At 43.1% G+C, this 138941-nt stretch overlaps 5 protein-coding genes, 1 non-coding gene and 1 pseudogene across 10 annotated transcripts; 6 read left to right on the top strand and 1 right to left on the bottom strand.

The window, feature by feature from the left end:
- The first annotated feature begins 1863 nt into the window (after positions 1-1863).
- PPP1R3E (protein phosphatase 1 regulatory subunit 3E) lies at positions 1864-7136 on the top strand. Its single transcript, XM_077770412.1, has 2 exons — positions 1864-2280; positions 2527-7136. Exons 1-2 carry the CDS (start codon positions 1864-1866, stop codon positions 2947-2949), a joined length of 840 nt encoding a protein of 279 aa, XP_077626538.1. The 3' UTR covers positions 2950-7136.
- A 958-nt stretch (positions 7137-8094) lies between these two features.
- HOMEZ (homeobox and leucine zipper encoding) lies at positions 8095-18958 on the top strand. 2 transcript variants are annotated; one of them, XM_077770409.1, is made up of 2 exons: positions 8095-8149; positions 17272-18958. In XM_077770409.1, exons 1-2 carry the CDS (start codon positions 8125-8127, stop codon positions 18867-18869), a joined length of 1623 nt encoding a protein of 540 aa, XP_077626535.1. In that variant the 5' UTR covers positions 8095-8124; the 3' UTR covers positions 18870-18958. The 2 variants fall into 2 exon arrangements, with proteins under 2 accessions (XP_077626535.1, XP_077626534.1); XM_077770408.1 differs by lacking the exon at positions 8095-8149 and adding an exon at positions 11882-12072.
- Positions 18959-20537: 1579 nt separating this feature from the next.
- Positions 20538-48425, bottom strand: RNF212B (ring finger protein 212B). Of its 2 annotated transcripts, XM_077770410.1 has the most exons (15): positions 48384-48425; positions 46482-46582; positions 44708-44760; positions 44240-44314; positions 31777-31892; positions 31093-31153; positions 30339-30367; positions 29315-29361; positions 29051-29093; positions 28830-28890; positions 28162-28210; positions 23762-23801; positions 23380-23480; positions 23060-23121; positions 20538-21119 (listed from the first exon to the last, which is right to left on the bottom strand). In XM_077770410.1, exons 2-15 carry the CDS (start codon positions 46579-46581, stop codon positions 21054-21056), a joined length of 903 nt encoding a protein of 300 aa, XP_077626536.1. In that variant the 5' UTR covers position 46582; positions 48384-48425; the 3' UTR covers positions 20538-21053. The 2 variants fall into 2 exon arrangements, with proteins under 2 accessions (XP_077626536.1, XP_077626537.1); XM_077770411.1 differs by lacking the exons at positions 31093-31153; positions 31777-31892.
- A 19712-nt stretch (positions 48426-68137) lies between these two features.
- Positions 68138-68313, top strand: LOC144236811 (U2 spliceosomal RNA; annotated as a pseudogene).
- A 7155-nt stretch (positions 68314-75468) lies between these two features.
- SLC7A8 (solute carrier family 7 member 8) lies at positions 75469-127519 on the top strand. 3 transcript variants are annotated; one of them, XM_077770404.1, is made up of 12 exons: positions 75469-75763; positions 76164-76355; positions 90401-90605; positions 91500-91651; positions 112045-112170; positions 114239-114392; positions 115019-115142; positions 116590-116693; positions 121094-121190; positions 122908-123057; positions 124671-124848; positions 125331-127519. In XM_077770404.1, the coding sequence occupies exons 2-12, from the start codon at positions 76196-76198 to the stop codon at positions 125492-125494; spliced, it is 1614 nt and encodes a 537-aa protein (XP_077626530.1). In that variant the 5' UTR covers positions 75469-75763; positions 76164-76195; the 3' UTR covers positions 125495-127519. The 3 variants fall into 3 exon arrangements, with proteins under 3 accessions (XP_077626530.1, XP_077626528.1, XP_077626529.1); XM_077770402.1 differs by having other exon boundaries at positions 75469-75922; XM_077770403.1 differs by having other exon boundaries at positions 75469-76355.
- Positions 112861-113021, top strand: LOC144236808 (U1 spliceosomal RNA). The gene has a single exon (XR_013336657.1). It is a non-coding gene; the product is annotated as a U1 spliceosomal RNA (small nuclear RNA).
- A 5091-nt stretch (positions 127520-132610) lies between the features above and the next one.
- Positions 132611-134241, top strand: CEBPE (CCAAT enhancer binding protein epsilon). Its single transcript, XM_077770294.1, has 2 exons — positions 132611-133120; positions 133727-134241. Exons 1-2 carry the CDS (start codon positions 132611-132613, stop codon positions 134060-134062), a joined length of 846 nt encoding a protein of 281 aa, XP_077626420.1. The 3' UTR covers positions 134063-134241.
- Positions 134242-138941: the final 4700 nt, after the last annotated feature.

The raw sequence follows: 138941 nt of genomic DNA, 5'->3' as shown, positions 1-138941 counted from the left end.
AAAAGGTTCCTGGCTTTTTAAATGATTCCTGGCTTTGCTAAGGTTAATAGTGGACTTAAATGCAAACAGAAATGGATTGTATAATAAGATAGGATGTGTCTGTCTCACTGTTTATTTCCAACTTAGTCACTTGGGATTTTACAGTTAAACTATCCTGCTGCTTTAAATTTAGAAATTCCATTTCTAGGGCACCTGAGTGGCTCACTCTGTTAAGCATCCAGCTTTGCTCAGGTCAGGATCTCAAGGTTCCTGGAGCCTGCTTCAGATACTGTGTCTCCCTCTCTCTGCCCTCCCCCGCTCTCTCTCTCAAAAATAAATAAACATTAAAAAAATTCCATTTCTACTCTAAGATTCCTCATTACAATACTCTGAAGATGTTAACTATTACTACTAAATGTTTTAATCTTATAGAACCAAGTGGGTAAGAAAGCGGGCTCTAGAGCTGGACTGCTGATATTCTAATCCCAGCTTCTCAATTATTATGTATGTGACCCAGGGCAAGAGTCCTATTTCCTCTCTCCCTCAGTTTTCTCATCTGTAAAGTAGGCATAATAGTACTCCCTACTCTTGAAGGCTGTTTATGAGTTAGTATTTGTAAAACTCTTACAACTGCACTTAGTACATTTGTGCCTGGGGGGTTCAGTTAACCATCTGTTATCGGGATTCGATGAATACTTGGGATTCTCTCTCTGCCCCTCCCCTGCTTGTACTGTCTCTCTCAAAATAATTAAATAAACTTTAAAAAATCAGTAGGGAATTTAGACCAAAAAAATACTACACAAAATACTTCACATCTGTTTTTCACTAATGTAAAACAAAATGAAGGAGAAAAACCAGCTCTGTGCCCCTGTTGGAAGCTCCCACTGAAACGAGAACCCCACAGTCTCAGGTCCAAAAGAGGTGCATGTCTATTCATTCAATAATTTGAGAGCCTACTACGTGCTGAAACTGATCAGGAATCAGACACAGCCTCTGCCCTCAAAGGACCTGCAGTGGGGTTAGAGATCAGAACTCTAATCTACTTTTTCACAGACGAGAAAACTCAGGTCCAGAGAAGTTATGCCTTGCTCAAGGTCACACAGCAAAATATTACCAGAGGAGAGACCGGAGTGTCTTCCCACGTCTCCGTTCAGAACTCTTTTCCAGTGGACCATTCCACCTTTTTGAGGGTCACATCTCAGCTACTATTTGAGATAACTACCTAGTTTTCATGACCTTTCCTTCTGTGTACCATTGTCACCCCGCTCCCAAACCTGGAGCCTAAGGTTTAGAAAAGAACAAGGTGAGCCCTGAAGAGAAAGGGTTTAGAAAACGGTAAACCCTGAAAAGAAAGTCACACAGTGGGCATTTTGAACCATACTCTGCAAGAAAAGGAAAGGTTACTCTGTCCTCCCAGCATTAACTCTTCCGGTGCCGGAGAGGTTGAGGCCGTTTAAAAAAAAAAACAAAAAACAAAAACACCTGAGTGGTCTCACTCAGGACCGAAAGGGTAGATCTCCGCCCCCTGGTACAGCAGAGAAGACAGATGGGGAGCCACCTGTCAGAGGACTGTGGGCGGGGGCCGGGGCCGAGAGGGCCGCGGGACCAGAGGGTGAGCGCCGCTGAGCGCACGCTCAGAGCAGACAGTTCGCAGGAGGCAAGAGATGATGGTCTAAAACCCTGGAAGCTGGCTTCCAGAGCAGGGGGAAAGGTAGTCACGGAGGGGAGGCAGAGCTACAGGGGGTGGAGGATCCTGGAGGTGACAGCAAGGAGAGTACGCAACGGCAAGAGGAAGCTCCAGCTAGGACGCCGGGCGGTCGGGCGAGAGGACGGCTGGGCAGCGCCGAGGCGCTGCGGGCGGGCCCCGCCAGGGCGGGGGGTGCCATGTCTCGAGAGCGGCCCCCCCGCACCGACATCCCGCGCAACCTGAGCTTCATAGCCGCGCTGACGGAGCGTGCCTACTACCGCAGCCAGCGGCCCAGCCTCGAGGAGGAGCCGGAGGTGGAGCCAGGGGAGGGCGGGACGCGCCTCGGGGCCCGATCCCGCGCTCACGCTCCGAATCGGGGTCGCCGGGCCCTCTCTGCGCCAGCCGGAGGCGGCGGGATCCGGGTACCCCGCAGTCGCAGCCCCGACACCCGCAAGAGAGTGCGTTTCGCCGACGCGCTTGGGCTGGAGCTGGCCGCGGTGCGCCGCTTCCGCCCCGGAGAGTTGCCCCGGGTGCCCCGCCACGTGCAAGTTCAGCTGCAGAGGGACGCCCTCCGCCACTTCGCGCCGTGCCAGCCTCGCGCCCGCGGCCTCCAGGTAGGCAGGCGGCATCGGCACGCCCCTTCCCCGGGACCTCCCCAACCCAGCCTCGGCAGCCGGCCGATTTATCAAAGAACACCCAACTCCATCCCCAACCCTAAGCTTGCTCTCGCTCATCCCTTTAGGTGCCACTCTCCCAGCTGGGCTCCCTCCGACTGCCGGACGCCGGGGTCCGCTTCGGATTGGTCCAGTGCCTCGCCCTGACCCCGCCCTCTGTCTCTCCTCTCCTCCCCACCCCCTCAGGAGGCTCGCGCCGCCCTGGAGCCCGCTAGCGAGCCGGGCTTTGCCGCCCGCTTGCAGGCGCAGCGCATCTGCCTGGAACGCGCCGAGGCGGGCCCGCTGGGCGTGGCCGGGAGCGCGCGCGTGCTGGACCTTGCCTACGAGAAGCGCGTGAGTGTGCGCTGGAGCGCCGACGGCTGGCGGAGCCAACGCGAGGACCCCGCCTCCTACGCCGGCCCGGCCCCGCCCCCGCCTCGCGCGGATCGTTTCGCCTTCCGCCTTCCCGCGCCACCCATTGGGGGCGCCCTGCTTTTCGCCTTACGCTACCGTGTGACCGGCCACGAGTTCTGGGACAACAACGGCGGCCGTGACTATGCTCTACGGGGACCCGAGCACCCTGGGAGTGCCGGAGCCCCGGAGCCCCAGGGCTGGATCCACTTTATCTGAGACGCCTGCGGCCTACGGCGCCAAAAGCAAAGGCACCCAGGGGCTGGGGGAGCCCGAAGATTAGGCTGGGAAGAATGAAAGAAACCGAAATTGGCTGGGAGCTGTCCAAGAGACTCAAGTGGGGGAGGGCGAGGAGGACGGGAGAATTCAAAGGGGTGTGGGAGTGGGCGGAATCTACGAAGGTCGGGAGGGGGTGGAAAACATTAGTTGGATATGAGTGATAGTAACCCAAGGCATAGAAGAAAGAAAACCAGAAAGGGCGCTGGAGGGATTAGGAAGAAAAAAGAGCCAAGATTAGGGTTGATGATGATGACCTATTCCGTGAGCTGACACTGGGAGAATGTAAGTGGGTTCGTCAGGCCTAGGAAATTGAAGGTTAAGGTATCTCTTTGGGATTAAGGAGGTATTATGTTTGAAATAGGAGCCCACCCTACTTAAGTCATTTGGAGTGCTGGCTCATTCCCTCTCTTACCTGCCTTTGCCACCTCAGATCCCTAGCTCTGCCCATCCTAAGCTTTAACTCAGCCATAATTGCCTTGCTAAAGTCCCAGGATAAGTCCCCTGTTAGTCCCGAAGATCCCAGGCTTCATTCTTCCCTGACTGGCTAGGGAGCAACGGCAGACCCCCTCCGCCTCCAAGGCAGTCCTGGGATTAAAATGAAGGCAAAGCCAACTCCAGGCCCGTCCTTATAGCCAAATAATGTCGTGCCTGAGGAGTTGGTACACTCAGGGGCTTCCAGAAAAATGCCGGCCTTACCTTTCTGGGGTGCCTTTTAATGATCTCTAAGCACTTTATGGACTGTATTTGTCAAGGAACAGTGAGTCACAAGAATCACTGTAATTCTGCCTCAGAAGGAAAGAGTCACTGACTAGCTGTATTACTTGGGGGCAATGTTACTTCACCTCTCTGGGCCTCAGTATCCTCTTTGGGAAATTAGATTTTGATTAAGTGATCTCATACAGCTTATTCTTGCTCTGACATTTTATGATCTATTGAGTGGCAGAGTGTGGACTAGAAGCCACATTCTCCAACCTACAGTTGGAGTACTACAGGTCAGAACACAAAGCATCCCAGCATTTGATTGGGGATGGGTTTTCCAGTTGTTGACACAGATACTCCAGAGCCCAAGAAGCATCCTATAACCAGCTTGCAACCTTATGGTATTCCTGGGCCTTTTTCCAACTGCAGCTCATCCTCTGCCCCTTTGCCTTTTTTTGCTCTTGCCCCCACAAACTGCCAGTCTAGGTGCTCTGAGAGAGCTTTGAGTAGGTGCATCTCTGTTGGGGAAAATGATGTTTGGGAGCCCCAGAGATGAAAGGAAACAGTGTTGAGGCTCTCTTGAGGATAAAGAATTATGGATATAAGAAATGGAGAACATTTCAAATAAAAAACAAAGCTACTTGATAATTAAATGGTACCAGAAGATGGCAATTCATTCCATACCCTGAGCAAGCGAAATGGGAAAGCAGGACTCTCCTACCCATTCACAGTCATGCCTTAGGTCTCCCCTGCTAGTTAACCTCTGCTGGGAGTTTTTACTTTCCTGTTACCCTATTCCTAAGCTCTTTGCTTTTTTTCTTTCTTTGTCCCTCTCTCTCATCACTTTCATTCTTTTAGCATATAGGGTATTTACCTTCATTTTCTCTTTTCCGTTTGCCTCCCTCTTCATCCTTGTTGATCTCTGCTATTCCTTCTCCCTCCAGAAGGGGTGGAGAACCCACTTCCTTTTCTCCAAGACCATGGTTGATCCACCTTCCTCCCTCAGGCTCCTTCTTGACAGTCTTCTAGAAGGGAGAATAGGGAATAGAAGCAGTTCCTGATGTACATGAACAACTGCTCCCAGGCAACCAGCTCCCTGTACACTTTTTCTCAGAAATTTCTGAATCCCCCTCCTCCTTATTACTAAGTCAGAGAATGCATGCACACGAGCCCACACATGTATTCAGAGCAGAGTATGGGGTTTTGTTATCCTGCCCCTCCTGTCCAAAGCCTTAGTCCTTTGAAGGCCAAAAGAGAAGAACCCCAAGTCACTTCTCTCAGAAATGCTGGCTTTACCATCATCCTCATCTAATGAAGAAAACAAAGAATTTCATGCATTTTGTGGAACACCTTTAGGTCAAAGTACCAGCAGAGTGAAGAAAGAAACTGCTGGAAGCCACAAAGCAATGTGCTTTTTAGTCATCAACAAAGAGCCCAAGGAAGGTTGATGGAGAGGGAGACTGGGTCGAGGCTCAGTGTATAATAATCTCTTGCCTAATGTGTATGCATTTTTGTTATGTTGTATTAACAATCACAATAGCTCACATTTACTTATCTGCTAAAATCTGGTGTTTTGCATGCAATACAATCCTCAGAACAACCCTATCAGTTGAGTAATATCCCTATTTTAGAGCTTAGGCAACAGCTCAGAAAAGCTCAGTAATTTGTTCAAGATCACATAGCTAGGAAATGGCATAGCTGGGATTGTGAACTCAGGATATCTCCAGAGCTTCTGTGCATAACCCTGTGATTATAGTTCTTCCTTTAAAGACCAAACTGACAACTTGGCCATATATGATCTCTTATTAGGAAAAGACCACAGTTTCTAACTGCTCTGCCTTCCCATCCTCCCAGTCTCCTGAACTGGCTTAGAGAAGGCAAAGCACTGAGGGTCCCAAGCTCCATCCAGGAGCTTGCTGCTGTCTCCTGTAACAGTCCCAGCTCTGCAGAATCAGCAAGGGACCATCCTGCCTGCCTGCTAGAGAAATCGGGAGCCCACCTGAACCCCAGCTTTTCCATACATTGGGATTCTCTCCTGGCCCTAACCGACTCTCTACACGTGTTGGCGTGTCATGCCCCTTTCCACTTCCCCGAGTAGTTTTGAATTGACCAGTCCCTAAAGTTTCCACTAGAAGGTATCCCTGACTAGGACAATTGCTGAATGGTCTCTCTGCAAGCGTTGATACCACTGAGTAGATAAATGTAAACTGGTTGGAGATGGAACGAAGAACAATCCATTTTTCCCTGAGGTTTCTCAGTAAGAAGTACCATGGTTCACCCACTGCCCATTTTCAGCTTTATAGAACCAACAGACGAATCTTCTAGTTTTCCTATATAGAACTGCCCCAGGGCCTGGGGGTAAACTGACAGTCTAATCTGATATGGGAAACACTAGGAGTTTGGTGGAACCTTTAGAAAGGTATTATGTGTTAGGCATTGGGATGGGGACTTTCCCCTAAAGGCTAATGACTATATGAACAGGAGCAAATTGGGGTATAACACGTCAGCCATAGACTGGGAAGTGTTTTAAGAAAAAACATTACCCTGGTCAGGGGCTTAGATCCTTGAAGCAACACAACTGGACCACTTTGCCTGTTTCTCCTGTCCAGACCTCAGATGTCTTCCTACACTTAGCTGTCTGATAGCCTTCCTCTTCTTTTGGTTCTCTTTATGAATGTAGCTCATCATTTATTGTCACAATAAGCCCTAACTCCTAAACTTTCCAATCTAATTCCCACAGTCTCTTGCTTCTAACACTTGTGTTTCTCTGGAGCTCCTCTGGATCCTTGCAATCCAAAGGTCATAGAAATCAGAGACCAGGAAAAACTTGTCTTTAGAGACCCCTTGGGTCGATGCTCCACTACAGATGAGGACACAGGTCCAGATATGAGAAGTGACTTCCACAGGGTCAGAGAATTTGTTAGTGCCGCTCAAGATGGGGCTTACCCTCAGCCCTCCTGAACACATCCCATTCCCAGGCTATAAAACAGGCCTCTACATAGTCAAACCTGCGATTTTTCACGGCAAGGGATAATATCTGAAATGTTTCATTTTCTCCTGCTAGCTTCCATTCCCTTCCCTGTCCAGGCATGAAAAGAAACAAAAGGCACTTTTGTAGTTTTCTTTGTTTTCCCAGCCTTGGCACTTCTTTGGGTGATATTGCTAAGGGACAGTGAAGTTGCTAGGAAGATGGTATAATCCACCCATTGACTAACCTGGAAAGGAAATTAAAGTTTGCTTTGTGAATCCCCCCAAATAACTGTTCCCTTCAGGCCCTCCCAGAGTGTCCTCATACCCTTCACAGTGCAGCCATGTTCACTGGGCCCCAAATGCATTAGTTTTGTGCCTCACTTCAGCTTCCTCATGCAACTGCCCTCCCTTCTGGATAAAAGACCTCATATTGGAAATAAAGTCGAAATGTGAAAGTATATCATACGATACTGAGAAACTGTTTGTTTGCGGCGGAGGGTGGCAAGAGACCCAGAGGCAAGATTCCTCTCTCCCAACCCCCATCTTTGGTCACCTCATTTTTCTATCTGCTGGTGTCCTATTGCTATGCAAAAGATGGATGGGCAGAAGATATGGAGGAGTTGGACAGCCCTGGTAGAAGGCACCCCAATACAATCCCACCACAATTTTGGGTCGTGGTGGGAAAGTTACCACGGTCCAGCTCTAGTTCCTTGGCACCTATTACCAATTCCTGGTGCAGTTAAAGGGTACTGCTTGGGTAGAAGCCCTGAGTGTCTCCTTGGGTGGGGTGGGGTGGCTATTCTTCCTTAAGGAGGCAATCTAAGTTACATTCTTTTTTTTTTTAATTTTTTTTAATGTTTTATTTATTTCTAGGAGAGAGAGAGAGAGACAGCGTGAGCAGGGAGGGTCAGAGAGAGAGGGAGTCACAGACTGAAACAGGCTCCAGGCTCTGAGCTGGCAGTCAGCACAGAGCCCGACGCGGGGCTCGAACCCACGAACCGCGAGATCATGACCTAAGCGAAAGTTGGACGCTTAACCGACTAAGCCACCCAGGCGCCCCACAATCTAAGTTACATTCTGCTTAAGCACTGGAGGGAAGAGCAAAGCCCTTTTGTCTGTCAAGGGCAACCCCAAAGCAAAGGATAAGAAATATGAGGGAGAGGAAAGGCAAGAACCTCTATCTAATCCAGAATGGAGCAACAGATATTAAAGTGAGGCATCCTTGAAAAAAATTAAGTTCTAACATAAGATTGATTCCCACATCACCTGAACGATGAGAAAATTCAGTTACCCACAAAGTAATGAGACAACGTTTCTAATAGGGAGGCCCTAGCCTGAGAACACTCAGATGCCTCTGCATTACATCATAATGGCCAAGTTGTGATTTCACTGCAGAGCACCCACAGTTATGTTGTGAAACCAGATAGGCTAAAGGGTAGAATCAGCATGAGGAGCAGACACCCAAGGAGAGGTAAGTGGGGGCTTTGCAGGGGTTTTTCTCCATGGCTTATTGCTTAAGATCCCTCTGTGGCCTTAATGTCTTTCCAGACTTCTCACGTCTTAGTTTAGTGGTAGGTCTTTCTGAAACCCTTCTTTCACAAACTCCTTCACTGCAGCTTTTGATATCCCAAATCCTCAATACTTGCGGTTCTGATTGGTTAGCCCTCAGCTTTTGTATTTCTTAGGAGACAGGGCACAAAATGGTGGAGCATGGTTCCTCTAAATGAAGCAGAAGCTCACCATATTCATTTGGGTAGTCCCAGAGGTAGATCCAAGTTTTTGGGTGCTTGAAACACAACTTTCAGAGCCTTTTGAAGATAAAAATAAATGCATTAGGCCCCAAAATGAAAATACTTTGGAATGAAAAAATATAAACTATAACTTTTAAAGAGCTGACAAACACAACATAAAATCAAGAAAAATAACAAAAAATTTTAAGTGTCTACTTAACATATATTTTTATAATTTTGTTTTTGGCTGCATGCTCTCTAATATTTTTTCATATGATGATTATATATAATGTTTTCTACAAGATTATAGAAAGATAATCCAGTCTTCTACATGATCAGTTAGAATTTTTTTTAAATCTTTATTTATTTTTAAGAATGAGACAGAGACTGAGTATGAACAGGGGAGAAGCAGACACAGAATCCAAAACAGGCTCCAGACTCTGAGCTGTCAGCACAGAGCCTGATGCGGGGCTCAAAGCCACGAACTGTGAGCTCATGACCTGAGCTGAAGTCGGATGCTTAAGCAACTGAGCCACCTAGGCGCCCCCTACATGATCACTTTTTAAAACTTCTTAGTGATTTAGAAAATGTTCACCCTCACACTTTATAAGTGGCAATGTCACAGTTTCTAGGATTTTTGTCAAACTCAAAAAAAACCCCATCAAATTTCTTTGACATTTGTGTAAAATTTCAGAGCATTTCAAGTTTGTAATAACTAATGTCATATCCACTGAATTGTTAACAATAGGATTATATCTGGAAGCTGTATGTATTAGTCTGCTACAGTTGCCATGCAAAACACAACAGACTGGGTTGCGTAAACCACAGAAATTCTACAGTGTGGAGGATAGAAGTCTGAGATCAAGGTATTGGAAGAGTTGATTCTGAGGGTCCTCTCCTTGGCTTATAGACATTTTCTCCCTATGTCTTCTCATGGTCTTTCTTATATTCATATCTGTGTCCAAATATCCTATTGTAAAGACGCCAGTCATTTTGGGTTAGGACTCACCCTGAACACCTCATTTTAACTTAATTACCTCTTTATAGACCTTATTTCCAAATACACTTACATTCTAAGGTACTGAGAGTTAGGGCTTTACCATACAAATGAGGGGGGAGGGCAACACAGTTCAGCCTCTAACACTATACTTACTATTAAACTACTTACTTAAAAACTACTAACCCCGAACTAAATGTATTGCCAAATCAACTTCCTTAGCCAATCCCAAAATATCCATGGCCTTCCCACTGCCACCTAACAAAAAAGTGTGATGGAGGGGAAGTCAGAAAGAGACATCACTCTTAGCCAATTGCTGTTTAAATAAATACTTTTTTCAAAATTTACAAAAAGCTATGACCATGTTATCACATTGCTGGGGCTCCTCCAGTTCTTCGGAAGAGGTCTGTGCAAGGGATGGCCCTAAAAGTTCAATTTCTTTAGCTATAGGGTTAATGTGTCTCTGGTCAGTCCTACTAATATCTGAGCCATGCAGTCAAAGATGGAGGATTAACATCTCTACATTGAGGATAACGTGATATGATGAGTCTCCATTCTTCAGCACTAGTCCCAGGAAGAGCTGGGAGGGTTGGTGTCTTACTAAAGGTAAGGCCCTCCTTTCTCTGATATTGTCAACCTGGATCTCTTCCTCTCTTCCAATCCTCACTCCATCTTCTAAAGCTTTAGGGCAAAATCCACATAAAAGAGGGAGGCTTCAGCCTGTACTCCAGAAGTAGGGCAGAGGAGTTTCTTCCTTTCCTTGGATTTTTCTCTCTCTCCTAAACCTGTCTTCAATTCTACAGCCTACTTCTGTTTTAGCAGTGAGTATCTTTCTGAGAATAGAAAGGTGGTACAGTTCTCCACCTTTCATATTTCCAAGCCCATGATCAGTGATGCCCAGAGTGCCTAACTGAACTCTCCAGAGGAAGGCACTAAGTCCGCATGGACATTGCCTGCCTGGCTTTCCAGCCAGATAAGTATGTCAACCAGACAACCCAGTCTTGTTATTGTTTTTAGATTATAAGAGAACAACCTCTCCACTGAAAACTGAGGGCTGCGGCTGCTACAATGTTTCACTTTTCCTTTCATCACATATAAACTATTGGGTCATTGTAATAGTCATGATTTAGGACAAAGCTTGTATATACCAGCAGCCCTGGCTTACACCCTGCGGGATCACAAGTTTCTAACTCTAAAGCTGAGTATATATATATCTTTGCTTTTTTTTTTTTTTTTTTTCCTCCTGTGTTGTTTTTGCTGGATGCCAGTTTGAAGGATGTAGGGCTGGCTCTTAGAAGTTTAAAGTTTTACTAAATGTAATGGGGCTGGGTGTGGGCAGGGGTAAATACAGGGATAACAACATAAAATAGGGCTCAATGCTGAAGAGGAAATCAATTTGTGATGTCTGACAACCTTGAAAGAGCTCTAGACCTTAAATTGGAGCGATAATGAGTAGTGGCATTTTGGGGGAGTATATGGGGAGAGGTGATGTCTATCTGTGGAATACAAGGCAAAGTCTGAAAACTGTTTTATAAATTACTGTGGCTATATAAGCTATTAAGTGACCTAAATAGGCAAGAAGAGACTTTTTCAAAGACCAGCGTGAGAACAAAAGAATCACTTCATAAAGTACTGTTCCCAAGTTTTAGTCGAAGACGGAGGGAGAATCCTAAATATACAAACTTTTGGCCCAGAACTTCGGGGTGTGTGGACTACCACTTTAGTGAAAAGTCTATTTTATTGCCATCCCTTTCTAGTCAGAGTAAACCAAGGTCCCCAGATAAGAGGTGGAGTTCCAGGTGTCCTCTTCACTGAGACAGAAAGGGGACCTGAGTGTCTGGTAGGTCCCAAATAGGTGCCCCTTCTGACACTTCGTCTTTGGGAACACCTGTGCGGTGTTCCGAAGGGGTCGGACAGCTAGGATCCTCGTCTTTCAGGTGACAAGACATTTGATCTATCTGGAGAACAAGCTCCCGGTTGCTCTAGGCGCTTCGTTTACAGTGACGCTGCTGACGGCGGCTGGGCCCTCGGCTGGGCAGGCGCGGCTCAGCTCGTGTGTAAGGCTGGCAAGGGGGTGCTGAAAAAAAAAAATCTTCCTTCAGGAGGAACAAATAGGGAGTAGTTGTAAGGCAATTCAACAAGCTGCTGTTAATTCCTCGGGGAATTCCGGGACGACCAAGATTCCGTGTACTCCGAAGGTCCAGCGCGGAAAGGTCGAAGGCAGGGGGGAGGTACCATTCACAGCACCCTGGCCCCGGGGGACATCTTCCCTCTCCTACGCAGCCAATAGCCACCCCGGCTGAAGCCGACGCAGCCAATAGCCGACTTTAGCCGAGACTCACGCAGCCAATGGTCGGCCCAGTGCGTTCCGCCGGTGTCCCCCCTACCTGCGTCCACCAATCCAGACTCGGGCCACCTTGGCCCCGCCTCTGGAGCCCGCCCCACCCATCCGCCCCGCCCCCAACTCGCTCGAGCAGGGTTGGGCTAGACGGGCGCGCTCTCAGGGACGGGGGGGGCAGTCCCGGTCCTGGCCCTCCGCGCGGGTGGGCTTGGAGCAGGCCGCACCGGGCGGGAACCCCACTCCCACCCCGGAGGCCCTGCCCTTTCTCCCCTTTTCCCCCCGGCCCATGGTGCGAGGCTGGGAGCCGCCGCCCGGGCCGGACCGCGGTGAGTGATCCCCAGCCCCTTCGACTTCCCCTCCCAGCCCCTGTACGATCTCCGACCTCCGGAGCCCCATCCCCGCGCTGAGGGGAGGAGAATTCTAGGCTCGAAGTCGCCTGGTTCTCTCTTTCTCCTCTGGACTTTTCGGTTCCCTGTTGTAACTGGGGGAGGGTGAGTGGGTGTGTAGGGAGGAGGGGAAGGCTGGGTTGGGACGGTCTCGGCGAGGGGAGGATTGAGATTCGCCTGCTCCCTGGGGCTCATCGCCCCAAGTGCAGCAACTTTTTGTTCTCTGACCCAGTTTGGAGCCTTGTAGACTGCCTGCGAAATGGAGGATAGGAGAAACGTTTCCTTCCCAGGCCTCTCCACCTCCCCCCTACGACTACCTCCTGGCGACCTCAGCACACGTACAGAAATCTGGCCTTACTTCTGGGGAGCGCTGGTCTTTGGGAATGAAAGGTTTGGGAGAAACTGCCCCTTCTGACCCCGTACCCAGCCATACTCAGAAAACAAACCAGGAAAGAGAACCCAAATTCTCAGAGGTTCCTGGTTTTTGCGTCCTAATATGAGACTTCTAAACTGAAAGAAGACTCAAGCTGAGACCTGTTTGGTAATGTGGGCCCAGATCAGATCTTTTATCATACAAACCTTCTCACCATACATTTGAAGCCCATTTATATTATATGATTAGGACAGGTAGATGGCAATGATTGAAAGAAACAGCGCCAGTTAAACTTGGGAATTTTTAAAATGATGCGTACATATGGTAAGCATTGTCATTAAAAGTATGTTCATTTCACCAATCTTTTGGGGTAACGTCCAGGCGTTTTCTTTGTGTAAGTCTGCCGACTGGAGTTCCCAACTGCCTTTCTAGTATAAACTACACACGCAAATCTCAAATCTGGCTGCACCCTGAGAACTTTTAAAAGTACTGATGCCTGGGCCCCAGTCCAGACTAATTAAGTCAGAATGAGGAGGAGAGTTCCCGGTTTAAATTTCCCAGGTAATTCTAATGTGCCACTGCCTCTCATCATCTATGATTTTCAGGTTTGGTTTCTTTAAAATGGAGTGAGAATTTAAACACTTTTGAAGCAATCTGAATGTAGACTGCTGTTGAGATTTTTAAGTCCCATGCCCCTCCAATCTTTTACAGTTGCCTACTCTTCCCAAATCAACAATTGTACACTCCTTTGTATTATGTCTTTCCAAAGCATTTGACTTTTTTTCATAGAAACAATTTTTAGTGCACTAATTTTTCATAGGTTTATGTGATCTATAATTACATTATTCTATAAATAAATAAAAAATAAAAATAAATAAATAAATAAATATAGGCATAAACAGGTTTGGAATCATACACAACTTGGCCCAAGCACACAGGGCAGCTGAAAGAAGCAGATGATTTGGGCACACTAGAGAGTAGCCTACCAGGCTCCAGTATGTAGCACACTGTGAGTATTGGTCATATAACCCAATGGGTCAGTTAAGCCAGGCTCCTGGCCCAGTTGAACACCCCTCTCTTCCACTCTACTAGTGGAATACTAGTAGTATTGGTTGGAATACTTCCAACTAGTATTACCAATACCCAGTTCCTTCTAGACCTGGGTATTCTCTTGAGTCTTCCATCCACTCTCCATTCATTCCCATTAAGATGTATGTTCCTCTTTAAGCAGTTACCACCACTGCCTTTTTATTAAGTTGGGAGGACATAAGGCAGAGGTTCTTAACCTGGGCTTCTGGGCAGCCAGTGAGCCCTCTGAGATCACTACCTGCCCCCCAAATATGGATGTTTATTTGGGGGGCCGGTAGTCATAACTTTCTGAGGGTCCATACCTTTATCTGATTTCTCAAAGAAGTTCATGACCCAAAAAGTTGAGAAGCACATAAGTTGAATACCACTAAAAATTCTTTAAGGCCCTTAAAACTATCATCAAAACACATGTCAGGTAGTACTTCAGGTCTGTGAATAAAGATTTAGGCAATTTAAGCAGGATCATATCTAGTCTCTCATTTGAACTGTCTCCTGCTTTAACCATAAGCCTAGGCTCAAGCCTACAGTTGTGAACACCTCTTTTTCCTAGGATTGTATGGACACCTACATGAAGCTTAAGACAGCCCATTCTTTTCTGCCATCTGTCCACGGGTATGGAATGCCCAAAGGGAAAGAAGGGTGTTATCCTCTCTATTTTCCTGATTATATTTTTTATTAGCTACTTAAAGTAGCAATAGGGCAAATCCAGCACATTTAATAAGGATCAAATTTAGTAATTATCCAGAATTGATAATCCCACCATTACTACTATCTCTGCCCACAGGAGTCCTTCATTCTCCAGTTTTGATTTCCCCCTTTTTTCTACCCTCTCCAAATAGAGGCACAAGAACACAAGATCTCGTAGTGTCTTCATGGTGGTTTTTATTATTGTGGGGCCTACCCTCTTTGTTACACCTCTCATGAGCCACTCTCTGACTGTAGTTTCTTCCTATGTCAAAGCAGGTTCTTCCAGGGAGGTACCAGGAAGCTATAAAGCTCTGCCCTGATTTAAGCCACCATTCTGTATCAGGAAGTCTTCCACAATTTGTATTTTGTGTAATTGGAAAACTAGATGGATATAGTACACCAAATATGGTATCTGTATTACTACATTTTATATTGAAACACCAAACTGATGTCATGAGAATCTGGAGGATAGCAAAGCAAATGAATGAAAGCAGAATGCTTCCTTGTAAGGCTTATAGCTGTGCCTGCCTTACTTCCTGTCTGGCAGTCTTCATCCTTACACTGGACTGCTTTCTTATGCTGCATTTTTCTCATATCTAAAGTGTTATTGTGCCCTTAAAAAACACAAATAAGGTTAGTAGACATCAAGCATTGCAGTCATTAAGTACTGTCCAGCTTAGATTTGGTGGTGTTCCTGGTGGGCCACATTGTCTAAATCGTAGTTTAACACCTAACTGTGCAAGCTTTTGCTCGTAGGCCACTTAGGTATGTCTGGGATGAACCTAGAGGGCAAAGGTAGAGCTACTCCTAAATTGGCAATTCATCTGTAAATCAAAAGGGATTTCTCTCCAAATTACGGATTCAATCTAAGGCTCTTATTTTCATACTTTTTAAAAAAAAAAAACAAAAAACCAGCAAAATCCATTCTGGAATTCTATCCAACTCCCAAAATATGAAAAGCATAATATCATGTATACACTAGTTCCTTCCACTGCTTATTAGAATTAAGACCTTGCAAAAACAATTTGAAAACAAGGATTTTAAAGAATTCAGTCTTTGCTTCACTTCCCTCTTATGTCTAGAAAAGGAGCATTACCTTACATTAGAATCACTCGGTGAGGCTGAAGTCATGAGGAAAGCTATTTGTGGAGCCTTTACTTTCTTCTAGTCATCATGTCAACTGTATTTTTTTAATTTAGTCGTAAACTTGCGAGGAAGGTGCTGTTCTGACTTCCTTTTTTTCTGATGGGAAACTAAGGCTTAGTGAGGTTAAATAAGTTGCCCAAGGATAGCACCACTGGGAAGTGGTGAAGCTGCAATTAATCTCAAATCTGCCTCACCTCAGGCCTTCACCCCAACAGCTGCTTTAGGCCTCGCATACGCAGGATACCTAGTGCATAGTATGTGCTTGGTAAAAATATATAACTTTACATTCATTTAGCAGTGAGTGCATTTTTTTCCACATGAAGAAACTAAAGCTCATTTAAGTTTAGCAACTTGCTCCAAATCACATAGCTGATAAGTGGCAGAACTGGGATTCAAACTGCAGGTTGGCCTTACTCAAGAATCACTTCTACCCGCTGTGCCATGCTTGTCTCTGTTTACCCTCTTAAGGTTCTTTTCAAGTTGTATAGCCTTTAGGATCTGCATGGCCTTTGGTTCATTAGATCTGCTTTTTAAAAGGAAATGGTGACACCTCAAAATGCTACAAAATTTTTCTAATCATCATATAAAATCCCTTGATACCACACTGCACTATAACTTCCTGGACTTGAGATTCTTCTCAGTTCATCAGGTAGCATTTACATAGGAATCCTGTCCCATCCTTAACATTTCAGAGGTAAATATTTATAAACTCAGGTGGGATTCCTTTAAGCAAAAAGGGTGACCGATGTATTAAAGAGTTTCTAATGCCCAGAAAGGGAGCTGAGTTAAAGTTTGGTCAATAGAACTTTCTGGGAAATAGCCTGAGCAGGTATTTCAGGACTGACGTAGAGTCAGGGGCTCTCCAGCACCCCGCACCCACAGACCTGGGAGCAGTGATGCTGCTGGGGAGCTTGCAGGACCTGGCTGCAATTCATAATGAATCTGCCCACCTGGCGCTGGGAAGAAAGCTGGGCTGCAGAGATAAGAGCTGCAGGCCCTCTGCCCTGTGTGGAGGGGCTGCTGCAGTCTGAGCTCTTCCCAGCTCCCTGGAGAGAGACTGAGCTGTTGGAAGAGACAAAGGCTGGGGGTGGGGAGGGGCTAACCTTTGTTCTGTGGAGGACTTGGGGGTTGAAACAGTTCCCTCTCTCTACCCCCACAGGACCCAAAAACCCAGGGGGAGTAAGCCCCATTTATCCCAGATATCCGGCCTATCAATTATCCTACAGAGAGAAAATAAAGCTTAGCAGGTTTGGGTTTAGGGCTTGAAGGTACCATCATTCCCCTCCCTGCAGGACTCCACCACCAAGAAGAGAAAAGGGATGGGGGCTGGGCAGGACAGTGCTGTCTGTCCTGCCTTCTAGATATTCCTCTCTTGTACTCCCCATCTGTCTCCACATTCTAGAGGTAATCATAAATTGTCAGGAGCTAAAACATTTGCATCAGTTCTGAGATTACTGTACTTCATGTTTTTGTGGTTGAGTTTCCATTTTGTGACTCCTGTTCCATGATCTTAGAGGGTAAAATGAGTTTGCATAAGAAAAATAAAGGCACTGTAAGAGTGAGTGTTCCTTCTTAACCTCTAAAGACAGATTTCACTAGTCACGTGACTTGGGGTAATTTAACTTCTATGGGCTTTGCTTTTTTCCATACTTACGACAGGAATTATAACAGACTCATAGGTTATGGAAATTAAGTGAGAAAAATTTTAAAGCCCTTTAAAAGCAATCCAAAGCAGTACACAATAGGCAGTTGATTTTATTGGAGTCCAGCATTTTGTTTGGCAGAAATTGAGCAATGGGCTGAAAGGAGCCCCAGTGATTGAGCTGTTTCTCTTCTTATTACAGCTATCTCTGAAGGGCACAAATCAGAAAGCACCATGCCTCCTAATAAAGAGGCCAGCAGTCTTAATAGCTCCCCTGCGGGGCTCATCTGCCTCCCTCCAATCTCCGAGGAGCTACAGCTTGTGTGGACCCAGGCAGCCCAGACCAGTGAGCTGGATGGCAATGAACACTTGCTACAAACCTTCAGCTACTTTCCCTATCCCAGTCTAGCTGACATTGCTCTTCTCTGCTTACGCTATGGGCTGCAGATGGAAAAAGTCAAGACTTGGTTCATGGCCCAGCGCCTCCGCTGTGGCATTAGCTGGTCATCTGAAGAAATAGAAGAGACTCGAGCTCGAGTGGTCTACCACCGGGACCAGCTCCATTTCAAATCCCTTCTCTCTTTTACTCATCATGCAGGGCGGCCCCCCGAGGAGGTGCCTTCTCCAGTGCCACCTCCAGAACAAGTGGGTCTTGGAATAGTGCCCCTGACTCTTAGCGAGCCTACCCAGATGAAAGGATTGAAGGTAGAACCTGAAGAGTCCTCAGAGCCGCTGAGTCACCAGAAAGCAAAGGAGCCCCTGATGGCACCTGGTAGTGGGGCATTCTCCCACCAATCAGATTTTTGGCAGGATCTTCAAAGCAGTGGCCTCTCTAAGGAGCAGGCAGGCAAGGGTCCCAGTCAGTCACATGGCCTAGGTTCTGCTTCCTGGAACCACTCCACAGCTGTCCACCAGCCACGTGCTCGGGATAAGCCCCCACCAATCTCATTACTTGCCAGTAGTTGTAAGCAGGAGTCAGCATCTATTGTGACTCCTCCTTCTTCTTCTACCTCTTCTTCCACTTTCCAGGTACTGGCAAATGGAGCTACTGCCACCTCTAAACCCCTCCAGTCACTGGGCTGTATCTCACAGCCACTGTCACCCAATGAACAGGCATTGCCCCCACATCTGGAGCCAGCCTGGCCCCAGGGGCTAAGACATAACTCAGTACCAGGTAGGGGTGGCCCTGCAGAGTACCTTTCCCCAGATATGCAACGCCAGCGAAAGACCAAGCGCAAAACCAAAGAGCAGCTGGCTATCCTCAAATCTTTTTTTTTACAGTGCCAGTGGGCACGGCGTGAGGATTACCATAAATTAGAACAGATCACTGGCTTACCTCGGCCTGAGATTATTCAGTGGTTTGGTGACACACGCTATGCCTTGAAGCATGGGCAACTAAAATGGTTTCGGGACAACGCAGTACCTGGTGCCCCTAGTTTCCAGGACCCAGCAATTCCCACACCCCCACCTTCGACCCGCTCCTTGAATGAATGGGCTGACACACCACCTCTGCCAAACCCCCCACCCCCACCGGATATACGACCCTTGGAGAGATACTGGGCAGCCCACCAACAGCTACGGGAAAGTGATATCCCTCAACTCAGTCAGGCATCAAGGCTTAGCACCCAGCAGGTACTGGATTGGTTTGACTCTCGTTTACCTGAGCCAGCGGAGGTGGTGGTTTGTCTAGATGAAGAAGAGGAAGAGGAGGAAGAGGAACTGCCAGAAGATGATGAGGATGAAGAAGAGGAGGAGGAGGAAGATGATGACGATGATGATGATGTGATCATACAGGACTAAGGGGTGGAGGAGGGGAGGGGAGGTCTGTTACTAAAAGATGAACCAACTTAGTAACTGTTTAAACAAAGAAACCACATTTTTTAAATTACCTTGTGGCAAAGAACTAAAAAGCTTTGTGTTCTTGAGGTTGGGAGACGGGGGATGTTGTGAGGGTGGACCAGGGAGGGTTACCATAGGACCCAAAGAGAGGTGAGGATTGGACGGGCAGACGTCAGGTCTCAGTGAAGAGAGTGCTAAGGACCTGGTCCAAACCATGGGCTGGGAAACGGTTCTTGCTCTCTTCATGTCTGCTGTTCTTTTCCCTTACTGTACTAAGGAGAGGCCAGACATTGGCCCCACGTCTTTACGACTGGAAAGATGGAGTCAAGAATTTTGATTCAGTTGATGATTCCAGTGCATCCCCCAGTCCCACCATTTTCCCTGGAATGTAAGGCTGCCTCACACCCCTTTCTTCTCTGAGCACAAGTCCGTGCATAATACAGCTGAGAGTCTCAGTGTGTCCCAGTCTCACTACAAGTATTTCCTTCATGCACACCAACTTGATGCTGGGTTTTCCCTGCTTCGTTACTGAGTTGCACAGGTAGCAGAATGTTTTCATTTCTGATACTGGGACCATTTTGCCTTGTACTTTTTAATCTTTTTCCAAAATCCCTCATTCTGTTTGCTATTTGTCTCAGGGTAAATCTTCCCCATGGAGCTTGTGAAAAAGTTTAATAATTGGGTGGAGAATAATTTAGACTGGATATTTATTGGATGTGGGAACTGGGGGGAAATGTCCTTTTAAAAAGAATTAGGTTACAGACGGTTAGAGGAGAGGGATGATTTCTACTGTTCAGAAGGTGGGTGCAGGTAGGTTCCAGGTTTGGTTTTACAAACCTGAAACTCCCTTCTGGCTAGCTTGACAAAGACTAATTTTTCATCTATTTGGTGTTGGTTCAATATGTATCTATAATAGAGACTTTTTCCTCTCCTTATAGGATCTGTCTTGGGGACAGAGGGACCCTGGTCTTAACTGAATTGATTACTGATGTGTTTTAGAATGGTTTTCATCAGTTGGAGTCATATATAAAGATATCAATGGGTTAACCATCTAGAAATAAGAGTGGAAGCCCCAAATTGCTAGAATAATAATAAAAGGCCAAAAATAAAATTGTTTCTCTCTCCTCCACTTTGCCACTTCTATGGTTTTAGAGATTAATGGAGCCAAATCTATTAACATTCTGATTTAGTATTTTTTTTTAAGCAGCAGGATATATTGAGGTAAATTAAAAGAATAAAACTTTAAAAGGGAGTACATTGGTATCTATCACTAGGCAGATTTGTTTCCTTTACTGCTACAGGACAGGCTCTTCCCAGAAAAGTCTAGAAATACCTTTAAAAATAAACTCCAGAGTTCCAGAAAGGGTAGGGAATACTAGTTCAGCCTCACGGTTATTCCCAGGACTTAATTTATTTCTGGCAGATGTTTGCTATCTGTATATATATTTTTAATATTTTTGCTTATGGCCTGCCTGCCACTGGCCAACCCATTTAAATCCTCATTTCTACTCTTTAATACCCAAAGAAGAACATGTGTTGCATCTCACTGGTGGTGTTCTTTGCCCATTCCACCATTCTAGAGCTTATAATATAATACCAATAGAGTTGCAATAACAATAAAAGGACATCTTTATTTTATCTGTGTACTTTAGTAAGCTTAAAGTCTGGGTCTCTAGCTGTTATCAGACAGAAAGGAAAATCAACATAGTTAACTAGGCATAGAGGAAACAATAGGCAAACAGAAACAGTATAATAAATTAGGACAAGGAACAGAGTTGTTGCTTATTAGCTTTGGCAATAGGCAAATATATCCAAAGCTACAAAATGAAACCTAGAAATAAAACATACTTAAGTATATTATCTCCCACCTCCAGTGAGCCAAGAATTGTTTTTACAACCTTTGTTTAAGTTGTAGGAAATGAGAGAGCTACATATGAGTATGGGAGAGATCTAAGCATCTTCCTGAAGAACTAGCCTTATATAATGCTGATCATTTTCCTAGGAGGTAAATAAGGTGTATATGGTAAAGAACAAAACAGATAAGGGTACACAGGGAAACATTTTCCAAGGTCATCGCAGTTAATGAATATTGAATGCTATATGCCTTTCTTAAGCAATATGTGTGGATCAGACCTTGAAGATGATCTATCTGGAAGTAGTCCATACCTCTCTTGCTCTGGTTAATCCCATCTGTCTCTGTTCGTAGAGAGTCTGTAGCAGAGAGCAGAAAGGCAGATATGGGCATTTATAACAAAAAGGGCAAATAAGGCCCTCTCAAACCACTTCATGAAGTTTATCAAGAGAGCAAATCACCACTGTGATTTTCTCCATTGCATGATAACGGTTCCAAGATTTGTACTAAGATCTGATACATCTGTGACAAAAGCTTTGTTGCTAATTATGGAACTTTCTACAACATCTGAGTGGCTTATGGTGATGATGAGGCAGAGTATTTAAAGAACTACTTTGAAGACCTGGAACCTAGGACTACTATGCCGAAATGTGCTTACCAGTGAGGCAGGATTCTTATGCTCCTGGGGAGGTGGCACTTAAATAGCTTTTTTTTTTTTTTTAACTTTATTATTGAAATTTTCAAAAAATACAGAAGTGAAGTAGTATAATAGACTGATGAGTACCCATCACCCAAATTCAACAAATAGCTCAGGGCCAATTTTTTTTCATTTCTTCTATCTCTCTGCCTCATCTCCACTAGATTATATACTAAAGCAAAACCCAGACAATCCCTTAACCCCTATTTCTAAATATTTTAGTATGTATCTCCAAAAGATAGACTATTTTTAAAAACAACCACAATAGCATTACGCCCACATACAAAAACTGTTAAGAATTCCTTAATATCGGGGTGCCTCTGTGCTCAGTTAAGCATCTGACTTTGGCTCAGGTCAAGATCTCATGGTTTGTGAGTTAGATCGAGCCCTGCTGTCAGCTCAGAGCCTGCTTCAGATCCTCTGTCCCCATCTTTCTGCCCCTTCCCTGCTGCACGCATGTGTGTGCTTTTTCTCCCTCTCTCAAAAAATAAAAAATAGGGGTGCCTGGGTGGGTCAGTCGGTTAAGCGTCCAACTTCAGCTCAGATCATGATCTCAGTTTGTGGGTTCAAGGCCCACGTTGGGCTCTGTGCTGACAGCTAGCTCAGAGCCTGGAGCCTGCTTCAGATTCTGCATCTCCCTCTCTCTCTGACCCTCCCCTGCTCACGCTGTCTCTCTCTCTCAGAAATAAATAAACGTTAAAATTTTTATAAAAATAAACATTAAAAAAAGAAAATGTCAATGTCCAATAGGTGTTCAATTTTCAACTTTCTTGTAAATGTGTGTGTGTGTGTTTTAATCAGGATCCAATAGGGACCATATGTTTATAGATGATTTATATGTCCCTTAAGTCTTTTTTCATCTGTACATTAATCCCTCCATTTGTAAGGATCTCAGGGATGTTATTTCCTCAGTGTTCCCTCTTGGAGCTTAGACCCTAATTTCTTGCCAATGAAAATAAAGGGCATTTGGAATATGAGAGCAAAATATTTACCTACCTTAGTATGTCCTTGGGCTCAATAGGACCTTGGCATGGAATAAGAGCCTAAATATCTTCAAAACTTGGGCCATAAAAGTTAACTTAAAAGGCAAGACTGGACTTTGCATGTAGAGCTCCTTTACAAACCTCCCTTCTTATTCCCATGCCTTCTTCCTCTTATTGCCAACATATCATAGTCCCATAAATTTATAAAGCATTATTCTAACCATCTCTAGAGAAGTTCATGTGGCTTTTCCTAGTTCAAGCAGTACCTCTACCCAAAAGATATATTCCACTGAAATACTTTCATGGAACTTTTGGGGATGTCAGTTGTGTCTATGCACTTAGTGCACACTGGCTAAGATCTTTCAGTTTAAAGGTATTCACTACCATGTGACCTAATTTTTAAACCCCAAACCAGGAAGCTAATCTGATAGTAGGAAAGAATCTTTGAAATTGAGACCATTCTGGAAAATTGTGAACATTTGGTTACCACACTTGAAACCCGTATCATTCTCCACTGGTTACATTGTATCACCTTAAAGGAGACCAAAAAGGTATGTTGTGCACAGGCCCAACCCTGTAAGTTTTTTATACACAGGCAAGTTAACTAGCCAGGGCTCACCTGCTGGACTGGTAGCTGGAAACCAGGAAGACTCTCTAGTGGGGTTCTGCTTTCCCTCTGACCTGAAGGACAGAATTGGAATGGTGAAAGACAACTTCCTTGGGCAGTTCTTTGACAATGTTATTTACAGGTCAGGGATTAAATAGGTAGGTCTTAATCTGTAGAACACTACTCAAAAGGGAAAAAGACTTAGCTAAGCAATTTGAGAGGCAGGTTATAAATGCATTCTTTCCCTAACTTCTTTCACCTTGAAAATCTTCATTTTAGTATAGATGTCAATGGTTGAAGCTCCATTTCTTTGGGAATGACATTTAACATACCTGAATTATTGGGGGTAAGGGCTCTTGTGTGGACTGAATCCCCACCATTTAGGGATGGTCTGAAAGAAAAAATCCCCTGTCCAGAAGAGGTGGGTGAAGGCCTAAGAAGGGGAAATAAAAGCATCAGCAAAGAAAATGAAGGTAAAGATAAAAAGCATATTTAAAGGGAGAGCCTATGTATTTAGACAACACAGGAAACAAATCCCCTGCCTGCAACTAAAAATAATTGGGATGATATAAGACAGTACTATTCAATGCTCTCTTGTTTACAAGGTAGATTTATAAATGTTAGTGGTATCAGCCAGTAGAAATAACCCCAGGGGTGTTGGCAAAGTGTCAATGTGAACAGATTCCAAGTAAAAGGAAGCATAGTGTTACTTACCTATAAGATAGGCTATGAGTAGAAGCTGGCGAAGGGGTTTCTGGAAAACATAAAAGTCAACCTGTGAGAGAACCCATGAACTGGAGAAGAGATTCATTCAGGTATACTTGGGGCCAGGGCAAAGAAATTGGGGACCAAAGATTTTCAGTGTATATGTTAGGCTTAGGGAAAAATAACAAGTGAAAAAGCTCACAAATCACCTAGCGGTGTCTCATAAAGGTGTTTTCCTCCGTCTCATGAATTTGTGGGCCAGGATCCATTAATGCCTTGATGTGCCCTAATGTATGTGTGCCTTGGTTTCCCCTCTAAGATGAGGATTACTAGGAAGAATGACTAAAGACAAAGGGTCATTAAATTGGTTAGGAGTGACAGCAAAAATGGTGGCATAAGGACCTCCAAAAATTTTCTCCATAAGAGGAAAGAGAAAACTGGCAAAAATGGTCAGAATCAACTCTTTCAGAACTCCGGAAATTAACATAACAAAAGGCTTGCAGCAGTCTGGAGAATGTTTATTCCAGAAAAAATATCCAAATGAAAAAGTAAGAACAGTGAATTTTGTGGCATTTTAACTTGCTTCATTGCCATTTCTCCTCTATCTCCATGCCTGCCTTGAAAACCAACATTCTGGCAGTCACTGCGGGGATGGAATGGGGTTGGAACTCTCAGTCTCATTCCCAGAGAATGATCATTTGACCTGTCCAGTGATTTGCTGAAAGACTCTACTTGCAAGACCGCCTTTATATGACCTAACCTGGTGCACAAACTCATCAGGACTTAGAGCTTAGAGTTTACCATGTATGAAAAGTCTTTTCCCCAGGAGTGTTTCTTGTAAACAATTAGAAGCACTCCTTTGGGTTGCCTGGGGATGTGAATACAAATTGAAGCAAACAGTAGGCTAACCAAAAAATAGATGGAAGGGATGGGGAATGAGTTGGTGAGAACTCTGAAAACAAGACAGTCTTGGGATCTAGACCATGTGCATGTGCAGGACTATATGCATGCTCAGAAAAGACCTGAAAAGGCCTTAATCTCTTACCTTGAGGTCATACAAACAGGATGAAAGCTAAGGCACAGTTGTCAATTGTCTGGCTAAGTGCTAAAACTGAACCCCAACACACACATGCAGAATCCTTCAGTAAAGACTGAGAGACTTACTGGTTCCAGGTGTTTAAGGGAAATCTCTGTCCCATCATTAGCTGACCACTAAGCTAACTGAATAGAGACTTTGGTGGCCTCACATGACAATACAGATTTTTTTTTAAGTTGATATGCTTATTTTGAGAGAGCGTGAGCAGGGGAGGGGCAGAAAGAGAGATAATTCCAAGCAGGCTCTGCACGGACAGTGGTGCTCAAACTCACAAACCATGAGATCATGACCCAAGCCGAAATCAAGAGTCAGACGCTTACCTGACTGAGCTAGCCAGGTGCCCTGACAATACAGATTTTATAGAATTAGTTTTAAAAAGTCACTAACCAACCATAAACAGCAACATCAAAAAACCCTGGGGAGGGGGAATAATTTGATTCTTATAGTTGCTCTGTTATATTATTTTAAATGTCCAGTTTCCAACAGAAAATTATGACGTATGCAAAGAAATAAAGTATGACCCATGTAAAGAAGTAAATCAATCAATAGAAACTGTCCTTGAGGAAGCCCGGACATTGGACTAAGCCCAGACTAGACTTTTTTTAGACAAACACTTTAAATCTGGTATTTTAAATATGTTTAGTGCTTTAGGAAACCATGTCTAAAGCACTAAAGCATGAGAATGGTGTCTCAACAAATAGAGAATACTAATAAAGAAAACATATATTTAAAAGAACCAATATAAATTCTGGAACTGAAAAGTATAATAACTAAAATAAAAATTTCACTAGAGGGGCCCATCAGCACACACAAATAGAAGAAAACAATGAGCAAATTTGAAGCTAATTGTGATTGTATAATGTGAGGAAGAGAAAGAAAAAATAATGAAAAATGAACAGAGAGCCTCAGAGACCTTGGTGAAACACCGTCAAGTATATCAACATATGCATAATGGGAGTTCTAGAAGAAAAGAAAGGAACAGGGCAGAAAGAATATGAAGAAATAATGACTGACAACTTCCAAAATTAGATGAAAAAAAATTGATCTACACATCCAAGAAGCTCAACTAACTCCAAACAGGATATAGTTAAAGAGATCCCTGAGCCTGGGTGGCTCAGTCGGTTGAGCGTCCGGCTTCGGCTCAGGTCATGATCTCCTGGTTTGTGAGTTCAAGCCCTGCGTCAGGCTCTGTGCTGACAGCTTAGAGCCTGGAGCCTCCTTCAGATTCTGGGTCTCCCCCTCTCTCTGTCCCTCCCATGCTCATACTCTGTCTCTCAATAATAAAAACATAAAAAAAAAAAAAGAGAGAGAGAGAGACATCCACACCCAGACACATCATAAACTACTGAAAGCCAAAAAAAAAAAAAAAAGAAACTTGAAAGAAGTCACTTATAATATGTAAGCGATCTTCAATAAAATTAGCACTGATTTTCCTTCAGAAACCAGGGAGGCAAGAACACTGGCAGATAACATATTCAGAATACTAAAAGAAAGACTATCAACCAAAAATTTTAAATCCAACAAAACAATTCTTCAAAGATGGAGAAAGGAGCACCTGAGTGGCTCAGTCAGTTGAGTGTCCAACTTTGGCTCAGGTCATGATCTCACAACTTGTGAGTTTGAGCCCCACATCAGACTCTGTTGTCAACACAGAGCCTACTTGGGATCCTCTTCCTGCCCCACCAACCACCCCTCCTCTGCTCACACTCACTCTCTGTCTCAAAAATAAATAAACATCAAAGATGGAGAAATTAAGACATTCCCAGATGAACAAAAACTGAGAGAATTCATCACTATCAAACCTGCCTTACAAGAAACACTAAAGGGAATCCTTCAGGCTTTCAAAAAAAATTTTAATGTTTATTTATTTTTGAGAGAGAGAGAGAGACCGAGCATAAGCAAGGAAGGGGCAGAGAGAGAGGGAGACCCAGAATCTGAAGCAGGCTCCAGGCTCTGAGGTGTCAGCACAGAGCCTGACATGGGGCCAGAACCCACAAACCATGAGATCATGACCCGAGCCGAAGTCGGACACTTAACTGACTGAGCCACCCAGGCACCCCCTTTCAGGCTTAATTGAAAGGACACTGGACAGTAACTCAGATCTTCACGAAGAAATAATAAAGAGCACTGGTAAAGGCAATTACATAGGTAAATATAAAAGTGCAAGTGTATTTTTGTTTGTAATTTTTTTCTCCTGATTTTTAAAATATGTATTCATTTTTGACAGAGAGAGCATTAGCAGGGGAGGGGCAGAGAGAGAGGGGGACAGAAGATCTGAAGTGGGCTCTGGGCTGACAGCAGAGAGCCCGATGAGGGGCTCAAATTCATAAAACCATGAGATCATGACCTGAGCTGAAGTGGGACACTCAACCAATTAAGCCATCAAATGCCCCTCTGCTATCTGATTATAAAAACAACTGTATAAAACTGTAACCTTGTGTTGATGAGTATACAACTTATAAAGATGTAATTTATCATAACAGCACAATTAAATGGAGAGAGAATGGTGCTATATAGAAGTGTAGTTTTTGTATGCTATTGGAACTGCTTGGCATTAATCTGAAGTATATTGCTATTAATTATGATGTTAATTGTAATTCTCAAGAAAATAACTTAAAAATATAGTAAAATAAACAAGGGAACTAAGATGGTGCACTAGAAAATATTTAACATAAAAGAAGGGATAATGGAGGAAGTGAGGAACAAAGTAGTCATAAGACATATAGAATAGAGTAGTGAAAAACTACTCTGTTTAATACACAGTGAAGAAGCCTGATTCCCCTTCAGGCTAACACAACTGGCACCTTTTAGACCTAACTTCTACTGCCATCTTGTGGCAATTTTAAAAATCCAAATCTATTTGACTCCAGTTATCCCATCTCTGTCTTTCTTTCTTTATGTATTTTGAGAGAGACAGACCACAAGCAGGGGAGGGGCAGAGAGAGAGAGAGAAGAGAGAGCATCCTAAGCAGGCTCTGCACTGTCAGCAGAAAGCCTGACATAGGGCTTGATCTCACGTGAGATCAAGACCTTAACTGACTGAGCCACCCAGGTGGCCCATCCCCTATCTCTTGACCAGAGGTTTTCAATAACTTTCTATAGCTCAAAAAAAGTTTCTCCTTATCAGTTTGAGAACAGATATAAAGTAGTAATATATCTCTGGATACCTGGAATCAGTGTCTGGAAAAAACAAATTGCTTTATATTATGCACAGAAAATGCATAATGGTATTATACATGCAGAGAAAACCGGAAATCTGCTGGTATCTGTACAGAATATGCTGGTTCTGACCCTTTCCCGACCCCCTTCTCACCAATATATGAGTCTCTGGGAGTACTTCTTCCTTGTAGGCCTCTGATTCCCTGATAGACAAAAAATAAACATCAATTAATAAATATATCCCCATTCTCTGGCTTCAATATTCTTTGCTATTTCTCTATGTCTGCACATTGACCCATATGTTGTTCTCCCAGAATGGGCATATTAGTCCAAGGAGGATCCACACTTTATTACTTCCAAAATAAATTGTTACTGTTAATTCAATCCTTAAACATTCCCACTACTTTTACCCCATTTATTCTCTGTGTTAGCTTCTAACATCAGGTCTGCATTGCCAAAAGAAAAGTCAGGCATGGCATCAGATAATTTATACCAAAACCAACATAAGCTTAATATTTTTGCCATAAATCTTTGTTTTCATTTATTTTATTTTATGTTTTTATTTATTTCTGAGAGAGAGAGAGAGAGAGACAGTGCAAGTAGGGGAGGGTCAGAGAAAAAGGGAGATACAGAATCTGAAGCAGGCTCCAGGTTCTGAGCTAGTTGTCAGCACAGAGCTCGACGCAGGGCTCAAGCCCACGAACTGTGAGATCATGACCTGAGCTGAAGTTGAATGCTTAACCGACTAAGCCACCCCGGCACTCCTGCTTTCATTTAGCAAAGCAAAGATTTCTCTGGGAAGAGAAGGTAAGTATTACTTACTTGTCCCAAGCTACTAAATCCAGACATTCTGTAAGGGACAGACTCCACTGAGGAGGACCGACTGTATAAGGTGAGACAGAAAGAAAACAAACAAACCTGGTGTTAAACTTTATGTAGACCTAAAGTCTCTTTAGTCCCTATCTCTGCCATATGTAGGTATTTCTTTCATATTCCAACTCTTGCCAACAGTTTTAGTATGGCTGTGTAGGCTCTGTACTCACCTGACCACTTGGCTGCTATGCTGAGAACTTGGTCGTGGAGTAACTGAAAAAGAATAAAGTGAAGTATGAAAAGTTGCCATTAATGGTGTGCCCTGCCTTGTCTAGCCGATCTGTCACAAGTGGATATCTGGTTGTATGATCTTTTCATATCATACACAAGATTAGAAAAATCACATTACAGTCTCTGAGAGGAAACTATCTTCCATATGTGAAAAGGATATTTATTCACCTCACACAGATATCTGGGCAAAAAATGTTCATTACCTGACTGTGATGGAGAAGTAATGCCTACTGGTCGAGGTGTGGCTGACCTGAAAGGAAAAAAAAAAAAAAAGAAGCAGAAGTTAACTGCCCCTAAGAGGATCCATAAGATCACTGTTTATAGAAATAACAGCTTACTCTCTGAGCACACAAATTGCTTGCTATCATGTATTACAGGTATCACCACAAAATATGGAGGCAAAGTTTCCATACGAGACTCCTTGGCTCTCTAATTTCCTAAGTGAAATCTTCACTACTGCCTGTAATAGTAGAAATTTTGAAGTCCTCCTTTATTGTTTTCCTCAGTGCCTACCAAGTACTTTCAATTTTACATGTATCTATCCATCTGTTCATCCATACATAAATCCATCATTCCCTTACTCCCTCCATCCCCTCATCCATCTCTCCAACAAGCATTTATTTAGTGTTTATATGTCCTAGATCCTGAGATTAAAAATACAACTAGAATATGGTTCCTATATGTGAGAGGTTGGAGAGATAAAGATAAGTAAAAGCAATGTTTAAGTATTATAATTGGTACATCAGAAGTACGGAAACATGAAAAAACACTAGACTGTAACTTCTGTGGGTGGATGCAGGAGCCATGTTTCTTAACACACCAAAACAGGGCTGAGATAAAAAATCATTTAATAGTTGGTAGGGTACGGACATTACCAATTAAACTAACTGGTGATGTGCACCCAACACCTAATGTGGTACCTGATAAACAATAGGCACTTAATATTTATTGAATAAATGAATAATAGAATATTGAACTCTGCCTAATGAAGTCCTGACAGAGGAAATGACATGTGAATTGAATTTTGAAGGATAAGTAGGATTTCATAAGTGTGAACATTACATTCAAGACTTTACTTGAGCACTTTTCAGTGAGTAACTGGAGAAGTGAAAGATAACTTCATAAACCATTTCCTCCACCTTACAGCCCACACAGGTGTTGCAGCCAAGAGTCAAGAAAGAATAACAATTTTCAAACAGGGCTAGAATGGGGCCTGATAAAACTGACCTGCTTCCTTGGTACCAATTTGGAGATTCCTGTAGGTGAAAAAAATGGGAATGAAGGAAGCTGCAGCTCAAGGAGTCTAACCAATGAATTGCTACTTGCTAGATAACTAAGCTGCAATGTCCTCTAGCTGTTGTTGCTAAGATTCCTGGTAGGAAAAATAAAACAACAACAACAACAACAAACAGCAGCAATGTTTCCCTAGCTTTGGCAGAATAAAAATTTAGTTACTCTTCATAAAAACACTTTGGGAATCCTAGAGACTGATATATGTGGGAAAATATGGAGAGTCCATGGAGGAGGGAAAGGAAAATGGCAGGATACAATGTGCTAGAATAGTTTCAGGAGTAGGATCAATAGGAAAATTATATAAATACAAAGAAAATTCTTAGGAAGAAAGAAACGTCTAGGAAATGGAGCTGAATTGGAGGAAGAGGAAGGATCCTGAGTAGTCTTGGGATTCTTAAAGAGAAATTTTGAAGTTACAGTAGACGTTTCTTCCATAAGAGAGCTTCCCAAATGGTATGCCCTGACTCAATGATGTTCGAGAATGGGTTAACAGTGCTACATGTTGATACTTTCAGTCCAAGGTCTTCTATGGCCTCAACTATTTACCAGAGTGTACTTGTACAAATATTATCAGTTATTTGTGCTATGATGTGAAAAAATGGTTATGAAACAGTATTCTACATAGTCAGTTGGATATATGGGAAACATAGGAGAGAAAATAATAGTAAGGAAAATCTGTATCATTCACCTTTAGGATGGCAAGAAATTTCTTCAGTTCTCCATTCTCCTTCTTTAAGACTGACAGCTCTCTAGGCAAAAGATGGAAATAATCATCTCCAGCGGGTCAATGGGATAAAAACCCTGTTTTTTATTGTTAACATCTAGTTAATGCTTACAGAGAGATGCCTGCCACTGTACAAGATATTTATATCAGAAATCTAGGGATTCAGGAGCCAGGAGCTGAATTTGATGGCCAGAAGAATCAGGTGGACAAAATAAGCAGTCACTTGGTATGATTTCAGAGGAGTTTACACACAATTCCGTTTCCCTGCCACACACACCCCTGGCCTGCTGCTGTCTGAAAACTTCCATCAAGGATTCCATCTTTTAGCTTAAGATTTCCAAATATGCCCTCCCTAGAGGTAACATCTGAGGTGTTGTCTCTCATCTTTATACTGAAAAGCTATGCCCAATTTCCCCAAAGAAGCAATTTTTGACAAGGAAGTACAAGAGGAAATCTATAAGGTGAGGAGAGCCCCTTGAGAGAAGAAAGAGAAAAACAAAATGGAGATTGAGGGGACCAAAAATTACGTATCTGATTTACTCAAGACAAACATAAACACACATAGAGCAATTTTGAGGCTTTGCAACCATAGGGCTGCAGGTTCTCTGAAAGAAAAAAAGCTCCCTGGTGATTTGATTTGTCACTTACTTTTCCTGGCTGATCACCGTCTGCTGTGCCTCCTGCATGGCTGCTTCTAACTTTGTAATTCTATGCTTATAAAAGGCGATGAGGAGATCTGTTTGTTTCTTCTGGAAACTCCACACCTACTAGGCAAAAATAGGTCTTTGACACACACACACACACACACACACACACACACACACACACACACACCCATAACTCCTTTCCCCTTACTTCTGGTAACAAAGGGAAATCTACCAATTCATCCTTTAATGATCATTTTCTTCTGGAGCATCTGGTCTAACTCATGTCTCCCCAAAACTAGAGGATTCGGCACTAGGGAAAGCCAAAGCTTCTCATTTCCAGAATAATGGCTTCTTAATATCTTTAAAAAAATTTTTTTTAATGTTTATTTATTTTTGAGACAGACTAGCATTAGCAGGGGAGGGGCATAGAGACAGAGAGGGAGACACAGAATCTGAAGCAGGCTCCAGGCTCCGAGCTGTCAGCACAGAGCCTGATGCAGGGCTAGAACCGAAGAACCATGAGATCATAACCTGAGCCCAAGTTGGACACTTAATTGACTGAACCACCCAGATGCCCCACTTCTCAATATCTTCATGAGAATATTCAGGCACAGTAGAACGGCCCTTTAAAATTACAATCTTTCATTTTGCACAAGAAGAGTGATACTCAAAAAGGTTTTTAAGCTTAGAATTGGTTCTAATCTAACCTGTCTACTATTAGTTTGGACTCAGCTTCCACATTCCTAGCTATTACAGAGCACTGGTAACCAATTTACTTTCCCTGAGACACACACGTGGCACTTGCAGCCTGTTTATGCTGCTATAGTAAAGGAGAAAGAAACACAGGAGGAGATTACCTATTCCTGAATTTTATTTCTGGGCATGGGCAAATAATTTTATCTTTTGCTTTGTTTTACCATTTGATATACTGATGTGCCTATCAGGGGATTACTGAATCAGAGCAAAAGTTAATATTTAGAAAGTGTTTTAGCTTTGTCAGGCTCTACTTTTGAACACACAGCAGTGTTTATGTCTCATCTGTTTCCTCCCTACTCAGACTATAAACCTTTGTCTAAGGTCCTTCCTTAGATCTTGGTACTTTTGTCAGTGAAAACTTTTTGTTTTCACCTAATTTGTGAGTTGCTTTTACCACCTTACTACAGAATTGTACTTACAAGTTTATAGGGGCGCCCGGGTGACTCAGTCAGTTGGGCATCCGACTCTTGACTTCGGCTCAGGTTGTGATCTCACAGTTCTGGAGTTCGAACCCCATATTGGGGCTCTGTCAGTGCAGAACCTGCTTGGGATTCTCTCTTTCTCCCTGTCTCTCTGTTCTTCCTCTGCTTGTATTCACTCTCTCTCTCAAAATAAATAAATAAACTTTTAAAAAAAGTTTATATAGCCTCTACCCTCTTTCCTTTCTACTCACATGCAAACTAAACTAATTCTAATTAAGATTTCATTATAGTTTTCTTTAGTTTTTTTTTAACATTAAAAAAATTTTTTATTTATTTTTGAGAGACAGAGAGAGATGGAGCACAAGCAGGGGAGGGACAGAGAGAGGGAGACACAGACCAAAGCAGGCTCCAGGCTCTGAGTTGTCAGCATAGAACCTGATGTGGGGCTCAAACTCACGAACTGCAAGATCATGACGTGAGCCAAAGTCAGACGCTTAACCAGGTGAATCACCAGGCACCACAGTTTTTTTTTTTAAGTGGTTGTTTTCATAAAAATAAAATGTGTTAACTTTTGAAAATTTGAGGAGTGAAGATATAGGAAAAGTTGCTCAGAATCCCAGGAGTTACCTAAAATAGCGAGGGGTTGGGGAGCAATAGATGTTACAGATAAATGTAATGTTTAGCTAAGAGACAGTATCCCAAACATCTTAATCCATTCTTGGGCCAAGAAAACCTAAATCCTCCCATAGACCAGTTATTCTTCCCTTAGAGATCATCAAAGGTCCCATTTGTCTCATAAAAAGTTAATCATTTTAACTTACCAAGCTCAGTCCTCAAAAAGGATAAGAAAAAGATAAGGGGCAATTGGGAATCTCCTCTCGAACTAGAACACATGACAGATGGCTGTTTTAAAGGAAAGAAGAGAAAAAGAATTCTCCTTTTAAGTCCCTCACTTTGCCATCTAAATAAACTGATTGTTTGTTTGTTTGTTTGTTTGTTTTATTTCTAGGAGAGAGAGAGAGAGAGAGACAGCGTGAGCAGGGGAGGGTCAGAGAGAGAGGGAGTCACAGACTGAAACAGGCTCCAGGCTCTGAGCTGGAGGTCAGCACAGAGCCCGACACAGGGCTCGAACCCACGAACCGTGAGATCATGACCTAAGCGAAAGTTGGACGCTTAACCGACTAAGCCACCCAGGCGCCCCTAAATAAACTGATTTAAACTACTCCCCTCCTGATAAGCACCCATGAGTACACATTACTGTGTTGTCTTTCTAGATTCTTGAGGAAGAAGAATTTATCCAACCCTAATTTGTACTTTAATTCAAATCAATAGCAAATCTGTCTAATTTTCCAGTTTTCCCCATACTTCCAACTTCACCACCATGTGTTTTTTTCTGAGCTAAAAGAACTTTGATCTGTTTTTTCTTTATTTATTTTATTTATTTTATTTTTTATTTTTTTTACAAATAGTTTATTATCAAGTTGGTTCTTTATTTATTTTAAAAAAATGTTTTTTGAGAGAGAGAGAGAAAGAGAGCATGCGCACACATGAGCAGAGGGAAAGGGGCAGAGAGAGGGAGAGAGGAAGAGAGAGAGAATCCTAAGCAGGCTCCATACTCAGTCATACTCAGTGAAGTGAGGCTTTTATCCCTGACCTTTGGGATCATGGCCAAAGCCAAAATCAAGAGTTGGATGCTAAGCCGACTGACCTAGCCAAGCTTCTCTGTTTTTTCTTTTGATTGAGAACTTCTTTTGCCTGTTCCTCTCCCAGACTTGCCCACCTCCCCCACTCTGTACATAGGAATTAGATCCCCCTTCTGCAACTCCAGGAATCCAGAATAGACTTAGTAGGGCCTTTTGCCTAGACCTAAGCAAGCCTACTTACCCAAAAACTGAAACGCGAATCCTAGATTTGACCATTCCAAGAAGAGGAAAGACAAATCCAGAAAGCAACCACTAGCAAGAGGTGTTATAGGAGAGGAACACATGCTTTTGCCTGATGCTAGAGAACAAATGTTTAGCCTATTTTGAATATACCCATCAAAATTGATTCTAAAGCTAACTCAGGAATGTATTTCAGTATTTAAGAAATCTTGATTGTTAGCAAACTCACTACTCTATCTCATTCAAATTCCTCAGCCTCATTAAAAAAAAAAGTTTGGCTTCTTTTTTTTTTCCTAAAGAAGGACAAATTTTACTTACTTATTTTCTAAATTGGGATTATTTTGTTAATAACATAGAACAGATAGTAATAAAAGTAGTTCTGTTGATAACATAAATGCTGTCTAGATGATGACAAGTATTAAATGCTGTTTATTTTATTGGAACAATGTATGAAACTACCTACTTCTAGACCCAGATTCCTTTTCTGTATTTCCATACTAGGACCAGGTAAGGGTATTCTGGTCTTCAGGCTCTGGATTCTCACTCCTTTTAGAATTGGTAACATGGAACATAATTTTTACTTTATTTGCTGAAGACAGTATTTTAAAACTTCAGTTCTGAAATAGGTCCAGTTAATGACCAGAGCCTGGAGAAAGCAAGGGAGAAACCACTAAAAGATATAGAAGAAGGGGAAGCTTGGTAGTTTATTATGATAGGACATAAGATATTTTGGTCCAATGTGGGGTGTACATTTTGCTAATTATTTTTTAAAACAAGATTTTTGTTTGTTTATAAAAACTGATATATACTATGGAAATGAATATGATCTTGACCAACTTTTTTGTACTAAGAATTGATTTCCTAAGTCTTACTTTTAAATGACAGAGGATTTTTTAGTTGAAGATTTATATTCCCATGCAATTTTAATGTTTTGAATATTTGTAAAGATGTTGCTAAGTTTTAGATTTTTTAAAATATTTATTTATTTTTGAGAGAGACAGAATACAAGCAGGAGAGGGGCACAGAGAGAGAGAGGATACATTATAGGAAGCAGGATCCAGGATCTGAGCTGTCAGCACAGAGCCTGACACAGGGTTTGAACCCATGAACCATGAGACCATGACCTGAGTAGAAGACAGATGCTTATCCAATTGAGCCACCCAGGTGTCCCAAGATGTTGCTAAGTTTTACAAATTTACTTCAAAGGCATTGGTAAACTCATTATCTACCTTTGATTCTCAAAACCTATTGGTTTGTCCATCTATCTTTTATGAAACTGACTCCCTCATAGTATCTAAAGGTCTTAGTAATTTTTTTAACTTTATTTATTTCTAGAGAGAGAGAGAGAATGAGTGGAGGAGGGGCAGAGAGAGAAGGCGAGAGAGGATCCAAAGTGGCTCTGTGCTGATGGCAGAGAGCTTGATGAGGGACTTGAATCCATAAATTGTGAGATCATAACCTAAGCCAAAGTCGGACGCTTAACCAACTGAGACACCCAGACTCCCCTAAAGGTCTTAGTATTTTAAATTATATCTCAAGGTAATCATACTGTTGAGAAAATGAATTTTCTCTTTATGGACATATTCCATCTAAAAAAAAAGAGATAGGAATGATAGAATTAAATATTAGCATTTTGCAACTCCTTAAAAAATTTTTTTTTAATGTTTATTTATTTTTGAAAGAGAGAGAGAGAGAGACAGAGTGCAAGCAGGGGAGTGCAGAGAGTGATGGGGACACAGAATCTGAAGCAGGGTCCAGGACCTGAGCCCTCTCAGCACAGAGCCTGACATGGGGCTTGAACTCAAAGACCGCAAGTTCATGACCTGAACCGAAGTCAGACACCCAACCAACTGAGCCACCCAGACACTCCAGCATTTTGCAACTCCTAATTACTTAACGGATCAATGTAAAGTTCATCACTGGCTACCATCACACAAAAGAAGAGAGAGAAGACCATTATGTACCTCTTGGTGGAGCACAACACTGCTATAAAGTAGTCTTGCCTCCTACCCACCCCCAATCAAATGATTCTGATTAAGCAAATACAGAGCACAAACAAGCATTACTAAATTATTCCACAGGGATAAAATGAGCAAAATCCACACTGGGGAAAACTCTCTATAAGACAAAAGACCATTTTCTTCAGTACTAATAAAAAAGAAACGAGAGGAAACTTATAGTTAAATAGAAACTTGAGACATTAACAACCAACTGAACTATATAGACCTTATTGAAACCCAATTCAAATTATTTAAAATAATTATGAACAGCTGCAGAAATGTGAACTCTGATTACTGGATAAGATTAGGGAATTTTTATTAAACATTTTAAAATATTTATTTATTTTTGAGAGAGAGAGAGAGAGACAAAGACAGAGACAGAGACAGAGCACAAACTGGGGAGGGGTAGAGAGAGAGGGAGACGCAGAATCTGAAGCAGGCTCCAGGCTCTGAGCTGTCAGCACAGAACGTGATGTGGGGCTCAAACCCATGAACAAGATCATGGCCTGAGCTGAAGTTGGACGCTTAACTAACTGAGCCACCCAGGCACCCATGAGTAGAACTTTAAAGAAGACATACAAATGGCCAGTGAGCACAGGAAAAGATGCTCAACATCATTTGTCAAGAGAGGAATCCAAAACAAAATCAAAATGAGATACCACTTCACTGCACTAGGATGGTTATAATAAAAAACAGATGGGAGTTTATAAGAGTTGGTGAAAATATGGAGAAATCAAAACCCTCAAACACTGCAGGTTAGTGTTTATATTTAGAATATAAAATAGTGCCACTACTTGAGAAAACAGTCTGGCATTTTCTCGAAAAGCTAAACATAGAGTTACCATTTGACTTGGTAATTCAACTGCTACATATATATCCAAGAAAAATGAAAATATGTGCCCCCACAGAAACTCACACACAAATGTTAATAGCAGAATTATTCATAATAGCCAAAAAGTAGAAACAACCCAAATGTCTCTCAACTGATGAATGAATACATGAAACATATACCCATTTATATAACAGAATATTATTTGGTCAAAAAAAAAAAAAAAGGAGTGAAGTGCTACTGAAGTCTTAATACATGCTACAATATAGATGAACCTTAGAAACATCATATTTAGTGAAGGAAGTCAGTCAGAACAGATCACACATTAATTCCATACTTATAAACTGTCCAGAATAGTTAAACCTACAGGGATAGAAGGTAAATTAGTGATTGCCTAGGGCTGGGGAGGGTGGAGAGGATTTGGGAAGTGCCTGCTGATGGATAGAGAGTTTCTTCTGGGGGTAATAAAAATATTCTGAAATCAGGTAGTAGTGATTGCATAATTATGTGAATATACTAAAATCACTAAAACGCAAACTTCAAAGGGGTAAATTTAGTACATAAGGTACATGTCTATAAAGCTGATATTTAAAAGGTAGACAGGTATTTTATACTTCCCTTTGAAAATAATTTAAAAATACAAACTTCTTTTTACTTATATGATCTTTGATTATTTTCCTGTAGCTTTGTGACTTTCCAGAATCTACTATGAGTTCTCCACATTATTTTTTTTTTAGTATATGTGCTGCTGAAGCGAGCACTCCACATTATTATTTTTAATTTTTTTACATTTATTTATTTTGAGAGAGACCGAAAGAGAGAGCACAAGTGGTGGAGGAACAGAGTGGGAGAGAGGGAGAATCCCAAGGAGGCTCTACACTGTCAGTGCAGAGCCCAATGTGGGGCTTGAGCCCATGAATTGTGAGATCATGACATGAGCTGAAATCAAGAGTCAGATGCTTAACCTCCACATTATTCTTTAAACTAATACAGTACTTTACAACTTTAAGAATACTTTCATAACATTATCTCACTTGATCTTTATAAGAACTAAAATGAGTATTATTATTTCACATTACATGTGAGGGAATATGAATGGTTCAAAGAAACAGTTACAAGATAGCAGGCAGATATGGTCTCAATATTTCTACTTCAATAGTTTTCCCAGTATTACCCCCTTACCATGCTTCATATACTATATTAAAGGAAAACCTCAATTTTTTCTTTAATAGAAATAAATAATAGAAAGATTATTCTATTCATTCTTTCAAAAAATATTTACTGAATCCTACTGTGTTCCTGGTACTGTGTTAGGAGGTTACATAAAAGATGAATAATATTAATACTGCCCCATCCTCCTAGGACAACACAAATGAGCAAACAGAAAATTATAATACAATATGGCAATATGGTATTATATTGTAGGTACTGTGTGTACTTATCCCTATATATGCTTGGGGACATAATTTCTAGACAGATGGAACAGCATGTACAAAGGTCCAGAAGCAAGAAAGAAAATTATTTATATAAACAATTAAAATATAATCAATATGTCTGTATTATTGGGGTTGGAGGGAAAGGATAAGAGGTGAGACTAAAGGGATAAGCAGGGACCAAAGCAGGCCTGGCCCTATGGGCCATATTAAACGTTGGACTTTATTCTCAAAGCAATGGTTGTTTTGAATAGTTTTAAGTAGGGAAATGAACTAATCATACCTATATTTAGAATGATTTCTTGGCCTTGATATGGAGAATTGATAGGAAAAGGAAAGACTGGACGTCACAAAAACTGTTAGGAAGCTACTATAGTAATTCAGGAGAGAAACGATGATAGATTGAACTAGAAGGCTAGAGATAAAGTAGAGACATTTAAGTATTTTAGAGAGACAGAACTAAGATGATTTAATAATGGATTGGATATGCAAAGAGAAAAAGGAATCAAGAATGACTCCTAGATTTCTGGTTTGGTCGTTATGTGGATAATGATTTTCATCTACCATTATAGAAACAGGAAGAGTAGCCCATTTTCCTGTGTGTATTGGAGGGTGGGCAGGGTGGAGGGTGTTAAGAATACTGAGTTTGGCTTGGGACATATGGAAGATTAGTGAAGAAATCAAGTCAGCAAATGGATATATGTCTGAAGGGGGGGGCACTGATGATTTCTTCTTGAAACATTTCTCTTTCTTAGTTTCCTGTGATATCACACTCTCCTTGTTTCCTCTCAGTCACTGCTGTTCTTTGCTAACTTCTCTTCCTCTTCCACCTAATCACCGGATTTTGAAGGGGCTCCTCTGGGTGATCTCATCTAGTCCCAAGGCTTTAAAAACTATCTATATCCTAATGAGCTCTGTACTTAGAGCTCCATCCTTGACCTATGTCCTGAGCTTCAAAATGGTAAATTTATCTGTCTTTGTGATTTCTCTTCCAGGAGTTCTAAGAAGCATCTATAACCTAATATCCAAAATGGTATTTTCCCTCAAATGGTCTTCTCAGCCTTGGTAAAGAGTACAATCGTCTTACTCAACTGTACAAGACAAAAACCCAGACATCTTCTTTGATTTCCCTCTTTTTCTCATCTTCCACATCCAAATCAACAACAGTTCTTCCTAGAAAATATCTCAGATTTGACTACTGCTCTCCATTTCTATTGCTACCATTTTAGCTCAAGAAGTATTGCTTAGATTTCTCCTATAGCCTTTTATAGTCACCCTGCTTCTACTCTTAACTTCTCTATGATCCATTCTCCACTCAGCAGCCAGATGCTCTTTTAAAATTAGAGAATTTTAAAATTTAAACCAGTGGGTGGCTCAGTCGGTTAAGCGTCCAACTTCAGCTCAGGTCATGATCTCACAGCCTGACTTTGACAGCTCAGAGCCTGGAGCCTGTTTCAGATTCTGTGTCTCCCTCTCTCTCTCTGCCCCTCCCCCACTCACACTCTGTCTCTCTCTCCTTCAAAAATAAATAAACATTAAAATATTTTTTAATAAAATTATATATCAGATGGCTCAGTCAATTAAGTGTCTGACTTCGGCTAAGGTCATGATCTCATGGATTCATGAGCTCAAACCCAACATCAGGCTCTGTGCTGACAGCTTAGAGCCTGGAGCCTGCTTTGGATTCTGTGTCTCCCTCTCTCTCTGCCCCTCCCCTGCTTGCTCACACTCTTTTCTTTCCCTCTCTCAAAAATAAACATCCATTTAAAAAAATAAATAAATAAGGGGCACCTGGGGGGCTCAGTTGGTTAAGCATCCAACTTCGGCTCAGGTCATGATCTCACAGTTTGTGGGTTCGAGCCCTGCATCGGGCTCTGTGCTAACAGCTAGCTCAGAGCCTGGAGCCTGCTTCTGATTCTGTGTCTCCCTCTCTCTCTGACCCTCCCCTGCTCATGCTGCCTGTCTCTTTCTCTCAGAAATAAATAAAACATTAATAAAAAATTGGGGCACCTGGGTAGCTCAGTCAGTTGGGCGTCCGACTTTGGCTCAGGTCATGATCTCACAGTTTGTTGGTTCGAGTCCCGTGTCGGGCTCTGTGCTGACAGCTAGCTCAGAACCTGGAGCCTGTTTCGGATTCTGTATCTCTCTCTGTCTCTGACCCTCCCCTGCTTATGCTATCTCTCTCTCTCTCAGAAATAAATTAAAGAAAAAAACACTAAAAAAAAATAATAAAAATAAATAATTAAATAAATATAAATAAAATTATATATCAGATAATGACATTTCTGTGCTTAAAACCCTACCATGACCTACAAGTTCCTATATGTTCAAGCCTCTCACTGACCTTACCATGAATCACTCCCCCCCTTCCTCCCTTCCAGCCTTAAGGCGCATTCATTCATTTAACAAACATTTCTCGTTTACTTAAATTGTACCAGGTACCTCATTAGCCATTAGGCAATACAAAGCTGATACCTGTCTTTTAAAGGTTTTGTTTTATTGAGAGACACAGACAAAGAACAAATAAAACACTTTCACAGAGTTAAGAGCAGGTGGGATAGGATTACAAAAGTCAGTGCAAAAATGTGCCTACAGGAATCAGGTAAGGGTTTACCAAAGAAGGAACCATTAGTGGTATGCATTTGAAAGATGGCTAGTTATGGATAAGGGTATAGTCTATGACCTAGGATTAGAAGAAAGCTCACAGGTCTATAAGGTGCTCTCCAATCCCCAAAGATAGTTTTATGTAGAGGTAAGAATTCAAAACAGGTAGTGTGATTAACTATTGGTCATGGAGTAGGACAGCAGAAAACAGCTCTTCCAGGTCATTATAGAGATCTGGGATGATTAAAACACAGGTGGATATTTATACCAACATGCCATTCATTTATATAATAATTTTTGAGTGTCCACTGCATATTAAAAATTATCCAAAGAGCTGGGTATATAAAAATAAAAAAAACCCTACCAAATCCCTGAATTTATGGGGCCTACATTTTAGTGCAGGATTCAGACAGTAAACAAGTATATAATGTTAGAGGTAAGAGCTATGATGAAAAATAAAGCAGGGTAAGATAGTAGACAGTGCTGGAGCTACCATTTGAGATATGAGAGTCAGTAAAACTCTGACTGAGGAAGAAAAATTTGAGCAGAAGCCTGTATGAGGCAATCCAGAAATTACTTGGATCAGTTGTTCAACTTCACAGACTAGAAAAACACATTTTCAGACATTGCTGACTTTACCAAACTGGCCCTTCACTAAAGTGATGATTAACTGGCCCTTTCCATTTATTTTATCTTGATTATTTGACCATGTGTAATTGGCTCCTTGATTAGGCAGGTTAGAATTCAGACTACATATAATTTCTCTACTGATCATTAACTAATCCTGGGTTTAGTTATTAACCAAAGGTCTGCTCCTTCTCTGGTTCATGTGACCTTGTTTTCATTTCTCCCTGAGTCTCAGCTAGATTTTATCTCTCCATAATGTTAAATAGTATCTCAAATATGGTGGCTCACCCAAGCAGCTAAAAGCAGAATGAACTGAAAGCCTAATCCTCCTTCCTTTATTACCAGGGTTAGAATTGAGGGCTGAGACAACAAAGAAAAATTAAATCTACTATCTTCAGCCAGAATATGACAACGGATCATCTTTATGCTTAGGAAAAGAATACACTCATAGGAATGGAGAAGAAAAACTGTGATAAAATCTCAAGAAACATGNCCTGGGTAGCTCAGTTGGTTAAGCATCTGACTATGGCTCAGATCATGATCTCACAGCTCACGAGTTCAAGCCCTGCCCTGGGCTCTGTGCTGACAGCTCAGAGCTGGGAGTCTGCTTCGGATTCTGTGTCTCCCTCTCTCTCTTCCCTTACCCCACTCCCTACTCGTACTCTCTCTTTCTCTCAAAAATAAAATAAAACGTTAAAAAATTTTTGTATACATATAAAAAAAGAACTGGAAACTCAAAGGGGAAAACCAAAGTTTTCACAATTTGGAAACTCTCAAATGGCTATTCTGTCTTCTCACCACTTCCTTCTACATTCCTATGGTTCTTGACCAAGTCAACGAAATGCAAATATATCATGCTTTAGGGAAAGAAAACTATTGGGGCACTTGGGTGATTCAGTCAGTTAAGCATCCAACTCTTGCTTTTGACTCAGGTCATAATTGCATGGTTCATGGAATAGAGCCCCACATTGGGCTCTGAGCTGATGGCATGGAGCCTGCTTGGGATTCTCTCTCTCTATCTCTCTCTGCCCCCTCTCCTGCTTGTTCTCTCTCTCTCTCAAATTAAATAAAATTTAAAATAAATTAGTAAATAAAAATTTTTAAAAAGTTAAGAAAAATATATTTAAATTTTTTAAATGTTTATTTATATTTGAGAGAGAGAGAATCAGAGACAAAGCACAAGCAGGGGAAGGGCGGAGAGAAAGAGAGACAGAAACTGAAGCAGGATTCAGGCTCCGAGCTGTCAACACAGATCCCACTGTAGGGCTTGAACTCACAACCTGTGAGATCATGACCTGAGCCCAAGTTGGACACTTAACCAACTGAGCCACTCAGGCACCTGAAGAAAAGTATTTTCTAAAATTCAGGCAACCAACTGTAAACACTAAATAAAGAATGAAATATATATGCATTACTAAAAAAGGTTACTGAAAAATGAGAACAGGGACCAAGAAATCCCTTCTTCAACATAGGTCTTTAAGCAAAAATTTGAGAGCTAGCCCACTAAATCCACTGATTGTAGGTTCAGGCCTATATATCCAAAGCAATTTTTATTTTTATTTTTTAAAATTTTGCTTTTTTTGAAAGCAATTTTTAGAAGATTCATTAATCTGCACTAAAGATGATAAATCTCTTAGAACCTTCTTTATTCCTAAAAATTACTTACCATAGCCAGGAAGTATAAGGCAGGATATTAGCTACATAGTGGTTTTTACAGCCTATCACAGGTTTGGGGTCAGTAAAAAAGTTAACTGTTGAGATCTGTATCATCAGGAAAGAAAGCAAACAGAACAGCCAATTCTCTCCGTTGTGTACAAATGCAGTCTAAAGAGAATCTTTGATTTAAAAAAAAAAGATGCAATTAGAATTTGCCTGGAGAATCTGATTTTCTTCACTTTTGCGTCTCATACCTGAGAGATGTGACTAAAATACTGCAAAGCTGTCTCCACAGGACTTTTGAAGTATATCTTTTCCTGAGGTTTCAGCTATAAAGAGAATAAGACAAACACTGAGCATATCCACAACAGAACGAAATAAAATACCAGCAAATATGGCAAAGGATGTACTGCAGCTTCCTAAAGCACAGGGTACTATTTCACTATGTTAAATATGAGGATGCTCACGACTGCCCTAGGAGATATAGACTATATGTTTTAATCCTCCTTACCTCGTGCTTCTATAGCAACAGCCACAAACAATTCTGTCTGCTGTTTACCCTTTTTAAAAAATATATAACAATTGCCATCTGCAAGTGTTTTTTCTTCTCTTTCTTTTTTAAAAATTTCAGTGCTTAGTCACTCATCAACTGTACTCTTTATATACTTCCCACAGGCCAGGAATGGGATAAGATGGTTTGTGGTAGGAGAAGAAAAACTTACATTATCAGAAAGAGCCAGATGCTTGCAGGCAGTTCCACAAACAGCACATTTTTCTAAGTGGGGGAAGGGAAAAAAATGTTCAGTTCTTATGGGCAAGAGGTAAGTTAGAGTATTTTTGTGCTATGAAAGGACATCTTGAGCTCTGTTCTCAAAATCAGTATTTCCAAACTAGTATGTTGATGACAAGTAAGGCTTTTACACTGTACCTCTACCTATTTCTTCTTTATAAATTCTCAATTTTCTTCTGCAGATGNAAAGACTATTAGAGTACATTTACGAGAGTAATAGGAAGAACACAAGAGTACCAATGCTCTTTTTCTCCCCACCTACCTGACAGTAGGCACACTGTAGGTACTATAAGAAACTCCATTACTCCTGCCCGGTTCTCACTTTGCTAATATTCTTGGAACTTTCTCTGAAGCTCTCCTGCTCTCATTCTCTAATTAATCGAATCCGAAAGATGTAAATATTAAAATTCCTAACATTTAAGTTGAAATTTTAGTAGTGGTGCTAGTAATTAAGATAAATGCCACATCAAGAGAAAATATCACATGACGTATGCTTTACCAAGACCAACATCTTCAAGGTGAGCTGCTGTTACCATAGTAAATGGTTTTGTTACATTAGCACATAACTTAAAAGGGTCATGAAATCCAAAGAGAGAAAAAAATCTTCTCCAGTAACCTTACTCTTCTCTCCTTGAGGACTAAAGGCTTTTCCCAGCTTTCCCTCCATATTATTGCCAGAGTGAGCTAGCCAAGTACAAGTCATTCTTCTATTTAAGAAAAACACAAAACAAAGAAACTTCCCCAGTTCTTCATCACTGAAGGATGAAGTTCAGGCCCTTCAGTTTTCTATATAATACCCTCCCCTCATCTGTCCATTGCCTGCCTCTTCAGCCTCATCTCTTAACCATTTCTTACTTTATTCTCTATGCTCTACCAGTCCCCTGCAGTATGGTTTTATAAGGTGGTATGCATGCCCTTACACATGATGTTCTCTTAAACTAAAATGATCTTCCCTGCCTTATCCACTTGGCAACTCCAGTTATTATTCAAAATTCTACTGAGGCAACAGCTCTTCTATGAAATCTTCCCTAATTAAAGCACCCTATCCTAAATCCCTCTTCTGGGCTATTTCTATACCTTGTAAGTATTTTGGCATTAAAAAAAAAAACTCTTAAATTCAGGTCTAATTTCTAGACTTAACAGCTGCAAGAACTTGGTCAAATCATCCTATCTGAACTAGTCCTTTATTTATAAAATGGGTCTACTAATAATTACCTCCTGGAATTGTGGTAAGGCTACATAAAATTTGTACATGTGGAAAATATTTTTTAAACTGCAAATGTATCACTACCACCACCGCCACCACCATCATCATGATCATCATTTCTAATCAAATTAATTTCACAAGCTAGACCACTTCCCATTAGAATGACTCTTGTTATCAACCAAACTTTCCCCAATTCCTATTCATTACTGTTATTTTTTTCCCCTTTCCTCTAATTCGTCTGATAACCTTGGCTTTCCCTGCTACTTGTCAAAACACTGACAAGTACCTTCTGGTGTTCAAGTAATAGATATTCCATTTGCTAAATCATTCTTTATTAATGAGTACCTCAAATTTCCATAATCAACAGTCTCCTACTGTATCTATACCACCTTTGGCCCAATATGTGATTTTTATCCCAAGCCACACAGAGAAATGGCTAATAATTATTACTAGGTTAAAAATATTTTTGCCTGAATTTAAAAACAGTTAAGTCACTCACCCAGAGTCACACACTTTTTACAAAAAATATGGCCACAGCTGGTGACAAAGAAATTGTCTCCATCTTTTCGGAAACACCAGTTACAGTGAAACCAATCCATTCTGGAACAGATAAAGAGAAAGATTAAAAATACCCTGGAGCATAATATAATTATAGCTATTCCAAAATCTACGTAACAATGTTTGCTTAGCTTCTGTAATCTTTTGGGGATGTAGGCACTATTACTGTGGGTATTCTTGTTGGTTGTAAGAAGTACATATACCTCTGAAGTGAAAAAAGCAGACTGCAAACTCTATTTTACCATTTTTTAAAAAGAAAAAATATATATTTAGAAAAGTATATATGTATATATTTATATTTAGAAAAGTAATGGGACAATGAGGTTTTTTTAATGGTGAGATTATGGGTATTTGTGTGTGTGTCACCTTTACGTTTTTTTTGTTTTGTTTTCCAAGTTTTCTAGATTAATTCACATACCAATTTGTAATCGGGAAAAAAAAAACAACCTTAAAAAAAAAAAGAACTGTCATGGCACCTGGGTGGCAGTCAGGTAAGCATCCGACCCTAGATCTTGGCTCAGGTCATGATCTTACTGTTTGTAAGTTTCAGCCCCACAACAGGCTCTGTGCTAATGGCATGGAGCCTGCTTGGGATTCTCTTTCTTTCTGCCTCCCCACCTCCTGCATGTGCTCTCTCTCTCTCTCTCAAACTAAATAAATAAATTAAAAAAAAAAAAAAAGAACTGTTTATTTCTTTCCTAACAGCTCCCTGTGGTACAGTGAGATGGAACAAGGAGGAAGTACTGGACCAAATAAAAGAAGCTCTCATATTAGCCACTTGGAACATATTTTATATAAGGAAAACATGGTTTGTGAATGATAACGCTGTCTCAGCTTGTACACTTTCCCTTCTACTCTACAGACACTCAGAATCATAGATCTGGGAGGGGCTTCAAAAATAATTTCACATTTTGCCCAATCCCATCATTTTTCAAAAGATATACTTGATGTTCACTGAAATTCAATGACTTATCCAAAGTTCCATCTTTAGTTAATGCCAGCTCTAGGATTAGAACCTGAGTCTTCTTACTCCCTGTGTCAGGTTCTTGCTACCACATCAGGTTCGCCTTTGTGTTAGACATGGCACCCAGACATCCTATATTTTCTGTCAATACTAATTCCATATAATTGGTGAAATACATAATTATGTAAATGTGACTTTGTAAGATTTTTAAATGAAGAAATTGACATATTAAAAATACATAAGTGAGCTTATGAGCTGTGATTAGTTCATACATACACACTGAGCTGTGATTAATTCATACATATAATGAATTCACATGTTTAATTCCATGAATATGTTATTTAAGACTATAATATTAGTTTGGTTTCCTTTAAAAATACATTAGGAAAATAATCGAAACAGAAGGTAACTTTTTTCCCCACCCAAGTTTTTCTTTAAAAAAAGTTTTTAAGTAGTTTATGGAGAGGTTTGCTTAAAAGAATGCTGGCTAGTTTGCACGACACTTTTAACATTTTTAACACGATTCACAGTAAAAAACTTGCTGAATAATCAGTTCAATGCAAAGGCTTTATACAGAGCCATGCATGAACTTTAGGTTTTGATTTATTGCTCACAATACACACAAACTTCTACCAGGTGAGTCTGAAGTATTGCTGAAAAGGCCCCACTATCTATACTCTACTTTGTATAAGGGCTGCAACAACAATTTTAATCAAATAGGTTGGCCCTTATAAGAAAGGCAGTTAAGGGTTTGTGAGAGCAAGGCTTGCCGGTTTCCGAGGGGTGAGGAGAATTTAGCAGTCTCAAGACAAGAATTCTTTTCTAACTACATTCCCTGCCCGCTTGACCGCCAAAATCTCATAAGCCCTGGAATCTCACCTAAATCATCCAGTTCTCCTCACGAAGAGCTGGAAATGGCGGGAAAATACACTGCAAGCCTGACACCAGAAGAAGCAAGAGACTGGGCGTGGCCCGCGGCGGCGTGCGAGAGCCGTGGGCGGGGCCCCGGGCCTTGTGCTAAGTGAGTGGGTGGGGCCGGGGCGATGCGTTAAGTGAGTGGGCGGGGCCTGGGGTGGGCGCGAGGCTCGCGCAGAGCTCTCGGCTGCGTACTGGGCGCAAAAGTCGGGCTCTTGGTTAGCCGGCAAGAGGCAAGAGTGCCTCTTCTAAGTAGTTGAGGAAATTTTTCCTCCTTTGAGAATGGGAACAAGTGAAGAATATGGTCTAATCCCATTCAGGTTGCTGTGGAAACAGGGTAAGAACAAACCTAATAATGTTCCTATAGATAATAACACACTAGAAAAATTTGGTCACAAAGCAGATGAAAGCTTCAACCTAATATATTTTTTTTTAAGTGAAAGAAGATAATGGGTGTTTGAAAGAATAGTCTAAATCAGAAATAGAAAAGTTACAAAGTAATATGGATAGAGAACAGATATTAAATAAGAAGTAACAATGGGCGCCCGGGTGGCTCACTCGTTGACTATGTATGGTTCGACTATGTATGGTTCGTGAGTTCCAGTCCCGCGCAGGGCTCTGTGCTGACAGGTAGGAGCCTGGAGCCTGCTTGGGATTCTGTGTCTCCCTCTCTCTGCCCCACTCCCAGTCACGCTCTGTCTCTCTCTGAAAATAAACATTAAAAAGAAATTTTAATAAGAACTAACAAATATCGGGAAAAAATAACTTTTCTCAGAATTAAAAAAAGAGGGGAAAAAAGCACAATTAAGGGCAGAAAGAATAGTTTTTCTTTAAAAATACTATTTTTTTCTTTAAAAAAACTACAAGATTTTAAGAGAAAGTGTTAGATACAGAAAACAAGCAGAAGACACACACACTCACACACACATTTATTCCCCCAAAGAAAACCAGAGAGCAATGTATCAGAACAAATATTTAAGACAAAACTTGGAACAAGTTTTCCTGAAATAAAATAAGGTTTAACTCTACATACACACCGTGTGTAGGAGAAAACTGACCCAGAACAGCCAAAGCCAAAAACATTTTCTAATAAAACAATTGGTCTTAAAAGTAAGGAAAAAGCCCTTGAACATCCAGGCAAAAAAAATACAAATCATTTATAAGGGAAAGAAAAGTAGACTGCCATCAGACTTCTCTACAGCAGCATTTTCTTTTTTTTTTTTTTAATTTTTTTAATGTTTTATTTATTCTAGGAGAGAGAGAGAGACAGCGTGAGCAGGNAGTCACAGACTGAAACAGGCTCCAGGCTCTGAGCTGGCAGTCAGCACAGAGCCCGACTCGGGGCTCGAACCCACGAACCGCGAGATCGTGACCTAAGCGAAAGTCGGACGCTTAACCGACTAAGCCACCTAGGCGCCCCTACAGCAGTATTTTCTGCTAGAAACAGGGAAAGAGCATTTTCAAGATTTTCAAAAAGAAAACATGACCCAAGAACTTTCTCCTTATATTTTTCTGCTTACATTGTGTTCAAGTATAAAGGCTACTGACAAAAAAAAATGTGAACACGAGCTTTTCCTGAGGAATTACCTGGTGGTCCTCAGATCCTCAGACTTTCTGGATTCAGAACCCCTTTACATTTTGAAGTATTGGGGCGCCTGGGTGGCTCGGTCGATTAAGCGTCCAACATGTGCTCATGTCATGATCTCCTGATTCTTGAGTTCAGCCCTGCTTCAGGCTGTCAGCACAGAGCCAGATTCAGATCCTCTATTCCCCTCTCTTTGCCACTCCGCTGCTCACATGCTCTCTCCTCCTCTTTCAAAAATAAACATTAAAAAAAATTATTGAAGGCTCTCTTCCCAAAAGCTTTATTTTATGTGGATTATAGTTATCAATCCTTATAGTATTAGCATTTAAACCAAGAAATTTAAAAAAGATTTATTAGTTCATTTGAAAACAACAATAAGCCCATTAAACATTAATATAACTTATGAAAAATAGTTATGTTTTATTCAAAAACAATAAGCCCATTAAGTATTACTATAACTTATGAAAAAATATATTTTATTTGAAAACAATAAGCTCATTAAATATTAATATAACTTATAAAAATAGTTATATTTTCCAAAATAAAAACAATTTAGTGAGAAGAGTGGTAGTGTTTTACAGTTTTATAATCTCTGGGGCACCTGGGTGGCTCAGTCGGTTAAGCGTCTGACTTCGGCTCAGGTCATGATCTCACGATTCATGGGTTCGAGCCTCACATCGGGCTCTGTGCTGACAGCTAGCTCAGAGCCTGGAGCCTGTTTCAGATTCTGTGTCTCCCTCTCTCTCTGACCCTCCCCTACTCACTCTCTCTCTCTCTCTCTCTCTCTCAGAAGTAAGTAATACATTTAAAAAAAAATTATAATCTCTTACTATCCGAGTTTACACAAAGCAGAATTGGCACAAGGTCTTAGCTTCTACATTCACACTGTTGCAGTATATGCTGTTTTGGTTTAAGTGTGTGGAGAAGATCTGAACTCACCCAAATATGTAGTTGGAAAAGGCAGTAGCATTTTAATAGCCTGTTCAGATAATTGTGAATATTATTCCACCAAAATTCAAGAGGTGGGAGCTTGTTAAAAGCAGTTGCAATGTTCAATCTTAACACCATGCAACGAACATGTAACATCTTACATTTGGACCAAACTGGTCATTTGGAAAATACTGGTTCACTGAGTTATGCACATTGACATATTTCAGTATACAATATTAGGTACTGATACATTTTATTATATTACATTTTAAAATAACTTAAAAAAAATTTTAGTATTTATTCCTTTTTTTTTTTTCAGAGACAGAACATGAGTGGGGGAGGGGCAGAGAGTGAGGGAGACACAGAATCTGAAGCAGGCTCCTGGATCTGAGTTGTGAGCACAGAGCTCAACGTGGGGCTCAAACCCACAACCATGAGATCATGACTTGAGCCAAAGTCGGAAGCTTGCCTGACTGAGCCACCCAGGTGCCCCCAAAATCACTTTTTAATATATTACTACATATTTCATCAGAAAAGTCTTTGAATATTGGGATGCTTGTCAGGCTCACAGTTGCAGATCCAAGTTTTCTAAAATTCTGATTTTTGTCTGAAAGCCTGAATTTTATCATTGGCAGCAAACACTGTCACTGTTTTCCGTGAAGTGAGAAGTTCATTTTGTTTATTTTTGAGAAAATTTCTACCAGATACCCAAGTGGAAACAACTATAGTTTGTTAGTTGTTCTTTCAAGTTAAAATGACGTTCTATAAAATAAGTTAGTTCAGCTCACAACTCAAACCATCACATAAATGGTTTTTCTAAATATAGTCTTAATTCTACTTAAATATTCTGGGTCATAGAAAAAGGAGACTTTTAAAAATTTTTATGAAATGAGCTTAACGATAGGGAAAATGAGAAAGATTGTATACATGAATAAAACAAAAGAACAGTCTTACTTGAGACTATTGATGCAAAAATCTTTTTTTTAAGTTTATTTATTTTGAGAGAGAGGAAGAGAAAGAACAAGTGTACCAGTGGGGAAAGAGCAGAAAGAGAGAGGGAGAGAGAATCCCAAGCCAACTCCATGCTGTCAGCATGGAGCCTGACATGGGGTTCAATGCTGAACTCAATCTCACAAACAGTGAGATCAAGACCTGAACCAAAATCAAGAGTTGGGCACCCCACAATTTAAATAAGATATTAGCAAATAGAATCCAACAATATGTTGTAAAAAGTATACATTACAACCAAGTGATTTTCATTACAAGAATGAAACAATGGTTCAATATTAGGAAATCCATTAATGTAATTTATTATAGTGATACTTCTAAGAAGAAATCTCGTGATGATCTCTACAGTTGCCAGTAAAGCATTTGTCATAATTCATATCCATTTCTGATTTAAAATCTCATTGAAGTAGAAGTCAGTGGATATTTCTTTAACATGATTAGAAAGTATGTTATGTGTACATGCACATGTGCACAAAAGCTAGCATATTTTTAAATGAGGAAACACTTAAGGCATTCTTGCTAGTTAGAAATAAGACAAGAATGCCACTATCACTAAACATGGTATCAGAATATTTTTAAAAGGATAAGATAAAAACATCTTTTTTAGCAGATTATATTATATATATCTGAAAGATCAAAGAGAATCAATAGGAAAATGTAATAATAAAATTTAGTAAAGAATAACATGTTACAAAATTAATAAAAAGAAATACAGTAACCTTTACATATTAAAATAACAATCAGATGATGTAATAGGAAAGAAGACTCTAAAATAGCAACAAAGCAGGTAAAATGGTTAGGCAATAACTTAGCAGAAGTACGCAAATGTATATGAAGAAAACTTTAAAATGTTACTGAAAGAGACAAAAATCAACACAAACAAATGGAAAAGTAAGTCCTGTTGTTATTTTTTATTTTATTTCTTTACTTATTTTTAATGATTATATATTTATTTTGAGAGAGAGACAGAGAGCCCCGAAGAGAGGAGGGACAGAGAGACAGAATCCAAAGCAGGCTCCAGGCTCTGAGCTGTCAGCACAAAGCCCGACCCAGGGCCCGAAACCATCAATTGAGCCAAAATCAGACACCCAAACTGACTGAGTTACCTAGACACCTTAAGTAAGTCTTGTTTTTAATACGAAGTGTCAACATCCTAATGATATCAGTTCTAAGTTAATTTATAAATGTAACATGATCATAGCAAAGAATACCAGCAGGCTGTTTTCTGGAATTAAACAAATTGACCATAATGTTCACATTTTTAAAACAAACATGAATATTCAGGAACACCCTAAAATTTTCAGTGTCCTGTGGGGTGGGTGGCTAGCTGCACTCAATATTAAAATGCATTATGAAGCCTTTATAATTTTAAAGGTATGATATTGGTGCATAGATGAGCATCCAGACCAATTCAGAAGACTAGGAAGTCCAGAAATAGAACCATGTACCTTTGGAAAATGTATGATAAATGTGGGGAATTCAGTTGGGAGGGGAATTGAATTTTTTTTTTAATGTTTTATTTATTTCTAGGAGAGAGAGAGAGAGAGAGACAGCGTGAGCAGGGGAGGGTCAGAGAGAGAGGGAGTCACAGACTGAAACAGGCTCCAGGCTCTGAGCTGGCAGTCAGCACAGAGCCCGACGCGGGGCTCGAACCCACGAACCGCGAGATCATGACCTAAGCGAAAGTTGAACGCTTAACCGACTAAGCCACCCAGGCGCCCCATGGGGAATTGAATTTTTTAATAAATAGAATTGGGACAAGCTGATAGCCATTTGGAAAAAAATAAAATTGGGTCTATATCTTATATCATTAATCAGGCTAAATATCAAATGGGTCAGAAATCTAAATATAAAAATGAAACATACAAGTACTGGAGGAGGACATCAGATGAAAACTTATAACCAAAAGTGGGGAAAGCTTCCTATGATTCAAAAATCTAGAAATGGGGCTCCTGGGTTTGAGCCCTGTGGAGCTAACAGCTCAGAGCCTAGAATCTGGTTTGGATTCTGTCTTTCTCTCTCTGCCCCTTTCCCGCTCACACTCTGTTTCTCTCTGTCTCTCAAAAATAAATAACTATTTTTTAAAAATTAAAAAATCAAGAAACAATACTAGAAAAGAATGATAACTTTGACTTTAAAAAGACCTTTTGCGTGGCCAAACTCATACACACACATGCAAAACCCACCATAAAGTAAAAAACTAAGTGACAAATTGGGAAATATCTTCTATTTAAATCACAAAGGGCTAATAGCTTTAATATACAGAGAACTTTTAAAAAAAGAAAGCCAATGACTTAATAGAAATTTGAGCAGTTATTTTTTGTTAAAATTTATTTATTTATATTGAGAGAGAGAGAGAGGGAGCAAAGGAGGGAGAGGGAGAGACAGATTCCCAGGCAGAATTCGGTGCCCTGAATTCTAAGTAAATTCTAATTAAAAGTGATGTTAAATTGCTATTGCCCAGGGGTGCCTAGGTGGCTCAGCTGGTTAAGTGTTTGAGTCTTGATTTCGGCTCAGGTCATGATTTCACAGATTGCAGGTTTGAGCCCTTCATTGGGCTCTGTATTATCGGCACAGACCCTGTTTGGGATTCTTTCTCTCTCCCTCTCTCCCTCTGCCCCCCCCCCACCCAAAATAAATAAACTTTAAAAAGAATGTTTAAAAAATTAAAAAATTAAACAGCAATTTAATTAGAATTAACAAATTCCATATTGTCACCTCCACGATGTTTCCCCCCTACTTCTCTAAGTAACCTTTTTTAGTAATTTGTTTTATCTTTTCATGTTTCTGAGATTAGAAATTCTGAATTTAACTTATATGATTTCATCTTTTGGAAATATAATTGTATTACATATTCAAAAATATAATTTAAAAGCACTTCCTAAAAATTGGAGGAACAGGGAGATTGAAACAAATGAATTCAACTGTACATCAGATTGGTAACTTTTTAAGCAAGTTTATTGAGATAGAATTGGCATATAATCAACTGTATGTATTTAAAATGCACAGTTTGATAAGTTTTGACACACATATACCCCTGAAACTATCACTACAATAAAGACAGTGAAGATATCCATCATCTTCAAGAGTATCCTCATGCTTCTTTGTGAACCATTCCTCCAAACCCTCCCCACACTTCACTCCTCAGATAACCTGGGTACCTAGTATCACCACAGATCAGTTTTCGTTGTCTAGAGTTTTAGCTCCATACCATCCTATGTACTCTTTTTTTGTCTGGTTTCTTTCATTCAGCTTACCTATTTTGAAATCCATTCATGTTGTTACATGCATCAATAGTTCTTTGATTTTTGTTGCTGACTAGTTTTCACTTTAATTCATTTCACATTTCTTTATACTGAGCAGTATGTATATACCAGTTTGTTTTCCATTCATCTGTTGATGGACATTTGAGTTTTTTTCCATTTGGGAATTATTGCAAATAAAGCTGCAAATAAAGCTGTTTATTTATTTTTGAGAGAGAGAGAGAGAGAGAATCCTAAGCAGACTTCGTGCTGTCAGTGCAAAGCCTGACATAGGACTTGAAACCAAGAACCATGAGATCATGACGTGGGCCAAAATCGTATGCTCAACCAACTGAGCCACCCAGGCACCGCTTGAGTTAATTTTTCTATATGGCATGAGGTATGGATTAAAGTTCTTTCATCTGTATGTGTGTATTGTTTTGGTTTTGTTTTCTGCATATGGACATCCAATTGTTCCAGCACCATTTGTTGAAAAGATTATGTTTTCAAATAGAAAAAGAAAAAGAAAAGAGAAAAGAAAGAAGGGATTATCTTTTCTCAACTAAATTGCCTTTGTCAAAAAATTAGTTGTCCAGGGGCACAGGGTGGCTCAGTCGGTGAAGCATCCAAATCTTGATTTTGGTTCAGGTCATGATCTCACAGTTAGTGAGTTCAAGCCCTGCATCAGGCTCTGTGCTGACAGTGCAGACCCTGCTTGGTAGTCTGTCTTCTTTCTGCCCCTCCCCCAGTTGCTCTCTATCTCTCTATCAAAATAAATGAAAATAAACTTAAGAAAATTAGTTGTCCATAAGAAAACAATTCCATTTATGGTAAGATAAAAAAGAATAAAATACTTATGGGGTGCCTGGGTGGCTCAGTTGGGTAAATGTCTGACTTCAGCTCAGGTCATGATCTCACAGTTTGTGAGTTGGAGTCCCGCATCAGGCTCTGTGCTGACAGCTAGCTCAGAGCCTGGAGCCTCTTTCAAATTCTGTGTCTCCCTCTCTCTCTGAACCTACCCAACTCACGCTGTCTCTCTCTCTCTCTCTTAAAAATAAATAAACATTTAAAACTTTACAAAAAAAAAAAGAATAAAATACTTAGGAATAAATTTAACCAAGGAGATACAAGACTTGTACATAGAACATTACTTAATATTGTTGATAATTCTACCCAAAGTGATACACAGATTACTATACACCCCATCAATATGCCAATGATATTCTTTGCAGAAATTGAAAAATACATCCTAAAATTCATGTGGAATTTCAAAGGATCCTAAATAGTCAAAACAATTTTGAAAAAGAAGAAAGTTGAAGAACTCACATTTCCCAATTTCAAAACTTAATGCAAAAGTACTGTACTCCAAGTAGTCTAGTGCTGGCATAAGAGTAAACATATAGACCATAAAATAGAATTCAGGATCCAGAAATAAACCTTCACATCTAAGGTCAATTGATTTTCAACAAGGATGTCAGAACCATTCAATTGGGGAAAGAATAATCTCTTCAATAAATAGTGCTGGGAAAACTGGATATCCATATGAAAAAGAATAAAATTGGGGGCGTCTGGTTGGCTCAGTTCATGATCTCAAAGTTTGTGGGTTCAAGCCCCATGTTGAGCTCTGTGCTGATAGCTCAGAGCCTGGAGCCTGCTTCAGATTCTGTGTTTCCCTCTCTCTCTGCCCCTCCCCTTCTCATGCTCTGTCTCTCTCTCTCAAAAAAATAAATATTAAAATTTTTTTAAAAATAAAGTTGGATCCTTACCTTATGATACATGCAAAAATTAACAAAATCGAACAAAGATCTAAATGTAAAAGCAAAAATTATGAAACTCTTAGAAGAAAATGTAAGAGCAAATCTTCATGGCATTGGATTTAGTGAAGATTTCTAAATATGACAAAAGCGCAAGCGACAAAAGGAAAAATGGATAAATAGGACTTCATTAAAATTAAAAACTTTTGGGGATGCCTGGGTGGCTCAGTTGGTTTAGCGTCTGACTTCAGTTCCAGTCATGACCTCATGGCTTGTGGGTTTGACCCCCACATAGGGTTCTGTCCTGACCACTTGGAGCCCGCACCCTCCTTCAGATTCTGTGTCTCCCTTCTCTCTGCCCCTCCCTCACTGATGCTCTGTCATTCTCTCTCTCTCAAAAATAAATATTAAAAAAAATTTTAACTTTTGTGTATCAAAGAACACTACCAAGAGAGCAAAAAGGCAATCCACAGAATGAGAGAAAATATTTGAAAATCATATATTTGATAAAGGTGCAGTATCCAGAATATATAAAGAACTTCTACAACTCAACCACAAAAAGACAACTTCGTTTAAAACAGAGCGAATGATTTGAATAGACAGTTCTAAAAGGAAAGATACAGATGGCCGATAAACACATAAAAAGTTCCTCAATATCATTGCTCATTAGGGAAATAAAATCAAAACCACAATCAGATACCATTTCACTTCTATTAGGATGACTATTTTTTTTTTTACGAAGAAAACAAGTGTTGGGGAGGATATGGAGAAATTGAAACCCCAGTATATTACTGGTGAGAATGTACAAGATGCCTTTGTGGAAAACAGTCTGGTGGTTTCTCAAAAAGTTAAACATATAGGTACCCTACCATATGACCCAACAATTCCACTCCTAGGTATATGCCCCAAAGTAGTGAAAACAAGGACTCAACCAGATACTTGTACATCAATGTTCACAATATTAATGCAGCATTGTTCACAGTAGCCAAAAGGTAGAAACAACACAAGTGTACATCAACAGATGAATGGATAAACAATGTGCTATATCCATATGATGGAATATTATTTAGCCATAAAAAGGAATGAAGTTCTGATACATACCACAACATTGGGAACATGTATGGTGAAATAAACCAAACATAAAAGGACAAATATTGTATGATTTCACTTAAATATCTAGAATAGTCAAATTTATAAAGTAAATTAGAGGTTAGCATAGAGGAGGAGAAGGAGAGAATGGGGAGTTACTGCCTAATGAGTACAGAGTTTCAGGTGGTAAAAAACTTTGAAACTAGAGGAGATCATTGCACAACGTTGTGATGACACAACTTTAAAAGGAATACCACATAGATGCAGTGCCCTTCCCATCACATCAGGAAGTTCATGATATCTACAACCAACTGGTGATATTAATCTTTATGACTTAGTTAAGGTAGTGTTTTCCAGAGTTCTGCCTTCAAAGTTCAAATATTCCCCTTTCTATATTCCTTGGAAGCAAGACTACGTGTCCGCCCACCTTCAAAGTCAGGGAGAGGTGGTTAAGCACCACCTCCTCTAAGGAAGAATATCTACATACATTATTTGGAATTCTTCTATAAAGAAAAGTTGTTTCTACTCCACCATTCAGTTACATTTTCAATCATTTATTTATATTAATATAGACACATCTATGTTTATTTTACACTTTTTTGGATTATAATCAAATACTATACTATTTATTTTATTGTTCAAATTATTTCATTTGAATATTGGGGAGCTCTTTCAGGTTGATTCCTTCAACCCTTTGAAACTCCATTCCTTTTTGGTATCACAAGATGCTCCAGACTTTTGTATTTTCCTTGCACCAGCTCTAAAATCAGACATCTCTGGAGTGCCTCAGTGGCTCGGCTCGTTAACTTTCCGACTGTTGATCTTGGCTCAGATCATGCTGTTACAGTTTGTGGGTTTGAACCCCATGTTGGGCTCTGCACTGACAGTGTGGAGCTTGCTTGGGATTCTCTCTTTCTCACTTTCTCTCTGCCCCTCCCCCATTCACTCTCTGTCTCAAAAATAAACATTTAAAAAATCTTTAAAATCAGTCATCTCTCCAGGAATCCTTGGTTGTTTTTATTGGAGAATCACATTTTGAAACCAAAATCTGAACACAAGTTGTGACCATTCCTATAGGAATGCCATTGCTTCTAGGCCCTCTCAGTGGACAGGCATAAGTAATATATGTATATATAATAATTCATGTGTACACACATTTCTTTCATTGTTTCTGTCTTTTTAAAAAATGTTTATTCATCTTTGAAACAGAAGGAGAGAGAGAGTGTGTGAGTAGGTAGAGGGACAGAGTGGGGGGACAGAAGATCTGAAGCAGGCTCTGTGCTGACAGCAGCAAGCCAGATGCGGGGCTCTAACTAACAAACTGTGAGATCATGTCCCGAGCTGGAGGTGAAGTCCAATGCTCAACCGGCTGAGCCATCTAGGTGCTCCTGTTTCTGCCTTTTAATCCATGTATATTAAATTAAACATGAGTTCATACTGATGTCTCCAATTCTAATCCATTACCACAGAATTCATTCTAGGCTTCCCTTCTTGTTTTCTTTCTTCCCTTCTTTTTTTTCTGACTGTTAAAACCCTGAGAAATAAATTTACCAGCTGGAGTGCAGTGTTTGTAAACAGTATGTGGGCCTTTTTTGACACTTGAAATTTGATTATGGACTCGATATTAATTGATACTAAAGAATTATTGTTAATTTTTTAGGTATGATAATGGCCTTGTGATTATGTAAGAAAATTTCCATATTTTTAAGAGATGCTTCATAAGATATGTAGAGATAGAATGATATCAGGAATTTCTTCAAAATATTTCAGCAAAGAAGAACAAAAGAAATAGAGGGGAAAAGTATGGATAAAGCAATTGGCAAAATCTTGATAATTTTAGAATCTAGGTAATGATCCTGGAATATGGGGGTTCATTGTACTCTTTCTGCTTTTGAGTATGTTTGAAGTTTTTCATTTTACAAAATGTTTCATTATTGTAAATTGTATTTATTTTTGGTAGGCAAATTATTTACTTAATGAAAATTCAAGTTATCAAAGGACATACAATGAAAATTTAGTCTTCCTTTCCCCCTTGTTCCCAGCCACCAAATTCTGATTTCCAAAGTCATTAAATAATATTGGTTCTTGTGTATATTTCCACAGATCATTTATATATTTGCAAATATATGTATATATTCCACTTTCACACACACAAATAGCATATTTTATATTCTATTCTATACCTTTTTTAAGCTTTTTATAATTTCAGAGTTAGAGAAAAGTTCACAGACTTTCTGTTTATTTTAGTTCAGATTCTCCAGAACATTAGCATTGACCACATTTGCTTTGTTATTCTCTCTATATTATTATTTTTTCTGTTCCATTTGAGAATAATTTGCAGGAATAATGCCTCATTACTCCCAAATGCTTCAATGTTATTTTCCATAAACAAGGGCATTCTCTTCCGTAAACACAGTGCCATTATCAAACTCAAGAAATTAACATTGATATGGTACTATTATCTAATCTAAAAACCTTATTCAAATTTCACCAGTTGTCCCACAAATGTCCTGTAGAGAAGGAGAGAAAAGTTATTTTTCTATACAGAATCACGTTACATTAAAAAAATTAGTTGTTCATTAAAAAAGTTAAAACACAGGTTTATAAATTGGAAAATGAAAACCTATTGTCCTTTATCCTTTTCCCCAAAGACAAACATGGTTGACAACCTTTATAAAAATCCTTCCAGAATTTCTTTCAATACATATACCAACACACACCACACACATATATAATTTTAAACAAAAATATAAAATTATACATAATATCTACAACTTGCTTTTAGTTAATCTTTCATTTTTATACATCACTCTTTAAATTTTTTAAAAAATGTTTATTCATTTTTTGAGAAAGAGAGATAGACTGACAGAGTGCAAGTTGGGGAGGGGCAGAGAGAGAGGGAGACACAAAACCTGAAGCAGGCTCCAGGCTTGGAACTGTCAGCACAGAGCCTGATGCAGGACTGGAACCCACAAACCATGAGATCATGACCTGAGCTGAAGTCAGATGCTTAACCAACTGAGCCCCCCAGGTGCCCCTAATACAACATTCTTTTTAAAGGCTACATGTTTTGATTACTTATACCTTATTTAATTAATAAATGCCATATTGATGGACATGTAATGTTTCCAATTTTTAACTATTGCAAAAACCAGCTATATAAACATATTCATTCATTTATCGTTGAGCATCCATGCAATTGTCTCTAAAAGTAATTTTCTAGACATGCAAGTGTTCATCAATTATATATATTTTATAAATAGATCTTGAATCCAGCATCTTTCCATTTTTACCACTCTTGCTTTCTTTTAGTCCCTCTTTATTCCTTGTTTTGATTAATTGCCTCCTAACTGTTCCCTGCCTCTGGATTTGCCCAATTCCATTCCATCCCATGGCTGCTGCCAGATCCAATCTCTCTTCTGCTTAAAATTGCCCAACATTTTCTTTTTCTTTTTCTTTTTGATGTTTTATTTATTTTTGAGAGAGAGATAGAGACAGAGTGAGCAGGGGAGGGTTAGAGAGAGAGACACACACAAACAGAATTAGAAGCAGGCTCCAGGCTCTGAGCTGGCTGTCAGCACAGAGCCCGATGTGGGGCTCGAACCCATGAACCGTGAGATCATGACCTCAGCCGAAGTCAGATGCTTAACTGACTGAGCCACCCAGGCGCCCCTGCCCAACATTTTCAAGATCATGTACAGAGCATGGCACTCAAGCTCTTTATGATCTACATTTCTTTTTGCATCTCTCAGTGTTTGGTCACCATACACTCAGTCACACTAAATTTAAGTCAGTTTGTGCAAACTGTTTCCTTTGCTTGACATATGTTCCTCATTAACCTTTATTCATTCTTTCAGACTTAGCTAAAAATCACTCTCTTCAGATTCTTACTCTGGCCTGCCCATAGAGTGGAACTCCCCAAACATCCTTTGCATATCTCTATCATGGCCCTTGTCTCACTGTGTTATAATTGTTCACTTCTCTCTCTCCAACCATACTGGAACTATATATATCTTCATTTTGGGATTACCAGACCTTCCACAGTATCTGATATGTAGTGGGTACTTAGTAAATACTTGATAAATGATAGAATAGGAAAAGAAATGATCAGGGAAGTGTTATCTTGCTTCCAGACTCACTTTAGCATACTCAAACAGGAAATACAACTCAATGGAAAAAGAGAAATTTAGGGGTAAAATGAGAAGATTTGTGACTATATAAAGTTACCACCATTTGTGGGAAAAGGCTCCATCTGGCAACTGAATTATTCATTCAATAGATATTTCCTGAGCAAAGGCTACAGGGCACTATTCTAGCCCCTGGGGATATAGCAAGGAAAAAGATAAAGTCTTGGCTCTCATGGAGTTTGCATTCCCCTGGAGTTCTAGTGGAGCAGTTGTATCTAAGCTCCTACTATATCCCAGGCAGAGAGATACATAGGGATAGGGGGAGGGTCCAAAGACATAAGAGATATTATTTACCCCTTTAAAAAGCCTGTGACCTAACAAGGGAATCCAAATGTATATATACTTACACAAACTACAAAAGAGAATATTGATCATTTCCAAAACATTAATTTACCCAGTCAACAAATAATTGAGCTTCTATATTATGTACCAACTGGATATGGTAACAGATATGGCTCTTGCTTTCAAGGTACTTCCAGTATAGTAGGAGAAAAAGACATATTTTTTTAAAACTCACAAATAAAGTATTAAGTACACTAACTATAGTCATAAAAGACAAAACCCCAGGAACTATGAGAGCATATAAGTCAGGAAGGCTTCCTTGAGGAAGTATGGAGTGCTTTGGGAACACAGAGAAAGGAGAGATCTGGTTAATTTAGACAGATTTCCATATGAATAGATATTTGAATGAAACTGAAACAATGTGAAAGCTTCATCCCACAGCGGGAAGGGGGTAATTCTAGTCAGAGAGAAAGCATCAGTAAGGACATCAATATAAGAAAGTACAGGGAAGTCTGGTGTGATTGAAGGGAAATGTGAATGGGACATAAAGAGGGATGGTGGGGCAAAGAGGATGTTATGAGGAAAAGCTGGAGAGATGAATTGAAGTCACTAGACAAGACTTAGACTATATTTTCTTTCTTTGTTTTAATGTTTATTTTTTTATTTTGGGGATGGGGGTAGAGAGAGGCTCAAAGCAGGCTCTAGGCTCTGAGCTGTCAACACAGAGCCAGATGCGGGGCTCAAACCCATGAACCACGAGATCACGACCTGAGCCAAAGTTGGACACTTAACCGACTGAGCCACCCAGATGCCCCTAGACTTTATTTGCTAAGCTAGTGTTTCCCTCAAGCAATAAGTAGATCCATTGAATTAGAATTAGATCCGTGGAATTGAATTTTGTGGGTGAAATGAAGATACGCCATTGCATGAAGTTGCCACTAGAGGGTACCATAGGAGAAGGTCTACTCGAGAAATTATTGAGCTCTTCCCCTATGCCAAGTATATATTTCCTCAGGTAATTGTGGTGCTCACTTAGCCAGCCGTAGGGAACTCTGCTTTATACAATGGAGAACCATCAGAGGCTTTTGAGCAGGAAAGAAACATGATCAATCCCATATTTTGTAATTGTCGGGTCAGAATGAAGGGATGGAAGGTCATAGGCAGGGAGATTAGTTGGTAGCCTATAGCAGTGGGACAGGAGACAGAGAAGGAGTTCTGGAATAGGGCAGCAGCTAGAGGATAAGAAGACACTAGTAAGACAATTTTCAGAGGCAGAACCAACAGGACTTGGTGACCAATTGGATACGGGGCTATGAAGGGAGAGGAAGGGGGAAAAATGAAGGTCTCAGGCCTGAGTTATTAAAACCATGAGCTATGATAGCAAGATGCTATGGCCATGGCTGCACGTGAGAACACAGGAGAGAAGAACAGCTTTGTCTGGGGAACTTAGAGGATTTGGTTTTGAAACCAATACTTGTATGACCTAATGGGAATAAAACAAGGGCTCACAGCTGGGTCCTCTATTCTCATTCTAAGCACCCTTTTGAGTATACGAATCATAATTTTTTGGAAGATTTCTTCTGCTCCTTGCATCATCTATATTTTTTTTTATTGTCTGTGGCTTTCATGATAGGGCTTTCCTCAAATCCTCAAGGATCCTTTGTTGGGGAGTCCATGTAACTTGGTTCTTGGGATCCAAAAAATGTGAACTTCAGGAGGAAAGAGAAATACCCAAAGTGTCTGTAACTAAGGTTCTTGTATTATGCAGGGTTCTGCAAGGAAACAGAACCAGTAGGGGATGATGGACGGATGGATGGATGGCGATAGAGGCATACCTAGTTTTATTGCACTTTGCTTTATTGCACTTCATAGGTACTACATTTTTTACAAATTGAAGGTTTGTGGCAAGGCTAGCATCATATTTTCCAACAGCATTTGCTCACTTGGTGTCTCTGTGTCACATTTTGGTAATTCACACAATACTCCAAATTTTTCATTATCATTATATTTGTTATGGTGATCTGTGATTATTGATCTTTGATATTACTATTGCAATTGTTTGGGGGGCATCATGAACAGCCCTCATATTAAACAGCAAACTTAATTGTTAAATGCTGTGTGTGTTCTGACTGCTCTACTGACCAGCCATTCCCTCATCTCTTTAACTTTTCCCTGGGCCTTCCTATTCCTTGAGACACAATAATAATGAAATAGGGCTAATTAGTAACCTTACAATGGCCTGTAAATGTTCAAATGGAAGCAAAAGTTGCACACCTCTCACTTTAAATCAAAAGCTAGAAATGATTAAGTTTAGCGAGGAACACATGTCAAAAAGCCAAGATAGGCTGAAAGCTAAGGCTCTTATGCCAAACACTTAGCCAAGTTGTCAATTCAAAGAAGAGTTCTTGAAATTAAAAGTGCTACTCCAGTGAACACAGAAATGACAAGAAAACAAAATAGCCTTCTTGTTTATATGGAAAAAGTTTTAGTGGTCTTGATAGATCAAACCAGTCACAACATTCCCTCAAGCCAGAGCCTAATCCAGAGCAAAGCCCTAACTCTTCTCAATTCTCTGAAGATTGAGAGAGAGCGAGCTAAGGAAGCTGTAGAAGAAAAGTTTACAGCTAGAAGTTAGTTAATGAGGTTTAAAGAAAGAAGCCGTTTGATAACATAGAAGTGCAAGGTTAGGCAGCAAGTGCTGATGTGGAAGCTGCAGCAAGTTATCTAGAAGATCTAGCTACAATAATTAAAAAGTGCCTTTAACTTAAATTTAAATTTTAAAACTGGCTATACTAAAGAACAGATTTTCAATGTAGGTAAAATAGCTTTATATTGGAAGAAGATGCCATCTAGGACTTTCTTTTTTTTAATGTTTATTTTTGAAAGAGACAGAGAGCAAGCGGGGAGGGGCAGAGAGAGAGGGAGACACAGAATCTGAAGCAGGCTCCAAGCTCTGAGCTCTTAGCACAGAGCCTGATGTGGGGCTCAAACTAATGAACTATGAGATCATGACCTGAGCTGAAGTCAGACGCTTAACCAACTGAGCCACCCAGGTGGCCCACCATGTAGGACTTCCATAGCTAGAGAGTATTATATGCTACAGAGAAATCCTTTGTAAAAAGATGCATCAATCAATGTAGCAAACTTCATTGTTATCTTATTTTAAGAAATTGCCATAGCCACCTTCACCCTTCAGCAACTACCACCCTGATGAGTCAGCAATCATCAACATCAAGGTAAGACCCTCCATCAACAAAAAGATTATAACTTGCTGAAAGCTCAGATGATGGTTAGCATATTTTAGCAATAGAGTATTTTATAATTAAGACATATACATTGTTTTTTATTTTTATTTTATTNAGACTGTAATATAGTGTAAATGTAACTTTTATATGAACTGAGAAATCAAAAAATTTATTTGACTTGCAATATTTGCTTTACTGAAACCAAACCCACAATATCTCCAAGGTATCCCTGTATGAATATAGGTAGTGGTAGACGTCTACATAGAGACAGAGATAGAGATAGGACAGAAACAGAGGCAGAGATGGAAATTTATTATGATAAATTGGCTAACGCAATTATGAAGGCTGAGAAATCCCACAATCTGCTCTCTGCAAACTGGAGACCAGGCAAGCTGGTAGTGTAATTCAGTTAGTCCAAGGGCCTGAGAATCATGGGAGACAATAGTTAAAATCCCAATCTGAAGGCTAGAGATNAAAAAAAAAAAAAAAAAAAAAAAAAAAGGCAAATTCCTGTGTTTTCTGCCTTTTGTCCTATTCAGGCCCTCAACAGGTTGGATGATGCCCAGTCACACTGGGGAGAGCAGTTTACTGAGTTTGCTGATTCAAATACTAATCCAGTAACACTCTCAAAAACACACCCAGAAATAATCTTTAATCTGGGCGCCCTGTGGCCAGTCAAATTGACACATAAAATTAGTCATCACAATGCTTGAGGTCCTTGAAGGGAGAAGGCCTTTGCTCACCATTATAGTCCCAGTATCTAAAACAGTAAACAGGTGATCAGATTAGCTGAATGTGTTAATGAAATTGAGTACACCCAGTTACATGTAATCCAGTTTCTATTAGAATTTTTTTCTCCATTAGTCTAACAAATTGTGTAGTATTGGAAATTTCCTAAAAGACCACATTTTCTTCTAGGGATTTTATAGTCTGCATCAATGATCTCCACACCATAGCCTGGCAAAAGTTGCAGTGATTGGATCCATAAATTTTCACCTACCTACACTTTTGTATTTTTTTCCAATTTTGCTATGCTTTTCTAGTATAGGAGATCACAGCTAATAATCATGATTTGGTGAGAAAGAAGAAAGAAGAAAGAAAGCTATATTTTTAAAAAGTGGTCTTAAGGAGAACAATTAAAGACATAGCTATCACCAAATTAGCCCCTACAGTTCTGGCATTCCTACAATGAGGACATTCTTGAACTCAGTGCCTGGAAGGGAGTACTCTTTGTAAAACCCTCCTTTGGAACTTAGAATTTAGATTTTCAACAATTGGCATTAAATGATTAAAATTTATTTTGAAAATATACCTTTATAACAATTGGCAGCAAATAATTAAAATGTATTTTGAAACTATAACTTCACTCTTCTAACTGATTCAATATGCAATGACTGTTGAAAGAATATATATTTATGAATTTGTGAAGAAGCAAACTTTAGCTGAGTAAATTTGAAGATCTAATTGGGTTTATTCAGCAATTCATGAATCAAGCAGCATGCCATCTAGAGAGAGAAAAAGGAGCTTCATGGAGCTGTACAAAATGGAAGTTTTTTATAGGCAGATGAAGGCAGAAAAAAGAATTTTCTAACCAAGAGTGGATCATTTCAGGCAAGGTCAACTTTCTTTGAAGGAAGGGCAGGGGGTCTATCAAGAAGATTATCTCACTAGTGCCGATAAGTAATACCAGATTGACTGGTTAAAGGTCACATTTCTGGGAGAAGCTGAAACTACAATTAGATTAGATATAAATGCTTGGTTTGCTGATGTGGGACTTAGCACAAGTGACTCCATTTTGAACCTATAGTCTCTTTTTTTCTTTAGCAAATTCCTCCTATATGCCAAGCACTGCTCTAGGCATTGAGGATATAATGGTGAAGAAACAAGCCAAGTTTTATTTGTATGAAAAAAATGCAAATATATACAAATGTAAACATATACAAAGTGACTCCTATCTATCCATCATCCATCTTAAAAAAAAAATCAACTCATAGTTGACTTTCTTTCATTACTAACCTACTTCTCTATCCCTCCCCCTATATTATTTTGAGGCAAATCCAAGGTGTCATATTATTTCATCCATAAATATATTGGCATCTATCTCTAAAACAGAAGTACTCTTTAAGCATAATTATAACCTACCTAAACACAACAAATTCGGGACCTCTGGATGCCTCAGTCGGTTAAGCATCCAACTTCAGCTCAGGTCATGATCTCATGGTTCCGTGAGTTTGAGCCCTGCGTTGGGGTCTGTGCTGACATCTTGGAGCCTGGAGCCTGCATCGAATTCTGTATCTCCTTCTCTCTCTGCTCCTTCCTCTCTCTCTCTCTCTCTCTCTCAAAAATAAATAAACATTTAAAAGAATGAACAACAAATTCAATAATCTGGAACTTACATCACTTCTTGGCCTTTTAGCTAAGATCAAGTGTAGTATCTCTTCATATCAATTTAATAATCTGGAGCTTACATTCTAATAGGAGACACAAACAAGGAACAAACAAGCAAAAAGCCAAATGATATTAAGCAGTGATGATAAAAATAAGGTCCGTTGTGTGGTCAGAGCAACCCTCTGTAAGGAGGCAACATTTACTGAGGAACAGGTATAACATGAAGAAGCAAGGCATGTGACTGTCTAGAGGAAGTGTTCTTGTGAGGCTCCAGCTGGTGCAAAGGCCTGAGCAGAGCTTAGTGTTCAAACAATAGTAAGAAGGCCTATGAGTCTGGTAGGGCTAAGTGGAAGGAAGAGCAGAAGGACATAAATTTGGAGTGGCCCCCAGGGCCATGATAAAGATGACTTTAAATCTGATTCTTATTATGTTTGATGGGCAGCCATTGGAAGGTTTTGAGCAGGGGAGTGACATGACCTGATTTATGATTATAAAGGGTCATTCTGGCTGCTATGCTGAGAACAGTGTAGAGGAGGACATATGTCACAGAACAAGTCTAGAAACAGGGAGACCAATTAGAAAGCTACTGCAGGGGCACCTATGTGGCAACGTCGATTAAGCATCCAACTTCAGCTCAGGTCATGATCTCACAGTTCATGGGTTTGAGCCCTGTGTCGGGCTCTGTGTGACAGCTCAGAGCCTCGAGCCTGCTTTGGATCCTGTATCTCCTTCTCTTTCTCCTCCTTCTCTACTCTTACTCTGTCTCTCTCAAAAATAAACTTTTTTAATTTTTTTAAAGAAAGAAGGCTACTGCAGTAGTCCAGGGGATTGCTGATGATGAGGTAGTGATGAACTTGGGCGGTAGCAGTGGAGATAGTAAGAAGTTATTTATTTCTAGATAAGAGTAAATCTACAGCTAACAGAATTGGCTGACAAGACAAAAAATGTAGGGCATGTGAGAGAAACCCAAGTGAAAGTTGACTTCAGGATATTTGGCCTGGCCAAATAGTGCCATTTCCTAAAGTGGGGAATACTGGAAGAAGAGCAGGTTTGGAGGGGCATGCAGGCACTAGACATACTAAGTTTGAGATGCCTATTAAACATCCAAACAGAGGTATCAATTCGATGGCTAGCTTTAGAGTCTATGAGCGAAATGAGGGCTAGATCTAAACATTGAGAAATTTCAGTGTATAGATGTTTCTGAAAGTCATAGGGATCACCCAGTTAGGGATAGAGATTACCAGTTAGTTAGAGAGATCACCCAGTTAGGGAGGATAGAGAAGAGGAGAGGTTAGGAAGAAAAAAGATCCAGCTGGGGTGCCTCGGTTAAGCATCAGTTAAGCATCCGACCCTTGATTTCAGTTCAGGTCATGATCTCATGGTTCGTGAGATTGAGCCCTGTGTCAGGCTCCCCACTGATAGCACGGAGCCTGCTTGGTATTCTCTTTCTCCCTCTCTCTCTCTCTACCCCTCTCCCTCACTCATTCTTGTGTGCACTCTCTCAAGAAAAAAAAAATCTAGTCAAGGAGCCTGAGAAGAGGCCAGTAAGGAAGGGGAAAGCCAGGAGGGGGGAGCCATGCTTCCATGAGATCAGTAAGATGAAGAGTTAGAAATGGTCACAAGATTGGATTCTGTGGTGGCTCTTGGTGAGCTTGACAAGAATGGATTCAGTGGAGTGATGGGGATGAAAGCTTAAATGTAGTGGATTCAAGCACAAATGGAGGTGAAGAAGTAAAAACAAGGGATCAAAGAAGTTGGGTGACAGCTGAAAAGGAATGTAGAGTCAAGGGAACTTGTTAGGGTTGGAGTTGTATTTGTTTTTGTTTTTTTATGGAAGTCATTATAGCACATTTGTATACTGATAGGAATAATCCCCTAGAGTGTGAAAAACTGATGATGCAGGAGAGATAGGAATAACTGCAGGAACAAAGTCCCTGGGTAGGTGAACTAGGTCAGGGAAGCTGGTGTACAAGTGAGGGAGATACATAGGAGTAAGCATAGCACATCCATTTCTATGGGAGAGAAGGCAGAGTATGTGGGTGCAGCTTCTGGCAGATTGACAGAGTTAGTGGTTGGAGGATGTGGAAGTTCTCTTCTGCCATTCTGTTTTCTCCATGAAATAATAGGCAAGGGCATCAACCAAAAGTGTGGATTTGGGGGATGGTATTTGCAGAGAGGAGAATGAAAGTGAGTGGAAGAGTCAGTTGACCACAGATAGTGGTAGAAATGCCAGGCAGTGTTGGGGGCCTCCTTGGGATCTGTGTTCCAAATGAAATGATCTTCAAAGTCAAACCTTTAATTGTTCTTTTCTCCTCCGTTGACAGTTCAGCTCCTCTCCAAGCACTGAGGACTTAACTGCATCTTACTTCAATTAATCCACACATCAGTCCATCAGCTATTATTTATTTATTATGTATTAATATACATTACCATTTATTCATTCATTCATTCCATCATATTTATTGAGTTCTAGGCACCATTTTAGGTACTGGGGTTACAGCAGTGAACAAAACAAATCTCTAATTTCAGGAAACTTATTTTCCATATCCTAAAAAATATGAGGCTTCATCTTTGGTAAACATAAATCCTCAGTGAAAACCAATTAGAAACTGGAAGTTTCCACATTTAAGTACTCAGAACTTGATTTGCCTAAAGGCTTAGAAAGAATACCAAGGCCCTGAGACAGATTGGGCCCAGCAAAGGAGTTAAGGACATGTAGCTGCCTCAGGGAATGCACCTTTATTTCTTTCCCACTAGTGCTGGGCTAGCTCCCTGGAATCTAGCCAAGTGCAGCAGACAGAAGAGTAATCTGCTGGAATTTTTGTCTTTATTGTCAGAGCAAGGATTCATCATTATCTCCAGAAAAGCATAAACTCATTGACCATCATAACAAAACAGGATCTGCCCCATCCAAATTCTCAGGACTTCATAAACCCTAGAAAATACAACTTCCTTTGAACTCAGAAATATGTCCAAAAGGCAAATAGAGCATACACTAAAAAGGGCTGATTAACAAACTACATCTTCTCATTTTATCTTCCTTTCTTTCTGACATGTTTTGGATTTTTCCTTTTATTCCTTTCCTTTTTGCTCACTAATTTTCATCCGCTCTCTATTTTTAATGAAATAAAGGGTTCTAGAACCCTCAGAAAGCCACTGTTTGATCATAGGCAGTGATCACTGTGACTTTAGGAAGAAAGCTGGCTTTCATTGAAACCAGGGTTTCCTCTGACTCTAGGCATATAGGTGCAGGAAGAAGAGCGGAGTACGAGCGTGGACTATGAGTTTCCTCCAGGAAGAGATTTGGGTCCTCTCTTTGTGATCTCAGAGTTCACAGCTTTGTTGTTTTTTTTTTTTTTTTTAAATTTTTTTTAATGTTTTATTTATTTCTAGGAGAGAGAGAGAGAGAGACAGCGTGAGCAGGGGAGGGTCAGAGAGAGAGGGAGTCACAGACTGAAACAGGCTCCAGGCTCTGAGCTGGCAGTCAGCACAGAGCCCGACGCGGGGCTCGAACCCACGAACCGCGAGATCATGACCTAAGCGAAAGTCGGACGCTTAACCGACTAAGCCACCCAGGCGCCCCCACAGCTTTGTTATAATGAACAAATAAAGTGCAGGTCTATTGGGTCCAGAAAAAAAAAGAGAGAGAGAATGGAGTAAATGAGTTTTGTGCTTTATTCCTCTGCATTAACAGATACTTCTTGGGGCACCTGGGTAGCTTAGTCAGTTAAGTGCCTGACTTCAGCTCAAGTCATTATCTCATGGTCCATGGGTTTGAGCCCCGCATCAGGCTCTGTGCTGACAGCTCAGAGCCTGGAACCTGCTTAGGATCTGTGTCTCCCTCTCTCTCTCCCCCTCCCCTGCTTGTGCCCTGTTTCACTCTCTCTCAAAAATAAATAAACATTAAAAAAAAAAAAAAAACAGATACTTCTTAGCTGTTGTTTTAAAAGAGAATATGGCAATGGAACTTTTTGTTCACCAGATACAAGTAGCATGTTCCCATGCCATATCTTCCTTTGTGCAGTAGGTGTCAGCCTCATACAGCCTTTCTCTTGCTAAGCCCTGGTTCATAAGAAAATGACCCTCTTACCCACTCTTTCCCAGGTTAAAAGGATCACTTTCTTCCTATCCTAAGCACGCAAATCAACAATAAATAGTCACCCGGATACTGGAAACAGATTTGTGCTAATGCAGTTGGAAAGTGGCCAAACTGAGGACTGTGTGAAGGAGGTGACAAATATTGAGGGGAGGGCACAAGTCCTGTGGGTCTCATGTTCTGAACAGATGTTAAGTGTTAACATCAAACGGGCTCTTTAAAAGGCACAGTTATGGGGTATCTGGGTGGCTCAGTTGGTTAAGTGTCCGACTTTGCTCAGGTTGTGATCTCACGGTTTGTGGGTTTGAGCCCTGCATCGGGCTATGTGCTGACAGCTAGCTCAGAGCCTGGAGCCTGCTTCGGATGCTTTGTCCCTCTCTCTCTCTAACCCTCCCCTGCTCATGCTGCCTCTCTCTCTCTCTCTCAGAAATAAATAAAACATTTTTAAAAAATTAAATAAATAAAAGGCACAGTTATGACACCAACTTAAGAAGATGTGGACATTGCCCTGATCAAAGTCTTCAAGTAGCTATAGTGTCCTGAGAAAAGCTCTCCATGTGTAAACTATTGACATCCCACTTGCCCAGAAGTAGATTGTCTCGTCTTTGACCTCAGGTAAGACACTTCTCTGAGCCTTAACTTCCTAATCTTTCTAAGAAGAAAAAGTAACTGCCTTCTCTATCCAAAGTATTTAATAAGGAGGAGGAAAAAAAACAGATATTGTGCATAAAACACTTTGTAGACTGTAAACCACTATTTAAATGTAGAAAGTAGAATAAAAGCTATAAAGGCAAATGTGGAATAGTTATGAATAAAAAATAATTCAGTGCTCAAAATTTAAGAAACCTCAGTTAATCATTTCTATAGATTTTTTTCATCATATTACACCAAGATTTTTTTACTCTCTTGTGTTCAATGTTAGTCATGTAGAATTTTGACACACTTAGGGTTTATTTCACAAAAAGATTCCAACCTGAAGAGAGCCATGTAATAGGAATAAATGGTTCTGTTAAAAGAGGGAAGAGTACTCAGTACTTTAGTGGCATGCTTAGTACCACTATATCCCAAAAATGTATTTGATCCCACAATTCTCCTTAACTCCTTTTTTAAAAAAAAGTTTTAAAGGTTTTTTTTTTTTTTTTGAGAGAGAGAGTGGGATGGGGGACAGAGAGAGAGGGAGAGAGAGAGTTCCAAGCAGGCTCTGCACTGTCAGTATAGAGCCCTACGTGGGGCTCAAAATCATGAAATCATGACCTGAGCCGAAATCAAGAGTCCGACACTTAACTGCCTGATCCACCCAGGCCTCCTACCCTCCTTAAGTTCTTTAATCATAAATTCAGCTGGCTAAAGCCTGCCATTTTGTGGTCGGTTTGCACTGATTTTGGTAAGAGAACTCAAATTCATCACATTAATGTTTTATCTCATATTAAATCCACACATTTAAATTAGAAATACAAATGTAATTGAAAGAACTTGTTTTTGGGAAGGAGAAAGATTATTTGTTTTATACCTTAATGTTGAAATTTGGGCAGAAGTCTTCAAATCATATTGTTTAAAAATGAATCTATCAAATATTTCCTCAATGCTTTGTCCTTCAGGAAAGGCCAGAGGCAACTCAAAATTGCCATAACTCATGCCCTCCTGTGGAGTTTTGTGCTACATATTCCTTACTTCTCTGTTCTTTTTATTGAAAATTCTATTTATTTATTTATTCATTCATTCATTCATTCATTTTGCTGAGGCTTTCAATTTTTTTGCTGTATCTTGAGCTGGCAGAAGGAGAAGAGATTGAACTCCGAACCTTTGAAACTTCTTACTTGCTGAGTAGTTCCAGTGAAAATAATGTGGATTGGACTTTATCTTATTTGGAAAGTCTTTGCCACAATAGTTCAACCATCCCTATTATAAGGAATTAAGTATTTATTTTCCTTAAAATGCAGAGTCTTTTGGAACATTTTCCAAAAACTGAAGCCAAATTTCTGTACTTAGCAGTCAGCTTGGGGACCTTTATTTTTGAGACTCACTTTATTTTTTTTTTTAATGTTTTATTTATTTCTAGGAGAGAGAGAGACAGCGTGAGCAGGGGAGGGTCAGAGAGAGAGGGAGTCACAGACTAAAACAGGCTCCAGGCTCTGAGCTGGCAATCAGCACAGAGCCCGACGCGGGGCTCGAACCCACGAACCGCGAGATCATGACCTAAGCGAAAGTCGGACGCTTAACCGACTAAGCCACCCAGGCGCCCCGAGACTCACTTTAAAATCAAGTACTTTTACATAATACATTTAACATAGATTTGAAATAATTTTATTTTCGATTTATCGTGTGGTCTGCTATATTTCTTCTTGCTGTTTTTTTAAAGTACTTTACAATTATAAATAGATATCATTGCCCTCACCATAAAGCAGCAGTTCCTGGGTGAAATTCTTCATGGAAGCCAAGACACAGTATCAATATGATATGTTGGTCATTTCTTAACATCACCAATCTGTTTTATGATCAGAAAGGTCCAGATAGCTCTCCACTCCTTCCCTGGGCTGTCTTTCAAATGGATGCAAAAAAATACTAGAAGCTGTGAAAGGCTCCACCCTACTAGATTTTGTGTCATTCTTTTCTGGGTCCAGAGTGGGAGTAATTTTCATCCTGCCTTAGCTAACACTGAATAGAGCTGTGAACAGTAAGGCTACCACCTCTTCCTGGTGATTCTATTTCACCTATGCTCTTTACAGCTCACAATTCTACTAAACGAGCCTCTTTTCCATTATTTTTATTTCTTTCCATTCCCCTCCCCCAGCCATGCATTTCCTTCTACTTTCAGAAACTTAAGACAAGGTCCCTACAACCTTCTCTCCTGTATCCTCAAACGATCCAGACATAAATATTTTAGCACAGTCACCAGTGTATTTCTGAGGAAGTGTCTGCACAACCGGTCCCTTATTTATAAAGCTCACAAATGCTGTATGACCTGTAACGCTATACCAGCTAACGAACTCTCCCAGAACAGTTGACATGGAAGGATTTTACTTCCACTTCTCACAAGGAGAAAGATGGAGAATGAGAGACGATTACAAAGCAGAATATTTTAATCCATCTTCTCGGTGATCTTTGGGGGCTGTGTGCTAATATTTAAATTGAAAAGGAGGGAGGAGACGGACTGAGGATGGAGAGAAACGAGGAGGTGGGGGCGGAGCTAGCTCAGCCTATAAAACCCCATGCTAAAAAGGAAGCACATTCGTGTGTGCCCGGGGCACTCTCCCGTAACCTAGAGAGATGGGGCAGCCTGTGCCGTGAGGACAGAGCTTGGAAGAAAGAAAACAAGGACGGGAAAACAAACGAGACATAAGAGGACATCTGGAGAAAGCGGAAGGCAGAAGACAGGGAGGGGAAAACAAACCCACAGCAGGTGGAAACAAGATCTAGAGCAAACCGGTCTGGTCCACAGTTGTTTTTCTGGAAGAGAAGAAAGTACTGAAGGATTGCTTTTTTTCCTTTCAGTCAACGAAAACTCTTATCTTCATCGTAAAAGAAAAGGCTAAGGGAGGTAAAGACAATCTTTGTTTTCTTAGGGGCACAGCTGAATGAAACCCAGACTAGGTCTTTGAAGCGTCTAAAATAAGCCACTGCCTGGTACACATTGCAGAACCATTCTGGTCTCTGAAGATCTACATCCTCTTCAGGAAAATTCCAGCCGGAGTAGCTGGTACGGTTCTATTTTTATATTTTAATATCTATGCCTCTTTCCCCCCACTTTTAACAACCCTTTCCTTGTTTGTAAGCACGAGTGACAAGAAAGTGTCAATATGGAATAGGAAGATTTGCAGTTTTTTGTTTTATCTGCTTGAGTCTTTTTTAAGAGGGTAAGGGTGGTCCTTATTTCGGAAAAGGACATTTCAATTTGAAAGACAGTCTCTTAAAATATATTTGCACCCACACGTATTTAGAAAGAGAGATACCTGTCGGAGGTTGAAATCCAATGGGAAAGATGGAAAAAGGAGCCAGGCACCGAAACAACACTGAAAAGAACCACCCTGGTGGGAGCAAGTCGGACACCAGCCCTGAGTCTGGTTCTGGAGGGGGTGGAGTAGCCCTGAAGAAAGAGATTGGATTGGTCAGTGCTTGTGGTATCATTGTAGGTGAGTCCAATTTCATTTCCCATCCACCACTCCTCCCCTTCTCTGGTGGTCGTCCTCTTATGGAACCTATGCCCCCTCTAAAGTGCTATTTTTGCTTCCTACTCCCTTAGAAAAGGATTGTCATTCACCTGTGCCGTAACCAATCCCTGGTGGTCAAGTTTGCAGGTCTAGGAAGCTGTGTATGTCTTATATCTCTTCCTTCAAAGCAGGCTGAGCAGTTCTTTCCAGTGTTCATAGAATGGAGCAAATAGGGTTCACACACCTAGCTGATGGGGTCAGCATTGCCTGGGAGCTTGTTGGAAATACAAGTTTCCTGTCTCCNACCCACGAACTGCGAGATCATGACCTAAGTGAAAGTCGGACGCTTAACCGACTAAGCCACCCAGGCGCCCCTTCCTGTCTCCACACTTGAAGATTGTGATTCAGTTGGCTTAAGGTGGGGTTAGGGAACCTGAATTTTTAACAGGCTTTCGTGCAGCCATCTCTCTAGTAGGTTGGGGACTGTCTTTAAGCCATATTTAGTAGATGCTTTGTTGTTTTGTGTCCTATGAAACTGTGGGCCTAGAGGATGTGTAATAAAAAGAGCTACAACAGCAGTAATAATGCCTTGCCTTAAATAGCTTTTTTTCATCTTATGCAGCACTTTCTCTTTTTAAAGTAGATGTGACAGGGCTGTTATTACCATTTCACAGATGAGGAAATAAATTATGGAGAAAAGGAGAGACAGATTGCGCCTCTCTGTAAATATAGAGTTTGCAGTTTCTCTAGTTGCCTATGAGTCCGCCCATCTCCTAACATTCATGGAAGACCCTATGAGGCTCTCAAAAGAAAATAGGAGTAACTAGAATGATCAGAATGTGGAGTAAAGCAGGAACCAGTGGGTAAAATGGGTCCCAGCTGGAAGACTTTGAAGCTGGGGGGACAAAGTGTCCCTGAGAGTGCAGATATAGGCTACTCCAATCCTCGAACCACACACTACTGGGCAGAAGGTCCCAAATACGGTTCCATCTCTAAACAATACATCTTCCTCTTTCCAGAAAGGCCCTGGAGCTGGATGGGCAATGGCTTATTACTTGAGGGAGTGACCATTTCTTCTGCTGTTTTTGGTAGAGAGCTTAAAAGACTCTTCCCAGAGAATAGGGTAAGAGATAGTCAGGCCAGATATGTTTGTGTCATCTGTTCAAAGTTCCTTTTGAAGGCTTATCGTGTCCTATTGCCCATGAATCAGTGTTTCTGGATGAGCCCGTGTTACATGCAGTAGCACAGAGGCATTTTGGCACCCGAGCAATAGTGACATTGGAGAACCCCTTTGAAATCAAATAAAATCAGTACAGTATTCAGATAATCCTCTTCACCTCTACACCCAGACTTTGGTGATCATGTTATCTCTCCACTCTGTTTTCAAAATGGAATCTCATTTTATCTAATTCTCCGACTTTGGGAGGTTTTCCAGACATCTACAGTCAAAAGAAAGGTAATGTTATTTTAGAAAATTACAATCATGATCTGAATCTCTCATTACCTTTTCTTTGCTTCTCCTTTATCTCAATTGCTCAAAAAATGAGATCAGCAAAGTACTCGATATGTATAGCACATGCCAATTTATGGTCTATAAATAGCCCAGAGCCTGTTACCTCTTTCACCAGTTTGACTGATAGGATTAAGCATTTTCCTCCTCTTATTCATATGCAGATGTTACACCCACTTGCACACAGCACAATCAAACCTCCTTCCTGCCTCAGCCTTGCTTACCCACCCCTGTATATGTGGAGGTATTCAAAAGTGGGGGATATTTTCCCATACAATGAGGTAGTTCTTGTCTCTTTCTTCAACAGGTTTCTAAATGTTGAAGAAATGCAGTCTTAGTTGGATAAATGTTACTACTGATTTGCCCAAAACCTCATAGATTGAGCTTCAGTGTGAGAATAGTCCCAAGATTCCCATTGACATTACAGTGACAAGAATAGTAATTCTGTGGTGAAGAGAGATCCCAAATAGGTGATTTCAGAGAAATCAGGATATTTTCCCAAAGTGTGAGAATCTTTGAAGAGTTAATAGGCACTATTTTACCTCCATTTAAGCTAGGGTGAGACACAGATTTTCTCTTTAGGGTGATATGGGAGCAAAATTTTTTCTGCTTTTGTCAGAGGAGGATCATCGGCTTCCAGGAAAAAAAAATTCTTCTTGCTTCCCCTCCTTCATGGCTGTTGAATGGCAGATATGCTGAGCAGAAGCCCTGTCCTCTTCTAGAAGGGTTTCTGAGTGGATGACAGTGATTCAAGGTTTTTCAAGACCAAATGCAAAAATAGAAATGACATTTTCCATGCAGAATTCAGTGATCTGGTGTTCAACATCAACACTGTGGAAGAAAGAAAACTGGAAGGCAAAAAGAGAACAGAAATTTCCTAAGTGGGTCAGGTGATACAATATAGGAAAGTAGCATTTGCCCCAAATCTATCTCTCATACCCAATTAAAGGGATAAGTTAAACTAGATGTTTCATACAAGCTCATAAAATTTCATTAACAAGCATCATTGATGATATAAAGTAGGAATGATAGAATGGTAGGTGTTACAGGAATGTAGAATGAACTAATAGAAACCCATGCCCTAGAGTTACTTATAATCTGACTGGGGAAATGACATTCATTTATATTAAACAAATAATATTAAAATTTAATGATATAGTTGAGTTGTGTAAGAGCTGAATAAGGGCAAAATTAGGTGAATAGTGGGAAGCACAAGGAGAGAAGTCTCACTCAGCACTAGACTAAAAAATATCTTGAAGGGTGTTGAAGATGGTATAGAGAAGAGGATTCTGGGAGATTTAATAGGTAAAAGTTAAACAACTAAAACTGTTATTCCCTTGAGGGAAAAAAAAGAATCTTCTACATCTCTGAATCTTTAGTGCATAGCCCAACATGGAACAATAACTCAAATGATTGTTGGACTTAATTGGCTATTGGTCAAAAGTCTGAATATAGTAATAATAACAAGTGTTTATCTGAAGGACTGTTGGGAACCTGGCTTGAAAATCTTTAAGCAAGGAATGATTTCATCAACCTAGACAATTAGGTTAGCCATTAAAAAAAAAAAGTTTTTAAGTAAGCTCTACTCTCAATGGGGCTTCAACTCACAAACCTGATATTAAGAATCACATGCTCCACTGGCTGAGCCAGCCAGGTGCCCCAGGCCATTTTAATTTTTAATATCACCTTTACCTTAATCTAACCAGACTATTGCTCTCCATGTACTTGGCTAATGAAATCTGTTGACAATAGATGAATGTATATTTCACTATGAATGCATAGTTCCCCCCAAATCTAAAGAGAGTGTGACAAAAAAGTGTGACAGAGCAACAAAATTCATCTAATGATAACAAAAGCACTGTTAAGAGCTTTCGTTATTTTTTTTAAAGACTTTACTTTTTAAGCTGTATCTCCATCCAATGTGGGGCTCAAACCTATAACCTCAAAATCAAGAGTTGCACGTTCCACTGACGGAACCCCCAAAAGCTATCATTATTAAGCACTTAATGCCAGAAACTTGTGCAGTTACCCAACATCATTATCCTATTTACCTTGACAATACCTGGCCTGGTAGACACTTATCTCTTTCTCCAGATAAGGAAATAGAGACTCAGATGGATAAACAAACTGTTGAAGATCACATAGCTAAAAAGTATTGAAGGCGAAGTTTGTCCAAATCCTGAATTGAACTTTTAAGCATTATTCTCTACTATTTCTGCTTTTATGTTCTAAAGGAAAGTTTTCCTTTAGATTGTGGGAGAGGTCCTTATTTGTTTATATATATATTTTTGGGTTTTTTTTCTTTTTCTCTTTCTTGAGAACATGCAAACATGGAGGAGGGGCAGATGGAAAGAAAGAGAATCTTAAGCAGGCTCCACACCCTGCATAAAACTTGCCCTGGGGCTTGATCTCACAACCATGAGGTAATGACTTGAGCTGAATTCAAGAGTCAGACTCCATGAACTGAGCCACCCAGGCACCTCTGAGATATTTTTATAAATAGTATTTATTGGGGTGCCTGGCTGGCCCAGTTGGTGGAGCATGCAACTCTTGGATCTTGGATCACGGGTTCGAACCCCACATTGGGTGTAGAAATAACTTAAAAATAAAATCTTTAAAAGAGTAAAACTGGGGCGCCTGGGTGGCTTAGTCGGTTAAGCGTCCGACTTTCGCTTAGGTCATGATCTCGCGGTTCGTGGGTTCGAGCCCCGCGTCGGGCTCTGTGCTGACTGCCAGCTCAGAGCCTGGAGCCTGTTTCAGTCTGTGACTCCCTCTCTCTCTGACCCTCCCCTGCTCACGCTGTCTCTCTCTCTCTCTCTCCTAGAAATAAAAAAAAAAAATTAAAAAAATAAATAAAAGAGTAAAACTAAAAGAGTAGTATTTATTGAGTTTTTACTAAATGCCCACAGTTCCTGTGCTATGAACTTCTTATGTATATTACCTTATTTAATCATGACCACAATCTCATGGAAGTAAATATCATAACTATCTATATTTTTTATTAAAAAATTTTTTAATGTTTATTTATTTTTGAGAGAAAGATAGACAGAGTCAAGTGGGGGAGGGGCAGAGAGAGATGCAGAATCTGAAGCAGGCTCCAGGCTCTGAGCTGTCAGCGCAGAGCCCCATGTGGGGCTCAACCCATTAACCATGAGATCATGACCTGAGCCGAAGTCGGATGTTTAACTGACTGAGCCACCCAGACGCCCCTCTATTTTTAAACATGGGGAATTGAGTCACAGAGCTGCTAGATAATTTGCAAGGGGTCACACAACTGATTAATGAGATGGTCTGACTGCAGAGCCAAAGCTTTTAGCTATTCCTTATTTCTAATCAGTAACAGAGAGAGAAAGGAATAAGTCTACTGTGTATTTTTAGTGTGGGAGTGGGCCATAGGGAGGACGATAACTATGACATAAGAGCATCAGAGCCAGGAATGACCATGGATGTCTGGTACTGAAAAGGTTGGGGGAAAACTTTTTTTTTTTTTTAGGCCATTTGTCAACAAAAAAGTGTGGATACCTGTATAACCATCTCAAAATGGCACTGGGCTGGTTTGGAAAATTTTCAAGTCCAAAAGATTTTCAGACCCATGAGTTTTACACTTTAGAAGCTTTTACATTTTTAATCTCTAATATGATGTATTAACTTTCTAATTCCCAAAATGTCTTTTGGATGTTAACTAGAGGGTTTGAGTGTAGAAATTTCTTATTTAGTTTGTACTTTAATTAAAAAACAAACAAACATGAAGGGATTAAAATTTGGTTCATTCAGGATGCAAACATTATTAAAACTCATTGTTCTCAGAGGAAACTCTGAGACAGAAGCCAAGTAGGAAGCTTGTCAAAACAAACACATCTTGGTTAATAGAGAAAGGCTATACCCGGCAGTGTAATCATAATAGTAAGTAGCTACCATTTACTGAGCACTACTATGCACTGACAGTAGTACCTGATCAGTGCTTTATGAACATACTCTTCTAATACCATTTAATTAGTACAGTTACAAAAAGGAAGGGTTTGAATGAATAAGTAGGCAATGACAGAGCCAGGATTCCCACCAGGTCATTGAACTCTGAAGCTATTCGCTTAACCAAAGCTCTCCACAGCATGTAGTATGGGGCAGCTGGGGACAGGGATTCTGTTGCATGCTTCCTGCCTCCAAGAACCATGGAACTCAAGGAACAATCTGGTCGAGGCTGCTACTGGCAGGGCTACATTATGTTCTCCCAAAGAGCAGAGCTATGAAGATTGAGTGGCTAGCAGGAGACTCTTGGGATTGGGAGAAGAAAATAGGAACCCAGCAGGTAAAAAAGTGTGTCCAAAAAACAGAACCAAATGGCTCATCTTATTTAGAAAAGTAACAACAACAAAAATACCCTGTACCCAGATCAAATGACCTTCTGGGACAGGCTGGTACCATATATATAGCTTTTCTGAATTAAACTGGCTTATTAAAGTGGAGGTATGGGGCATACAGATTCGGGTTTCTCAAGTTGCCTGGCTACCAGGGTTTTTTGCTTTCCTCTGAGGGTTAATCCAGCATCACAGCTGCCTATAAAGAAATACCTCAGGAGTTTCTGTTGTTGCTCTTGTTTTGTTGTTAATGCTTGGGAGTGATAAGAGGGGTGTCAAAAGGAGCAGGCATGAGCAAATAATTCCAAGAATATATTCTGAACCCCAAAAACAACAACCATGCGGAAGCCCAGGGAACTAGGAATTGTTCCCTTGCAATCTTTAACTCTTGGCTGAGCATATAGAGCAAGAAAGACTATACCTTGCTCTCCTCCCAGAACATGCCTACAGAGGAGGCCCCCTGAATCCCTTCTCCCTGGAGATCTAGAAATGACAAACTGCAGGCTGCTCCTAGGGACAGAGGTGGGAGATGCTGGTTACTGTAGGATTACATTCAACACTTATTGGACATATTATATGCTAGATCCTGTGCTGAGCACTGGTCAATTTTATTTCTAAGAAGCAAAATTATCCTTCAGGTTTATTTTAAGCTATTGTATTTATAGAATGAATGAAGTTTGAGCTGAGAAGCTTTATTGATTACATATCATCCCTCATTCTTTGTCACAGTCACAAGTATTCCCATTGGTTTGCTCCCTGCCATAAATATCCTCAGCATTAGCACTGACGTCACTTCTGGAGAGAGGGTTTCACAATGTGCCGGAAGATATTCCAGGCACCCTCACACTGCTCTTCATGTGTGAAGGTGGATTATCCAGAGAGAGCACCCTTGCTCCAGAATTATCAGTGTACTTTTTTCATCTGTATATAGATTTTAAAGGTACCTGTCTGTATATCTATGAAATACATAAATGCTTTAGCTGCTTCTTTAGAGTACAATTCTGCATAGAGTATTTAGTAAGCAGCTAATACACTCAGATCAGGTTGCCTTAGAGATAAGGAGGCATTGTTAAGTAGGCTCTGATACTGGAGTAGAAGGCATATAATGAATTCGTCCATGATTTGTATCAGAGTGTTGTTGAAAGGGAAGAAGCATTGATGATGTAGCAGAGGAAGAGGGGCTTCGAAGAGAGTCTTAGGTTTGTAAACTGCTTGCCTATTTATAAGCTTCATAACGTGCAACAAGTTAATTATCAGTTTACTTACCTGTAGAATAGAAGTTTTTTGTAGGGTATTAAAATAAAGCTGGTATCCTATGATATATATTCAATAAATATTAGTTTCTTTCTTTCCTTGAGCTCCTCTTCCCCTCCTACCTCCAGTCCTTTGACACAGTCACTAATTCTTGTTCAGAACCTTAAGTTGGAAGGTGCCTGGGTGGCTCATTCAGTTGAACATCCAGCTCTCCAACTCTTGATTTCAGCTCAGATCATGATCCCAGGGTCATGGAATCAAGCCCTGAGTCAGGCTCTGCACTGAGCATGGAGCCGGCTTAGGATTCTCTCTCTCTCCCTCTCTCTCCACGCCCCCCCCCCACCCTTCCCTTGGCTCCTGCTTGCACATGTGCTGTCTTTCTCTCTCTCTAAAATAAAAAAAGAAAGAAAGAAATTTAGATAGGACTGATTAGGCAAAGAGAAGAACTGGCCAATTCAGTTCAAATCTGACCTGCTTATCAACCAGCCAATGCTTTCCCCTTCCTCCCTGCTGATTTGAGTCTTCTTACTCATCAGCATCCATCTTGTACTTCCCCTTTTCCAGGAAGCTTGTTGTGTGTGGCCCACACCAGTGACCTTTCCATCCTTGATATCTTGTCATATAGTGCAGTTGTTGTCAGCTAGCTCCATGTCCACTTACATGCCCTCACTTCATACAATTCATTGAGGGTAAAGACTGAGTCTTACTTATTTTCACATCCCTGAGTATGTGAAAATACTGGACATGGCAAGTGCTTAGAAAGTATTTGTTGAATAATAGCAGCCAGTTAAAAACAAATCATCTGTTGGAGATATTTCCCAATAATGTGAATATACTTAATGCTACTGAACTGTACACTTAAAAATGGTTAAGATGGTAAATATAATGTTATATGTTTTTGCTACAACAAAAGTTCTTTAGCTTAAAATTGAGTTATTCCCATGAACAGTAAATATTTGTGCTTGGCCTTAAAAAAAATCATCCAAGTTCCAATCTAAAAGAGACTTTAGGGATTAACCAATTAATGGCAATGAGGCTTGAAGTTAGAACAATGTTTCTCAATATCAGCACTGTTACCTTTTGGGCCAGATATTTTGTTGTTGTTGGGGGGCCATCACACGTATTGAATGATGGATGTTTAGCATCAGCCCTGGTCTCTACCAGTAGATGCCAGTAGCACCCCTTCCCCCAGCTGTAATAATCAAGAGTATCTCTAGTCATTGCCAACTGTTCCTTAGGGCTGGAGGAAGTGGTGCAAAATTGCCCTGGATGAGAACCACTGACATAGGAAAAACCTTTATCTGCTGGTGCCTTCTTCCCCAACAAGACAGAGAGATGCTGGAGGCTAGATGTGAATGTTAGTGGGTATATGTGAGGATGCAGCACTTGAAGCCCCTTAGGCCAGTATTCTGCTTTTCAGGGGCTGGTGGGTGGTGGTTGGCTCCGTCTTGCCATTAAAAATCCATGTGTGAACAAGTGCTTCCCAATTACCTTTTAAAGCAAGCATGTACAGAGTGGGTGCTCAATAAATACTTCTTGAGATGCAAGTACCTGCTGGCCGCCCACCTACAGCATCTAAAAATTATACCTAGACAAGCAGACAAATGACTCAGAGAATGCTTCATGGTCCTGGCTCTATAGCACTGTTTTGGAGCCAGGCCTCCAAAGCAAGCCCATTGGATTCTTCTAGAAATAGACTCTATTGCTACTGTTATAAATCCTAGCAATTCCTTATATTTGCTAGCATTTCACAGATTATAAAGTGCTCCCACAGATACATGACCTCCTCCCCCCCCCCCTTTTTCATATGTGACCTCCCTTGATTCCCATAACAACCCTGTGAGGTAGGCAGGGCAGGAACAATTATTCCCATTCAGCAGGTAAAGGAAAGGGCTGTCAGAAAAATTCACAGCTTGTGAGTGGCAAAGCAAGGAATCAATGGCTCCAATTCTGAGCCTTCCACCCTTTTCATTTTCCAGTAAGGAATCCAGTAAGGTCTTGAAGCACCTTCCACATGTTTATTCTGCCAGAGATAGCAACTCTGCAGGGCATGTGTCAGAGTCTTGACCTGCTGTCACCCTGATGTAGCTATTTGTTTGATCCTGATGGGAAAGTGTATACAGGGCAGGAAACATGGTAAGCTTCCTGCTGTGAGGATCAAGGCCCCAACATACCCGACCCTGCTTGCACACTTCCCCCAGTTCTGAAAATCCTGAGATCTTCTCAGCCACTTTAAGGAAGAAGCATAAAGAAAGTTCAGCTGGATTTCTCTAAACATCGTAGAAATGGACAGAACCTCCAAGCCCTAGGAGGAGCTCTGATTAGACTCCAAGACTAGCATGAGCTATTAAGGAAGGCCAAAAAATTTTGGATTGGAATGTCTGTTGGGCCTTAGAAGTCTATAATTCCAGGCCCTAGGAAATTCTTTGATGCCTACAGCATTCTAGTATGGACAGGCCTGGATGTGAGTAAGGCCTTAATAGGAGTCACATGAGTATTGGCCCACAAGTGGGGAAATCAAATTATATACAGCAAGTGTGTATTTTCCTAATTCCAACATTTTTTTCTAGTGAAGACTTGCCCACTAATACAACTTGGCCCCTTTCTAATGGAGTGGTTTGCTTGACTTTTCTTTGACAGAAGAAGCCAAGCTGGGCCTCATTGTCCAGACATCCTAGGACCCATTTTTTACCAAAGGAGATCTTTATGATAAGGCGATTATATTACTAATTGGGGTGGATGAAAGGGAGGATTGAAACCTTGACTATACCAGATGAATGGGCATCTCATCCTTAAATGGTTTTATAGACAATGAGTCTAAGAGTAAAACAATGGAGAAAAACATCCCTATGATAATCAACTTTCTTCCGTCCTCTTATCAAGAAAGGTCCATAGTCAAGATAGAAAAGACCTTTCCCACCTCTCCTTTTTCAAAGCCACTCCAGAACAATCTCACTTGAACAGGGTCCAAGTGTAAAATCCCTCCAGTTAAAGTCTCTATTGTGCAATTTCTAGAGGAGAGGCTGTGTATAATAGTGGAGGAAACCCAGGCCAGGAGTCCAAGGACTTGGCCTCTAATCCAGGCTTTGCTGCCTATGCAATATGTGACTTTGGTCAAGTCTCCTCACCTCTCTAAAACTCAGTCTTAGCAAAGGTAAATAGGAATGATAGTACTTGCCCTGTTCATCTGAGAAAGTGGTTCTGAGAATCAAATTAAGAAATGGATATGAAACTCTTTGTAAATCACTATCAAAGATGGTGCATTAGAAGGAAGGAATCAGGTCCGTGTTCTAATTCCTTAATAAGCATCTTCTCTTAATAAGCATTCCTTAATAAGTATCATCTTAGTAAAGCTGACTATTTCCTGGGAAAAACTTGAGGCTGTATGACAGATTTAGGATCTAATCCAGTTACTACTAACCTACTCTGTGATTTAGACAAGTAACTACCTCTCTTGATCTCAGTTTCTTCATCCATAAAATAGGGATAGTAATACCTCTCTCATTTTTTTTTCCCCATTTGAAAAATGGGACTAATAAAAAAAAAAGAAAAATGGTTGCCCTATTTTCTTCCCCTATAAATTGGAGACAGTAATAATAGCCAGACCACTCTCTTCAGCAGTGAAAGAAGTGGCCTGTTTACTCATTTGCCCACAATACACAATTGACCTACTTTACAGGATTTGGAGGTTCCAAAGAAACATGTACATTAAATTGTTCTGTGGACATAAGTTCTAGATGGATGTCTGACATCATTAATTTAGTAACCATTTATGGAGTGTCTACTGTGTGACCCTTTAGAAGTGAGAGGAAGCAGTAAATAGTTGGCATTACTCTTGACTAAATGTAATGTGAATGTTCTTTCAACTCTAAAACACAGCTCTGTGTGACATTCCTTCCCCTGCAGAAGCTCCAGAGGCCACTAAGGTGGAGGAAATGTTATCTGATTCTGGTTTTCTAGGTAGCAGCTTCCTAGAATCAGAGAGACATTCCTCTTCTTCCTGTTCTCTAGCACTATGTTTTTGCTAACGTAATTCTTTTATTAGCTTTTATCTTCGTAATTTTAGTTTGGTCAAAATTAAGACTATAGGGCCAGGGGTAGAGTGCAGTTTTTATAAAATGAAGACTTTTGTCTCACTGTCAACCCATTATGACCCTCACCATCATCCCAGCAGCTCCACGGAATAAGAATGTTATCCAAGAATAAGGAAAGGCAGTTAAATAATCAGACTCGAAAAGGGCTGTTGGTGTTGCACATCCCATCTTCCAGCTGCTGCCTGCACCTGGAATTAGGAAGGGAGCACACACTCTGGAAATGCCAGAACAAAAGCTGGAGAACAGAAGTGCTTACTGATCCTCACTGCAATATTTGTTTTCCGAGAATCCTTGGTAGAACATTGACATTTCATTCCTGAGAAGACAGGATCTCTTTGATAACTAATGTTCACTCCCACTTCCTCCTTGTGACAGCCATTCCTGGCTCTGGGAAACACCTACCCATTCCTCCACCATCTCCCTTTCCAGCACCTTAAAGACCAAAGTCAAACCTTGTTCTTCTCTATACTGATTGTTTCTCTAACCCCTTGAACTATTTTATAACTCTAGCTATATTACTCTCTTCTTGGCTGGCTTTGAAATGCCTACAAATTACTTTTCTGATAAATTCCTGCTAGGCAAGGAGTTTACTATCACCTTTCAGCATTGTGAGCAGCCCCATCTCTTGTTCTTAGCTCCTGGCATTTGATGTCTTCCAGAGGAAAGCAGCACGTTACATTTGGCAAGTTAAGTAAGTCACTTGCTAGGGTAACTGTGTCCTGAGTCTTGGTACACTACCAGGAGGTCTGTTAGTCTCCTCTAGCCTAACCTTCATGCAAAGCACATATGGAGGGTGGAGGAGACAGGGAGGCTGAACAATGTCCTTTTATTCCTATTACATAGGACTTTAAGTAAACATACAAGAAAAGGAACAGTCTTTAAGAACTAATGGGGTCCAGGGGCGCCTGGGTGGCTCAGTGGGTTAAGCGTCCAACTTCGGCTCAGGTCATGATCTCCCGTTCGTGAGTTCGAGCCGTGTGTCGGGCTCTGAGCTGGCTGGAGCCTGTTTCTGATTCTGTGTCTCCCTCTCTCTCTGACCCTCCCCTGCTCACTCTCTCTCTCTCTCTCTCTCTCTCTCAGAAATAAATAAGACATTAAAAAAATTTTAAGAACTAATGAGGTCCAAAATTTCATTTTTCTGTCTCTCTTTGCCCTATGTTTAGATCACAAAGCTGAACATGAGGGATTGTTACTTCTTTTAGCTTCATCTGTGTGTGAAGCCCGGTTCTGTTGAGATAGACTGTCTGCACAGAAGGAAGGCAGGTTTGAGACAAATGTGCTTCCTTACCATCTGAATCTAGCTACAGATACTGTATGTCAGTCTCACAGTTGCTGCTGTCATACCTGCCTAGACCCCTTTCCTCTCCCATTAGTCATCTCATGCTGCAGTTTTTTTAGTGTGAGAAGCATATTCTTTATCCAAGAGGAATAAGATGTATTATTTTTTACATATGAATATTTTCTTCTTGTTCCCTTTGACTGAAATAACCAGATGCATGAACTTTGGTTTAGAAGTGAAACTTTCAGGACTGGACTGAGGTTGAGTTATGGTTGAGATCTGAAAGTCATTTTTGAAAGTTAAGTGTAAAATCTCATACTCTGTGTCTTGTTAAACCCAGATCTGATTCCAAACCCCCTGAGAGAGGTGTTGGGAGTTTCAGATATCCTCAGAACATTGTCAAAGTGAGCTGGCCTCATAATACTCCAATTCTTCATTTCTACCTGCATCCACTTAGTCTCTGCTTCTTCCCTTCGCCCTCAAAGAGCTTTCTTTCAAAGTATCTGTGCAGAGCACCCTGATCACCCTGAATCACAAGAAGTAGAGGAAAGCTTGGGAGGAAGCATGTCAGGTGCTCCCCACCGTCTACTCCTCCCCTGCCCAATATACGCTTCCCAGTAGTCAACTATTCCTTGCTACCCATCTCACCTCTCAGGAGAAAGCCGGCCTTTCTGCACACAGAAGCAGAAATAGATTAGTGGAAAATGCACTGGATTAAGCATCAGGAGACTGACTTCTAGATCCAATTTTACCCATCAGTAGCCGTGGAATTTGGGAAAAGTCACTTAACCCTTCTATGTCAGTCTCTTTATAAAATAAAGAGAGAAATACCTATTCTTCCTCCTCTTCCCAAATTTCGTAAGGTTTTTGTGAGGTCGCATGAAACAGTGGAGGGGAATGACCTTTGAAAGAATATAGTGCTGAACCTTTGCACGTATTGCACTCCTACAAACCACTTCCAAGCTACTAGGACTGTTTTTATAGAGTTATTTCGTATTTCTTACCAAGGGTGGGGCTGGCATGTCTGGGGTAAAAGCCAGCCTACAGGAGTGCTATCGATGCTCCTGGCTCTTAAAAAACCCCAGCCATGGGGTATGACCACAATCTATCCAAAATGTGTTGCCCTTAGGCTCATTTTTGAAGCTTTCTACTCTGCAGATTGTCTCTGAGAAGAGCTTGCTTTTCCAGTCCTGCCATTTCCAGTTAGTCTTAAGATTTTTGTTGCCTCAAGTAAACCATGGTACAGCGCAGTAAAAGGGTCTTGAAGTTCAATACCTGAGCCACTACTTACTACCATGTGGACTTGACAATGCACTTGATATCTCAGACTGTAAAATGAGAGAAATTATATCTGACTCCATAGGGGTGTCCTTAGGACCAAAGGAGACATGTAAATTATTATTAGACACCTGCCTAAAGGTGTGTTCCAAAGGCATTTTAGGATCAAACCAGAGATGAGACCACTCCTGCAAATGCCAGTCTTGCCAATTGTGCTGACTCACTGTCTTCCTCGGCAACTTTGGTGCTTCATGCAGGGAACATCATTGGCTCCGGAATCTTCGTCTCGCCAAAAGGTGTGCTGGAGAACGCCGGCTCTGTGGGCCTCGCTCTCATTGTCTGGATTGTGACTGGTCTCATCACAGCTGTGGGAGCCCTGTGCTATGCTGAGCTTGGTGTCACCATCCCCAAATCTGGAGGTGACTACTCCTATGTCAAAGACATCTTCGGAGGACTGGCTGGGTAAGAGGATCCCGAGAAGGCTGGGTGATCTAGAAGCCGAGGCCAGCAGTTTCCAGCATGCCGAGGAGAGCTAGAGAATAGGATTCCTCTTTTGCTTCCTCTCATGGTTACTAATGTAGCTGTGTGTCCCTTTGATTCTCCTGAGGATGGCAGAAGAACCAGGTTGTAGTTTTTACCTCTTTGTTGATCTCAGTGGGCAAGATTCTATAAGTGATAGCAAATTGAACTTATGACAACTCTGACCATAGACTCTCAGAGAAAGCACATCACAAAACAAAGCCTTTTTATTTGACAAATTAGAGTGAACACCTAAGAAATGGGTACCCTCTTCTCACACTGTCAAGGATGAGGCCTCCCAGCAGAGCCAGGCTCTGATCTTGAATTTCCTCAGCTTCTGCAGCTCTGCTACTGAGGAGCTGAGCCCTCACCAAGGAGCCAAGGATATGGAGGGAACTTTACCCCTCATCCTCCCACTCAGTGCCACCCCTGTGAGTTGCTTAGGTGGCCACACCCTAAGCATGTCCTGGCTGTCAGAATTCTCAGGCTGCCAATTTTATTTTCCACTGCTGGATGCTGGGGGCCAGGGCATAGAGAAGATATGATAAAAGGAGAGGGGAGAGAGAAGGAATTCCAAGACGTGTGTTTGCACTAGCAGACACTTAGCTCCTCATCGTCAAACCACTTTATTGTCATTGCAGAGGGCCAGCTGTCTCATGAGAAGAGGCTGGGCTCCTCAGCATCCCTGAAAATGAAAATGAAATCCCACCCAGGTCTCCTTCCCAGTGACTTGCCCAGACTTCTCTTGATGACTAGTTAATCCCTGCCATGAATGTCACTGGGGACAGGGGTCTCTGTGGCTGTCTTGGGTCAAACTCTGTCCTATTTCCCTTTCAGGTTCCTGAGGCTGTGGATTGCAGTGCTGGTGATCTACCCCACCAACCAGGCTGTCATTGCCCTCACCTTCTCCAACTATGTGCTGCAGCCTCTCTTCCCCACCTGCTTCCCCCCAGAGTCTGGCCTTCGACTCCTGGCTGCCATCTGCTTATGTAAGTGCCATCTGGGCCTTGCTCTCAGGACAGCCTCTTTTGGCCTTCCTGGTGGTCCACTTGTCTCTGGTTCTCCTTCCTCTCCCTCGTTCTTTCTTTCCCTCCTTTATTTCCACCCCCCTCTTCATTAATTTTCCTACATGAGTGCTTTGGATGAATTGATTCTGCATATAATTATCTGGTGTTAAAAAGAAGAAACTAGGGTGCCTGAGTGGCTCAGTCGATTAAGCATCCAACTTTGGCTCAGGTCATGATCTCATGGCTCATGAGTTCAAGCCCCAAGTTGGGCTCTGTGCTGACAGCTCAAAGCCTGGAGCCTGCTTCAGATTCTGTGTCTCCTTCTGTCTCTGTCCCTCCCCCACTACGTTCTGTGTATGTGTCTCTCTCTCAAAAATGAATAAACATCAAAAAATTTCAAAAAAAAAAAAAAGGAAGAAGAAGAAGAAGAAACATAAATAGCTGCTCAGGGGCATAGTAATTTTCACTGGCAAAGTTCTTTACATCATACACAGCACTTTCACCTATATTATCTGATCTGAGCCTCATGACAAATCCATGAGGTAAGCAGGGCCAGTATTATCACTTTCCTAGAGCAGGTAAGTACAAGAGTCAGGCAAATAAATACTCAAGGTGGCAGATCTAATTCCTTCTCTTTCCAGCACATACACCATGGAGGCTCCCTGCTGCTTGTAGGAAGATTTTTTTCTGGCTTCATCTACCTTTACCTCAGTCTGCCAGCTCACATCTTAAAACTCTCTGGGTTTTTGTTTGTTTGTTTTATTTCTGAGAGAGAGACAGCATGAGCAGGGGAGGGTCAGAGAGAGAGGGAGACACAGAATCTGAAACAGGCTCCACGCTCTGAGCTAGCTGTCAGCACAGAGCCCAACACGGGGCTCGAACCCACAAACCGTGAGATCACGACCTGAGCTGAAGTCGGACGCTTAACTGACTGAGCCACCCGACACCCCTCTTAAAACTCTCTGGGAGGAGAGTGTAAAGCTGTGTGTTGGAGAAAATAAATGCATTGTCTGTGGTCCCTGCCCTTGATATGCTTTCTGCCTAACTGGGGAAAAAAGCCACAGAAACAGATTCTGTAGTGAGGATTCAATTGCAGTAAAATTTCAGAGAAGGGGCAGGGGTGCCTGGGTGGCTCAGTCCATTAAGTGTCTGAGTTCTGCTCAGGTCATGATCTCACGGTTCATGAGTTCATGAGTTTGTGAGTTCAAGCCCCAGAGTCCACTTCAGATCCTCTGTTTCCCTCTCTCTCTGCCCCCACCCTTCTCTCTCTCTCTCAAAAATAAACATTTTTTAAAAATTCAAAGAAGAGGAAAAGATGTCTGTGAGCTGGAATAGGCTAGAGATTTGTATAGAGTTCTGCAACTTGTATTTTTAAGAATCTCAGGGATCTCAATAGATTGAGATGTTTTATATATTTTAACCAAAAACTAATTTTTAAAGTAAATATTTGGATTTTTTTTCAGAGACTCCACTTTTTGGAATTAACATGATCCTTGCCTTCCCATACCTTTCAACACACATACACTTAGCTGAGGACAGTGACCAACTGAGCCACCTCTTTTCCCAGATCTTGACGTTTTCCTTCTGTCAGGCTGGTGGGAAAGAGGAGGAGGAATCACTTGCCCACCCCAAAGTCTCTCACAGGGGTAAAATCCTTGACAAGCATTCCCTCTTTGGCAGTGTTATACAGCTTTGGGATAGACCCCTACCATCCAGGCAGGTTGTACTATGGAGCCAAGATCCTTATCTGGGATATATTCCCTTGTGCTTGGTCAGGTCTGCTCATGGCCCTAGAGGCAAAGGAATGTGGACTCCAGAACCAGGTTCCCTGAGGCTGTATCTCTGCACCACTTTCTAATTGTGGCAAGAGCTTGGCAAAGTTCCCCACCCCACCCCACTGTGAGATGGAAGTTATAATCCTGCCTGCACAGGAGGTCATGGTTGTAAGGATTGAATGAGATAATAAATGTTCTTAGCACAGGGTCACGTAGTCACTGAGGGTGGTTACTCAGTCCTTGCTTGCTAGCTGGATCCAGAGCTGGGAAAGGTATGGGGAGGGGGAAGGTGGCGTGGGAATGCAGGAAGAGTTACTATTTCTGCCATCAGACAGGTTAATGAGGGTAGGAAAGGGGACCACATAAGTGCTGGCCACTGCTATTTCAGCGTCTCGTGCACATAGCCTCAGCTTCCTTTTTCCTGCTGATACTGCTAAAGTATCTCAGACAAGAGGCCACCCTTGCTCTCTAACAAGAAATTGAGAACTATGAGACTGGTTACTCTGTCCCCACAGAGAAAAACCAGACCACAGGGTGGAGTTCCCTTGGCAGCTGACCCTACAGCCTCCTTTGCCTTCCCCCAACCTACCAATGGTAGGTAACCCCTTGTGCCAAGGCCCTCTACAGTGGTATAGCCCCATAGATACCTCCTCAGGCCAGACAGGGATGTCTCCTGCCTATGGCCCAGCTCTAGAAAGACACTTGTGCAGTGTCCCCTCCACAGCCCACTTCTTAACTGGACACTGCTAGCACCAAGCCAAGGAGGAATTTAGAAACTCTGATGACAAAATGACAAAGTCCTCTCCTCTCCCAATTCCTGCCATCAAAGGTTCAATAAAGCTTATCTGACCTGTCCTCTGCCTCCTAAGAGCACTGCGGGGAGATTATCTCGAACTTAACATTGGTCAATCTTGTCCTCCAGAGACAGGAATTTTTCAATGTCCTTGAGCTAGGTATTCAAGTACTTTTTCCACCCTCATAAACAGAAAAATCTAAAACCCAAGCTTATTTCTCCTTATTTCTTTTGGCAGAAATGGAAAATAGCTCCTTACCTAACCCCATGTGCTACCTTACCTGCTTCTTCCCAGATGTGAAGGCCATGTGGAGCCCACGACTCCTCTCCCTGCAGGGGTGAACATGCAGACTTAGCCACACACTCACACTTTCTCTCCAGACATTCCCAGTTGCTTTGAGTCTGTGCAAAGAAAGGTTCTGTTTTCTGGTTTGTTGAATACTATTTTTTCTATTTTCTTTTGGAATCAACTTCTGTAGGCCCTCTAATCATCTCTTAAGGTATCCAATGAAAAAGGAACCAACTGTCTGGAAGGCTTGATGGATGCTACTTTTCTTAAATGCTGTTATCTTTTATTCCAGCACGCTGTCTTCTTAGCAGGTGCCAGACAAGCCAGCTGTGTAAAAATAAGCCCAGTGTTCTTTGGCAATAGAGCCAAGAGTGGCCCAGTCCAGCCAGGTTTTAGAGAGAATCAGTAGAGAGCTTGGGATGGTGTGAATGTATTGAAATAAGAAGCTCTGCTTTCTGCTGTGTCATTTTGGCATACTGATAACATGCCTGACCCACTGTAGGATGAGAATTTTTAAAGGAAAAGCCACCCACTGGGAGAGGTATATCATGGAGGGAGCTGAAAGACTGGGCAGGGAGCCTGGCAGGGAGAGCCCCCATGGGCCCCTGGCTGGAGTTGGCTGTGGGAGGGAGATGAGGTCAAGTCTGGTTCTGTGGTGGGGCCAGAATAGATCGGATGAGAAATGGCTGTGGGATGACCAGATGGGGGTGGAGAGGTGGAGAGAACCTGCTNTAACTGCAGATCTGGATCTGCTTATGCAACTGCAGCTGCCACTTTGAGTTCTTCTATTTTGTAGGTCAAAGCTGATTATTCACTGCTGAGTCAGCAGAATATCCCTAGCCACCAGGCAGTAAAAAAAAGAATATATTTTACATTCTAATTAAATGAAAAGCCTTTCTCCCTTCTCCAGAGCAGGAGGAAGGACTTAAGAAAGGGGGGGAACAGGAGGTGTTGAAACTTGGCTTTGATGCCTTCTTCTGTGATGTCCTTGAGTGTCTCTCTTTTCTTTCTTTGTCTTTTTACTACTTTATAAATGACTATATTCTCTTGGTAAAAGATTCAAGTAATTATATAAAGATAGTCTACTGTGAAAGCTTCCCCTTATCATCACAAGTCTCCCCTGCCCAGTAGCTGTGCTAACAGTGGATAGGTATCCTTCCAATTCTAAATAAAATGCATCTCTGCAGGTAAGTGTCTGGAAATATAGAGAAACATACTGACAGGTTATTTCTGCAGCTTGCTCCTTTTATCATTTAGCTATATCTTTCAGCTATTGCCTGAGTTTCTAGTTATAAGCAAAGTGGTCCCAGTGATGCTGAAGGCGCATCAGGCGTTCTGGGGTCCCCCATTTGTGCTTCTTGCTTCCTAACTCTGGATTTTCTTTTGGGATCTGTCTCCCTCTCCTTGGGACTGGGCCACCTTTCACTCAAGCAGCTCCTGGCCTCCTTCCTCTCTTTGGGGGCTAGAGCCATGTCCAGGAGGTAAAGTAGAATTTTTTCTTCTCACTCAAGTACCTTTCCCCCATGAATGCCTGTACTAAAAAAATCTCCTTCTCCTTTCTCACCCTGAGGGGACAAGAGTGCCCTGCATGCATTTCACAAGTAAAAAATGCTTCTTATCTTGTTTTCTATCTTTCCACTGAGATTCCTAAGAAGCTAGTTTTTTAGGGCTTCAAATTTCTCCTTCTGCTTCTCTTTCCCTCCTCCTCCTCCTCTTCCTTCTTTTTCATCTTTTCCTCTTTCTCCTTTTTCTTCTTCCTTGAGCATCTTGAAAGAGAAAGGACTTTACTATTTGTATAACTTTTAACTCTGAGTTGCTCTGCAATTCCTCTATGGAAAGTTCCAGGTCCTTGATGCAGGATGCTATGATAGATAACACGTGTATTGTTTTGCAAGTCTCTTGCAAATTAATCCCTTGACATCAGACGGTTCTAGTCTTTCCTAATTTCTATCCCTTAGTTTCGGCTCATTTTCCTTTGAGGTTTCTTTGACATTCTCTAACCCCAAATTTATATCTATGCACTAAACCTGTTGCCTCAGATGCCTGGACAGCTTTGCTTTCTTGCCCTCCTTAATTCCCAAAGTTCTCTGGGTGTCTCATAATCTTTGTATATATGAATCCAGAAAAACACAGACTGCCCAGATTTAATCAGTGTATGTCCCAAGTTGTCTTCTTTCCCCATACATCTTCTAGGTAGCTAGTATTTAAAATCTAAGTACAGTTGACCCTTGAACAGTGGAGGGGTTAGGGATGCTGATTGAGAATCCACATATAATTTTTGACTCCCCAAAAACTTAACTACGCCTAGCCTACTGACTGGAAAGTTTATCAATAATATAAACAGCCAATTAACACATATTTTGTATGTTGTATGTATTATCTATATACTGTATTCTTACAATAAAGTAAGCCAAAGAAAGACATTAAGAAAATCATAAGGAAGAGAAAATACATTTATAGTGCTGTGCTGTAACAAATCCACATTTTAGTGGGCCTGTGATATTAAACCCATATTGTTCAAGGGTCACCTGTATAATTTTTTATTCAGTTGTCAATTTGACTAAAATCTCATTTTTCATTTTTATGATTCATAGAGACTAAAATTATTTTGTAAGTGGCTTTCCTAGGAAAAAAGAAAGAAACTGCAAATCTATCAGTTAATCACTATATTGAGCTCCAACATTGAGAGGTGATAAGGCTTTATTTATAGATTCTGGGAAGAGATTAAAGGCTAATAAAGACATTGGTGTACAAACAAATAATTACAATACAACGTAGTGACAAAAGTGTGTGCAACACAAAGAAATGCCCTTCAAAGTTGTGAGAGGAATGCTAGGTAAGGTTCCCAGATTGAGCTAAATCTAAAAAGGTTAAGTAGGTGGGCTCCAGGTAGGCATGAAATAGAACACTCAGGTAGAGGGAAGGGTGCAGGAAAGACTTTGAGTCAAGAGAGAAATGACATGGGTCTCCTGGGTGTCTCAGTCAGTTAAGCGTTCGACTTCGGCTCAGGTCATGATCTCACGGTTCGTGGCTTCAAGCCCCGCACCGGGCTCTGTGCTTACAGCTAGCTAGGAGCCTGGAGCCTGTTTCAGATTCTGTGTCTCCCTCTCTCTCTGATCCTCCCCTGCTCACTCTGTTCTCTCAGAAATAAATAAAACATTAAAAAATTTAAAAAAAAAGAGAGAAATGACGTGTTGGAGATAAGCAAGTACGTTTGTGTGGATGGAGCCCAGGAGAGTGATAGGAGATGAGGTTGAACAGGAGAGAAGGGGCCAGACCTTGAAGGATCCTGTATACAGGAGAAAACAGGCTTCATCCAAGGCATGGGGAACCACTGAAGGATTTTGAGCAGATGAGTAACATGATTAGGCTCACATCTGAGTGAAAACTGTGACACTTGAAGCAAAAAACAAGCTAGCAGGCTAAACATTTGTCCAGAGCAGAGAAGTCCTGGCCTGAAATAAAAATAAAGTTACAAGGTGACAAAAACCAGAAAGATTTAGGAGTAGAGTCAGCTGGATGGACATGGTGATTGACTACTAAGAGTGTGGCAATGTAGTTTATCTAGGACAAATCAAAATGAAATGTTTCAACTATCTAGTGTTTGTGATGAGCAGTCACAATGTGTTCTCTCTTGCTGCCTTCCACCACCTCCGCAAAGCCCTGGGGAGCACTGAGCAGGTCTTTGGTTGGAAGTCTTCCTCAGGATGGTTACCCCAGGTTGTTGCTCAAAAGTCTGCTGTAGAGCAATACAACTTAGAAAGAGGTTGGGACTCTTGGGAAGCATTATATAAACAAGAATCTCAACACTTTGTTCATTCAACGAAGATTTATCAAGTGCCCATGATGTGCTAGATACTGTTTGGGGCACTGGAGATACAACAGTAAACCAAAAAACCTCATTCTCATTTGCAGCAGCAGCAGGAAATTAAGACTGAATGGGCATATATTGAGTTCACTTGTGTGTCTTCTAGGTACCACAGAGGATACAGAATCATTCAATTATTGTCAAATATCTGAGTGTCTGTTCTGCTCCAGGCACTGTGTTAGATGTGAGGATACTTAGTTCCTGTATGAAGGAACCCACAGTCCAATGGATGATTTTGACAAAGACATAAGGAATTTGCATTCTAAGTAGTAAGTTCCCCAAGAGGATAACATCCAGGCAGAGCTAGATATAACAGAAATGGGAGTAGAGGCACCTGGGTGGCTCAGTCAGTTAAGTATCCAACTACGGTTCAAGTCATGATCTCGCGGTTCATGAGTTTGAGCCCCACATAGGACTCTGTGCTCACAGCCAAGAGCTTGGAGTTTGCTTCAGATTCTGTGTGTCCCTCTCTCTCTGCCCCTTCCCCAACCACATTCTGTCTCTCTCAAAAATAAACATCAAAAAATTAAAAACAAAAAGAAATGGGAGTAGGGACTGTGGTTGAGGAAAATCTGGGAGAAAATTACATGTAAATTGAGGAAAGACCAGTTGGAGATAACTAGGCAGTATTCAGCATGGAGAGAAAAGTGGAATGGGCTGGGACAGGGAGACTGTGATAGCAGGAAGGATTAACATGTGCCAAGGTCTAGGGACAGGAAAGAACATGGCCCCTTAGGGGAACTTCAGGTTGTTCAGTATAGCCACAGCATAGACTAAGAGGTAGGAAATGTAGATAGACATGAAGACTCAGCCATGGAAGGGCCTTCTGGGCCATGCCAGAGAGATAGGGCTTTATCCTAGGGGCATTGGGACAGCATTAAAGGGTTTCAGAGGATTGACATGATCATATTTACATTTTAGAAAACTCATGGCTGCAAGGGTAAAGGATAAATTGGAGAGGGGAATAAGATCAGAGGCAAGAAGACCAGTTACAATGTGGTTACAGGAATCCACGACAGAGATGACAATGGTGTGAATCAGGGATAGAGCTGTGGGGGTATACAGAAATAGATGTGTTTGGCATTCACAAGGTAGAATTTACAGGACCTGGTGACTATGGTGATTTGGGAGTCAAGGGTGGCACATTCTCATTGGAACGCAGGTGAAATAAATTGAGGATAACACGGGATCATATATTAATGCCTTGTCATTGGTGTGGTTCATACTCTGTTGAGTTGGCCTGTCTGTCTCTGCAACCCTTCCCATTCACTCTCCAATACTCATGATCTGTTGCTGGGAGCTGAGGAAGGCATTCCATGTGCTTTTGGACTCTATGCCTATAAGGGCAGAGTAAACACATGTCATTTCACTTTCTCCCTGCCCTATAAGACCTCTGGAGTATCCCGTGTACCTATTGCCCTGGGAGTGAATGTATCCTTATCGTAACATTTCTAGAAGAGTGACCCAATCTTGAGCTCTAATAAGAACAACTGCTGGTAAGTGCTTTATAGTTTATATATCATAGAAAGCAATTACAAATATCACAGCAAATTCTAGAGTTTTATGGAGGTCTTCTTACCTAGAGATCCATTGATGTTGGACACTTCTGTCCATTAATCTAAACCCAGTTCCGTTCTCAAATCAGTTTGTCTTCTTTTTAGCTTCAGTATGCTTCAATTCCTGCTCCAGATCACTTTTTTTTTTTAAATTTTTTAATGTTTATTCATTTTTGAGAGACAGAGAGAGATAGAATGTGAGCACGGGTTGGGCAGAGAGAGAGAGGGAGACAGAATCTGAAGTAGGCTCCAAGCTCTGAACTGTCAGCACAGAGCCCGATGCGGGGCTGGAACCCACAAACCGCGAGATCATGACCTGAGCCAAAGTCAGACACTTAAATGACTGAGCCACCCAGGTGTCCCCACATCTCTTTGTCTTTCCTGGCCTTGCATAGTGTCTCTCTTCTAGTCTCCAGCTTTCACTCTCAGACTGGGGTTTGCTATTCAGAGGGTCCAAACAGCTCAAGTCCTAGAAATGGGGAATGAGGAACTTGTTCCTGGGAATGTGTCCAGCCGTACTTGGGAGAATAATGAATGGGATTGAGGCTTCCTAAAACATGGAGTTTTCTAGTAGTTCAGTTTCCACTAGGATGAAAACAACTTGCTAACTTTCTCAAACCAGCCTAGAAGATTAAATTCTCCTCTGGCCTTTTGTTGCTGACTTTGTTTTTCCCAGAGGAGCCAGAGCCTGTGGCTTATGAAGTTCACCCATTAATTGTATCTGGTGAATTTTTAAGACCTAATGTGATACCCCAAATTTGTATCACATACCCAAGAGTAAAAAACTAGAAGACTATTGGGAGTGGCGCCTAGTGTTACGGGGAGCTATGGGGGAAAGATGAGAGGGAAGATTTGTTTTGAGAGTTTAGCAAGTTGGAGTACTACCTGCCATTGTAATAGGGTTATAACTGAACCAGTCCTGAGAATTTTGCAGTATGGGTCCATGCTTATAAGCTTCAGTGACACTAACAGAGCCCACAAGTGTTCTAGTCCTAGAAACAACCAGACCTCCCAGGACCCACTCTTTCTTCCAAGGCTGAAGGTGATGGAAAGTGAGGCTAGTTCTCTTGAGCTCTGTGCAGACCCCACAGAACCCACCCCATTCCCTTTGCTGTGCTGTCTGGAAGGCATCTGACCTGAAAATTGGGCCGTGAGATAACAAGAATTTTTCAGGCCAGTGCTGGGACAATAATGAGTACGTTTAAAATGGAGCTCCCAGAGGTAGCATGGTGCACTAGGTTTGTCTCCTCTGCTTTCCATTTTTCTCTCCACCTACTCCACCCCACCCCACCCTAGCTCAGGAGCCACGTTTAGCTCATGCTGAAGAGAGAACTACTCAGCTCTTGGAAAATGCTGAGCTGGGAGTTTGGGCTTCTTGGCTAAGCTAAGTACCAGATGGTGATTCAGCAGAAACTCCAGGTCTAGCAACTGGCACAGAGGGGTCAGGATGAGAAGGAAGGGGAAGAGAGAGCCAGGGAAGGGGGTTGGGCAGTATGGGGGGTGGGGACCTTAGCTGGAAGAATGCTTCCAGATGAAAAGGGCTGGAGAAGGACAAAATGTTACTGTAACATGGTGCAAGATCTGTTTCACAGCCCCACTGTGGACCTTACAGAAGCTGGGATCAAAGCTTAGTTTATAGGAAAGGGCTGCTTTAATTGATTTTGGATTGCTGTTGCTTTGTTTTGATGTTTATGTCTTTCATCAGTCAAGTTCCTGTATACTTACCATAATACCAGCCTTTGTTTTAGATAGGCAACATCATGAGACTTTATAATGCAGCTCCTCACCCTGTGTGAAAAATGTCTCGCCCTGGGTGAACAGGGAAGGATTCTAGGAAGCTGGCTGTGTCTCTCCACTTATACCCGTTTCCCCCATAAGTCTCTCTGAAGACTCAGAGAAGGAAAGATAGTTCAGGCTGGCCCGTGTGGGCAAACCTGGAACCTTATCAGAGCCTTGGGTTGTGTTTGTTAGAACTCAAACAGGGCTCTGTTTTTTTTCCTATCAGTGTCTTTTGGCAGCTGGCACTGCTAACCTCCTAGTTCTGGAAATGGCTGAGGTTAGGCAAGCCAAGCTGAAGCAGCCTCTCCACAATTAGAAACACGTGCCCAGATCCTTCCAAGAGCAGGACGGGGAGAAGTAGCCAAGGAATCCTGTCCAGCCTATCACAGAGCCCAGTGTCACCACACCCCCTCCGAGGGGCTGGGTGCTCACATGCTCGCTGTTCCAGACTGGGCACTGGAGAGCTGATCTGAGGGGCATCACCTTGCGCCTTTTGCTCCAGGTCTGGAGGGAGGGAGTCAGGGGGAGGTGGCAGAGCATGGCGGAAGGCAGAAGGAGAAGTGTGTGCCCCAGCAAAAGGTGAGACTAAGAAACCAATGCTTCTGGCAGGCCTATGACCCAGGTGAAATTTATGGCCATTTCAGAGGGCTAGGAGCTCCATCCCGGAAAGGTGCTTATTTTGAAGCTCTGGAGAGGAACAGGGTGTTCTGATTTCTACAAAGTGGCGTCACAGCTTCCCGTTTCAGCAGCTGTTTGCTTGGTGCCTTATATCTTTTTTCTGTCCTGGCCTTCTCTCTCTATGCTGCATCTCTCGGGCTCTTTCTCCCTTACTCATAACGATGTGTACTGTTCCTCCTCTTCCTTCCTCCCCACTGTTGTTTCTCAGCCTGGCTCTTTCCCTCTCTTCTTCATCACCTGTCTTTATGGACTTTGGCATGTCTGGGCATGTTCCCCCACGTTCTACTGCCTGTTTTCTCTTATCTGAAAAGATGGAGAGACCTAGTTCTGCAAGTGCTAAAGGAAAATAAGTTGGTCCAAGCTGCCTCCAGCCCATTCCTGAGAAAGGTATGAGACAGCAAGACCAAGAAATCCTAAAAAAGTTCCCAGAGTTCAAGAGAACAAGTGATGGTGACATTAACAAGGGGCCAGAGAAGGTGATACAAAGGCAGAGAATCAAGACTGCCAGTGGGAAATAATTTTCTAAAGCTCTAGGAGCAATGAAGGCTACTCTCTTAGTTTCTGAGGAGTAGCCATCTTAGTCTTCCCTTTTTGCCACATTGGCATCTTACTTCCTGCTAGCCTGAAAGCAGACTAGCTAGTATCTTCAGGTGACTGACTCGGAGTGGCACTTCAGCAATGATCTTGGGTACCATTGACAGGAGGAGGGGAGAGAGAGAATGTGGGAATGGGCAAAGGGAACACAGGGCAATGTGTATATGATTGAAGAAAGGCTGATGTAGTGGGAGAATAAGCAACTGAGAATTGTGGGGCAGGAGGACATTAGCTGGGGTCTTACTCCACTCGTGTATAAAATGATGTTCTGAGTCCCTCAGGTTAATTCCTGGCTCTGATTGCTCATGAGGCTAGAAATGTGCCTCTGAATAGTAGGGCAAAAGCCTCAAACATTTCCCTCCAGTTTGGGAGCTGTCTACAAGGAGAGCCCCAACTAGTTCATTATTCTGAGCACTGTTTCTTTTTCTTTTTCTTTTCCTTTTTTTTAGAGAGAGAGTGCAAGTAGGGGAGAGGGACAAAGGGGGAGAGAGAAAGAGAGAGAGAGAGAGAGAGAGAGAATCTTAAGCAGGCTCCATGCTCAGTGTAGAACCAGACGACGACACGGGGCTCGATCCCACCACCCTGGGCCACAATCAAGAGTTGGAGGCTCAACCAACTGAGCCACCCACATGCCCCCTGAGCTCTGTTCCAGGGGCACCTGGGTGGCTCAGTTGATTAAGCATCAGACTTCAGCTCAGGTCATGATCTCATGATTCATAGGTTCAAGCCCCACATTGTGCTCTCTGCTCTCAGCACAGAGCCCGCTTTGGATCTTCTGTCCCCCACTACTGCCCCTACCCCACTGTCTCTCTCTCTCTCAAAAATAAATAAATGTTAAAAAAAAAAAACTTAGTGGGGGAACACCTGGGTGGCTCAGTTGGTTAAGCATCCGACTTCAGCTCAGGTCATGATGTCACAGTTTGTGAGTTCAAGCCCTGCATTGGACTATGTGCTGACAGCTCAGAGCCTGGAGCCTGCTTCAAATTCTATGTCTCCCTCTCTTTCCCCCACCCTCACCCCCACTTTCACTCTCTCTCTCTCTCAAAAATAAATAAATGTTAAAAAAAAAAAAACTTAGTGGGGGAACACCTGGGTGGCTCAGTTGGTTAAGCATCCGACTTCAGCTCAGGTCATGATGTCACAGTTTGTGAGTTCAAGCCCTGCATTGGACTATGTGCTGACAGCTCAGAGCCTGGAGCCTGCTTCAAATTCTATGTCTCCCTCTCTTTCCCCCACCCTCACCCCCACTTTCACTCTGTCTCTCTCTCAAAAATAAACATTAAAAAAATCTTTTTAATCAGTCCAGCCCCCTATCCAAATATCCTCATCCTGGCTTTCACCTCATTACACCCGAATGCTGTGGTACATGGAGCAGAAGCTGGCTTAACAAAAGGAATGAGATTGGTTTGGGGTCCATGTGGGAAGGTGTTCACTTGGCTTTTGATGAAGACATAAAATGACCCTTTGCCTGCCCAACTCAACAAGAGAGCAGAGTCCTGTGTCCAGAAGCAAGGAAGTACCTGGCCTGTGCTGGCTACATTAAAACCATTGCCACCATCCCCTAGTCCATGCTTAACATTTTCTAAATGGAGATTTATTTATTTTATGCTTGCAAGTCACTGATGCTCTGTTTAAAATGGACTGGAGAGATTAATTTTAAATTATCTTTTTTACCTATAATCTGTAATTTATGCATCTAAGGCAAAGTTTCCCAAAACATGTTGTTCCTGTTCTTCCCTTCTAAACTTGTAATCCTTTAACCTCACCTCCCCTTCTGGGAGGTTGGATTGGGTTGACTCCACCTGGGAAAGTCCCAGAGCAGTCTCTGTCAGGGCACTTTCAGTGTTGTCCACTGCAAGATAGTGCACATTGTGGCCACTCTACCCTTTGACTTGAGGAAGGAACCCAGTCTCAGGACACTTGAGCTCATCTCTTGGCTTTCCATCTTGACTTCTTCTATGACCTGTGATTATAGCCTCTGGTCAGTTAAATTAGGAGACCAATAAAATGATGGGGGCAGAGAACAAAGGAACCATGTCTGTGAGCATTCCAGTGCTATACTCACCTTGTAAGAAGTTTAGGATTCTTGGGCTTCCATTTGTATGTATATATGAGTTGCGTGTTGTATATATATCTGAGTTGGGCCTGAAGTTACATGGAATATGGAGGAGACTGGACAAGAACCTGGGATTGCATGAAGGAGGGATACTAAGAATGTCTTTTGCCCCAAATTTTTGTGAGATGAAAATCACAGCTAGAGTTATTGGAGGGTGAGCCATATAGAATTCTACAGTATAGAATTATAAAGGGAAGGAACAGGAGGCAGTAAGTCTTTAGCTATAGGATCCTGGGGGTGTAGAAGAGTTGGGATGCTGTCATGTGGTGTGGAAATTTGCCAGCTAGGTCAGCACATGGTTGACTTCACTTTCACTGCCCACTTCTAGAGGGCCCCATCTCTTTCCTCCACTGGTGTTCTGGAAGGTCTGTGGACAGGCACTCCTTTGGGGTCTTGGGTATGCTGCCTGGTTACTCTTTAAAAGTTTTGCTCTTTCAAGGTATGCCACCTGCTTTCTAGTCTTTCTGTATGGTGCCTGGCCCTGTATTAGCTTTCTATTGCTGCTACAAGAAATTATCACAAACTTAGTGACTTAAAACTATACAGATTTGATGTCTTATACTTCTGGAGGTCAGAAATCCTAAACTCAAAGTGTCAACACAACTGTGTTCTTTCTAGAGCTCTGGGGACAGTTGTTTGCGTGCCTTTTCCAGCTTCTAGAGACTCCCTACATTTTTTGGTTCATGGCCTCCTCTTCCATCTTCAAAGCCAGCAGCATGGCTTCTTCAGATCTTTCTTTCTTCCTCTCTGACCTCTGTTTCTGACAACATGTCTCTTTTCCTAACTCTGACCCTCCTGCATTCCTCTTATAAGGACTCTTGTGACTACATTACACTCATTCAGATAATCCTAGATGATCTCCCCATCTGAAGATCCTTAATTTAATCACATTTGAAATTTTTCTTTTGCCATATAAGTAACATACTAACAATATTAGGATGTTGACATTTCTGGAATGCCAATTTCTCTGCCTACCACTGGCCCCATGAGTTTTGATGTCAAAATCAGAGGGGGAAAGTGAAAGAGAAGCTTCTGTGACTCCCCAAGGGATCAGAGTCTGAGGATCAGGGCTGAGATGGGGCTCAGCCTTCTCTGCAGGAAACAGGAGCTTGCCAACCCTCTCTACAGTGGACATTGCCCAGGTCAGTGACAGGATCTGCATTGTCATCGATCTGAGAACTCTACATCCTCTGCCAGTCTTAACAGTTTTCTCATGGGCAGGAAGCACTGAGCCCACCTCTCCTATCTGTCAGTTAAGAGGCCCTGGGCTCTGAGCAGGTCACAAGATTGCTGGGGTACCTAGGTGGCTTAGTCAGTTAAACATCTGACTCTTGATTTTGGCTCAGGCTATGATCTCACAGTTCATGGGATTGAGCCCTGTGTTGGGTTCCACACTGATAGTGCAGAGTGTGCTTGGGATTCTCTCTCTACCTCTCTCTCTGCCCTTCCCCTGCTCACATACTCTCTCTCAAAATAAATAAGTAAACTTAAAAGAAAAAAAAAGATTGCTGGGTTCTGAATCCCCTATTCCTGCCTATCTTATTTTTTGTATCCCTCCTGTCCCTTGACATTAAGGTGTCACTTTGTCACCTTTTCCAACTTGGCAGAGTAAGTAACCAAGCTCTGACTTAAACATCTTCTTAAAGTATCATCTTCTTGATAGCCCTTTTTGTTTGTGTTTGTTTGTTTTTTTTGTTTGTTTACCCAGCAAACAGAAAGGAAACAAGACAGAGGAGAAAATGCCTGAGAAATACTGATAAGCCCAAGATTCCATTGGGGTTTCTAGAGAAGCAGCAACTACCTCACAGGCAGATTACAATGGACAAGAACAAAACTCTTATGCCTTCTTATTTATTTTATCCAGCTGGGCCAAAATTATAAAATTCTTCTTTTTGTTAGGGTCTCCCTCCTATAGGAAGCATCTCTGATTCCCCTAGGCTGAGTTAGGGACTCCTCATGGACACCCACTGGCTTCCATGAAGAGCTCTGCTACCACCACATTGTGGAATGATCATTGTTGTATGATCATCTTTTAGCTCACCCAACTTCCCCCCATGCTCTCAACTTCCTGAGGGCAGGGACTTGTGTCTTACTTATAACTCCCCTAGGCACTCTACCAGAGTGCTTAGAACATGTAGGCCCTTTATAGGTGATGTTTGGATGGATGGATGGATGGATGGATGGATGGATGGATGGATGGAGAGATGGATAGAAGAAAACCCTCACATTCCGAGCTATAGTGGCCACTGGTCCCCATCTACATGTGGCTCCCCTGAGGTCACTGTCTCTCAAGCATGCAAAATGCAGGGTCTGGCTGAGAAGAGAGAGGGGCCATAGTCATCAACAACATAAAGGGGTTCTGGATAGCAGACAAGTAGATACAGGATGCCTGAGCAGGGCAGGGGCTTGGCAAGTGCCGACAGTGTTGCCTCCACTCACTGACCTTTTCTCTCTGGTTGGAGGCTCAAGTTTCAGCCTGCTGTGAGGAAAGGTGTCCTGTGGTAGCAGGAGACTCAAAGTGCCCCCTTTCCCCTCAGTCACATGCTGTGATCACCCAACTTCAGGGTAAAAGGTCAGATATAGGGCCTGCAGCCATTGTTCTAAGGAGATTAGTGTCACCCGGCAACCTGTCTCTCTACCTCATTCTCAGGATTTCTCCTTTTATTTCTGAAAGATCCCTGTAAAGGTAAAAGGTTAAATATTAGTCAAGGGCTGGGTTCTTGTGAAATTTTGGAGATAAGCTCAGGTGGGACAGAAGACACCCACAGCAAGTTTATTTGACAAATTATCCCTTCCTTCAAACATCTCCCATCCCCCAGCACTATTGTGGAGCTGACTGTTTGAAGGAATCTTTCTGGCTACCTTGACAAGGTCCCCTCCTAGGGAGATTCTTTTGTGTTTTCTATACCAGCCCACCAGGAGGGGACCACATTCCCCCCCAACCTGCTGGGGGAGAGGAGCTTCTGTGAGTTGTCCTGCTCATCTCTTATTTCCCTCCAAGTACTTTCCTGTGTCCTCTCCACCATGCCCTCTCCTCCCCTTTGGCAGAGGATAATTTTCTTTTCTGTGATCATAATCTGGTTCCTTAATCTGTAATCCTTACCTATCCCTGAGCCTCATGGGTATTGTGTCCTAATCTTCTTTTCATGTATCAGGCTCTTTTTATCCTTAAGTCCTTGCTTGTGTCTGCCTGAATTCCTAGGGCCTGGGGGAGGCAGGGCAGCCTTGTACTTAGCAAGCCTCAGGGCCCTGAGGAGACAGATCACAGGCCTCAGTGCTTAGAGTGATTTGGGTTGGATTGTCACCAGGCATGTGATCCTGAAATCCTTTTTGAATTGAGTAAGATAAACCAAATGTGTGTGTTTATCAGAATGTCTCAGTCCATCTGGAACATTCGAGTATTTACAAGATGTTCTCCCTGTTCAGGCAGTTAAAATCCTTCCTCTGACAACATGTTTTGGTTCTCCTTATATGACACCATCTTGGATAACAGCTCCTCCATGAAGAGTCAAGAGTTTCTACTCTTGAAGTCAAGTTTCCTGTTGCTCTTTTGGTTCTGTGTAACCATCTGAGGATCATGTCTCCTTTTGATGAGATTCCTGGGGAGCAGGGGAGATTCTGTGCATTGTAGAATGTATAGACTGAGATGAGATTGCAGGTCTAATGATGTGGGGCATTTTCTTTATCCAAGTATTAAATATTTGTTGAGCACCTGCTGTTTGCAGGCACTAATGATCCCCTGGGATTAAAAGCATGAAAAGTCACAGTCCCTGCCTTCCTGGTCTACATGGAGAGAGAGAAAAAAAAACAAATCATTATAATACAAAGAAGTAGATGCTAAAACTAAATATAAAGAAAGTGGTCTTGGGGCACCTAGGTGGCTTAGTCGGTTAAGCGTCCGACTTTCACTTAGGTCATGATCTCGCGGTTCGTGGGTTCGAGCCCCACGTCGGGCTCTGTGCTGACTGCCAGCTCAGAGCCTGGAGCCTATTTCAGAGGCCGTAGCTCCCTCTCTCTCTGACCCTCCCCTGCTCACGCTGTCTCTCTCTCTCTCTCTCCTAGAAATAAATAATAAAAATATTAAAAAAAAAAAAAAAGAAAGAAAGTGGTCTGGGGATAGAGAGGAAGGGCAAACTTTGTTCCTTGTCTATAAAATGCAGCTGGTGTACCTTACCTTGTAGTCACGTTGTCAGGAATAAGTAAAACAATAAAGACTCACAGAATAAGTGACATCTGAGCTGGATCTTGAAAGATGAGAAGGAGCTTGCCAGATAGAAGAGGTGCAGGGAAAAAGGTTACAGGCAGATAATAACATCAGGTCCTTACCCTTGCTGAAATGCTCTCAGAATCAAGTAAGGTTGGAAAATTTTTGAAAAGTAAAAGTGCAGTTTAAGGATCAGGTATTGATATAACTTGATCAGCTGTTCAAGTGAAGTCAGAGGCTTGGCCAGAGCTTGAGAAGGGATCTGGTGGGTTTTTGTGTTTTTTTAATAATTTATTTAGTTAGTTAGCATGTAGTGCAACAATGATTCAGGAAAAGATTCCTTAACGCCCCTTTTCCATTTAGTCCATCCCCCCCACACACAACCCTTCCAGCAACCCTCAATTTGTTCTCTGTATTTAAGAGTCTTTTGCGTTTTGTCCCCATCCCTGTTTTTATATTATTTTTGCTTCCCTTCCCTTATGTTCATCTGTTTTGTATCTTAAAATCCTCATATGAGTGAAGTCATATGATATTTGTCTTTCTCTAACTGACTAGTTTCACTTAGCATAATACCCTCTAGTTCCATCCACTTAGTTGCAAATGAGATCTGGTGCTTTTACATGTATGACTTGTACCTTTGGAGGACTACAGGGCATCCTGGTCACTATTTCAGAGGAAGGGGAAACAAGAGGATTTTAACTTGCCTTTGATCTCAAGCTCTTCCCAAGCAGGTATGAGTCCTGTTCCTATGGCACAGGCTCCCCAGGTTGCTTGGTAAGTGTGTTGGTAGGATTCAGCCTCTCAACTCTCTTCCAGCCCTTGTATGGAAAGTACAATGAAATACCACTACACACCTATTAAAATAGCCAAACTTTTGGAGCTGACAATACCAAACACTGAAAGGATGCAGAGCAACAAGAACTCATCCACATTGCTGGTGGGAATGCTAACTGATATAGCCACTTTGGAAAGCAGTTTGGCTGTTTTCTTATAAAGTTAAACACATTCAGGGGCATTTGGGTCGCTCAATCTGTAGAGCATGCTACTCTTGATCTCAGGATTTTTGAGTTTGAGCTCCACACTGGGTGTAGAGATTACTTTAAAAAATAAAATAAAATCTTTGAAGTGCCTGGGTGGCTCAGTCACTTAAGCATCCAACTCTTGGTTTCTGCCCCGGTCATGATCTCACAGGTTCATGAGTTCGAGCCCCACATCTGATTCTGCACTGCCCTTGGGATTCTCTATCTCCCTCTCTCTCTCTGCCCCTCCCTTGCTTGTGCTCTCTCTGTCTCAAAATTTAAAAAAAAAATTAAGTTTACTTAATAATAAAATCTTTAAGAAAATAAAAAATAATAGTTAGGGGTGCCTGAGTGGCCTAGTCAGTTAGGCATCTGACTCTTGACTTCAGCTCAAAGTATGATCTCATGGTTTGTGGGTTTGAGCATTATGTCGGGCTCTACGCTGACAGTGCAGAGCCTGCTTGGGATTCTCTCTCTCCTCTCCCTTGCCCATGTCTCAAAATAAATAAATAAACTTTAAAAATAATAATAAAATTAAATATATATTTACTTTATGACTCAAAATCTCACTCCTGGTAGAACAATGAAAACTCTTCTCAGAGACATCTACAATCCACTTAAAGACTTCTGTGCAAGTGTTTATGGTAGCTTTCTTCATCATAGCCCCAAATTGGGAACAACCCAGATGTCCATCAGCCAGTGAATAGAAAACTAATACATAAAATGGAGTCCCAGCTGACAGTAAAAGGCCCAGACTATTGATATACACAGCCATACATGAATGGATCTCAAAAGCACAACGTAAAATGAAAAAGCCAGACACAAAAGCCTATATATTATATGATTCTGTTCACGGGACATGCTAGAAAAGGCAAAACTTTAAGGGAGGAAACCAAATTAATGGTTGCCAGAGGTAGGGGAAAGGGATTGACCTCAAAGGAGCGCAGTGTACAAGAAAGAGCACTTTTTAAAGTGTTGAAAATGTTCTATATAAAGAGTGTAGGAGTGGAGCACCTGGGTGGCTCAGTCGGTTAAGTGTCCAACTTCGGCTCAGGTCATGATCTCGTAGTTTGGGGTTTGAGACCCACAGTGGGAGCTGTGCTGACAGCTCTGAGCCTGGAGTCTGTTTCAGATTTTGTGTCTCCCTCTCTCTCTGACCCTCCTCAACTCATGCTCTGTCTCTGTCTCATAAATAAATACACATTAAAGAGTGTGTAAGTGATTAAATGATGAAATATGTTTGTCGAATCTTATCAAACTGTACACTTAGAAAAAGGAATTTCATTCTATGTAAATTATACCTCAGGTAACAAAAGGTTCCCCTAACTTCTATTACCCCAAAATCAGGCTGAGGAAGATGACATTCAGGATCTACCAACTGCTCAGGGCTCCCCGTGAACATACAGCGACCTGAAAACAAAGCCCACACTTGCACCCTGGTCAGATGCTGATTTTCCCCAAAACCAGTGCCCAAACTGCTTCTGGCTTCCAGCCCTGGGCAGGGCATGCTCTGACCAAGCTGTAATTTGTGGCACATAATCCCCATTTCTAACCCATTAACCTAGCCAAGGTTTCTGGACACTGGCTGAGCTTCAGGGAAATTTGGCTTGCCTGTTACAATCCCATCATCAGGAGCATTTCTGCTTCTGTGCAGAGGGCCTCATTAATATCCCTGAGGGTATGTTTGGGGATCTGTCATTTCAGTGCTCCTCACATGGGTCAACTGTGCCAGTGTTCGTTGGGCCACCCGGGTTCAAGACATTTTCACAGCTGGGAAGCTCCTGGCCCTGGCCCTGATCATCGTCATGGGAATTGTACAGATCTGCAAAGGTGAGTATCACCTGAACATCAGGGCCCCACCCAACTGTCCACCCCTTGCATGTACCTACCCCCTCACACTGTCTTTGAACATGTGCACACCCTGAGATTTCCCAGTTCTGACCTTGAATGACTTTTCTTCTTCACTTGCTTGACAAAGGGGAAAAGAAACCATTCTTCCTGGGGTGGTTGGAAATTGAACATGCCCCACCTGGTTTGCAGAAGTCAGTTCTCCCCCGCTGACCTCATGGCTCCAGCATAGCTACGTAAAGACCCCAGATCTCTGGACTTCTATTGCCCTCTTGCTCCAGCCATAGGGAAGCTCCCTGCATCGTATATTGTACGTTGTCCATATCTTGAAATGAGGAATGGAGGAGATTTTTACACATTTCAAATTACTCATAATCTCTACAAGAGAGAGCTCAACATTCCTGGGGCCCCTGCCAACATTCCCCGCTGGATTTGGTCCTTTCCAAGCCTGAGTCTGTATGTGGTTTCCACGGGAACCATGGCACCACTAGGCTCTGCCCAGTGTCACTGCCTCCTGGAGAAAGTCAGATGACAAACAGAAAGACCTCCCATCTGCCTACAAGCTCTAAAGGCCATGTGGGGTGCCTGGATATTTACTCCAGGAAACTAATTATTTCAACCAGTTATGTTAAGTTCTTTAGCAGGTTATACTGTTTAAAGAAATCACTGTGCATACTTACCTGGCAGGGGAGATACCATGATCATAAAGGTGGTGTTCCCAGGACAAGGCTTATCCGTTGTACTCCGGATGTGCTGACCCTTGCAGTTTCTCCAAATGTGAGAAACGTGACTGTATAATTTGTGGTAGTGGGGATTATGCTCATGCTTTCTTCTAAAAGAAAGAAAAAAATCACTGTGCTGTCTTTTCAGAAATAATAAGTCCCTCCTATTCTGGCCCCAATGCTTTCTTCTGATCACTGTAAATCTTATTTCCTGCCCAAATGCTGGATTACAGATGAATAAGTAAATATGGGCAGTTAATCTATGTCTCATTACAATGTCATCAGCAACCTTTCTTGAGGGCCCACTGTGTTCAAGACACTGTGCTAAGGGTTGAGAAGGCAGTAGAAAATCTCTTTGCTGAAGGACCTTGTCCTCAGGGAATCCATAACCATGAAGAGGGATACCTCTTAGAAAGACACACACCTTAGAAAGAGAGAGAAGGTTATTGACAAAGAAAGAGTGAGCATGGACTAATATGGCATTATAGAAGTTTATATGTGAGTGTTTGTTGTTCTTCATGCTTTGTGAAAACTTTGTGGAGGGAGAGCCTCACAGCTCACTAGGTACAGAGAACCCAGTCCTTATTAAAGTTACGCACTTAGAAAGCAAAACTTCGTATGCTTTCTAATGACAACTTCTAGATACTGGGTGCTTCTCAGCAGCAAGCATTGTACTTTAATCCCTAACAATCCCCCTGGATTATCTTTTTGGTTTAAATCAAGCCTGAGGCTGGTGAGCAGTAGCTACACACCCACACTGTATGTTCTGTGAATACTAGCTCTCTTGAATTTGGATACTGGTTATTTTTTATAGAGTGTAAATCAAGTTTTATATTCTATAATGCAAACAGGTACCTATCTGTTTCTAAATAAAACTGTACATTTGTAAAAAAAAAAATAGATATAGATATATCTTAGATATAAAGGAAGGTGGTCAGGAGACTGCCATTGGCCCTAATCCTATACCTCCAGATCTCAACAAACCAGCCCCCCACCTCCCCACCTGCCCCAGACTTACCCTGCCCTAACCAGTGACCTCCCCTGGACTTTCCTTCCAAGTAAACTTGCCTTTTAAAAGAACATTGAGAACTGTGCTTTGAACCTGAATGCCCATTTGGACTCCTGGTTACCAGGTTCTGGGGAAGTCCTAGATCTCTATTTCCCTGCTCCTTTTGGTCCCACTTCTCCAATGTGTAGGGTTAACTGGAGACAGGACAAAGAGCTAGACCATCACTGCAGGGAGGGGCAGAGACAGGACTAGGCAGGCTAAGGGTTGTCAGGCCTCTGGTTTGTCTCTCTGAGCAGCCTCCTTCCCCTTGTGTCTACAGGAGAGTATTTCTGGCTGGAGCCAAAGAATGCATTTGAGAATTTCCAAGAACCCAACATCGGCCTCATCGCACTGGCTTTCCTTCAAGGCTCCTTTGCCTACGGAGGCTGGAACTTTCTTAATTACGTGACTGAGGAACTTGTTGATCCCTACAAGTGAGTTGAAATAGCCCAGCTCTTCCCAAATCCCTCTAAAGGCCATGGCACCTGCTACTAGTAAAAGAGAGCCAGGTGTCCCCTGGCTACTTCTCCACCTCCAGTCCCCATCTGACCGTGACTTGCTCTATTCTGAAGAAAGAGTTATTTGCCAAGAACTTTAACCATTTGCCATACACCCTGCCAGGAAAAGAAAAATGATGCCATGACTGTCCCAGAGCAGATTAAAAGCTGAAAACAGGGCTGAGATAGCACCACTGCCTTAGAGGATGAAATAGCCCTGAGAGGCTTCCTGATATCTTATTTACCTGTCTTGGTACAGGAGGGTCTTTGTGTCTTGAGGCAGGGGAGAGAGGTACATCATGGAGATTCCAGTAAGGAAAGAATCAACAGGTGTGGAGCAGATTCCCAGCCTATGCTATTTCATTTCTTTTAAATTGTACTGCCCATATTGAGACAAAATCTGCACACACACACATACACACCCCCAAGGGAGGAGGGAGCATCACAGAAGGCTGCAAAGTCAGCTGCATGCAGAAAGACAAGAGGCACTCCCCAGACCCCATCACAAGGCAGGTGGTCCCAGGTGCCAGGCCTTCCCCCTCTCACCTCCTCTCCCTCTACAGGAACCTTCCCAGAGCCATCTTCATCTCCATCCCACTGGTCACATTTGTGTATGTCTTTGCCAATGTCGCTTATGTCACTGCAATGTCCCCCCAGGAGCTGCTGGCATCAAACGCAGTCGCTGTGGTAAGAAATAAAACTCACAGTCCTTCAAACCAGGAATGTTGACATAGACCTGTTTGATTAGCCCACTCACTTTTCCCTGATCAATGGATTTGTGGAATTGGAAGTCAGCCCAAGTACTCAGGACAGAAACCACATCTTCAAGTGCCCAGGAGCAAACTGATGGCTGTGTTGCACCTACAACAGCAAAAACGACAGAGCTGACTAGTTGGCCACAGACACTGTATGGCCTGAAAAGCCAAGTTACTTACTATCTGACCCTTTATAGAAGAAGTTTGCTAACTCCTGATCTGGGGCACTTTGAATTCTAAATGTGATGATTGTATAAAGGAGGCAGGCTCCTCCTCAGAAAGATATAATCTAGCTTGAGACAACACCATTTCTCTCTGCCTTCATTTCTTCCTCTGAAAATCCCTCATCAGGGAAAAGTGTGTGCCTGTAAATAGTCAGAAAGTGGGAATGGTTTGTGCTTTTTGGGGAAAGAGATCATGTAGATCCACGGCACTGTGGTCTTTGATATCCAGGAAGACCTGGGAGCCATGCTGCTCCCTCACCTGTCTTCACCTGGGCCCAGATGGCTACCCTGCCAAACTGTCATCACATGGCTTATCTCAGAAGACTATAAAGAAAGAAGCCCTTCAGCGGTAGCCTGTTTCCATGACCTCCAGTCTAACCCTCCAGCAGGACATCTACTCTAAACAACCTCTCCCCCATAATGTGCTAGAAATTGAATGTGTACTTGGCTCATAGAACATAGAAAAGGCTAGTCCCCTGAAATTTTCTATTCTTTTAATATATGAAGACTAGTCTATGGCTTCACTGCCTTTTCTTTCTTAGCCTATATAGTTGCTTGTTCTTACAATTTTTCTCTTCTTAGCATATTAGTTCTATGAATTTAGAAATTCTCATCCTATCGATTAGGATCCATTTCTATTTTACAGATGGGAAAACTGAGGCTCAAAAATTAAGGATCTTGCTCAAAGTCTCATAGCTCCAAACTCTTGGGGGCCTGACTCACTAGTGTATAATACACATGAGGCCTGGATTCACACAGCTGGCTTCTAGTCCTGGCCCTCCACTTTCTGGGTTTGTGATCTCACTTTGTGCCTTAGTTTCCTCATTCATAAGACAAGGAAAACAAATTTTAGCACATCATCATTGTTTTGTTGTTGTTGTTGTTGTGATTATTATTATTATTACCACCATCCACTGTCTCCTTCAGTTAATAGCCCAAAACACTGATTAAATCTACACTGTATGGTGATTGCCGTGGGAAGGGAAGTGGCGGTGCAGTACAGGAGGGACCTGGGGCACTCAACCCTCCCCTAAAGGACCCTAGTCAGAGAGACACAGCAAGGGTAGAGATGGGAGGGAGTATTGCCAGCAGTGATGTACAAGTGGAAGGTTGTGATCTCACCTTTTCTGCTCACCCCCTTGTTTTCTCTCCCAGACTTTTGGAGAGAAGCTCCTAGGGGTCATGGCCTGGATCATGCCCATTTCTGTTGCCCTGTCCACATTTGGAGGAGTCAATGGGTCTCTCTTCACTTCTTCCCGGTGAGTGTTGTCCAGGCCTTTCCTGGACCAGGGGCCACTCTGCTGTGCACATTGCTCTGTGTATATGTGAGGGGATTGTCTCTGTCAGCAGGAGTCTGTGTGGGCACCTGGGTGGTGACCTTGTAAGGGGTGATTGCTCACATAAGGGTGGATGTGTGTTAGCTTGGACGCAGAGGGGTGTGTGCTGCTCACGTGGTTACCTGCAATGTGTGTGACTTCACATGTAGTGGCGAGAAGCCCCATCCCACCTCATTTCAGTAGGAGCCCAGGGCTGAGGAGGTCCCGGGATGCCTGATGCAGTCCTAGGTCTGAGCACTGTGATTAGCAACAGGACAGTGTCTCAGCTGCAGCTGCAGCCCAGAGCCCCTTCACTACTTGACTGGAAACAGGCTATGCTGGCTAGAAAGGAACCCCACTCTACAAGGGAACAGGAGGAACATGGGCTTGGGGCTTCTGGGCTGGCCTCTCCTGAAAGTTCTGGGACCAACCTGCAGGTGGGATGGATCATCTCAGAGTGCCCTGTGGCCTCTCCCTGCTTAACAGACATGTGGCTGCGGGTGGCCTTCTCTTGGCTGCTCAGGAGACTAGGGCAAAGGATGTGAAGTAAGAGAAATGCAGAAGAGCTGAAGGAAAGCATTTGTCCAGACCCATGCCCTGAGCTCCTGAATTCTCAGGGAAGCCAGAAGCTCAAATGGGTCCAGGAATCCCTAGCTCCTGCTTCTATACCTCTAGGAATCTGGCCCCTCCTCAGTATCTCTTCTTGCTATCTCCAGAATGGGCTGTTGAGACAAGCAGATGCTGGGTGGTTTCCATTGGTGTGGTTCAAAGGGTTCTCCCAGTTTTCTTAGAAAGTTCCCTGCCCCCAGGGCACAGTCTACTGAAAAGATACAATAAAAGTGGTGAGTCCTTGGGTTTTTTTAGCTGCTTCCAAAGGCACGTATCACATCAGGGAGAAATTCTCATGAAATGTCAAAGGAGTGCCATGTTTTCAAGACACAGGGCAAGAAAGAGGGAGTGTAGGTATCCTCTGTACCCCAGGACCCTATGAGACTCACCCACAGCAACCTCGTGTGCATGTTACACAGGAGCAGTGGCCACCTGGAGGCCTCAACCGAGGGCGAGCAGTGGAAGAGCAGTGACCCATGAGGCTCTCTGGGATCTATTGGAAGAGAATGACTGGCTACAGTCACTTTAGAGTGGGGTTTGTCCCTCAGGCAGGCCAAACAGCGGTCTGCATGCATGTGGTATAGCTGTGTGTGCATGCAGGACACGGTGACCCTGGTGTGTGAGGGCTCTGATTCGGAGGCACAGCTCACCCACCAGGCCTCCTCTCCTCATCTTTCCAGTTCCTTCCTTCTTTCCTCCTACTTCCCTCCTCTCTCTTATTCTTTTGTGTTTGGTGTATGGAGAGAATGATCCTTCCTGAGGAATAGGCGTGTGTGTGGCGTGTGTCATGCTTAATGTCATTGTCTCTTCTGTTGTCAGCTAGCTGGGCAAGACTTGTCTCTTGTGAACTTGACTCTTGCAAATGCTGTTGGATCTGGACAGTTACACTTGGTCCTGGCTGCACGTGGAGGAGGGATGTGAATGCGGGGTCCTGGCTATGTGCATGATGAGGCCCACAGAGCACCTGTGGCTGAGTTGGGTGCATGAGGCTGTACCATAGAGGGGCGATATTGTGTTGCTGCATGAAACTAGTGACAGTGGCCTAGGTAGTTGATGATGGCAACTGATGGTGATGCACATGGGTACTTGGAACCATAATGGACTCCCACACTTCTGCCAAACTGCTGCTGTTAGTCCATCCCCCTCACACACAAATTACAATGTAAATGACAGTTTTTTTCAGAACACCTAGTGCTGCCTCTGTCCTTTCTGTCCCCCTTCTTCCTACCTGGTAAGTGCTTCTTTCTCCCCACAAAATTCTAGAGAAAAGAAAAAGCTAATCCACATTAATATGTAAATAACTTCCAACAGCTTCTTGTATTCTTTTCTCTCTGAAAAGGGATGGAGAAGAAGGGTTGCCTTATGTTAAAATTTCTCTTTTTAAAAATTAACTTTTAGGGTACCTTTGTGGATCAGTTGGTTAAGTGTCCGACTTCGCTCAGGTCATGTGAATTTGAGGCCCTCATAGGGCTTTCTCTCTCAGCACAGAGTCCTCTTCAGATTCTCTGTTCCCCACTCCCTCTGTCCCTACCCCACTCATGCTATCTATCTCTCTCTCTCTCAAAAATAAACATTAAAAATGTTTTTAATAATAAATAAACATTTTTAATTGACTTTTAGGAGCACATGGGTGGCTCAGTTGGTTACGCATCCAACTTTGGCTCAGGTCATTATCTCACAGTTTGTGAGTTCAAGCCCTATATTGGGCTCTGTGCTCACAGCTTGGAGCCTGGAGCCTGCTTTGGATTCTATGTCTCCCTCTCTCTCTGTCCCTCCCCTGCTCATGCTCTGTCTCTCTGTCTCTCAAAAAATAAATAAACATTAAAAATTTTTTTTCAATTTATTTTTAAACATCAGTATTATGGTCATGATATTGTACTACAGTTCGGCAGTATGTTACCAGTAGAAACAGGGTGGATACCTAGGATCTCTCTGTATTATTTGTTCCAACTGCCTATAAATCTACAATTATTTCCAAAAGAAAGTTTAATTTTTAAAAAGGTTAAAATATAATTTTATTCCAATTATAAATTTCTTGTCTATTTTAGAAATTAAAATATTTAATAAAGTCTAAGGAAGAAAATTAAAATTACTCATAATCCTATCACCCAGAGATAATCAGTTAGTATGTTTTTACATGTCCATAATTTCTAAATTAATTGGAATTATACTGTATGGAACCATACAGTTTTCTTTTTTTTTAATGTTTTATTTATTTCTGAGAGAGAGAGAGAGACAGCATAGCAGGGGAGGGTCAGAGAGATAGGGAGATAGAGAATCTGAAGACAGGCTCCAGGATCTGAGCTAGCTGTCAGCACAGAGCCTGACATAGGGCCCCAACCCAAAAACCATGAGATCATGACCTGAGCCGAAGTTGGATGCTCTACCAACTGAGCCACCCAGGCACCCCTAAATTTTTGAGATCCAAAGCAAGCTCCAGGCTCTGAGCTAGCTATCTGCACAGAGCCCAACGCGGGGCTTGAACCCACGAACCGTGAAATCATGACCTAAGGTGAAGTCGGATGCTTAACCGACTGAGCCACCCAGGCGCCCCAGAACCATACAGTTTTCTACCTTGCTTTACCACGTGACATTGTATTGTGAGCTTGTTCTCATGTAATCAATTTTTTAAAACATTATTATAACTGTAAAATAGTTCATCTTATAGATACACCATAATTTATGTAATCAATCTCTTACTTTTGGGCATTTAGGATATTTCCAATCCTTTTCATCATTAGAGTATCTTTGTATATATACCTTTCACTAACTCACTATTAATTTCCTTAGGATGGCTTTTTTGGGAATAGAAAAAAAAATAGCTTAAGGATATAAATTTTTAGGTATAACATAATACAATGCATACATTACAACAAAATACACAGACTATAAGTGGTTAGATTGATGAGTTTTGAAAGTTGTAGATAGCCATGGGGCGCCTGGGTGGCTTCGTCGGTTAAGCATCCGACTTTCGCTTAGGTCATGATCTTGCAGTTCATGGGTTCGAGCCCCGCGTCGGACTCTGTGCTGACTGCCAGCTCAGAGCCTGGAGCCTATTTTAGAGTCTGTATCTCCCTCTCTCTCTGACCCTCCCCTGCTCATGCTGTCTCTCTCTCTCTTTCCTAGAAATAAATAAAAATATTTTAAAAAATAAAAATAAAAAAATAAAAAAAAAGAAAGTTGTAGACAGCCACGTAAGCACCATCCAAAACAAGATACAGAATATTTCCACATATCACCCAAGTTTCTCTTTCTGGTCTACCACCCATTCTCCACCCCCAAAGTAGCAACTACTTCTTGACTAGGATACCAGTGTTTTAAGGCTTTCCATGGACGGACAGGCAGTTCAGTCTCCATGTATCAGAGAACCTGTGTCCCTCCAGGATGGAGGAAGCACATTTTTAAAGGGATTAAAGCATTGTGAGACCCACAAAATGAAGGCATAATCATCAGTAACCCCAAACCACTCAGACTATACTCGGGGTCTCCATGCACCCAGAATCCATCCATTATCCACTGGCTGCCTCTGGTCTGCCTGCACCTGCACTTGTGAACGTGGGTCCTGGGACAAGTGGGCTGGAGTGTGCATGGGAAGGTGGGTACCTGGTTAGGGTGGGGAAGATGCTCCTGTGTGAGCAGAAGGTAGGCATGGATGAGGGAAACTGGGCTGGGAAGGGAGCTTCCTTGGGTGGTCCATGGGCCATACCAGGCTGACCTCCTTTTCTCTCTACCAGGCTGTTCTTTGCTGGAGCCAGAGAAGGTCACCTTCCCAGTGTGTTGGCCATGATCCATGTGAAGCGCTGCACCCCAATCCCAGCCTTGCTCTTCACAGTAAGGGCCCCTCCTTATGCCAGTCTTATATATACCCTCCCTCTTTGCTCTTGCCCTGAGATGGGAGTTCACACTTCCCACACACATCCCTGTCCCCCTTCTGGCCTGCTCCTAGGTTTCATTGGGTCTTAAATAATATGGCAAATGGTATACATGAGCTTTGTGAATATCAAGAAAAATAACAAGGAAAAACCCTGAGTCATGAAACATCTTCAGGCTCTCACCCTGGCTCATTTCTATTCTCCCATCCTTTTGGGTCAGACTGAAGGGACTGTCTCACAACTCTATAGCGTCATAAAGAAACTTCTACTTTCTTGGCTCTCTCCTGCACCTGTTGCACACAGGGTTGCAGCTTTGGGCCCCTGCTCCTGGCCAATTGTTGTACACTCCCACCACTCCCCTCAATCTTCTTACTGCGGGAGGCTCTGCCTATCTCTTGGGAAACATCACTGAAACAAATTCAGTGTTATGGGTAGGTACACCAAATAAGAAAATCATAAAGAAAGGAAGACTGGTAACTGAAAATGGAGAAAAGGAAACTTGGGATACGGAAGAAATAAAGATAAAATGGCCCAGAGTAGAGTCATTTAGAGGGGCAAAAAGAAAGAGCAAAGACTTGTCCCCACTGAGCCACTGAGTCTTTTGAGTTATTTTTTTTCTTTCTGGATCCTGAATGAAATATTGAAAATGATTTTGTTCCATCAGAGAAGCAGTTAGACCAGGATAATAGAGGTCTCAGGAGTCAAGTGCAAACATTGTACAACTTGAGGGGGAGTTTCAGAATGTTCAGATATGGGATGAAGGCCATTGTGCTTGGTTAGCTGTGAAAGGTGCCTGCAGACCACCTAGTACTCCCAGTGAGCTACAGCCTTGTTTCCAGTTTGAGCCATTGGTACAGTCCTGTGACTGCAAGACAAGTACAGTCAGAATCTGGCTTATTCATCTGTTAAAATCTTCTAGATTATTTTCACCATCAGATCTTATAAGAGGACTGAATCTTCTCTTGGCCTTAACAAGTTAACAAAGGGGCAGAACACAGCTCTGAGAGAGCCACTGAAATGACTTTCAAGTTGGAAAGCAGACTCTGTCAAGAAAACCCCATGGGTATTTTATGAGAGTTAGATGGGGTAATATTTGTAGAACACTAAGAACAGGGCTTGGCACCTAGTAAGTGCTTTATAACTTTTATAAACAGTTATATTTTTGGCTGGGATTGTTATAAAACTGTGATATTTTTTAAAAATGGGGGGGGGATAAATTAGATGACTCAGCCAAGAGAAGAGAGTGAGGGCAAGAATAAAGCTTTAATCTGCAGTTAACAATCTTCCCTAAGGGATTAAAAAAAAAACAAAAAACAGCTTGAGCTACAACCAAGGAAGAAATATAAGTGAGACCATGGCAGACACAGAGCCACTGCCACCTGTATGGCCAATCCAGTTGTTTACAGTCAGTATCTGTTCTGATTCGTTAGTGCCCATGCCATACCAGTGGTTAAATGTTTTTATTATCACTCCTGCAATAAGAAATAACTTCTGGCGATGAGGGTGTTAGCAACGGCCAGGATGACCAGGAGATGCTTGTAAAGTCTCCATTTTGAGACATTCATCATAAAATGCTGTTGTCTTCCTAGAGGCAGAACAGTCCCCTGACCTGTAAATAGCTCCTCCAGTGTCCAAATACCTTTCTGATTATGATGAATTTCTCCTTTTTTCCGCAGTGCATCTCAACCCTGCTGATGCTGGTCACCAGCGATATGTACACGCTCATCAACTACGTGGGCTTTATCAACTACCTCTTCTATGGAGTCACAATTGCTGGACAGATAGTTCTTCGCTGGAAGAAGCCCGACATCCCCCGCCCTATCAAGGTGCGAGAACTTGCCCTTGGGACCCCCTCCCTCTCCTCTACTGGCTCTAGCTTCAGTTCAGATTTTTAAATCACCTTGTTCTCAGCTGCTGACCACTGATCATAATCTCTATGATGGTAGCAGACCCTCTGGGAAGCAAGGGCTATGTATGAATGGGCCAGCTGTTTCCATTTTCCACTGGAGACAGGACCAGAACAAACTGCAGCTGGAAGAATAAGTTAGATTAAATGATACTTTCATCAGGTCATTTCTTTGTTTCCTATGACTCTTATAAACTCCAGTTGATTTTTCCAGACTCCCTTATCTCCAACGTTTCCCTGAACCTGCTGGTCTCGCCTGTCTCCTCCTCATCCTTCCAGATAGCTGAGTTTACTTGAGCTATGTCTCCATCCCAGAATGAGTTTCCTTCTCCCATCTGCCTATCCAAATCCTAACCATTTTCCACATAGGCCTCAAGTTCCTCCTCTTCCCTGAAGCTCCCCAGTCCCCTCCAGCCCTCCCATGAGCATCCCTTTTTAAACTGCGATGGCCCTATATGTAGTAGGGTGCTTGGTGAACCTATTGATGGCTACAAGAGATAATTGTGTGGTGGGAATGAATGGGATTGCTCAGAACAAAATATGTGAGAGTACCCCGGGTTCTCCTGCAGATTAGAAGAATAGAGTGTACCACTGAGCTATTTGAACAATCCTATTCTGGAAACAGAGGTGACTAGATCCTTCCAGAAGGTTGTTCCAGCTGAGGAATTCCAGCTCTCCAAATCTGTTTTCTACTGCCACTTTCCTACCACTCTTAGAAAGCCTGCTAGAAGTATAACAATGTAGAATAACCCGTCCCTCCCCCAACCCTTGCATACTTTCTGAGAAGAGATGACAAGGAAGAGAAAGGCAGCTGAATCTAGAGTCTTGAAGAAGACTCTACTGGGAACTCCTACCTGTGGCCAACCAGATAGGATGAAACCCGTAGAGCTGATGCTTCTTTTTGAAAACCCTGAGGCCCAAGACTGCGTTATACTATGGTAGGTTTCCTGATTTCTTGGGCCTTGGCAGATTTATCTTCTCAAGTTGCTTGAGAGAAACACATTGAGACTGACCCTGGGATCAGATCTCCCATATTGAGAGGGATGGACATTTGCCCACATGGTGCTCAGATGAGGGCCCTACCTAGAGCTGGGCAAGGGGCAAGGAGCCTGACAGATCCAGGCCACTTCCCTCTTTACCCTCCCTCATTACTCCTCTTCTCCTCCACCCTATGACCTCAGCAAATATATACCAATATACCAGCAAGCTTATCAATCTCAGTGGGTTTCTCTGGCTGCCACAAACACATGGCATGGATGACAAGGCCTTCTTTGATCCTGCCCAGAAGAGACGATCTAGTGAGGATCATTCCCTCCCAGTTCCTCTCTCCTCTTCCTGTCCCACTACCCAAGTTCACCAACGCTTGTTGACATAGCACTTGATCTGTCAGGCATAGGGGTGTGGAAGCCACAGAGCTGAGTGAAGCCTACCCTTTGCCCTCAAAGATGCCTCCCTGTAGGTTGAGAAGAAGGAGGACACCCTGATCCTGGGGCCCATGGGGTCCACACAGCTAACAGCACTTCTGCTCCACAGATCAACCTGCTGTTCCCCATCATCTACTTGCTGTTCTGGGCCTTCCTGCTGATCTTTAGCCTGTGGTCGGAGCCCGTGGTGTGTGGTACTGGCCTGGCCATCATGCTGACAGGAGTGCCCGTCTATTTCCTGGGTGTTTACTGGCAACACAAGCCCAAGTGTTTCAATAACTTCATTGGTGAGTTGTTGAGGGTGCTGGATGGCTAGAGGGCCTTCTGGTCTGGACTGGGTGTCCTGGTCAGAAGGCCTAGGCTGGTCCACAGAGCTCCATAGAAGAAGACAGGATGAGAAAGGGTGGGTGCCTTCCCAGAGACTTCTGAGGAGAGGAGAACAGCTGAGGTTTGCACACAGACCTTAGCCCTGTAAGAATAGGCAACTTGACAGCCATCCTGCAGGAGCTGCCTGGGGTGGAGGCCAGAGGAGACCCTGGAAGTGGTGGTCAGCAGGCATAGTAAGGAAGGTGAAGAGCTAGGCTTTGATGGGATTGGGCAGCCACCAACAGGCTGCCCAGAGACAGAGGAGGTGGCAAGATAGCTATCTCCTGGAATGGAAGTCTCCTGAAGGTGCTGGCAGCTCTACTAAGTCTACATCTGGGGCAGGAGACCTGGGCAGGGTTGGTGGGATGCTCAGCACTGATCTGTTCTGTGTAACCTTCCATAGAGCTGCTAACTCTGGGGAGCCAGAAGATGTGTGTGGTTGTGTACCCCGAGATGGAGGGGGGCTCGGGGACAGAGGAGCTAAATGAGGACACAGAGGAACAGCGGCAGCCCATCTACCAACCCACTGCCAGCAAGGACAAGGACTCGGAGCAGCCCCAGCCCTAAGGACTACCATCCCCTCTCAACTGACTTCTTCCTCCTACACCCACTTTTTACCCTCCTTCCCGGCCTAGATCCCCCCAACACATACACACACACACACACACACACACACACACACACACACACACACATCCGCACGCACACAGGTGTGTGGATCTGGGTGTGTGGATCTAGGTGTGGGTGTAAAAAACTATAAACAAAGACACTGACACTTGTACCCAAAGAACCAGCTTCTTGCCACCAGGGCCTGTGTCCAAAACCCTGGTGAGAGTTTGCTCCAAGCAGTGGGAGGAGAGTGGAGCTGCTGGGGGTACCCTACAGGGCCTCCCCGCACCACCCTGAGGGCTCAAACCTCACTTGCCTCCTCAGGAGCCCAGTTCAGTACTGCCTTTCCTCCCCATTCCTGAGCCCAAGAGAGGCCTCCCCTCAGAGAAATGAAAGCAATAGAGAGTCTGTTGGGGAGGGACAGACTCAAGCAAATCTGTCTCTTTAAAAGTCAGCTGGAGAGACCAGTATCCCTTGCCCTTCACTAGGGACCCAAGAAATCAGAGAGATGCTTCCCTCTGCCCTCTCCTCTCTCCCTCCCCGTGTACCTCCCCCCACCCCAGCTTGGGCTCCCCGGCTAGAGCAAGGTTCCTGTCAGGACACCACCTCCCTATTGAGCTAAGGACCAATGAGCAGGAGAACTGCCCCCTCCTCCTAACCCCAAGCCAGGCCTGTGGAACAGATTGGGAAAGGCTCAAATTGCAGAAACCCAGCCCTGCCCCTCCTGCATCCTGACCCCTACTCGGTGCCAAAGCTTCCTAAAGCCAGAAAGTCTTCTTGTTTTCAATGTAGTGGACATTTCTCTCCTGATGGCAAAGCTGCTCAGCTCCTCTTCCCTCCCCACTCCCATGAGAAGGAGCAGTCACTCCATTATCCCTGCAGCCATACCCCCCCCTGCCCCCAACATGCCTCCTGCTGGTGCCCCCATCATGTCCTTTTCCTCCTCTCTGGCTTGGCTCCCGGACCAACCAATGTGAAGGCTCCTCAAGCCCTTCAGGCCTGAAACCCAAGCCAAATCAGCCTTAAGTCACCTCCCATCCAAGAACTGGACCTAAAAATACTCCCTGATTTCTAACCCTCAGGACAGACCTGGTATGAAAAGCCTTCCTGGAATGGAGGGCAATTTCCCACCCACCCCCCGGAAGTGCCCATCCCATAAGCTGGGAGACTGTCTGGGGAGAGAGTGTCTTGTGAAGGCTAGTTCATATCTCCTCCTCCTCCAACTCAGATAGCCCCCTCTCTGGTCCCACCCCTGCCTGTCTTAGACCGCCTCCAAGACAGGATGAAAGGGCAGCAGCAGAAGGTACCCATTTTGGAGACACATTCTCTATGGTATGTGGACTTCTGGCCATCCTGTGGGCGGACGCTGCCTTTCCCTGTACTCCAGAGGAAGGCCACCATGTTTGCCCTGCGTCTTGCAGCCTCCCCGCCACACCTGCTGTGCTAAGGTATAGGATCCTTTCATCGCAAAGCAGGAGTCCCCCTTTGCTACCTCCCTGTACCATCTGCTTAGACTAGAACACGTCGGGAGTCGTCCAGGCTTGCTTGGCTCCACCAACTCCCCACCTGGCATGCCTGACCCCCTACTGGTGAGCTGCCAGGTTTGGTTTGAATTCTGGCCACTTCCAAGTGGAGGGCGGGCTAGGGCTGGCCCCTGGAGGGTCAGGGGACCGTCTTCCTGTTCTCTGTTCTCATTCCTCCAACCTCCATCCCTCCTTCAATTGTTGGGGTTGATTTGTTTGTTTGTTTCATAAAGTGAATGCCTTACTTTTTTGGATAAATATTTTTGAAGCTGGTATTTCTATTTCTTTTGGATTTTTTAATGTAAGGTTGTTTGGGGTGGGGGTGGGGGAGGGCCTTATATACCTGGATAATAATCTTCTGTCTTTGAGTTGGTTGAGGGTTAGAGTTCGTTTTGTGGAGAGTTGTTTGTTTTTTGTTTTTTGTTTCTTTTGATGTAATAAAATTTTAAATGGAAATGAAGTTGTTGGTGGTAATAATTCAATGATCTTCTGAGACAGAGTCCCCAGGCGTTTCCTATCTCGTGAGGAGGCTTTGGTTGCCAGCTTTGTCCTAGGATGGCCCTTGCTCTGTCCCAGGGACCCAGTGCCATACAAACAACCACCTCTTTGGGTCTGTTGTTGTTGTTGTTGTTGCTGCTGCTGCTGTTGTTGTTGTTGTTTTAATCCCCTCTCGTTTTGAACCAAAAGCTTTCTCATTTCTTCAGTAAAGTCGGAAAGTGTTAAAGTTCCTGCTCTGTGCCCTGTACAGAGAGCCCGCAAACTAGCTGGGAAGAAGAACCCCCTCACTGCCCAGTGGGATGTGGATGGCAGACAGGACTAAGCTGAGTGGAGGGAGGCAAAGGCAGGGTGGTTCCCCAAGGCCGGGTCAGCAAAGGCTTCTGGCACCAGGACAGCTGGCGCCAGGTGGGAAAGGAAGGGACAGGCTGAGCCTGTGGAGAGATGCCAGGGAGACTTAGGAAAGCACCCGGCCAGACCCGAGGGGTTTGACTGGGGGGACTAGGAGGTGAGGCAGGGTCCCCCTCAGCTGCACAGAGCAGACTGACAGGGCTGCGTCTGGTCGGAAGCCTAGGAAGGCTGTTGAGTGAGGACAAAAGAAGGAGCAGATACAGTAGGAACAAGTCTGCCTGGTGCTTTGGGTTAATTGCTGGAGGAAGTTGATGGGATTAGACCCAGTCCTTGCTTGGAGTGCCTCCTTTGTGGGCAGCCTCCCAGCTGCCTGTCCTGGGGCAGCATTACTCCAGAGCCAGCACTTCTGGCAGACATAGGCAGGGGAGGGGGGTTATTAAGACATCACCTCCTACCATCTGGGACACGTGAGGACACAGGAAGGCAACATGCCTCCACTCGCAGTCCTGGCCTGGCCCCAACTCTCCTCATTTGTGCCTGGCATTTCTTCTAGACTGAGACTGGAGGTGTGCCAGTCACAGGGCACAGATGCTTGGCTCTGAGTCCCAGGTCAGCAGCCACTAAACAGCTGTGTGTCCTTGGGCAAGTCATTTAACCTATATAGCACTTTTGGAGAAAAGGAAAAAAAAAAAAAAAGGATTAAACCTAATCTCAAAGGGCCCTTCAATCTCCCAGCCCAAGTTGTCCCCGGAGAGCAAGGGCAAAACTGGGCAGAGGCCAGTCTTGTGCAAGAGGCTGCTCTCCAGGACTCACATCCACCCGTTTGTACCCCCTCTGCCCCGATACACTTTTGCTTTCCGTGGGCTGCAGCGGATCCTCCCTGTTGCCTCACTCCAGCAAGTCTAGCCCTTCCCAATCCCCTCTCACCTTGTGGGGACACATGTTCCTATCCACCACCACCATCCCCCTAAGGTGACATTTGCTGACCTCTTTAAGCTGGCCAAATGGGCGAATGTGGGTCTCCTCCTGGGCAACATGCATTTATTTTTAACCTGGGCCTTTACCCTGTCTTAACCCTGTCAGTCACTTTAATGGTAGGAATTTGGATGCTCTGACCTTAGGGACTTTGAGGGTCACTGAAATCATAGCTGCTTGAGCATTCATTTGTTAGGTGGACAACATCTTAGAACCATCGTGTCCAAGGGGTTTGCTATATGCTATGAGAATAGCAAACTTATTCCTGGATTTTCCAGATCAGCACAGATTTCAAATACTTCGTCCCACTGACTCCCCGAAAATATTCATACTTGACAATCCACCTCTCCTAATTGTAATTCAGGCAATATGACCACCACAGCTAAAGAAGTCCAAAAAACAGATCTGACCCTGCCCTCAAGGAGCAAATAGTCTTCAAGGGAAAGAAGGCACATGGCACATACGTGTGCATTTCTGGGCACTGCTGACTGCCCACACTGGGTGGACTTCGAACTGAGTCGGCCAGATCCCCGGAGGCTGCAGATAGCTTGTCTATATAAGAGACACTGATAAACCACAAGAGGTGGTCAAAGGAAGGGTGGAAGAAGACTGAACATTTACTGACAACAATTGCTCTCCACACATTATCTTATTCAAAGTTTAATTAAACAATCCAACCAAGGAGACTTTACTACCACCATTTTACAAGTAAGATTAAGTACCTTGCCTGAGGTCACCCAGTTGGGACGTGACAGAGGTAGGATTGTAAGCCCAGTTCTCTCCGACACTTCACTGCCTTGTTTGGCTGCCTCCCTGTTGGAAGAAGCTGGTGAAGGAGGTGACTTTTGAACTGAGGCCTGTTACAAAGTCACTAAGATAATATATCATGCATTGTTTCAGTTAATGCAAACAGGTAGCAACTGAAGCAGTAGAGGAGAAAATGATCCTGCTGGCCAGGGAGTCTCCTTTCCACTCCCGAGTAACTCCACAGAACCCAAGAATCCCCCAGCCCTTACCTGGCACTGACCTCCCCTCCCTTGTTCCTGTCCAGTGCCCACTCCTCCCCTGCAGAGACATCCATAATACCACCCACCCCACCCCCGCGAAACCCCTCGGTTACTGGGAAACACTGATGTCAGTACTCCAGCAACGTCAGCCACCAGCCTGGGAGGTGAGGGACCGAGATCACTTATCTCCCTGTGGCCCCAGCCTTTCTCATTTCCTGCCAGCTCTATTTGCACACTTCCCGGCTTCCTCCAGCGCTGCCCCCCCTAACCCCCCACCGTTCACTGGCTGCTGGCTACTGACACGGTCTCTCCCTCCCCCAGGACAGCTGACTGAGGGCAAACATGGCTCTCTGAGTCACACAGCTCCCCTTTTCCGTACCCCTTCTTGCCTGGGGGTTTCAAGAACAAGCCTACTGCCTTTTCCCCCAGGGCCAGTGCTGCATCCTTGTATGACCTTGGGAGGTTCAGCCTTTCAGCCTTGTTTTCCTCTTTTATAAGGCAGAGATAAAAATACCCTCTGTCTTGCTTACCTTCGTCCTTAACTCACAGGGAAATGATCAGCATGGAAAAGTAAATGTTTTAACGATCAAAAAAGCATAACCCCAGAAAATGCCAAGCCTTAACCATCGTCACTATTCCAAAGTCGGAGAGGGCTAGAATTTCTTCTCATTGAGACAAGGCCCTGGCCCCAGTCCTCTATCCTGCCACTCTCCCAGTAACCACACTGCAAGTCCCCACCCCGCCAAGATTCTTCCTCCTCCTGGGGGCCCAGGGGCGGCTTGCTCTTGCCATGGCTGTGGAAGACTGCCCTCTGCCGTCCACCTGATGCCTGACCACAGCAAGCCCTGGAATCTTGAATTCTGGACCAACATTGCCACCTGGTGGTCAATAGAGGCACTCTTGCCAAACTGAAGTACTTCAGCCCTGGTACCTGTCTGACCCAAGGTCCTTTGAAAAGGAGATAAGCCAAATTTCTCCCCATCTGGTCCCTGACATCCATCTCCAGGATGCACGCTGATCTCCCCATTCCAGGACAGGGCTCTCAGAGAAGTACATCAAGCTGTGCCCTTGGGGGATAGGGAGGGAGGAAGACGCTAACCAGCCTGACAGGTAAACAGCCGTGTCTGTATTTGCATATTTTATTTTAGCATTCAATGCCACACATATCGCCTCTGCATTTGCCCCCACGGTGGTCTGGCCCTTCATGTACCCTATTTATCAAACCTTCTGGCCTCCACAGGTTACTCACAACATCTGCTGGTGATAAAAGAGTTGGTGACATTTCTGTGTCCTTTCCTTTTCTGGACCTATAGTCCCTTTTGTAGGTGAAATTCAACAGGTAAAAACAGAGCAACTGTAATATCTCTAACAGGAGAGGGTGGGGGGTTCCCAGAGGGAAAAGAAAAGGGAAGGGAGAGGGGGCCCAGCATGAGACCAAAGGTGCAGAGCTTGGGCTTCTCCTGGAAACCCTGCAACAGAGTCCCAGGAAGAGGTGATGACAAAAGAGAAGTCTTCTCAAGCCTTGCAAGAGGAAGTGGACCCAAGAGACACGCATCGAGGTCAGAGAACGGCTATGCAGAAGGAAAGACAGCAAACCGAGCTGCAGTGAGTGCCTGAGCCCTGCGGCACGAGGCACAGGAAACAGGGCAGAGCCCCAGGACCAGAGCAGGGGGGGCTGGGGGGGGTGTGCACAGTGCCAGCCTGAGGCTCTGGCAGTGCGGAGCAGCTGGAGGAGAGAGCACTGGAGTCACCAGAGGAGTGCGGCTGTCGGCTCCTAGGGCAGCAGCCTGCCTGCGTCTGGGACACGGGGCCCAAGTCCTGAGCAGGTGCCTCACCCAAGCCTTGGCAGTCAGTGGCAGTGCCAGGCTGCTAGGGCTAACCGGGGGCTGGAAAAATAAGAGTGTTCGGGCTATTGCACAGACCCTGTACAAGAACCTAGCAAATGCTCTGCGCCGCAGTGCAGGCCCCGGGTGTGGCTTGGTCCCAGGACCTGTCACTACTTCCTAAACCCCTCAAACACCCTCTGGCCCGAACCCAAGAGAATGTCCTGGGAGGTGGGGCTACAAAAGGAAGGGGCTGCCCCTGGGGGTAGGTGGAGCCCAGCGTTGGGGGGCGGGGGAGGGGGTGGTGGCAGAGAGGGAGGCGTGTCAAGGGAGGAGCTCAGATCAGGCAGGGGGTCGGCACTGGCAGAGGGTTTTCTCTGTTCATTCTGACTTGGCACCTCATCTGCACAGAACTTTTTAGAAGTCGGAGGGAGGAGGACACTCAGAGTGAGGTGTTGCCCTCAGGGAGGACTCTGGAATCCCCTGGACTCAACAGGGAGGGGGGAGGAATCCCCAGAAGCATCAGCTCCCAGGCATCTGAGAACCCTGGCTTGGACCCTGACCAAAGAGTGCTCCCAACTGCTAAATAGGCCAGGGGCCCCCTTTATCTAAGCTCTGCACCCCTTCCCCTGGGGTGTGCCCTGCCCCTCCCTAAGTCACCCCAAGGAGAGAGGAGGAAAAAAGGGAAGAGAAAAGAGGCATTGACTACAGAGGAAGGAAAAGGAAACAGCAGAGGAGGGAGGAGAGGCCACACAGGAGTGGGTGACAGAGGAGTCTGGAGAGGGCAGATCTAGGGCAGATCTAGGGCAGGGGGAGATAGGGAGAGGGCAGGCCAAGCATCCCAGAGGGTGCCCCAAGAGCAGGGCCGCAGGGGCGGGGAGGCGAGGGGGCGGGCCGGCCATGTCCCACGGGACCTACTACGAGTGTGAGCCCCGGGCTGGCCAGCAGCCGCTCGAGTTCTCGGGGGGCCGAGCGGGGCCCGGAGAGCTGGGGGACATGTGCGAGCATGAGGCCTCCATTGACCTCTCCGCCTACATCGAGTCTGGGGAGGAACAGCTCCTCTCTGACCTCTTCACTGTGAAGCCGGCACCTGAGGCCCGAGGGCTTAAGGGACCCGGAGCCCCTGCCTTCCCCCACTACCTGCCGCCCGACCCACGGCCCTTCGCCTACCCGCCACACACCTTCGGCCCTGACAGGAAGGCGCTGGGGCCTGGCATCTACAGCAGCCCGGGGAGCTACGACCCCAGGGCCGTGGCCGTGAAGGAGGAGCCCCGGGGGCCAGAGGGCAGCCGAGGGGCCAGCCGTGGTGGCTACAATCCTCTGCAGTACCAAGTAGCACACTGTGGGCAGACGGCCATGCACCTGCCCCCAGCCCTGGCAGCGCCCAGCCAGCCCCTGCGCGTCCTCAAGGTAAGAGCAGGTCTCCGGTCCCTGCCACCCAGGTGCTGGAGAGAGGCCTGTGCCGGTGCCGGACTCTGAGTTCCCCGCTTACCCTGATGAGTCTTGTGTTTGGTGTTGCTCTGTGGAACTGACCTAGCCCAAAGTCCTCTGTGCTCACCACCCGGCTAGGACCCCTCTTCGCTTCTCTGTGAATCCACGCTTGTCCTGTACCCCAGGGATTGGAACCCAGTGTGTCCCGCAGCCCCTGTGGCCAGCCAACCTGTCCTGACCTCAGGTCCCACCAGCTTCTCTGCTGCCCATCAGCCCTTTCCTCTTGTTTCTCTGCCGCCTGCTTCTAGAAGAGAAAACACCCACTGATCGTAGGACTAGAGGCTCGAGATAGACTGACGACAGTGTCCTCAGACCGTGTGGGAACACGAAAGGAAGTTTTGGTCAGAGCAGGGGACCCTCTGCATGTGGCAGGGCAGTGGTTGTTCTTACTGAGAGCCAAAAGTTGGCTCTGGATCCCGTACCTCTTTGCCGCCCAAGGGTGCCCGTGCCACTGGGATTCCTGCCCTGCCTCCACTCTGCTTCCTGGCCAGAGCCTCACCTCTCGTCCTTCTGTGCCCCCTCCAGGCCCCTGTGGCCGCTGCCGCACCCCCCTGCAGCCCCCTCCTCAAGGCGCCGTCCCCAGCTGGCCCCTCGCACAAAGGCAAGAAGGCGGTGAACAAGGACAGCCTGGAGTACCGGCTTCGGCGGGAGCGGAACAACATCGCCGTCCGCAAGAGCAGGGACAAGGCCAAGAGGCGCATCCTGGAGACGCAGCAGAAGGTGCTGGAGTACATGGCAGAGAATGAGCGCCTCCGCAGCCGTGTGGAACAGCTGACTCAGGAGCTGGACACCCTCCGAAACCTCTTCCGCCAGATCCCCGAGGCTGCCAACCTCATCAAGGGCGTGGGGGGCTGCAGCTGAGCTGGGCTGGCAGACTGTGGCACCAGCCCCCAGCCCGGCCTGACCCTGCTGAGGTCCTAGAGGCCTTCACAGGCCGAGCCTGAGACATAGACCGTGGACAAATCGCAGCGGGTGGCAAGGGAGAAGGGCAGACCCCAGCATGATGATTCTTTGGCTGAATAAAATTGCACTATGACTCAGGAATGGGCCTGCACACTGGGCCTGGGCATTGCGGGGAGGGGGGCGTGTTGCATGTGTGGCATGGGGGCCTCAAGGGCGGGGAATGCACGTGGCTGGGACTGCATACCTCTCGGTTCAGGCACAAATAAATATCCAAGAATACAGATACACTGCCCCCAGCTCTCCCCTGACACACCACACAGCCAGGCTGTGTGTCTGTCGCTCTGCTCCTCTCTCCCCCCGCCCCCACCCCAACCCACTCCATCCGTCTGGATAATGAAGGCACCCCACCCCTGCAACCCCAGAGGCCTGGAGCAGCCTCTGGATATTTCCCTATCAGGGTTCTGTGGCTTGTGGGGGCATCGCAGCACCACCCAGTCCCTTTGCCTAGGCCTGCTGACCCCAGCACCTTGATATATAGGTCTGGGGGCGCCTGCCAGCTTTCAGATAGCTCTGCCACATTTATGGTCCTCTAGCTCTTAATCCAGGACTCGACCCCTTGCCTCCAGTTCCACAGCTTGAGCCCACCAGGCTGACATCCCCCCATGGCTCCTACTCACCCACTCCCTCTTTGTCCCTCATTCTCTGGGGCTCGGGTTCCCCAAAGCACTAGAATCTGAGTGCCTGGGGGAGGACTCCATTGGGAAAGGCCTGAGACCTGTGTGTGTAGGAGAAAGTTGATAACTACGAGAACAATCACCTCTGTCAGTGAAACCCCTTGGTTTTTGTTGTTGTTGTTGTTTTTAAGAGTTTTTATTTTATTTTTTAAATGTTTTATTTATTTCTGAGAGAGAGAGAGAGACAGCATGAGCAGGGGAGGGTCAGAGAGAGAGACACAGATCTGAAGCAGGCTCCAGGCTCTGAGCTGTCAGCACAGAGACCGACGTGGGGCTCGAACCCACGAACCGTGAGATCATGACCTGAGCCGAAGTCGGACGCCCAACCGACTGAGCCACCCAGGCGCCCCTGTTGTTGTTTTTTATTGTTGATTTATTTCTGAAAGAGAAACAGAACAGACGCACGAGCAGAGGAGGAGCAGAGAGAGAGGGAGACACAGAATCTGAAACAGGCTCCAGGCTCCGAGCTGTCAGCACAGAGCCGGACGCTGGTCTCAGAGTCACAAAAGGTAAGATAATGACATGAGCAGAAGTCGCACCCTTAACTGACTGAGCCACGCAGGCACTCCCAGCAGTAAAATCCTTTATGCAAAGTATTCTTTCTTGCATAGAACTCTAGTCCAAGAGGCTCCATTTGAATTTCCTTCCAGTTCTTTCTAGCAGTGTGGCCTGAACCAGTGACTTCTCTCTGTGCCTCAGTTTTGTCATCTGTACCACAGGACTAGTATTAGTACCCACCTCACAGTGTTGTTATGTTCATGGATAAACAGGGCCTGGCACATGGTAAGACGAATGAATATTTGCTAGAACTGAAAGGACCTCAAGATTTCATCTAAACTTCTCAGTTTGCAGGTGAGGAAACTGAGGCCTCAGGGAGGGAAAAGGACTTAGCCAGAGTCACACGATTGCTTATAGGCAGAACCAAAAAACGCTCCACAAAAATCACAGATCTCAAGAGGTGCTAGAAGAGACCTCAAGAGATCGGCTGGTGGGCTTTGGCCTCAGACAAGCAAGATAGTGTGAGCCACATCTTACAGATAAAGCAGCTGAGGGCCAGAGGGGATAAGAGTCATTCTCCTGAGGCTCTCTCTGTCCCTTTGCTGTGTCAGTACATAGCATTTGTCTCTACTCCGTGCTCACACCCTCCCCACAGAGACACACAGCACAGGGTGGGCCTGAGAGTCCCTTCAATAAGTAACCAGGAATTATGGGCACAGTGAGAGACATGAGACACAATAGGGGCTAGAGTCTCTCCTGGGCTGCCAGTGACTTGTCGGCCGCTGCTGAGAAGGCCCAAGTTAGGCATCAAGGAATAACTTTCTGATAGGAGGGAAAGTCCGGATCTTCCCCGTCACCTCTCTCACCTTCTCCCTCCCTTCCCCTCATCTCCACATCCCCAAGGGCAGAGACTTCCTACATCTTGGGCATCCGTGTGCACCAAGCCGGCCTCACCCAGGACTCAGTCCCTTTCCTGCCTTTGCTTCTGTGCCCCTCAGCACCCGGTCGTACATCTCTTCCTGGATCCCACTGGCCCAGATCTGGTCTGCGCAGACAGAGCTGAACCTCTATAGATGGTTTATTCCCTCATCCGTGGGGCCTCTTGAGTTTGTAAGGGAGGAGGCGCCAGTCTCTGTGGATGTCCGGGAGAATCCCGCACCTTCCTTTTAGCCCAGGGGGATGGGTTGCATAAGGGGGGTTTGTACAGAACATGGTAAGTGACTCAACCTCCGGATTTCCTCCTCTCAGCTCAAGACCACTGCCCCTTGACTTATTTCCAAGGTTCTGGGTGATGGGACCTGGGTTGCTTCAGCATCAACTCCATGCTTCTTTCCCACAGCTCTGAATTGGGCTTCCTCCCAGCCCCTCTCCATCTTCAGGGCAGGTGCTTGGCACCAGGGCTGGAGAAGGGTCCCAGCCGCGCTATGAGAAAAGAACACACCTGGTCCCTGCATGACCAGAAGTGTCGAGCATGCCCCAATTCTCTGGCAGGTCACATCCCAGGGGGACGACAGGTAGCCAGAAGTCACACGTTCTGAATGAGGCTTTTAATCTGACCTCCCCTGGTTTGGGCCAAAGTAACTTATTCAAAAAGTATTTGTCGAGCATCTCTCCCGTGCCAGGCCCTTGCAAGATGTTGAGAACACGGTAGTGGCCGAGCCAGACCCAGCTCTTAGCTGAATGAGTAGGAAGAAAAGGGCAACAAGCAAATGCACTGTCTTCCTTTGCCCTTCTAGGTGCCCCCATCCTTTTTTTTTTTTTTTAAATATTTTTATTTATTTCTAGGAGAGAGAGAGAGAGACAGCGTGAGCAGGGGAGGGTCAGAGAGAGAGGGAGACACAGACTCTGAAATAGGCTCCAGGCTCTGAGCTGGCAGTCAGCACAGAACCTGACGCGGGGCTCGAACCCACGAACCGAGAGATCATGACCTAAGTGAAAGTCGGACGCTTAACCGACTAAGCCACCCAGGCACCCCTAGGTGCCCCCATCCTTAGTCATCCTGCTGGGTTCCAGGCATGACGGGGCGTTGGAGGGCAGCAGGAGGGCAAAGTTGGGTGCTTATTCCCCAACTCTCTCCAGTGGGGGACAAGTACTGTCCACTGCTCTCCTCCACAGGATCCCTGCTCTGGTGGCGCTGGGGGGCTGTAATAACCCCCCACTGCAGCGAGCCGGTTTCTTCATCTTACAGGCTCTCTCTTAATCCCATTCAGTCACACCTTTACAAACACCTTTGGTCAATCCATTAATAACTCCATTTGGGGGAACCAAATAAATAAGCAGGAAGGGGGATTATTTTAGTTGGGGTGGTCAAGGAAGGCTTCTCTGAGAAAGTGACACTGGAGTTGAAAACATGTCAAGGAGGAGGCAGATGTGCCACATTGGGGCAGAAGCGTTGGCAGAGGGGAGAGCAAAGGCGAAGGTGCTAAGATGTCCGGGTGATCAAGAAAAAGAAAGAAAGCCACGTGAGGCTGGCTGAACGGAAAGGAGGAAAGGGATAAGCAGGAAAACACCTCCCTCCGTCTAGAATGGAATTGCATAGAATTCTCTTTCCATTCCCTCTGTGGGACAGGACAGTCCCTAAGAAACTGAGGTGTCACAGAGAGCAAGCATCCAGCACCCAACCCCTTTTCCAACCCACCCTCACCCCCTTTTCTGAGGGAAAGAAGAGGCAGAAAGAAGTGCTAGTCCTCAGGATGCGGTGACTTTAAGAAACCAGCAAATCAAGGTCCAAGCAGCACACACGTGTGTTCCCATTGCTTTAGGCTCCGCAGTGGGCTCAGGCCCACTTTTCCTTCATGAGCTGAACTGGAGACCAGGATGAGAGTGCCGAGCTGTGAGACAGGACCTCAGGCCCCTGGGAAACGGCTGAGGAGAAAGAAGGCTATTTGGTGATACCGGGAAGAGAGAGAGGAAGCTGCCCAAGGTGAGCCCAGCCAAGGTCAGTCCTGCAGTGGCTGCTTGTGAAAGCTGCTCCCCTGCTCAGTGCACACCTCCCCACCCCACCCCCCATGGATTGCCACATGCCTGGGCCCCCAGGGCCCCCATCCCAGTGTTGCAAGATCCCGGTTGGGGTTGTGGGGGTGGAAAGGGGCCTCTTCACCTCCACCCCTACCCTGCGCCAGCCAGGGAGGGGGCTATGGGATGCAGGGGGCTGTATAGGAGATGCTGAGGCAACAATAGCCAGGGCTGGCTGAGGGCCTGTGCACCTCCTCTCTGACAGGCCAGTCACTTCCTGTCACCCTCGCTGGCCCCCAGCAAGCAGACCTCTCTTCTCAGCCTGTGCTGTTCCCAAGTGGGAATGGTTTAACTTGGACAGGACTCCTGACGGTCCTCTATCAGCCACTCCTATAAGCAGGCCCTGCCCCAGAGAAACTTCACCGGCTTATGAGAAATTCCCTGAGGCTACCCTGCTGGGGACATGGTGGGAATGGCTGCAACTGGCCATCAATTCTGACTTCCGGAAGTAGCCCAAGGGTCCTAGGACTTGGAAACAGCCAGGTTCCCTAACAGGGAGAGCCCCACCTACCGAGCTGTAGCCTCACCTTTGGTTTGAGAAACAGAGATCTAAGGTAGCTAGAGGCAAGCCGTGCGGAGTATGGATCCCC

Source organism: Crocuta crocuta, unplaced genomic scaffold (assembly GCF_008692635.1).
Source record: "Crocuta crocuta isolate KB4526 unplaced genomic scaffold, BGI_CrCroc_1.0 scaffold175, whole genome shotgun sequence".
In the NCBI taxonomy this organism is placed as follows: Eukaryota; Metazoa; Chordata; class Mammalia; order Carnivora; family Hyaenidae; genus Crocuta; species Crocuta crocuta.
Note: the sequence above shows the minus strand (reverse complement) of the source record. Positions and strands in the feature narration are given on the sequence as shown.

Coding starts and splice junctions, on each gene's coding strand:
- HOMEZ (XM_077770408.1), top strand. CDS start 12,033: ATGGTGCGAGGCTGGGAGCCGCCGCCCGGGCCGGACCGCG. Junction 12,073..17,271: donor GCCGCCCGGGCCGGACCGCG/GTGAGTGATCCC, acceptor TTCTTATTACAG/CTATCTCTGAAGGGCACAAA.
- PPP1R3E (XM_077770412.1), top strand. CDS start 1,864: ATGTCTCGAGAGCGGCCCCCCCGCACCGACATCCCGCGCAACCTGAGC. Junction 2,281..2,526: donor CTCGCGCCCGCGGCCTCCAG/GTAGGCAGGCGG, acceptor CCACCCCCTCAG/GAGGCTCGCGCCGCCCTGGA.
- SLC7A8 (XM_077770404.1), top strand. CDS start 76,196: ATGGGAAAGATGGAAAAAGGAGCCAGGCACCGAAACAACACTGAAAAG. Junction 91,652..112,044: donor CCTGGCTGCCATCTGCTTAT/GTAAGTGCCATC, acceptor CTGTCATTTCAG/TGCTCCTCACATGGGTCAAC. Junction 116,694..121,093: donor TCTCTCTTCACTTCTTCCCG/GTGAGTGTTGTC, acceptor TCTCTCTACCAG/GCTGTTCTTTGCTGGAGCCA.
- CEBPE (XM_077770294.1), top strand. CDS start 132,611: ATGTCCCACGGGACCTACTACGAGTGTGAGCCCCGGGCTGGCCAGCAG. Junction 133,121..133,726: donor AGCCCCTGCGCGTCCTCAAG/GTAAGAGCAGGT, acceptor TGCCCCCTCCAG/GCCCCTGTGGCCGCTGCCGC.
- RNF212B (XM_077770410.1), bottom strand. CDS start 46,581: ATGGATTGGTTTCACTGTAACTGGTGTTTCCGAAAAGATGGAGACAAT. Junction 23,802..28,161: donor TCCCAGAGACTCATATATTG/GTGAGAAGGGGG, acceptor TATGTTTTCCAG/AAACCCCTTCGCCAGCTTCT. Junction 23,122..23,379: donor CCTTACCCCCAATAATTCAG/GTATGTTAAATG, acceptor TCTGTCCTTCAG/GTCAGAGGGAAAGCAGAACC.